The sequence below is a fragment of the Abramis brama genome, assembly GCF_963993115.1.
Source record: "Abramis brama genome assembly, chromosome: 25".
Taxonomy (NCBI): domain Eukaryota; kingdom Metazoa; phylum Chordata; class Actinopteri; order Cypriniformes; family Leuciscidae; genus Abramis; species Abramis brama.
This window is the reverse complement of record NC_139987.1, coordinates 4,754,002-4,898,180: the sequence shown is the minus strand read 5'-3', so window position 1 is coordinate 4,898,180 and position 144,179 is coordinate 4,754,002. Positions and strand designations below refer to the sequence as shown.

Sequence of the window (144,179 nt, the reverse complement as noted above, 5' to 3'; positions counted from 1 at the left end):
ATGTTGTTACTGTAGAGGTTTGATCTTTCTATCTGTCCGTCCATCTATTTAACCATCCATCTATATCCATCTGTATCCATCCATCTACACTGAACAAAATTATAAACGCAACACTTTTGTTTTTGCCCCCATTTTTCATGAGCTGAACTCAAAGATCTAAGACTTTTTCTATGTACACAAAATGCCTATTTCTCTCAAATATTGTTCACAAATTCTGTCTAAATCTGTGTTAGTGAGCACTTCTCCTTTGCCGAGATAATCCATCCACCTCACAGGTGTGGCATATCAAGATGCTGATTAGACAGCATAATTATTGCACAGGTGTGCCTTAGGCTGGCCACAATAAAAGGCCACTCTAAAATGTGCAGTTTTACTGCATCCTATATCCATCCATCCATCCATCCATCTATATCCATCTATCTATCCATCTATATCCATCTATCCATCTATATCCATCTATCTATCCATCTATATCCATCTATCCATCTATATCCATCCATCTATCTATCCATCTATATCCATCCATCTATATTCATCCATCCATCTATATCCATCCATCCATCTATATCCATCCATCCATCCATCCTCTATATCCATTATCCATCCATATCCATCTGTCCATCATCTATCCATCTATAATATCATCTATCCATCGTCCATCCATGTCCATTATCCATCTATCCGCCCATCCATCTATCCATCCATACATACATGTATATCAATTCATCTATCTATCTATCTATCTATCTATCTATCTATCTATCTATCTATCTATCTATCTATCTATCTATCTATCTATCTATCCATCCATCTATCCATCCATACATCCATCCATACATGCATACATACATTGATCTATCCAGCCATCCATCCGCTCTACCTTTTGAAACAACTTTCCATTTTGGCTAATGCCTGGTTTCTCATGTTACTGCTTAGTAATAACCAATAGCCAAAAAGCTATTCAGGCCTTCTTTAGGCTACTGCTGTAGGTAACGTAGCCTTTCTAAAATCTTGCCAACAGATAATACAGTAACTTAGTGTCATTTAACACAAATTAAATAAAGGTTTTGGCAAAAAAGTATGAGTTACAAAAAAAATTTTTACTAATAGCACAGGTCTGGATTTCTCAACACAATCTCGTATTTTCCATCTCAGTACTGTCCTGTTATCTGAATATCAAAATACTTTTCATATGTTTTCCCCTTGCTTGTTTCAGAGGCTCAGAAGAAGAAAAGAAACATGTTATGCTGAAAAAAAAGTTGCAATGAGAAAGAAAAACAATTACCACGGAACTGAGGTCACTCTAATGGAGGAATAAAACACAAAAATAAACATTAGAGAAGTGAAGGTTACATGCACCAGAAAATGACAATGTCAGTTTTCTTCTTGAGGCAGCATAAATGTGAACAAAACAGTGAATTATGAATGAAACACACACACACTACTTACAAAAGGGATATCAAATGAAACAAATGAAAATGTATAAAATGGGATCTTAAAAAGCATAGCCTCACTATAAATCATTTCAAAAGCTGCGAGGCAGTGCAGAGAGGAAGATAAACAGTATGACCATGGAAAATACTAGAGACTATAAGTGAGTCATTTGCTTTTGTATTTATTCTCTAAATATTAGGGGGGAAAAACACATAGGAACTCAAACTGGTAAATGTAAACTTACCTCAGCATTGTAGAATTTGGTTTTTACATCTAGAGGCTTGAGAACCTGGTTCAAAATAGAGTTAAAACTGAAGTTTGAGCTGCAGTTTGATTCTACTTCAACAGAATCCATATCAAATTGAATTTATCACACAACTCAAGACTGCTTTCAATGACCTAGCTTCAGTTCTTCAACTCTGCAGACTATTTTCAGGATGTGTAAAGCAGCATGAGATCTCATGCTCCAGTTCAAATGTCAAGCTTTAGTGTAAATTAAAAGTCTCGGCTCTGTGCAAAATGGTTTGCGTAGAGCTGGCGTCCAATCACAGAGCAGGAGGAAATGAGCTCACCTGAAATTTGAAGAACTTTCTAAAGTACAGCTTCTCTCCAGTCTGAGTGGTGTAACTGACAGCACAGACCAAGCTGGAATCAGAAGATCAGACACAAATATGGTGAGGACAACAGCGTACTGTATACATCTCTTATTCTTGATGGATTTGATCTATTTATGGTAGAAACGTGAACATGCAACAGCATTTGCAACCAATTTTACTCCAGTAATTTGAGTAATTTAGAGGATATTAAACCCAAAAATGTTGGGGCGGGACTTGAATTTACCCATGTTGGGGTTCCGGTACACCAGCCATGTCAACGAAACGAATAAATGAAAATTGCTGCAGCCAATGAGCAGCCGGCGGGGGCTGCTAGACCACTCGACCTCCACGGACAGTTTTTAATGTTTTATCAGACAATAACTACTCAAGATTTTGCTTTAGTATAATTTTCGGGACAATTAGGGCCGGATTCGGGACAACAGCTTTTGTCGAATTTTTCGGGACGCCTGGTCACCCTAATATACACACACACTTATACATAATATACACTATATATACACTGTATATATATATATATATGAAGAGTTCAGATGCAAAAGCCTCTAAGTGCCATCAGAAATTTTCTTCTAGAATGATAATTTTTATCAAGCTTGTATATTTAAGTTCAATAATTTCACTTAAATGGCAATGCAAATTACCTATTAATTGTCATTTAAGTGAAATTGCTTAACTTAAATATACAAGCTTTATAAAAATGATCATTCTAGAAGAAAATTTCTGATGGCACTTAGAGGCTTTTGCATCTGAACTCTTCATATAATAAATGTAACATAAATACACGCATATATTATATAAAAAAATATTTTGTTAGATGCGATTAATCGTTTTTGAAAACACAATTTTTTAGATATTGTAGTATTTATTACAATTTTGAAATATCTTTATTTTTTTATTTTACGTTTTTATTTCTATTTTCGTTTAAGTTATAGTAATTTTGTTATGAGTATTTGTAATTTGTATATTTCCATTTAGATCATTTTTATTTCAGTTTTAATTTTAGTGATTTTAGCACTTCAACTTCAATTTATTTACTTATTTACAAAAAAATGTATCTAGTTTTTAGTTTTTCAAATAATATTTATATTTGATTTCATTTCAGCTTTATTTAAATTCCCGAAAACTACTTTTAATCTTTTACATTTTTTTGTTAACAACATAAGATTGTGGAGGACTACTCCATTCGATTCATTATATTAACGCTACCCAGCATTAAAAGACTAGGAATGTTTGGAGTGTGTCAGAAGTTACGCACATGTGTGTCCCGATCTCCTTGACTTCATGATGGATGACATCATCAATGCAGGACTCTGGCTTGAGCTCTGAAACGGCCGAGTTTGAAGCGGACAGATTTAACCTCTGGGAGCTGGTCTGCAGGTCTGCCTGCGAACAGAGACAATCGTGGGATAGTAGCGAGACACCAAAACCAACACAACTACATTAGGCTTTTACTACTTCACCTGAGCCGTTACCTTTACGAGAATGTCTTTGACCACTTGGCTGCTGTCGTTGTGCACGCTGATGTAACTGGAGAAGGTCTCGCCAAGGAAAATATTTCTGTACGGGGAATGGTGAGAATGCATTTTTCGCATCACTGGAACGTTTTGGGATTCGAATGGGCATGTGGCACTTTCCACTAATAGGACACAGAAAAGGACCTGAGGTGCTTGATCTTCACCTGTTTTTTTTTTTTTTTTACAGTTTGGTTTGTGTGAGCATTTTCCTAACAAAAATAAATAAAATTATGTTTTTTTTCCTCAGAAATTTCAAAATTACCTGTGATTTAGGATGGGATTATAGATATTTGATGAGTTTAAAACTAGCTTATGAGAAGGGTTATTAGGTGAACCTAATAAAGTGGCTGGTGAGATAGATAGATAGATAGATAGATAGATAGATAGATAGATAGATAGATAGATAGATAGATAGATAGATAGATAGATAGATAGATAGATAGATAGATAGATAGATAGATAGATAGATATCAATAATGATAGATAGATAGATAGATAGATAGATAGAGAGATATCAATAATGATAGATAGATAGATAGATAGATAGATAGATAGATAGATAGATAGATAGATAGATAGATAGATAGATAGATAGATATCAATAATGATATATAGATAGATATCAATAATGATAGATAGATAGATAGATAGAGAGAGAGATATCAATAATGATAGATAGATAGATAGATAGATAGATAGATAGACATATCAATAATGATAGATAGATATAGATAGAGAGAGAGATATCAATAATGATAGATAGAGAGATATCAATAATGATAGATAGATAGATAGATAGATAGATAGAGAGATATAAATAATGATAGATAGATAGAGAGATATCAATAATGATAGATAGATAGATAGATAGATAGATAGATAGATAGAGAGATATCAATAATGATAGATAGATAGATAGATAGATAGATAGATAGATAGATAGATATATAGATAGATAGATAGATAGATAGATAGATAGATAGATAGATAGATAGATAGATATCACTAATGGTAGATAGATAGATAGATAGATAGAGAGATATAAATAATGATAGATAGATATAGATATCAATAATGATAGATAGATAGATAGATAGATAGATAGATAGATAGATAGATAGATAGATAGATAGATAGATATCAATAATGATAGATAGATAGAGAGATATCAATAAATGATAGATAGATAGATAGATAGAGAGATATCAATAATGATAGATAGATAGATAGATAGATAGAGAGATATCAATAATGATAGATAGATAGATAGATAGATAGATAGATAGATAGATAGATAGATAGATAGATAGATATCAATAATGATATAGATATAAACATAGATGAAAAACTCATGCGATACCAAAGTGTACCGTGTTTGTGGAAAGTGCCATGAACTCATTAATAAATCCAAAAATAAATCATAAAATTTTAGGTCATTAAATCTATACATTACCCAAAATTCTGAGGCAGCGTGAGCATTTCCCCAAGGATTAGTGTTTCTGCCCCCTTTACAGTAGACGGATCGTCTTTCATGAGTCGTATAAACAAATCACCTGCAGACATGTGATATGCAGAGCTGTAAAACCTCTTGACTGACAGTCTAGACCCCCACAGACATCTAAATCAACACAGACTTTTATTTGTGCCTTAGTTTATGTATAGTCAAGACTTTCAAGAAGGCCACACATGTTGGTCACAGGCCATGATTTGCCAACATGCATGTATGGCAAAATATAACAATGATTTACGAGTCATCAAATTATGAATAATAATAACCAAACTAAACTATCTGCAAGCCATGCTGACTATTCATACAAATTAGAAGCATAACAACACGAGGTGGCGTCTGATGAACTCCGTTCACTTCATGTTTTCAACATTACAATCTCATTCATGCAGATTAACGGGGGAACATATTTCAGCCGCTTTTATATATAGAAGTGCTACTCAGAACTGCCACTCAGAAGAGTCGTCATGACACGCGGTCCTGGAGCGCGGCCGCTGGCGATCGCGTTTCAGAGCATTGGGTAATGCAAAAGCGCAGAGACTGAGCGGCTGATAATAGCTTTCAGAGAAACTCAACACTGGACTCAGCAGGGGGTTCATGTGTTGCATTATAACAACAAATGTTTCAGTGCATTTACAGTGTTTTCCACTGGATTTAGTGAGACTGTGGCGGGTGGACCCCGGTCCCTCTAGGTGTAACATTTTAAAGTTCAATTCATCAATCTGGTGCACTTTAAGAGCTCAAACGAAGAGCTCCAACCAGTGTCCAAATTGAACAAAGAAATAAGTTGATGAATGGATGTGCACCTGAACTTTAAAGGGACTCAAACCTCTTTTTAGTTGTGATATAGTGTATATATAGCTATATACTAATATATATATATATATATATATATATATATATATATATATATATATATATATATATAGCATTCACGCTGGTAGAATTAGAATATAATAATAATAATTATATTTTTATATTATTATTATTTCTATGGCTAGTTATAGCCATATATTTTAAAATTACAATACTTTTGTCCTAATTTCTACAATTGCAAGAGATTAACCCTTGAGCTTTTATTTTGAAGGAAACTTCAGACAATTGCTTTAGACAATTAATAATAATTAATTTATGAATTATGAAATTAATTTCTTTCCCAAAGAATCAGTATCTGATTTCACAAAATGTGTGTATTCTTCAAATGTTTCCTGATTCGTGTGATTGGACTGTACCTGGAAGATCTCGGTCCTCACACGTCACCGGCATGTTTGTGAAAAGCGTAGGTTTGGTCAGCCGCATCACTGGAGGGACAAACATAACATGAAATCTTTACAATACTTCATTATCAAACACACATGATGTACTGTTAACTCTTGGAGGGTCTAATTGCTTTTGTTTAGATTTATTTAAGGTTGATCAGTGTAACAGACAGTAACAGCTCTTGTGTAGACACGAATGCACCATTAGTTCACCGTCTTAGTTTCTTGTGTAACTTTAAATGCTCAGTTGATGCAGTTGATCCAAAGACAAACATAGTGATATTTACAATATAAGGTTAATAATAATATATATATATAGTTAGATGTCTTATTCCATGTATGCCCTGAATTCCTGAATTCACATCCCTGTCATACAGCACCAAATGATGATCTGATAATATTTCACTTGATTAGCATTGTGAAATTATTTCATGATCACAACATGCAATTTATATCATGCAATTTTGAGGAAAAAAAGTATAAATTGCGAGATGTAAACTTGCAAATGCAAGAAAAAAATAAGAATTGTTTTTAAGAATGAATAAGTTTTACATTTTTATTCCATGGTGGAACAAGCTTCAATATTGGTAAATTAGACCAAAACATTTTTTACTTCATCAGAATGGTATGAAACTCTGCCTTCGATGCATTGGATATTAAATAATTTAAACACTGTATTAACTGAAAATAATATTTTATATGTTATTATTAGGGGCCAAGCACCGAAGGTGCGGAGGCACCTATTGTATCTGTTCCCGTTCTTATTATTATAGAGGACAGTCTGAACTGTCACCATAGCAAATTTGGTGTCCTAAAACCAATCCCTCTAGCGCCACCACCTGTCCAAAAATTCACTTTTATTTTGCTAATAACTTTTGAACCGTAAGGCCAATCAACAAAATTTTTTCCGTTATTTAGAATTTTCCGAAAAACCTACTTTTTCAAACTCCTCCTAGGCCGTTACTCCAATTTTCACAAAAATTGAACCAAATCATCTCGAGACCATGCCGACAAAAAGTTATGGAATTCAAGTTGATTCGCTTAACCGTTTTCGCTAAACGCTCGAACAAATTTTACGTAGCGCTTGCAAAAACAGATGTAAGGCTGTATCTCCGCAACGCTTTATCGGATTTAGACCAAACTTGGTACATATCATCATATGCATGACCTGAGGCTACATGCTGCGTTTCGGCGCAGCGCCACCTACTGGTCCGGAGATATGAAAAATAGCTATTTTTGCTTATAACTTCTGAACAGTTTGTCCAAAAATCATAAAATTGGTCTTGTTAGATTCAGGGCGACATGCCGAGTCGACTGATATCCAATTTTACCATATCGGCCATTTTGAATTTTGTGCTAAAATGCTGTATTTTAAAATCGCATGAACGGATTGTTACGAAACTTGGTATGGGTCAAGAGCACGATGTCCTGAAGGAGCCTGAGAAGTTTCGAAACAGCGCCACCTAGTGGTGAATCTTTTTTTTCAAATGCTTATAACTTTGGGTGTGGTCAACTTATTTTCATGAAACTCATCTCTTTAGACTCCTGAATCCTTGCCGAGTCCAACGATACCAAACATGTTAGGTTTTGCCTTACGGTTTGTGTAGCGTTGTGATTTAGCGCTTAAAAAACATTAGGCGATATCTTCGAAACCGTTTGTCCGATCGAGACGAAACCACCGTCAGAAGTTTGGAATCATAGCTTGTTAACTACACACACATGCCCAAATGCGAAAATATTGATAGTAAGGGGTAGTAAAATCCAATCAAAGTCATGTGTCAGTAATTTTTTACGTGTTTTTTCATATAAATGTCTATAACTCCAAAGCAAATTGAGATATTTGCACCAAAATTGGCACACATATGTATGGGCTCACTCTGAGGACACAAAAAAAAATGGTGGGACTGAGCCTCTTGGTGGCGCTATAATAGAACAAAACATGAAATTCCCATTGACTTCAATGCAGTTTTGTGAAATAAAATGCTATACTAAACAAATGCATTGGTGTAATATTACGAAACTCAGAATGTGCCATCAGCACCATCCCCTGAAGGTACCCAAAATATTTCGAGACAGCGCCACCTAGTGGTCAAAAGTATAACAAAATTTCCAAAAAGGCTATTAACTTTTGAATAAATCTGGCTATTGAAATGCCACTGGTCTTAATAGATTCTTTGGGTCAAGCCGAGAACATAGATACCAAGTTTTCCTTATTTGGCCAAACTTCCTGTCCGCCATCTTGATTTTCATTCAAAACCTACTTTTTCGAACTTCTCCTAGACCGTTTATCCGATTTTCACCAAAATCGGATCGTATCATCTCCCGACCGTGCCGACTAAAAGTTATGGATTTCGTGTCGATACACGAAACCGTTTTCGTATAGCGCAGCAGCAAAGTTGAGGCATGATGCTAAAAGCACTATTCAGGCTTTATCTCTGCAATGACTTGACATATTGACACCAAACTTTGTATGTGTCATTGTCACTTCACTCTGACCACATCACATCAGTTTTGTAACTGCGCCACCTATTGGTCAAAAGTGATAATCAATTAAATCATATTTTTAATTACAGTTTCTATGATTTTTCAGCCATTTCGCCTATAATCCTCTTTAAATGTCTTTAATTGCTCATTGTTGCAGTTGGTCTGACACTTTCAGTAATGTTAGCATGTCTTGTCGTCATATTCTGCTTGGCCCCGGTAATGGCTGCTTGCAGCTATATTTATTATTATTATTATATGGTGTATAATTTAGAAGTAAATATGGTCTTGTGACATGAAATCCCCTCAAAATACAAAAAATTAAAGAATAAATATTATTGAAACAAAATTCATCAATTTTGTTAATTTTTTTGCTATATACTTAGTCTGTTTTGATCGCCAAGTGTGACCTCTGATAAAATAAAAAATGCAAAGATTCTTAATGATTCCAAAAGAAAGGCTTCATTTTCTTTATGCAAAATATAAAGTCTTGTTGTCCTGAAGCGCAATATTACACTGCACTGAGTCACTCTAATCAGTTCAGTCTGACTACTGAGCATGAGCTAGATTTAATCCATTTAATGCGCTCTCTGTTTTAAAACACATGTTATACCAGTTTCAGTAACCTACCAAACATACCAAAAGAACAAAATTGAAAATTACTGTGGGGAATTAATTCATTTATTGTTTTGTCAGTCTGAAAATTATGCCAAGACAAGAATAGTAATTATATGATAAATTTAGGGTTATTTGACATTAAACCCTGCAGAGATTATGTAGAAGACTAATAAAGCATCACTTCAGAGAGCTTTTCTGACACTAGACTCAATGTCAACACTAGAATCAATGAACGACAGAACTCTGTGTATCTGATGGTGCCACAAAACAGCAGCTGTCATTTGTTTCCTACAGCAGCAGAAAACTGCTAGACACAGACACATACTCTTACAGTGTGTGACTCTTACACATGTACACATGTAGCAGGGCCAGTGAGCAGCAGTAACGTTAGATCTGAGACTCAGCAGAAGTGATTAGCATGCAGCTAGCAGGGCGATCGCTTGGGCTACAGCGGGGTTTATGAATGAATATAAGTAAGCACGCAACATTGTTCAGGCATTCAGCTGCTCTTTCGCTACTAGAGTAAGAAAAGGTTGAACCCCGCAATACCTTTTAATGCGAGCAGATGCTCTTGTTTTGCCTGGTTGACATCCATCCTGTCTGCTGCACTGGACTGACCTTTCACCTGCATATCAGCTGCTGACGGAGACTGCAGAGGGACAAACCGCGTTTCAGCGACACCAGAGCGCGACCGCAGGCGTCTGTAAATACAGCACATCCACACAGACACAGTGTGTGATAAATGCACATCATGTAATACTGCAGTTCAACACCTCTTTACTGTTACCACGTTACTATACACTTCAAATAGGACGTAAAGTGCTGTATCATCAACTAACTGGCTAATAAGGAATTCATGGTCCGCAAGTGAAACCCCTTTCAGATTACTCGTTTTATTATACACAGATATTACCTTTTGTTTTGTTGGTTGTGTATCGTCACTCTCACTCACCCACCCCATATTTTAGACTTCAGAGATGCATTGACTGGCATTTAAATGGATATGTTCATAATAATAATAAAGCTTCAGAGATGCACAACTCTACCAGCAGAGGGCTCTCGTGCTCCAGAGAGCGATTGTGTTTTTGCTGCAGCATCTTTTTTTCTCCATAATTATGATTTTATAAATGCACGTACATTATTTATATATGATTCTTTACACTTCATTATTTATATATGATTCTTAACACAACCACCAGTGAGAGCCGATTATAAATATTATAATATTTTGAAATGATTATGTCATGTGATGTCATGTTGGCATGTTGATTATTATTAATTTTTTTTTAAATTAATCTTACATTAAATTTTAATGTTTACAGTTGATTTTTTTAAGAAACAAAATTGCATTCATGTTTTACATAGCAATTTTAATACCAAATTAATTCAATGTGTTTACGGCATTTTTTATTTATTTATTATTATTATTGGACAGGTGCAGGCTGTTAGTGGTTAAAGGTCATCATTTACTCACCCGCATGTTGTTCGAAACCTGCATGTTTTTATTTCTTCTATTGAACACAAAAGAAGATATTGTAGGAGAATCAGACATCCTTTTGCTATTTTACAATTTTACCTTATCGCAAAAACCTTAAACTATTTTATAACAACTAAAATATCAAAATATTCTAAACGGTATTTTGGAATAAATTATTAAACGATCTTTTAAACAAATATGCCAGTGACTTTTAAGTTGTCCTGTTACGCTGCGACAGACTGTCGCAAACGGGCTTCCAGTTCCTTACGACGCTGGAAATCAGATGCCGTAAAGTGATTTGTCTGTACACATGGGTGAGTAGGAAAACGTGTCTTGTCGTTTTATTAAAGAACAACGAAATTGCCTCTCAATTAGGACGAGAACTGGTCCAGTATGTAAATATATATGTAACATTTATTAGACTACTTGCCTGTCATTATTTTTAGGTTATTGTATAAGCCACTACAGAAACTTAAATTACCACTGTTTGATTCTTTACAGGGTGTCGTTCAGACACAGGGGATTCTCTATTGTATCGTGATTAAAATTCATGCATTCCAGCTTCCAGAATAAAACACAATTGTAAAACCAGTAACTTAATCAGACAATTTAATCAACCGTTTCCAGTCCAGAATGGAGGCTAAACCGAGAAAGAAGTCATTCACGCCCAGAGACGGCAAGAAAACATCATTCAAGCCGAAAGGTAACCTTTTTTACATTCTTATTTTTTATATTATGCTGTAAGATCTCCACATATTCTTAATTATCAGTTTTGCAGTGTTGTTGTAAAGAATCCAGAACACAGCTTATGCTCAGGCAAATGCTTACAATGCATTAATATCAGTGTTTTACTTCATTAGGTAAAACTGGAGGAAAACCACAAGGCAAACGGCCATTCAAACCTTACAACACAGACAAAGCAAAGAGCTTTAAAAAAACAGGGGCAGATGGAGGACCAAAGACATTCAAAGGAAAACCAGCAGGTGGAAAGTTCGCAAAGAAGAGGAAATACCCTGGAGATGGAAGCAAACCGGAGGAAGGTACAAATGTCAAAATATGTCCTGGAGTGTCTTACCTGGGAGCCGCTGTAATGGTGTGTTGTGAATTGATGTGATTTTTGGTGTAAATTAATCAGTAGAACGTTTTCTTTCCAAGGCTCTGAAGGGAAGAAACCTAAATGGGATGAATTCAAACAGAAAAAGAAAGATTTGAAACAGAATCGTCAACAGAACGAGAGAAAGGACAGTTACCAGATTGTAAACCGAGCCAAACAAGTGTGGGAAATTGTAAGACGGTAAGTGCTTATGGTTATTACATGCAAGAATTTTGTTTATGGGTTTTTCTTCAGTCATGGGCGTTTAATAAAAAATATAAAAAAACAAGCTGTCATAAAACACTTTTCAGTTGTCTCACTCAGTTTAATTGTCTACTAGAAATGTCAAACAATAGATATACATGCATCACAGTAGAATTGTCTTTTTCAACAGTCATTTCCATCTCATCTCAAGTCAGTTCATTCTGTGGTGAACCAATTGTGTTTATCCTTATACATGCAATTAATGCAGGATAAAAATATTGTTCGCAAATAATATTTATCATCTCAAGCATGCTTTGTTTGCACTGGGTAATCTCCTTGGTAACCAAGCACACTAACTTTTTAAAATGTATGGACAAAATTGATATAAATTGGACACAAATAGTTTTGACCGTAAATATTGAAATGGCCTGTGTATGGTTCTCTTTGTATAGGTTGTCTTTAGTAGTAAAGTATTATAATATGCATATTATTCCAATAAACTTTTAATTTCAAGAATGGGTAACACTTTATTTTGATGATCCCATTTGAACATCCTGTTGACTATTAGTAGTGATGCATCTATGTGTCAACTAACTCTCATTAAAGTATTAGTAGACTGTCTGCTTAATATCTGCCAACACGTTATTGTGATGATCCTCCAACAGACACTCTACTGACTATAAGTAACTTTGCAACTACATGTCAAACTTATTATTATTATTCTAACCCTAACCCTACCAGTCTACTAATACCCGACTAACACTAATGAGAGTTAGTAGACATGCAGGTGCAACATTACTGTCAAGTCAGTCAACAGAATGTGTTAAAGGGACCATCAAAATAAAATGAAACCCAAGAATGTGACCTTCATAAAACCAAAAGCATCTAATTTTAATAAATCTCAGAAACCTGGGAGATAAGTGCAAAAGCTGAAGAAACGCTCATATGTGTGTGTTTTGTGGAAGTACAGGAAAGACTGTGACAAGCAAAAGAGGGAAAAACTGATGAAAGAACTACAGGATCTTGTGAAGGGAAAAATTAAAACCGTAAGTAAAGACTCTGCACTGAATTACTGTATTTCTTAAAGGGGCATTCCACCCATTTGAACATTGTTTTTTATTTAAAGTGGGTCATATATGTAGTCGAAATGTAAAATAAATTTTGAATTTGGTGCCTTCGTGACCGAGGAAAGACAAAAAATAACTTCAGGACGCATTTGTATGAAAGACAACAACTCCCACAATGCACCACATTGCACAGCTCCACAAGCCACTCCCACTAATCCAGAAAGCGCATATCTGCCTATAAGAGAAATCACTCTTCCGTCTACAAGGCTAGCTACCACCAGAGCTTGAAATTCATTTCACACAAAATGTCTAGTTAGTTGGCGAACTCATTAGTGCATTACTCCTCGTTTGTATTTCTTTCGAAAAGGTGAATTATTGCATGGTACCTGGATGTTCAGTCAGAACATATGCAGTGCGAAACTAGGATAGTTCACAACACAAGTGTCCGTGTCCTCGTCTGATTCAGAGATTTCGTCCAGGAGAAATTGTCATCGTTGAAATTCTTTGCCGCAGACGGACTCTATCTCTGTGTTCGTAGCGGTTCGTAGTTGCATAGTGAGATCACCGGCGCCACCAGTCCGCCCTAACTCGAGCCAGTCCGGGCTCCTCGTCCGCGGCAGGCAGGTCTTCTGCCTCGGCTGCTCTTCGCTATAATGCGGCTTGTAAAGGTAGCCACAAACACCTGATTCAAGCATCAGACTTCCGAAATCCTCTTATTCTATATCATATTGAGCACTCTCCTCCGCTATTGTCATAACTTTACATCTGTCTCCACAGCGCCTGTTAGCTTAGCTTCAAACAAGATGGAGGATATTGCTTTCAGTTTCAGAGAGTAAAGTCCCACCCACTGATCTGTAATAGGTCTGTAGCGTGAGCGGGTCCCGCCCCCTGGGAAAGATGAGGAACGAGTGTCTGTAGTCTCAACAGAAATCCCCCCCTCTTACACTTCCTCCGACAATGACGCAAAATGACGATTTTTGCGTCATTGTAGGAGGAAGTGTAAGAGGTAAATAACTGATTTCTCCCGTCTCAGGGGAAAATGAGAGAGTGTTGCACGACCATTCAATAGTATGACTGGGTTTCTAACAATACAAAGCTTAATGCAAATGGGTGGAGTGTCCCTTTAAACTGTGAAACAACATTCTTTTTGTGGTTGTCTTTTTGCTAGATTGCGTTTGCTCATGATTCCACACGAGTGCTTCAGTGCTTTATCCAGTTTGGCAGTGAGAGCCAGAGGCAAGAGGTCTTTGAGGAACTCAAAGGTCGGTCTTATCGCCAGTGTAATGAACTGCGTGTGTTTATGTGAAGTTATCGTCTCTCATCGCCCTTCTCTACCCTGATATTTCACTTTCTAGAGCATATTGTGGAGTTGAGTAAATCGAAATACGCCAGAAACATTGTGAAGAAGTTTCTAATGTATGGGTAAGTCACATCCATTTCTCATGAATCTCTTTAACGGTTGGGTTCAGAGTAAGTCCATTATAATGCAGTAACTTGAAAAACAACATTGTATGAATTGCATTCTTTAAAGAGGTGGTTCAGGATTTTCGACATCGGACCTCGTTTTCAAGTGAGCCTGGTTGTTATTCATCAGTGGAGACAGTTTTTAAAAAAAAATCCAGTCCTTACTTTTGGATAGTTCGCCTATGCTAGGCTAGCGCGAGTCAACGGTGCACGTTAGCCTGCCATTAAAAACAGTTTTACCCTCTCCACAGTACACCAAAAGCAAATAAATTATAACGCCAGACTATCGATGTAAATGTCTATTGAGAGAATAATGTTAGAAATCAAACTACCCTTTCATCACATTGCATTAGTTATAATTTGTTCCCTGTATTTATAAGCAGTCTACAGCAGCGGCGGAGTTATATTTGGTTACCTAGGAAACCGAGAGAGCCGGTCCACATAACAATCACGCAAGTGTATTTACCTGCCGCTGACAAGAGTACTTTGATTTCTAACATTATTCTCTCAATAGACATTTACATCGATAGTCTGGCGTTATAATTTATTTGCTTTTGGTGTACTGTGGAGTGGGTAAAACTGTTTTTAATGGCAGGCTAACGTGCACCGTTGACTCGCGCTAGCCTAGCATAGGCGAACTATCCAAAAGTAAGGACTGGATGAATTTTTTTGAAAACAGTCTCCACTGATGAATAACAACCAGGCTCACTTGAAAATGAGGTCCGATGTCGAAAATCCTGAACCACCTCTTTAAATGTTTGCTATGTTTGACTTTAGGCTCGGTTCAGAATGACGTTTTAATGATGCATTCAACCAAGAATGGTTTGGTAATGAACTCTTTTGTGGTGCAGGAGTAAGCAGCAGGTCGGGGAAGTGATGCTGGCCTTTAAGGGGAAGGTCAGACAGATGCTCAGGCACTCCGAGGCGTCTTCAGTAGTCGAGTACGCTTACAACGATAAGGCCATCCTCTCCCAGAGACTCATGCTCACTGAGGAACTCTATGGAAACGTATTCCAAGTCTGCAAGGTTTGTGTGCTCTCAGCTGCCAGATAAGAGACCTAGAAGATTCATGTAAACCGAAAGACAAGTGTGTTTGTTGTCCATAAAAATGGTGATCACTTTTGCTTTTCTTTTTTTTTGCCAGTCCCCAATTTGTCCTACATTAGAGAAGGTTTTGGAAGCAAATCCAGAGAAAATGGAGAGCATCATGGATGAAATGAAGCAGATCCTCACACCAATGGCACAGAAGTGAGTTACTCTTAAAGCTGACATGTAGGGATGGGAATCTCTAGGCACCTCACGATTCAGATTACGATGCTAAAACGATTATCGATGCATCTTTTTTTATTGTGTGTTTGTGACTACATGGTACTTTTAAAGCAAAGTATTTATAATGACCTATAAAGAATTTACTTCCAATATCTTTTATTAATAAAACAAATGGAAGTGATTTGGCAAGTCAACTGTAAGGTTACATTTGCCAGCATGTGTCACATTGCAAAGAACCAACAGGAAAATAAATGTGTGCCTGTACGAGCAGCAAACTTGTAGTAAATGAATACAAACGTCAGCATATTCTGAATCTCTAACATTTAATAATAGACTTATAACCAACATCCTCCTGTTATGTGCAATGAGCAATATAATCCTTCAGACAAAAAAATAAACATTTTGCTGTAGCAAAATCACAAACAGCTTTCGTACAAAAATATAGAATTATGCACCAGCAGTTCTCATACAAAAATAATGCTTGCAGTCTTATTCTGAATAATTAGTAACATACAAAGCTGCTCTTATACACAACTAGATAATAAAGAGTCTAAGACTTGTGACTTGAAATTGTTGCTGTATACCACAATCAAAAACAGATTATACAAAAAAAGTAAATGAACATCTGCAGAGAGCACTGTCAAAATGTAACTTTTTGTGACTGGCGTTGCACTGATACACACTGTGACTGTGGAGGATCCTACATATAACGGATCTGTTTACAGCATATTGATGTGAAAACTAAACAATACAGAAAGCAGCTCTCATACAAAAATACAAAATAGTCCACAATGAAATTATGCCTATTTTCCATCAGCTTTTAACGAAGAGGGTGCCGTTCGGATTTCGCGCTCAGCCATCATGCGTCTGTTATGCGCACGCCACAGACTGTCCGAGCGCTGCGCGTCCGCGCTTCAGGGTTCCCGCCTTTTGCGTTCAGTCAATATTACGTTATTAGAAAATAAATAAATAATTATAAAAAATCGATTTTTGACATTTGTAAATCGATTCCGAATCGTCCATGTCCGCATCGCGATGCATCTAAGAATCAAAATCCCCCCCCCCACCCCACCCCTAATGCGCAGTATGACCAAAATAAATTTCAGTTTAAAAAAAAAAAATTATTGTCCACAGTTTATTTTTAATTTTGTTTTAATTGTCCGTCTATCTCTGTACACATGGTGGAATTTAAACAAATGAATGATAACTTTTACATTGCTTTTTTGCAATGTGAGGCTGCTCAAAGCAGCCTCACATTATGTAACACCTGAATTAAAAACAATTTAATCATAATATTGTTTATTACAGATATGTATCATCATACTGCCCATTCCTACTGGCATGTGATGATAGAGTCTTGGCACTTTATTTCTGAGTGAATTAATGCATTACGTTCCCTCTACAGGGAGGCCGTCATTAAACATTCATTGGTCCACAAAGTTTTTCTGGACTTCTTTGAGCACGCTCCCGCCAAACAGAGAACGGTGAGTGTTGTGCCCAGTTTGACTGCTGATGTTACCGTCTGCTGTCTGTACTGATGTCTGTTGTGGGCTGTCCTTCAGGAGATGATCGAGGCCATCAGAGAAGCGGTCGTGTACATGGCACACACTCATGATGGAGCCAGAGTGACCATGCACTGTTTATGGCACGGCACACCTAAGGTTAGCACTCCTTTACACTCTCCAAATTACACTCTTCATGATTGCTGGCGTTTGCTTTTAGCCTGACATGGTTTTGTCTCTGCTCTTTCTTTCAGGACCGCAAAGTTATAGTAAAAACAATGAAATCATACATTACAAAGTTTGCAATGGTAAGCTGCCTTTCTAATCTGTGCAATCTATGAATGTGTGAATCTCACAGAAAACATTATATTTCACCCTAAAATCCATATATATACAGTCCTGGTCAAAATTATTGGGATCCTTGGTAAATATGACCAAAGAAGCCTGGGAAAACACATCTGCATGGTGAATCCTTTTGACCTTTCATTCAAAAAATACACAATCTAATTTTTCATGGAAGTAAAACCAGTAAAAATGGGGGGGAAATCTAATTATGAAATTTCTTTTCTCCAATACACGTTGGCTACAATTAAAGACACCCTTTTATTCAATACCTCTTGCAACCCCCTTTCCCCAAGATAACCGCTCTGAGTTTTCTCCTATAATGCCTGATGAGTTTGGAGAACACCTGATGAGATCAGAGATCATTCCTCCATACAGAATCTCTCCAGATCCTTCAGATTCCCAGATCCATGTTGGTGCTTCTCCTCTTCAGTTCAGCCCATTCACTTCCCATAGGGCTCAGGTCAGGGACTGGGATAGTCATGGCAGAAGCTTCATTTTGTGTTCAGTGACATATTTTTGTGTTGATTTTGATGTTTGTTTTGGATCGTTGTCCTGATGGAAGATCCAACCACGGCCCATTATAAGATTTCTAGCAGAGGCCGTCAGGTTTTAATTTTTTATCTGTTGGTATTTGCTAGAATCCATGATAGCATGCATCTGAACAAGAAGTCCAGGACCTCCAGCAAAAAACAGGCTCACAACATTAAAGATCCAGCAGTGTATTTAACCGTGGGCATGTTCACACATCAGAACTATATTCTTTGGTTTTACTCATTGTGATGGATAATTAAGGGAATTTGGCCTTCGTGTTTCCTCTCATTTATACTCCTGTTAAAGAAGTCATGGCTGAATTGGATAATGTCATGTTCCCAGTCACTCTGGTGTGCTAAAAAATTTAAGTATGTATCTTATATATATTAATTTCTGGGTTGCCAAATTAGGTGTGGCCAATGTGTATTAGAGAAAAAAAATCATAATGTGATTTCCCCCACTTTCATTTGTTTTACTTTGGCCTGGATCTACCATACTGGCAATCTGGGCACGTGCCCAGGCCCTCTGTGATGGGAGTTTTTTTTTATATAAAAATATAAAGGTGAATGAAAATACCTTATATTTATAAAGGTATATCTCGAGAATATAGGTCCAACTCGCCCGGGTCCCCGAGTTATAGCCATTTAAAGTCGGGGGTCCCAGCGAAAAGCGATCCAGTAGGGGGCGTCCCCGTGGGACCTCCTCACCCGAATTTGAGCTCTCTGGGTCTTCGCGTTGCCGAGATACGAGCGATTTTCTTCTGAGATCGTGACGTCGCTGGCGGCCGCCATTTTGAAGTGCGCCCGGTGGTTTTTGGGCTAATATCTCAGAGAAAACACCATCAAAAATTCTGAAATTCTAGTGCCTCCTTTGGAGAGGGTGTGGTTGTCAGGTAGGGGAGGGGGGCCCATAAGCTTCAGTACCCAGAGGTCCCTGGGGGTACTAATCCAGCCTTGGTTTTACTTCAATGAAAGGTTCGATTTTTGTGATTTGTTTTAAATTAAATATTAAAAGGATTAACCATGCAGATTTATTTTCACACACATTTATATAATAGTGAAGAGTGTGTGTGTTTGTGTATTTTTAAATTTGTGGAATTTATTTCAACTACAAAAAATGAGGGAAATAGTTTACCCAAAATAGTGTTTTCTTTAAGAAAATTATCATTTCTGTTTTCATTTGATTTTCGAGGGGGAAAATTGACCTAGACACATTAATAACAAACCTCAAATAATTTGTTATTTTAATAATTTTAATTTGTTATATTCCATTAAATGTTTCACGGAAGTAAACATAAGTTTTATTTATTTTCAGGGTGAATATGCTCATCTTGTCTTATTGGCTGCATTCGATTGCATTGACGACACCAAGTTGGTTAAACAAATTATCATCTCAGTAAGTCCTCTTTAGTTAGATATTTCTTTATTGGCAGTTTTTCTGTTGTTGTTTTTTCTCCAGTATTTGGATGATTTAATATTTCTTATAACATGTCTTATTTTGCTCTCAGGAAATGCTTAGTTCCTTATCTGACATAATCAGCAATAAACATGGTAAAAAAGTGCTGCTTTACCTCCTGAGCCCAAGAGACCCCGCACACCTCTTACCCGAGATCATTCAGGTGCTTGAGAAAGGTGACGGCAATGCACACAGGTATGGCGTATGAGAAAATGTCCACTTTTCTATGAATGTGCATGCCATTTGGATCAACCGTGTCAGATGGACAATAAAGATGGATGAAGAAATGCTCCACTCAAACGCTGAAGCATTTTGTGTTTGGTGTTCCAGTAAGAAGGATGTAGCGATCAGGAGGAAGGAGCTGCTGGAAGCCGTGTCCCCTCCTCTGCTGGAGCACCTGTGTGAGAACGCCCAGGCTATGGTGATGGATAAAGCCAGCTGTGTGGCTGTGAGTGACATCCTGGGGGCCGCCATCGGAGATCTCAGGCCTGCCATGGAGGCGGTGGCGGCTCTGGCGGCCGGGCCCCTCGTACCAGGTGGAGAAGACGGCCAGGTAACGCATCTACAGGTTTCAGCCTCAGATATTTGCAGTGCTGTCAGTAATACCAGTATTAGTATGTGATGTTGTTTTCACTGCAGAGGCAAATGCTCTATTATTGGCATTGAAGTTTATTGAGATTTCTTCGCAAAAGGTTTTTTTAATAATAACTGATTCAAAGTCATGTTGGAATCTTTAAAAACTGATCACCCATCTTCACAACTGTGAAGATTTTAATCAAATTGTCATCTCTCGAATTAAAGAATTGTAATAATATTTTCTGCTGGGTACCTGGCCATTCGGGAATCTCTGGTAATGAGCAAGCAGACAGTGCTGTGAAAGAAGCTTTATCTACAGAACCAGTTAAATGCTCTATACCTTTCACAGATCTGAGAACGATCAGTGCTTAAAGGGAGACTTCACCGATTAGCATTAAAGTCCCTGTGAAGTCAAAATTAAGTATGTGTTCTGAGTTTGTCACACCACAGAAAAATGTGTTATTAGCCACCCAGCCAAATTTGAATGATAAAAAAAGCCGGCAAGTACATAAAATAAGCTATCAAAATCTTGAAAAAATGAGCAGTAGTCTCTGCTCTCAAACGCTGGGGGCGTGTCCGCTGGCTGCGCTGAAACCACGATCCTCAGCTCTCCATCAAGGTGGGTCTTCACAAAATTAATCCACCTCTTGTTGATATGATAGTTTTTCGGAAATTTAAATAAGGACACCGATCTGTTTTGTACGTGATCGCATCCAGGTAATACGCATTTCCGTGACGAAGGCATAGCTAGCTAGCAAACTGTAGGATGTAGTAACTAATAGTACTGACAGTAACTCACGATTGAGTTGCAAACTGATGTGAATGGGCTCCAGTGCGTCATCAAGTAGGGGCGTGTCCAGGAACTCAGGGGCTCCAGTGTGTCATCGAGCCCCCGTTTTAGCCCCGCCCAAAAAATCCGGAACACAGCAATGATGAAAAACTGTTTAACGGTCTAACTCCACAATTCAGTACTTCACAGTTCACAGTCTTTGTAATATGTTTTAGCAATACATTTCTAATATTTATAATGTGTTTAGAATTTTTTTTTAGAATTGCCTTTACAGGGACTTTAAGCTTTGTATCAGTAGAAACCCGGTAGTATTTTCGTGCTTCCCTCCCTCATGTGCCCCTGAGACAAGAGATTTCTGTATTGTGTGTCTGGGAAAATACCTCAGATGACGAAAAATCGTAATTTTGCATCATCGGAGGCTTTTTTGGCCAGAGGCGAGAGACGACAGCCAGTGGGAGGAGCTCGTTCCGCATGTGTTCAGCCCGCCCATAGGGGGATCTCACGATAAAACGGCGTCTTTTCAGTTTCGAGTCGACTAGTAGCCTAGTTGTATCATTTCTTCCGATACTGCCCTCTGTAACGATAGGTGTGGCTTGGGAGTGGCCTCATAGGGCAGCGAAGCAAGTGCATTCTGGGAGTTGTTGTCTTTCATCCACATGAGCCAAAAAAACATTTTCTGCCTTTTCTCAGTCTATAAGGCTCCAACTTCTAAAATAATTTCACATTTCTACTGCATAAATGACCCAATTTAAATACACATTCATCTTTAAAGCAGTGAAATATCCCTTTAAACAACAATACTACATGAAATAAATCTTGATGTTGGGAAAAAAAAAATTCCATATAAATAATCGCTGGGATCAAATCATTTACACACGATGCCGGATAGGACACTCAAGACTCGCATATCATTTTTTTTAATTCACCAAAGTGTTCATCTTGTTAGAATCCACTGTCCATTAAACATATTTTGCTGTAATACTTCTACCCCTTTGAGAAAATTGTTTTATTCTGTTGATACTTTTGAAAAGGTTTGTAACCAAGTAAATCCAGACTTAGTCTTAAGGTAAAAAAAAAAAAAAATAATTAATCTCAAATAAACATCTTTAGTTTAATTTTTTTAATAACTATACTTGGCTCTCGCCATGAACACATGGAGTGCACTGCAGTTTTAAGGAGAAAATACTAAGCAATGGTGTTGACTTGTGCATTTGTACATTGTTTGTCTTAAAGCATATTAAAAACCTCACATAGACATAAACAACATTAAAAGCTGTAATGTAATGGTTTGATGTTTGTGTTTCCTGTAGCTGCATATGGCAGAACACCCCGCTGGTCACCTGGTGTTGAAATGGTTGATCGAGCAGGACGCTAAGATGAAGGAGGCAGAGAGAGAGGGCAAGTACAAAATATTAAACTCTGACACTTTCATTTTCATGATACTTTAGGGTTTCCTTTTCTATTTTAAAAGGTCACTTTGCTCTGTGTAAGCCTGCTAATAAAAACAAAGTGAGCAGTTTTACATGAAAACACAAGTTTTACTGTCCTCTCCTGCCTTATTTTTGTCCACAGAGCGTTTTTCCAGGATTCTTCTGGAGAAGGTGGAGTTGGAGGACCTCAAGACGTGGGCTTCAGTCAACCGTGGTGCCATTGTTCTTTGTTGGTAAGTTTATGGCTGCCACAAATGAACAGATCTAGAAATAACAAAATGCTTTCCTTTTTGTGTACTCTAGTAAATTGCTTTCGGATTGGTGGGCGTAAAGAATAGCACAGCAGCCTTTGTTGTTTGAGCGTTAAATACGCTGAATATACTCCCAGAAGAACATGCCTGTACATTCATTCATGTTTCAAGCCTCTGCTTCACAAAGCCTCAAAGTGCTTATCCTATGACATCACAAGCTCACTATCGCAGCAGATTTGCTGCTTTTCCATCATACTGTCGATTATTAGCTGGAGGAATTGCCCACAGTTCGCTTTGGGTTAAGCACATCTTCCACAGTGCTGCTTCATTATGCCATGCTGTTGTCTGTATGCTAATAAAGGGCTAAACTGTGGCTCGCAGCTGCAAACCCTTGAGTTACACACCGCAAAGGATTATGGGTTTTTTCCACTCCCCGTCTCAGCCTCAGTCTTTGTGCATGACCTCTTATAATCTCCCTAAGACTTTAAGCAGCGAGAGATTTGTTTCTTTATATTCTCAGCCTAGACTCTTTGTTTATTCTGATGTCACTTCTTTTTTCCACCAATCAAATTTCTCAAATTTGAAGCCCATGCTGCATACAGAGAAGCACTTAATCTATGAATGGATCTTTGCATTGGTTGGTTGCATTTGATTCCAGTTTCAGCTGCTTTATTTGGGTTTTGTTTGTGTTTCCACAGCCTTCTTCACAGTGCAGATGAAAGTGTTGCTGAAGAAGTGAGAGTTATGCTGAAATCCATCCTTCCTAAACTACAGAAGATCCAGAACTGTAAAGGAGTTGAGGTTCTGCTGGAAAAACTGGCCTAAAAGAGGTTGATGTCCCAAATCAATGTTATTTTGTTTTTTCTTTCTTCTGGATTTTTAATTGTGAATTTATATGCTGATGTATGTAAATACAAAATACACAAGAATACCCGGACCTGTTTTTGAGTTATTTATTTATTCTTTTTAATGTCTAATCTTGTAAAACAAATCAAGGTCATATCCCCCCCCATATATATATATATATATATATATATATATATATATATATATATATATATATATATAGAAAAATATATTTATACATCATAATTATATTTATTGTAGTAAATTGAATATATGCTGTTAAAAAAAAAAAAACGATTCTGTCAAGACGAGGGGATTATTTCACTTTCCAATTTCAGGAGGAAATGTTTAATTGGCATGAAAATCACAATGGTCATATAAATGTGCTTTTGTTTTGTGCCAAGTAAAATTCTTTTTGTTTTTTTGGGGTGAAATGTGACTCAGAGATTTCTATGAGAGATTAATTTGTTATATATAAAAACATCTGAAGTCTTCATACATATATATGGTAGCTATGAGGATGGAGACATGCAGGCTTGAAAATTAATTTTGTTTCCCTTCTCTACTTCCATCTGTCCTTGGGACTTCAATGATCCCTAAGGATTAATCTTTCAAGGATTATCAATGCTTGCATGAGCATGCTTTTCAGATTTAATTACATTCTAGTTGTCTGCATTCTTATAGACGTCACAATGGCCACCCTTTATTAAGTCAACAAGTTTTTGTAATTGTAAGTCACATACAATGCCAAGCTGTTGTAATGAGGATGTCAGCTCTGAATTCATTTTAACAGGTTAACCTCTGTAAATTGGCTTTAAGTCATGAAATAGCCCTGCCAATACGGCAGTTAACCTCATAGGAGATCTTTTTCCAATCTGCCCAGCTCTGAGTGCTTCCAGAGGAAACCAGTTGATATAAATCGGCTTTTCTTGACTGACACTAAATGCCTATACAAGATTGTAAAAAGTACTGATGATGAGCTTGTGCTTGGCCAGATGTTAAAACCTTCAACTGATTATTTGAAGCAGTGTTTGTCTACACTGGATTATTTGTCTTAACATTGCCTTTAGCCCATATAAAAATATATTGACTTTTTTTTCTTACTATTACTTATGGCACAGTAAAAATGTTTTTAACAGTTGATATCTGACAAATAAATTGGTGTTCCCAGAAGAGTTTTTATTAAACTCCATTATAACCAGTGAGAGCTGTCTAAATGCAGTGATTCAGCATTAAAAAAGTGCTGCTTATGTGAAGTACAAAAGATGTTCAATATAAATGTATCCCAGCAGCACAGTTTGTTTGAAGACAGTTACTTGGGTGTTCTGGTTGTTTTGAATTTTTTGTTGTCCATGAGTTAAAAATCAGTCCATGAAAAAAAAAAAAGTAGGTCAGCGCATCGCACCCTAAAAACAATCTGTGAATGTCTTTGCAGCCCTTTTCACAAACCTCACTTTCCCGCGATTCTTTATAGTGGAGGTGTATTCATAGGCTTTCAGCTTTGCATAGTAGTCAGAGAATTTATTAAACAGGATGGAGATTGGCATGCCGTTGAGAATTATTCCAAACGAGATGCACGCAAATGCAAAAATCCTGCCCAGAGCGGTCTCTGGAAACATGTCGCCATAGCCCACAGTGGAGATGCTCACCTGTGGAATAAATAGACGAGGAATACTTCAGTGTGCAGTAAAATGACAAATGATCTTTTTAGATTTAAAAAAAATCAGTCACAAATTCTCAAAACGCCAGAAATGTCATTAGAATTAAATAAAACTAGAGTTAAGAAGAGCAGTTGTAAATTATGCAGAGTGAGGAAGCAACACAGCATTTAATAGCGTTATAGCTGAAAGACACCAGTAAGTCTTGCTCTGTCAGGTCTCTACACAAAAAAGTACTATGACATTACCATGTTTTTTGGACGTGTACCATGGATATACCATCATAATGTATTTTGGTGGACTATGTACATCCCATTGTATATGGATAATGTCAGGACCACGATATATTAAAGTATCTTTGCATTATCACCTAATCCCATCCCTTTACCATGGTACAACCACAGTACTTTTTATACCAGGCATAAACCTGAAAAACATGTACTTACAGCTGCCCACCACCATGCATGTGGAATGCTGGTGAAGTTTGTGTGATGCACATCATGCTCTACGGTATAAACCATGGCAGAGAAGGTGAAAATTCCCATCGCAATGAAGAGGAAAAGACAGCCCACTTGTTGGTAACATTGCCGGAGCGTGAAGCCGAAGGCTCGAAGTCCAGTAGAGTGACGCGCCAGTTTTAGGATACGAAATATTCTCATGAGTCGCATGATGCGGAGAACTTGCCCCACTTTACCAACCCGTCCTACAGTCTCAATATCGCTACCATGTCTCCCATAGTCGTCACTCTCGAAACTCTCTAAGATCATCTGAAGATATAATGGAAGGATTGCAATCAGGTCCACAGCATTCAGCACGCTCTTTGTAAAGTGTGTGAGGTCAGGTGTGGACACAAGCCGGAGAATATATTCCATGGTAAAAAATGCAATGCAGAGCATCTCCACATACTCACAGTAGGTCTTCCCACTCACGTGGCTGGTGGTCATCTTCTGCATTTCCTCTACCGTATTGAGAGTCATAGCCACAAGTGATACCAGCACGAAGAAACTGGATGCTACTGCCATGAGCTTGGCTGTGACCGATGAGAAGGGCTTCTCCATCAAGTTCCAAATGAGGAAACGTGTATGACCAAAAGCCATATCCTGAAACAGGTCCTCGTGTTCCTCAGTTTCCACCTCTGCCTCAAGTTCTCTTTGCACCTTCAGCTGTTCGTTGAGTTCATCTTGCCGTTCCTCGAATGAAATGCGGCAGCAGCGATGGGTGTTCTTGATACGAACGCCCCAGTAGTTGATCTCCTCCAAGAAGTTGCGTGGGCACAATTCATCTTTAATCCAGAGAACTCCAGTCCTATAGAAGTTGAATATGCTGTGGAAGATGTCTGGATCCCTGTCAAAGAAAAACTCATTGTTCTGTACAATGTAATCATCACAGAGGTCAAGTTTCCTGTTGTGGTCCGTATACGTTGCAAGACGGCCGATTCTTGTTTTGGGATATTTTGCTGCTACCCTGTAAGAGATCTGGTAGACCTTCCCTCCTACGTTGATGTTGAGCATGTAGTTCTTAGTCGGAGAGGACAGTTTACTAGGGGTGGACTGCAGTCTCTCCTCTTCATCGTCTTCATACTCTGCGTAGATGTCATAAATATCCTTACTTAATTCCTGCATCGAATTCCATGGTTTCACCCAGTTTTGCTGGCCGAAAGGAAGCTCAGAGTCCTCTGGATCCTTGGGAGCAGGGGCTGTGACCCCAAGTTTATAGTTGGGGAAAAGGCTTTGCCTCCTGCCTTTAAGCTTGATCATGGTGCCAGCGTCCTCTCAGCTTGGCAGATGCACAGGTTACTGGAGGTGTAGAGGAATTAGATGGCTCTAATACCTCTGTGCTGCATCCCGCAGTTGCTCAGGGGTCTGACTCAGACTAATGTTGCTGACAGAGAGGATATGAGTGCTTAAAGGTTTAAATACTATGATCCTCTTCCAGACTTTCTCTACCAACCATGATGTCTTTCGTTTGCCGTACATTCACCAATCTCCAACCGAATATGAGGATATTGTAGCTTATAACAATACAGCAATATAGGTTATCTTTTGACATACCCTGCACCAGGCAGAGCTCTGGAATATGGATGAGAATCATTTTGCAAGGGATGGATATCAGACCACATTCTAACCATCTCCTTCTCTGACTGAACATCTGACTGAACATCCCGAAAACTTAAAGTAATCACAAAATCAAAATGCCAATATTTCATTAAAACAATAAGAATAGTCAGTGTTTATTATAAATGATTTATCTGTGCACATCATTTTTTTTAAATTCCTGAAATAACTTTTTAATAACTTCCCCTCCCTCTAGCAGAGACTTCTCTTCTCTTCTCTTCTCTTCTCTTCTCTTCTCTTCTCTTCTCTTCTCTTCTCTTCTCTGATGACATGTTTCTCTTCTCTTCTATTCTCTGATGACATGTTTTGTTTCTCTTCTCTTCTCTTCTCTTCTCTTCTCTTCTCTGACAACATGTCAGTCACATGAGATCGCAGCAATAGCAAACAACAATCCAATGATCCAATCAATTCCAGATGATCAAAATCCAACAGCTTTCTTGTTCGAGAAGCTGTTTCACCAAGTACAACATGTTCCTGGATCAACATCTTTGTTGATCCTGGAAGAACGTTCCAATCAACCAATCAGATTTCAGGGACAAGTTTACAATTTGTGTCAAGTTTAGGCTTACAACCAGGGTTTGGTGCTTCTGCATCAGTGTTATTCACCTATCATTTCCCTCTGATTTTTATGGATAACTTATGGGTAAGGTTAGGTTTAGGGGTAGGGATAGGGTGCAAAATCATGGTGACCCAGAACTACTATGAACCTGATTTCACCAAGTGCATCATGTTCCTGGCTCAACATCTTTGTTCATCCCGGAACAACATTCCAATCAACCAATCAGATTTGTGGGATAAGGTTTGAGTTTGTCAAGTTTAGGCTGACAGACAGAATTAGGTACTTCTTCATCAGTGTTGTTCCCCCATCATTTCTCTCTAATTTTAGGGATGATATATGGGTCGGGTTAGAACTATGTGTTCGGACAGGAATGTTCCAGGATCACAGGCAAAATCAGTGACCCAGAAATATGACACAATAGGAGAAAGACTATCGCAACTTCCCTTTCATACAGTCTTTAACGTCATCAAGCCTTCCCAAGAACATGACATGATTTAACAATTTATCTTCTCTCTCACTTCACACCAAAAGACAGGAAGCTAATTTTAGTGCTGGTATGACAAAATAAAAAACAAATATACACATTATGTCAAGCACACACTGTATTATTTTTTACAATTATTGTTTGTCACTGTATAAAATGATCCCAGTGAGATCTTGGGTAAAGCCCAAGTGCGACATCAACTTATTTTGTGTCAGACTCCACAATACACATCACAGCCAACACTTTGGTCCCAACAACCGGACACTTCTTTGGAGCTTAATGTTTATCACAAAGGCAGTTAATTACTGTAGTGAAAATAACATTAAGCATTTAAATACTACAGAGTGCCTTAGATGAGAAATCTTTTACAAACGTGAAATGGCTCTCAGACAGCAAAATTGTAATGTGAACCCAGCTGTAATTGAGGTTATATCTACACATTTCATTATGCTTGTGCTGCCACTGCAAATATAAAGTTATAAATATCGGTTTGCATCATCATCTTTAATTAACACTACCTCAAAAAAGTAAGGACTTAAAAAAAAAAAAAATCTGGAGTTCACCAGTAATTATCACACTGATGGTAATTATGTGATGAGTGCATATAAATGCTATCATTCTGCATTATTATATAACATTATGTGCAGCGACCAGAATTTGAGTCTGGATCAGATCCTGGCCTGTCTAACCTAATCTAGTCTCAAAGGAGCCTATAAAACTATTACAATTTTTTTATATAATTCTATGCAATTAAACATTCAATCACAAGGTTAATTTTCATTCTGACCAATAAAGAAACTTACTTTAAACTTTCATTTTATTTTACGTTTGCAAATGTTTCCTTTTCACAATACAGAGCATTTTGTTCCCCTGTACACTGCTATATAAAAGGTCACAGGAACAGCACACAAACATACAAAATAGTTTAACAAACTTCTTTTTTTTTTTTTAAATACATTTTCCTCTACCCCAGTACAGTGCCCAACCATAGCAAAATTGTCTCAGTCAAATGTATACAATCTTATTTACAGAGGAACATTTGATCAAAGTGCTTGAAGAATCCTGATGATGTTTTCCAGAGAGGGATATATACAATGTTTTACAAATGTTGTAACAGCACTTTTCCCTATAAGCTTTTTTAACCCAGAAAGACACAAGAAGCTTCATAATAATGTGTTTCTGGGAAATAATGTTCATTTGGAAAACAGAAAGAAAGAAACTTACATCTTAAAGACATGGCCATCTAAAATATGCATTTTCATTTAAATATTTCAGGCATCCACACACACTACTGGCCATCTATTCTTGATTCTGGTTCTCCAGCTATGCCGTCATCCTTGGAAGTGGGAAAGTAAGGCTGTTGAATCATTTTGGGACCGTTATGGTGTGAGTGAAGGTAAAAACCCAAACCCTCGGAATTCCTTGATGCTTTGAACACACAAGCGTGAGCAGGATGCAAATACTTTCTGGTAATGACATCCTCTTATTGGGTGGGAAAAAAAACTTGGAAATGCACTTCAGAAGGCAGGTGGTTGTGAAACCGTTGAAACGGCAGCAGTTGCCATTGGTGCCAAGTGGCTAGTAAATAAACTGGAGCATTGTAGGGGTTTCGGGTTATGACAAGTCATCTTCTGTGTTTACCACTGAAATCTGCAGGAAAAGGACAAAAAAATTAGGGGGCTGAAGTTCTAGATGCATTATAGCTTGTTAGGAAAACATGAAGCTTTTAGAAAAATGAAACTGACTTTGGGCATAAAATGTAAAAGGAGACATATTCCACAAACACAACCACAGGCCCCGTTTACACCTGGTATTAAGATGTGTTTTGGTCGATCGGATCACAAGTGGACGACGCTAAATACAGGTGTAAACGGGGTCTAAATGCTTTGAGCCTGTCCACTTTTGACCACTTCCAGAGGTAGTCGTAAACGCATCAGACCGGATTGCTTTCAAAGTGTAAACGCTCATGCCTACTCTCCGCCTACTGACCTAATGAGTAAACATTATGGGAAGCGGCTAGCAAGAAGAGATTTAAACTTTGTCGGCTGAAGACTCAAGTTTGGTTTGAAGATGAAAAAACATACCAAGCACAATGTTCTCTCACCATTCCTGATTTCTAACACACACTCACAGTGTTCGGCTGGTCTTGAGCTGTCAGAGCAAAAATTAAATCTGATGCTCTCCATATGTTTTTCCATCGTCTCCGGCTGTGTTCATATGTAAATTGTGCAAGCTTTTTTCGTCCATTAGATCGAAAGATCTGAAAAGGCCCATACATTTACCCCATAGACCCTGCCCTCAAAGAAATCAGGACAGAAGTGGTTGAAAGTGGACAAGAGAGACAGATTAAAACACCAGGTGTAAAAGAATTTGCGTCTCCTTGTGATCAACCAAAGCGTATCTTAATACCAGGGGTAAAAAGGGCCACAGAACTAATTGCCACTGTTTCCATTTTTGGCATTATGGCATAGCAGAGAAACATGTGCTTTTAACAATGAGGTAGATGACAAATCTATAGTTTCATTAATTTCAAACCGCAGATAATGATTATGCATTACTCACAGCAGGATATGTGTGGCCTACAGAAGCACTGTGTCTCGTGATATCGATATTGAGGTCTTCCTCTGTGGTCTTGAGATATACTGGATTATCGAAGTTCATGCTCTTCTTATTTTTGATCTGCCAGTTGCGCCACATTAAGTAACCACCCGCAGCAGCCATGGCCAATAACACTGCAGGCAAAGAACAATGAATTTAATAACTAACAATTCATCTGTAAGAACAGTGAAAATGTGCTAGCCAATTTGTAATATTAAGAGAAAAAACGTGTTAAAACTCCAAAACTATCCTGACAAAATGTAGTTTTCTTTCTTGTGTGACATATGCCCAAACTTTGTTTCAATATTAAACAGCTCATAGACTTTATTACAAGCTAAATGGCTGTAGTTACGTCATAGCCATGAAACATGATTTGCTACTTGCTAGTTGGTTGAAGGTGGTATTATCAGGAATGACACGTTCATTCTACAGAGCATTTGATTGGTCAATAACCAGCATAGTGCAAAACTTTTGGTCCAGTTTCCCTGGAAGAGGAAGTATGGATTTCAAAAGAATTCATCTGGTAAAGATTAGTCAACTTTTAGGAATACATTAACACATACAGTAGAGGACTTCAAAGCTAACATACATGGAATAAAAGCCTCAATTTGAATTCACCAACAAACACAGATGTATAAAATCATAAATATTACAACTGCATACAGCATATCATTACAGGAGCAGAAACAATGTACTTACACACAGGTAGAATAGCCCAGGCAGCAGCGGATCCTTTGGCCGATGAATTTACTTCATGTATGGAGGTGCTTATGTTTCCTTCTAAAAATAATTTTTAAAAAAGTAGTAGAAAAGGTCAAATCTAATGACTATGAAAAACTATATCAAGAGTCCGCAAAGCAACATAATAATGGAAATGGCATAAATGAAGTTTTGATTTGAGGGCAAATAAACAAGCTGCAACAAAAATGATGAATGGGAGGTGTGTGTGGGGGGGGGAGAGTCTATTCTAAATGCAGTGTTAAAGACTATGGCTACAGTTTTATTTTCAGATTAAGATTCAAGAAGATGGGAGGCAACTAGCCTTACCAGTATGAACTGGTTCAGAGGCAACCTTTGATATTGCAGATGCTGTAAAAAAAATTATAAGTATAATAACTGGAGGCTCCTTTTCCATATAACATTTTTCACAAGTATGTTCTTAAAGTGCATGCTTCAAATAATCCAACCACAGTCAATGTTATCCACCTTATTTTTAACATAGCGCAGCCATTTGTAAATATCTGGCTCTGGTGTCACCCACTTCCTTGTTATGCTGCTTGACATTGCAAACTGGTATTTCTTATCATATTATTGTAATGTTTTGTCATAATTGTAAACACTTTTGTAGTGCAAATAGTTTTACCATTTACTGTACTTTGTTATTCTTCTAGTTCTTTAATTATAGCGGCTAATGAATCGAAAGTCTTGCACATTCACAGAAAAAAAAAGGAAGTTTCACATAGCAAAATAAGGTAGATAGGCTAAATGTAAAACAATCTGTAAACTTTCAGTCTGGCATTTGTTAATCTAGAGATTAAAGGGACACTTCACCCATTTGCATTAAGCCTTGTATTGTTAGAAACCCAGTCATATTTTTGAATGATCGTGCATTATTCCCTCATTTTCCCCTGAGACGGGAGAAACACAGATTTCAGTGTTGCGGTTCCTGCTTATGATGTAAAAACGTCATTTTGCGTCATTCTAAGCAGGAAGTCCCATATCTTTGTAGAGGGGTTGAGACTACCTCATTTTTCCAGGGGGTGGGACCCACTCACGCTACAGACCTATTACAGATCAGCGGGTGGGACTTCACGTGCAGAAACTAAAAGCAATATCCACCATCTTGTTTGGAAGCTAAGCTAACAGGCGCTGTGGAGCCAGGTGTGAAGTTACAACAATGGCGGAAGGTACTCAATATGATATGGAAGAAGAGGATTTCGAAAGTCTGAAATCAGATGTTCGTGGCTCCCTTTACGAGCCGCAATATAGCGAAGAGCAGCTGAGGCTGATGGAGGAACAGGAGGCAGCTGCTGCGACCGAGGCAGAAGACCAGCCTGTCGCGGATGCGGACTGAACATCCCAGCACCATGCAATAATTCACCATTTTGAAAGAAATACAAACGAGGAGTAATTCACTATTGAGTTCGCCAACTAATTAGAAATTTTGTGTGAAATGAATTTCAAGCTCTGGTGGTAGCTAGCCTTGTAGACGGAAGAGTGATTTCTCTGATAGGCAGATACCTCATAGGTGGTGTTCTGGATTAGTGGGAGTGGCTTGCGGAGCTGTGCAATGTGGTGCATTGTGGGAGTTGTTGTCTTCCATACAAATGCGCCCTAAAGTTACTTTCTGTCTTTCCTCGGTCAAGAAGGCACCAAATTCGAAATTTATGTTACATTCATATATGACCCACTTTCAATAAAGATTAATGTTCCCACGGGTGAAGGGGAACAAAATCAGCAGATCTTAGTTGCGACCAGTAGAAATTCAAGAAAATGTATGAATATTTGAATATCCCACATCAATCTGTGCTTATGTTAGGAGGGACTAGCATTAGATAAAGTTCCCAAAATCACAAAGCAGAGCTTTTATTAACAGGTCAGTCATCACACCAATCAGTCCACCTCAATGCAAGCTTGAAGGAAATGTTAACGTGCCACTTCTACTGACTTCAATTGTGAAGCCAACTATCATTATTGCAGGAAGCAAAGCAAAGCAAATCAGTTTTTAGCACTGCAGTCAGAACGGGCCAAAGATGACCACCAAAGAAGGATCATGAATGACAAAAATATGGATGGTACACATTCAAAAATGTAACCGAATGCAAATGCTTGATCAGCAATACACTGACTAATGTTACGAAATGAAAGTTACGTGCCTGGTCTGCAGCGCAGGCCATCCGAGGAGAGTGTTTGGCTTTGCGGACACACACAGGTATATTTAGGGGAATGTTTGTTAATTTGTGGAGCTGGCAGGCACATGAAGGAACAGCCTCCATTCTCCATCTTCTCGTTACACCAGTTGGTCCCTGTTTTGAGAAGACAACAAAACCTGGTTACTACCAACATCTCCCCAGACTCTTCAAGATCAAATCAGAACTCAAAGTCTTCAAGGCTTCTGTTCTTTCCAAACAATTGAGACGTTTGTGAGTCACAGAATCAGCAAAACATTAAAGAAAACTCTAGATAAATTCCAGACACACCAGACAGCTGAATTAGCTCATGGTACACAATGATGTCCTGTGGTTCATTGAGGTTGCTGGCCAGCACAGTTACATCAGATCCTGTGAACTTGTTTGCGCCATAGATGGCCTCATTCTCACCGTCTGTCCAGAAAACTCGATCCTGCGATGGGAAAAACAGTGAGGATAAGAGAAAACAAACTTGGTTTGTTAAATCAAATAAAAACAAATGCTCACGCACTGCTATAGCACAATTTGATACTTCTATTGATCCATTTTATGCCGGGTTCAGACTACACGATATAAGGCAAATTTTGGCATGATCCGTTTGACGTAGGGTGTCATGGTGATTCATAAAAGACAATGGGTATCGGGACTCAAGAATTGATCGTTTTTATCTCATATAGTGTGTCATAGTGAATGACAACTCTGCTGCATCTGCGGCGCTTCATGACGTCACAAGACTAACGTTTCTTTTTTTCCGGTCGTCCACAACAGGTTCCGTCACATCTGTGACTTTACGGAAGATCTTTTGTGCTCTTATTGGTCAGATAGCTTTCAAACATGGCAAAACAAAGGAGAGACAATGGTATTGGTGCTGCTAGGTAGAATTATGCAATGGAAGAAAGGTTCATAGAGCTACAGTAATGGCAACAATACTCCTGCCTTTATGATGTTTCCTCGAGGGACGAACATGACAGAGTTAAAAAAGATAAATTCTGGTGAACGTTAGTGAAGGCTCTTCAGCAACCCGGTGAGTACTGGAATCAGTATTAGGCTAGTCCAACCTTTGTTTACACTCTTGTGAAGTCAGTCACTAGTTCGGTCTTCTCGATGACATCACGCACGTTGTTAAAGACGGCAAGTGATGATTGGTTGGGAAGCAATGTGTAGTCTGACATATTTCTTGTCTATGACACAATAATTCAGGATGAACCCAGCATTAGTTGTCAGGTGTAATTGATCTAGTTGGTGTACCTCAAAAACAGTAAGGGCAAAAGGGTGGGCCAGGTATTCTGACGACTGCAGAACCTTCCGACGGTTGTCTCCATTCAAGTCTACACTACAGAGCATGTGCAGCTTAGAATCCACCCAGTAGAGTCTTCCCTTGATCAAATCTACAAGAAAAGAGGCATGATCAGGGGATAATTCTGTCTGGTTGATAGTTGGTCAAACAATAATCAAGTCAAAAGAGCCTAACTCCCGTTCAACTGAAGCCCTTCAGAGTTTTGCTCCAACCCTAATTAAACAGACCTGAACCAGCTAGGCAAGGCCTTCAGAATTACTTAATCTAATTCTGGCATGTGAAAGGCAGGTATGTTGGAGCAGGGTCACATCTAAAGTCTGCAGGACTGTGGCCCAACACTGAGATTTACCAGAGGTGCCAAACTCTGCTCCTGGAGGGCCACCGTCCTGCAGTGTTTAGTTCCAATCTTCCTCCATCAAAAACCTGTAGTTTTCAAGTAATCCTGAAGCACGTTATTAGCTGGATCAGTTGTGTTTGATTAAAGTTGAAGCTAAACTCTGCAGGACTGTGGTCCTCTAGTTTGGTGGAAATTGTCCAAATGTCCAAACTGAAGTCCAAATGCTTCTACAAACCCCTAACCCATAGATGTCTTACTTCATTCCTGGTGGGCCACAGTCCTGCAGAGTTTAGTTTCAACTCTGAAATTTGCTAGAGAACTACAGGCTGGTGTGTTGGAGCAAACTAAACTCTGTAGGACTCTGGCCCTTTCAAAAGCCAAGTTTGACACCCCTGCCCTAAACTGGCAATTACCACTAGTTTCTGGGAAAGCAGAATACCCTAGAAGCCAACCTTGCTCTTCGAGAGCTAGAATCCTGCAGAGTTTAGCTCCAGCCCTAATCAAACACACATGAACCAGCTAAAGCAGGGTTGGAGCTGAAGTCTTCAGGTAGCCTTCTGGTTCAACTATTGAAGTTGGTTCAAAAATAAAGTAGGTGAAACATCACAAAACTTCACACACCAAGAGTGATTCCATTGGGCCACTGAATGTCTGTATCAACTAGGACCTGTCTGTCAACGCCGTTCATACCAGACTTCTCAATCTTAGCTGGCTCGCCCCAGTCTGACCAATACAGGAATCTGTAATTGAAGGACACATATGCAATTATTTGAAATTTATACTAGCTCAAAACAGATGATCACCTTTAAAAGGTTTTAAATGAGCAAATTTGAAAACTTTGGAAACTTTTAGAGAGCAGTGGAAATGTTTTGATAATACCCATTCCAATCAATTTACCCTGAAAGAGGATCCACAGCAATAGAGGCTGGTTCTTTTAGGCCACTGTTAAAGAGCACCTTCCTCTTGGTCCCATTGAAGTTGGCAACAGCAATACTCTTACTGCCCAGGTCTGACCAGTAGATGTTTTTGTAAATCCAATCCACTGCAATCCCAACAGGAATCTGAACATTGTCAATCACCTTCGTATGGCTTGATTCCTGCTTATCCAATACTGTGCTGTGAAAAAATAAAATAAATAAATAAATAAATAAAATAAAATCACCAAATCATCAGGCAAATATGGGTTTGTAAGCCATCTAAGTATCTAAGTAGTAAGAGAAACACATTTCTAACATTTATGCATGAATACCTATTCATATAGTAGTTACTATATGACTTTAAAGTGAGGAAGAGGCAACAGAGAGCCAGCGGTTACCTAAAAATTGCCTTCTGCCCCAGGTCAGCCCAGAATATCGTCTGCTGAACGAAGTCAGCATCAAGGGCAACTGTGTTCCGCAGCTGCTCCACAATCTGAGTATATTCACGGCGCTCCAGGCCTAGTTTGCGGATGTCTCTTCGATTGGTGAAAATCAGACAGGGCTCTTTACCTGAAAATGCAAAAAGATGAGTACCATAAATGCAGGAGTTCAAAGTTATCAGGGTGTCTGCAGTTCAGTAGAAAGTATTAAAATATCTTAAATGTACCTTTCTCAAATTTAAGGTCATTAAAAGACTTAAAAGCCACATCTTTTATCTGCAGGTCTTAAATTAGGTCTTTAGAAAGACGGAGAAATCCTGTTAAAACAGTTCCACGTTGCTGTGCTCAAGTGCCATTTGAGCCACCTTAAAATGTCATCCATCTGCACTCTTCAGTCTGTTGTGCTTCCATCCATCCATCCATCCATCCATCCATCGATTATATAACCTTTGTTTTGTAATTAAATTCTATAAAATTTGTATTATCTTAAACCAAGCAGATACCTCAGTTTGACACTTTCAAACTATTAGTGGTGCATTTACCCTGGATAAGAGTGGGTGTTTTTTTATTATTATTAATTCCAATGGGAACCAAGCAATGTGGCTTGTGGGATTGACAGTGGATCTATTGAGAGCATTGACAAGTTCAGAAATGCACACCTTTATGCAAATGTCAAATACCAGACAATATTTGTGAGAAGTAGTGACGCAGTTGTGAGCAGGAGTTTCTTTTAAACTTTGTGTATATCATGTTTACATATTGGATGCTTAACAGTTGTTATACATGTGAATATTCATTGTGACTAGGCTGGCTGGATTTTAAAGTTTAAAAAGTTATTAAATTGACACCTTATCTTTACTTTGGGAATTCAGAAACAAAGCTTGCATCTTGTTATTGTGTGTATATAAATGATGATTATATAGGCTGGGTAATTTTTTACGGTGTCATACACACATACACACTCTACAGACATAACCCAAAGCAGAGGAATTCTAGCATTGAGCGGAGTTCTGCTGCTGCAGTATAAACACACCATAACTCTGGCTTGGGCTGTTTCAAAGCAATCCATTTAATTTTTATACTTTAAAAAACTGAAAAAATGTCTTGAGAAAGACATGTACCACTGTTACAGTACCTGATGAATACACTATATGTTCTACTTCCATATATATATATATATATATATATATATATATATATATATATATATATATATATATATATATATATATATATATATATACATATACACACACATCTATATGTTCGCATTCCACTGCCACCACAATTTTCAATAACTCAAGTCTGTCATCAATTATTCCTTACTTGTTTGAATGCGAAACCCAATGTTTAAAACAAATCAGCATTTGTTTAATTCAGCCAAGCTACAAAACCGAGGGTGGAACCTCAAATGAAGCACAGAACTTGACAAGCGCTTACCTACAGCCTTGCACACTCCAGTGGTGGGGTCCATCTGATAGCCATTGTGACACTCACATTTGTAGCCTCCCTTAAGATTTATACAAATTTGACTACATATACCAGGGTTGAGGCACTCATTGACATCTGTGGAGAAACAATCATAGTCTCAGTTCCTATTGAGGAGCACAGTCACAAAGATCCATTTTTTAGGAACCATAATAATCAATACTAAATTCATTTTTGGACAACATTTGAACAGTACGTGTGGCTATTCATACCACCGCAGGTCTTGCGATCGATGAGCTGGAGTCCTGGCGTGCAGTCGCACTCGTAGCCAATCGTCAGGTCGCGGCAGATGTGCGAGCAGCCTCCGTTATTGAGCAAGCATTCGTTCATATCTGAAACAAAATGTGGATTGCTGCGGTACACACTTGGAATATCAATGCGGCACATTCACAGGAGACGCATGGATGCAACATGCTGACATTTGCAAGGATCAATAATCCAGAGGGATTCCACATGATGAATGTCCTCAAGGTGGAACCATGTCCTTGAATCAGGTTTGAAAACATGGAGCGTGCTACTCTATATTGACTCCATGCTGGACAAATGTGCCATAACACTGTTTTATAGCTTTAATGAATGATGTTTTGAGCCCATGTCAACTAGTCGTGGATTACAACATAAGCTGTGCTTGTTCTATATGGAAAAAAAACCTGTAAAAATTCCTGTCCTCTGTCCACAAACTGTGTATTTGTGCATGGTATCCTATAACAGCCAAAAAAGAGAAGCTAAAATAGTTTCTGTTCTCTATTTTTTCAAGCATTGTGATGAATGGTGTGAAAAAATAAGATAAAAAAATGTTTTGGACCAACAAATGCAATCAACTCTGACGTAGAAAGTGATATACAACAAGACAATATCAGGTCTTAAGGTCTTGTATATTAAGATACAATAGCTGAAGTTCTGCTCACTTCCTCTGTAAAGGCCTTTTTCCAACTTGATTCACACAGAAAGTCAAAAATGGATCAAAATAAATTGGATTTCACTTTTAAAGGTTCACCCAAAAAGATATTTTGAAGAATGTTGGTAACCAAACAATTCTGATGACCACTGACTTGTATGATTAAATTACACCAAATCTAATTTTTTGGTGTTTTAAGCACTGAGATCTGGATTATTTTGACTAGATTCACATTGTGATCCATTTCAAGGTCTTTTAGCAATGACTGTTTAGTTTTTCAGAACTAAACTGATCCTGCAACAGACACATCAAGAGTGGGACAGAATTCCTGTTTGGCATCCCTTTTATCCGTCCCCACGGTCCATTCACACCCCAAACATCTGGAACAGTTTAAGCATTTAGGTCAAAATGTACAGCTTGAAACAATTTTCCCATGCTAACTTTTAGACTCAACAATGCTGTCTAACAGACTACTGTTGCTGTGTGAACTAATTATACAGCAGGTTCTCCCTCCTGATGCACCCATGATGCTTCAGTCTGTATTTAACCAAGTCAGCACACTACACACAACAGAAACATTTGAGTAAACTGTTCTAAGATCAAAGTTCGAAAAATCTCCCATTGACACATATTACAAGAATGTTTGCTGAGGTCACTTTAATAGTCACAAACTGAATAATGATTGGTGTTCTTAAAGGGTTAGTTCACACACAAATGAAAATTCAGTCAAATTCTGAATTTCTCAGACCCATAAGTTTTCATTCATCTTCAAAACACAAATGAAGATCTTTTTGATGAAATCCGAGAGCTTTTTGTCGCTCCACTGACAGTTTACACAACTACCACTTTGACGCTTCAAAAAGTTCATATGAATTGAGCAGTTTAATAGGACGTTTGAGCTTCAGTAAGAACCAATGAGGTTCATTCTCGTGTTACGCAGCACGTTTGAGCTTCCTCAAGAACCAATGAGGTTCATTCTCGTGTTACACAGCACGTTTGAGCTTCAGCAAGAACCAATGAGGTTTGTTCTCATGCGTCAAGCAGATTCAGTTGCGCTTCTGTTTATGTTCGCTGATCAATGTTTATATGTGACTAAAAGCCTAAATTAAGTCTGTTCATCATATAAAGCGATCAAGTCTCATCAGAAAATGTGGACAATACCGCTCAATTCATATGGATTAGTTTTACGACCTCTTTATGAGCTTTTTGAAGCATCAAAGTGTCAGTTGCGTAGCTGTCAGTGGAGGGACCGAAATCTCTCAGATTTCATCAACAAGATCTTCGTTTGTGTTCTGGAGATGAATGAAAGTCTTATGGGTCTGGAACGACATTAGGGTGAGTAATTTATCATTTCTGGGTGAGCTAACCCTTTAATTGTGTTTATTTGCATAGTGAATTGTGATTGTTGTTTGTTTCTTTTTTTGTACCCATTTAAGTATTTATAGAGAACTCTACACTGCAAAGACAGTGTAACTTTACAGAACTGATGATGCAATTCAGTTAATAACTAACTAATTTATTGTTAATTCTAATGTTGGGGAAGTTGGAAATAATACATCAAAAAACAAACTTTAAAAACTAATATGTAATTACGTAATACACTTAGGTGCCAAATTGCACACTTCTAAGAATAAACCACATTTAATCTGACACACCCACAAGATATTTAATTCAAAGCTTTGTGTGCACTAGTGATAGACCTTCTCTGACATTTTTAGATGTCTATAGAAAAAAGTGACTTGGTCAGAAAGCCAAGTGGTCTTTTGTAAGGAGAAGAACAGCAAAACACTTGTACGTACTGCACTCTTTGATGGGTTCATCACTCCAGTCAGGACAGTCACGGACCTTATTACACACTTTACTCATCTCAATGCACTCTCCACTCCGACACTTGAACTGGTCAGGACCGCTACACTGAGTTACTGAGCAAACAGACAACGAGAACATCAGTTTCAGTCCTTGAAATAAATCAAACACAAAAATATAGGATTTTAACCAATCAAAACATGTAAAATGAGAGCAGCAGTTGTAAATTGGTGGGTTGTGACCCAATATAGGATAGCAATTCTGTTAAAAAATGCAAATGCAAATGATAATAATAATAATAATAATAATATTCATGCATAGATAAGATAGCAAAATAGGCTTAATTAAAATAAATGGATTACTAAGTCAATTGGCAAAATGGCCAATATTGATTCAATATTTGGTCCAGTGTTTGTTACATGTTTTATGCTGGTGGATAAATTCTAAAACACTGCCATTATATAAAACTGTCTACTTTCATATTCAGCCAATGTCGAAATCTTTCATATTACTGGGCTGTTAATGGTAATATTAAAAACTTTCTTGGGTTTTTAAGGATATTTGTTACTTTTCCAGGTGTAGCATTCTGAGGAAATATTTTTCAGCTCAACGGACTCACAGTTTTTGCAGTTGACTTCATCTGTGCCGTCTGCACAATCTCTGAGCCCGTTACACTGTCGGCTGCCATGGATGCAGGTGCCGTCATCGCACTTAAACTGGTCGGGCCTGCAGGTACGGGCCGCTGCAAATGACACGGACAAACACAGACCTGTTAGTTAACCAGAAGCTGGAACATGCAGAAAACAAAAGGTCATGTTTCCATGACAAGAACAGGAACGCGCAATAAACTCCAGCCATACACTCCAAAACAAAACAACCCCAACAAAGAACTTACAGCAGTTTTTCTCGTCGCTGCCATCCTTGCAGTCTGGGTCCCCGTCGCAGCGCCACTTTCTGTGAATGCATTCCCCCGAGCCGCACTGCATCTCACTGGGCGAACACTTCGCTGGCGGCGTTGGGTGTCGACCGCAGCGCTCCGGCGACTCGTCCGATTGGTCCTGGCAGTCCACGTCGTCGTCGCACAGCCAGCTTCGGGGAATGCAGGTGTTGTTCCCACAGGGGACTTCACTGGGGCCGCAGGAGGCAGGAGCGCAGTCCTGCTCGTCGCTGCCATCCCCGCAGTCATCCTCACCGTTACAGACGAAATTACGAGACACGCAGCGGCCACTGGCACAGGTGAACTCCAGAGGGGCGCAAGTAATGTTGCCTAATAACACCACACAGGAGAATGTGTGTGATGCAGATGTCAAAAGGGCTCGACAAATGCTTCAGGGTTTCAGAAAAGTCTTGTGGACACTAATAATGGCAAATCATTTCATAGAGATCTGAAATTTTCTAGAAAATATAGCTTTAATGGTGCTAAATTTCCCTCAACAACCGTCAGCTTGTCTTACTGTCTGCATCAGTGTTGTAATTGGTAACTAAAACTATTACTTCTCTGGTTCATTTCTTTCATTCAGTTCCTAGAGGTCAGACGTCCGCAAGTAAAATCATGAACACACTGGAGAGCTGCTTTATAGTAGAAAATGAGGTTGTAATTCTATTTGAAATACACTGACATGGTTTTTTCATGTTTAATACTTTAAAGCTGCTTGATTTATTGCGATCTATTGTATAAAGTGCTATATAAATAAACGTGACGTGACTTATATTTTTGTTATTGAAATGAAAGCGTGCAGCACATATTTACACATTCATTTAAACCTTGCTCTCATCAGTGTGTGTTCGGCTTCAGGATGTTTGCAAACAGTGTATCATTGCTCATGTATCCCAAACTTTTTTATCCCAAAGCGAAGAATGAAAAAGAACTTCACCGCGAGAAAATCTGGGACTTGTATATAAAAAATAAATTACTAAAATGTCAACCAAAATTAAAACTAAAAAATATAAAAGCTTATTCAAAAAAAAAAAAAATTACTATAATAGATAAAAAACTGGTCTGCTTTTATTCAGTCAAAGAGCACTTACCAAAAGTAGTATTATAGGAATTAAATTAATGAATAAACAAACAAACAAATAAATAATACAAAAATATATAAATAATAATACAAATTAAATGCAAAATAAATCATACAAAATAAATAAACAAATATATTAATTGTTAATATATATTTGACATACTTGGTCTTGACATAAAAATTATGAGAAATGTTAGCAACTATAGTAAAATCCCTGACTTCCAGATGTTTGTCTCACTGCAAATCTGATCAGTTTAAAGTCCCCCTGTGGTGAAAATCAAGGTTTTAAATTTGTTTATATGGTGTTTTTATTCTGCTTTAAGACAAACCATGTGCTAATTCATAAGTCAGCACCATTGCTGAGTATTTTCTCCTTAAAACTGCAGTGAACCAAAGACAGTCTCAAAAACACAGTTTGAAATCGCTGGTGTTTCTGACGACACAAACTACATTAGTCAACATTTGAAGTGGATCAAAACCTTTCATCAAAGTTATACATTCATTTTGAACAATACTCGTTTTAGGACAGCTTTGATTAACTTTTTTTGATCCACTTCAAATGTTGACTACTGCACCTTGTAACCAATCAGGTCAACGTGTGATCATCAACAAGTGGATCTCTGAGCTGGTGTGAGTGAGTGGAGGCGGGGCTCATTTGCATATTCATAGAACCGGCTACACTAAACGAGGCAAGGGTGTAGGAGTTACATTCAAGCTATTTTAAGGCATGAAGAATTTTTTCTTCAAGGAAAAAACATTTAAATATGCAATTTTGGTGATCAAAGATGAGTTTTAAGGGATAAAACTGTCAACAGGGGGACCTTAAAGAAACTTTAAGAAGACTCTATTACTCTTTTATTCAGGACAAAAGCAAAGATGTATTTGATTGGGACAGCATTACAAATCAGTTTGTAAAACACAAATGTACCTATCCAAGCATAATTCAAACAGGGCTTAAAAGAAAAAACTGAGATAATTCCTTAATTCCTAAGAGTTTACTTTGGCTCTTGATGACTCGTTTCCAATTATTGGCTTTATATGCAAAGCAGGAGATGAGGAAACCGGGAACTGAAACTGATTGTAAGAGGCGTCGTTGTGTCTAGTGACTCACCACAATTAATCTCGTCCTCTCCGTTGTCGCAGTCTTTCTCACCGTCACACTTCCAGAAGACGGGAATGCACTGCGTGGAGCCGACGCCACAACTGAACTCGTTCACTCGACAGGTTCTCGTGTCTGGGAGGAAAAGCCAGGCAGGACCATAAGACAATTCACCTTAAACATCCGATTTTACAACTCTACAGACAATTTGGTGACCCATACTTAGGCCAGTAACGCCTTCTGAACGGTAACCTGTATTAGCTGCTTCCCACAGAAGACACTTTCACATAATTGGTGAAACTGTGTAAAATAATCTATTCTAAGTGCTTGCCAGGCTTAGCATAAACGAACATTGTTGTACAACACGTAACATGGGTGTAAACCTTCACAAAGAAACAACCTTTAGACTGATGTGAACAATTAGGTTGAAACATTTATCCCTTTGGCAACCCTCCAATGGTTAAGAGAGGTTGGCGGCTCAAACATGACAGGAAACTTAATATCAAAAGGAAGGAGGGTGCTGTTGCGTAATCCATGAAACCTTTGATATTTTACACCATAAGGGTGAACTGTACAAACGTAACATATCCTTCATATAAACGACCTGCTGCATGAGAAAGCAAAAACCAAACGGAAATATTGAACATGAGATGTAGTATCTTTAAAACATCACATGTGAGTTTATAGCCACCCATGTGCAAAAGTTCACACACACACACACACACACACACACACACACACACACACACACACACACACACACACACACACACACACACACACACACACACACACACACACACACACACACACACACACACACACACACACACACACACACACACACACACACACACACACACACACACACACACACACACACACACATGGTCCCTTTCCATTTTCTGCTGACTAACTTTCCAACAGCTGGTCAAACAAGACTTGATATAGAGCAGCCACGCATAACTGCACGTACTTCTGCTCTCGACTGTATAGCTACAGCAGGTTATTAAAGCAATAGATCATTTTTTAAGCCCCTGTCGTAATAAGTGCTTGAACTTCAAACTAATCTCATCATTCTATGCATCAGAACAAAGACATGCTGAGAAGATATCCATGTGCTTTTGTAATGGATGTCATGTAAAATCTTAAACTAACACACAGGGGTGTATCTAAAACATATACTTCACAGTTGAGATAAGACTCTCACACTCAGGTTAAAAATAAACAGGTAACTGTATGGTCTAGCTTTCAAGGTTACCCACTCAGACAGTGAACACAAAGTCACAGCGAAGAATGTGAATCAATATGTGTTAACGGTGGAATCTGACTTTAGACTTACGGCACATTTCGATGCTCTCGTCCGAGCCGTCCTCACAGTCCGGTTCACCATCGCACTGCCATCTCTTGGGAACGCACTGTCCACTGCGACAGACGAAGTCCACCTCGGCACAGGTCTTCCTCACTGAAACGGTCAAGAAAACACAACCGTTACAAAACCTACTTTTTAGTAGAATCAGCTTCAAAGGGAGGGAAAAACAAGCCATGCACAAACATGTCAATTCAAGAGTGCTTGAAATACTTGCTAATGACACCTAGGTATCCAATAAAAGATTTAGAAATGCTGTATATGAGTTGCAAATTTTACACTTTTGGCACAGTTTGATCACAATAATACCCTGGTAATCCAGAGTTCTCGCGAGAGCACAAGTTTAATTTGCTCAGCGAGTTACTCTGGTGTCGAGTAATGATGCTCATTAAATATGCCCTTGTATCCGAGCTGCACCAATCACATCGGGTTATCTGATATAGGCGGGCCAGAGGCGAGCTGAACAGATGACGACAGCGCTGTGACGTCGAAGTCATTAGTAAACATTGCAAGATGGCTATGGATGAACACCAGTTGTTTGAAACGGCTTTGGCCGCTACAATGAACGAGTTAGACTTGGCTTTTTATCTAAAAGAGGAACAGAAGACGGCGCTCGAATCGTTCCTTTGCAAGAAGGGCGTTTTTGCTGTTTTGCCGACCGGATACAGTAAGAGTCTAATCTACCAGTTAGCTCTGCTGGTAGCTAAGCGTATGGGGTTTATTGTTGTGATTGGTCGTAGTGTTATCCAACTGCGTGCAGTGAGATTTTCAAATGTCACCCCTCGAGCTGGGCGATTTTCATTGGTCGATGCCAGACTATTAATCTTTTAGATTTAGGTCTGGATTTCCAGGCTATCACAATAATGCAATGTGGAACCATTTCAGGAATAATTTAGTTTCATTTCCACATTTAGTTTCATTTCCACATTTTCATTGATTTGTTAACCATTTGAAGTTGAACACCACTTTGTCTAGCCAAATTACAATTTTTTTTGTCTAGAGGCCAGGTTTGGCTCCAGATATAAAATGAAAGGTGGGCCAAGGTGATAATCCTAGTGGGACGCAGGGGATACTAAAGTGTGTAGTAGTAATAGCCTACACTTCACTAATAGTTGCTTTGTATATCGCTACGCAATTCAGAACATCCGTTAACCTCAAAGGTAGCGAATGAGGCTAAGGTTATTATCATGACAGCCAAAAAAACAAAAGGGAGAAGAAAAATATCTGGAGCTGAACTGAATATCGCAGCAACTGCTGTGATTGGTTATGTGGTGTGGGGCCAGGGTGGGCCAAGCTCCTGATTGGATCCCACCATAAATGAATTTATGCTTTTAAAAAAGACGCCAGAGTGACATCATAACACGACCGTTGCAGAAACTTCGCCTGCTCAACGTCTAGTGTGACCACGGCATAATTCTGCTCACATCTATTATAATGAAAAGCAATAACCTCTGCTGAGCTCTCATAGCCTGCACATTTTTGCTTAATTCAGCACTGGATATTGATTGAAAAGAAAGCCCTTCAACCCTAGAGTGCCACTTTAAGATGGGGGCTCTTCGAATCCGCCGACATGAAGTAAAGAGCAGCTCTCTCTCCGTCTCAGACACATTCACAGTCTCTTCATGTCTCCTCTCAGCACAAGTGCTCCTCCGAGCAGGAGGCCTCCTGCCCACAGAATGGCAATAGGAGACGGAGCTGAGCAAACTGACAGGACACACATTCTCAACACAGGGCCGAGTGTTTGCTGCCACTGCTGGGATACAGTCAACCATGCGGCGTGTGCTGATTTATGAGATGGAGGCGAAGACCCCGCTCTTTGCTTTTAGCTTTATTTTTTTACTCCAGTTGGTGTAAAATCATGTTACATTAGATGTTCACATAAGGCCAAGTAAAGCTTGTGGTGCAACCTTTACCCACACAGTATCAACAAGAAACCACCTAATATTTACCTAAAAGAATCTGTCATGTACTTACACATATTATATATACACACAACTGGTTTGGAATAAAACGTTTTGAATTAAGATTTCTTAAATGCTTTTGAAAGCATTTTGCATTTTTTTTGGATCCGATTAAAACCGTAATTTTTTTAAAATATTACCATGATTTAAAATAACTGCCGTTTATTTTAAAATAAAATATTTCCTGAGTCTTCAGTGTCACATAATCCTTCAGAAACCATTACAATATGCTGGTTTGATGCTCAAAAAACATTTATTATTATTATCAATGTTGAAAACAAGCGCTGCTTCATGTTTTTGTGCAAAACATGATGGATTACCATTCAAACAATTTAAAAAAAGAAAGAAATTAATACTTTTATTCAGTAACAATGCATTCAATTGACCAAAAATAACAGTAAAGTAATTTTACTCATACAAAATATTCGATTTGAGATAAATGCTGTTATTTTTAACTTTGTTAATCAAAGAATCCTGAATATATATATTTCCACAAAAACATTAAGCAAAACAATTTTAACCCTGATTAGCACCATTATTATTAATTTAGCACCCATAAGAATTCACAATAATTGATCATCAAATCATCATATTAGAATGATTTCTGAAGGATCATGTGACACTGAAGACTGGAGTAATGATGCTGAAAATTCAGCTTTGATCACAAGAATAAAGTAAAGTTTAAAATAGTTATTTTAATTTAAATAAAAAATCATCATATTATAGTTTTTACTGTATTTCAGATTAAATGAGCATAAGTGACAAAAACAAATAAAAAAACCTATTCCAAACTTTATCAGTAGTGCATATAATATTGATATGGTGCATGATCAAATATCTAAAATATTGTACATATTATATGATTAAATTCAGTTATAAAGTATATTTACGCTACAATAGTGATCATAAGCATCTATTGATATATAATTTTTACTGTATGTTTGCAATTCCCATTTACTTTTGTAATGTGAAACAGGATATTCAATGGGGGGGGGGGGGGGGGGGGTCTCTGCAAAAGCAAAAGTGGTGCTTCCGCCCTCTGACACTTTATCAGATTGTGTCAATGTTTTAAAATACCATTTCATTTCATATTTCAAAACATGTTTCATTCTGTGGATTATTCCATTCTCCCGAGTAAAAGGTGAAGAGGCCTAAATGAGAACACTTGGATCCAAAAAAAGCTCATCATATCTGTGCCGGCCCTCATCTGCAATTTCTCTCGCATCAATGACCCAGTTATCAGATGAGCGTTAGATCACCCAGTGGGAACAATCTTTACACACACAAAAAAAACACTTAGTATGCAGACATAGGGATGAGAGTCAAACAAGCAACTGTAGCTCATCAATATTTTAATTCTGCTGTGCGTTGTCCAACTGCATGCCAATCGCTTTATGCAGACATTATGACAGATTACCCAAGAGTTACATCAGCTCTCAAGATCAAGACTAGTTTAACTGTGGATCAGGGGAATCACATGCTGGCATTACACTAGCTCGTAGGTGTGGTTATTCTGGCTCGCATCAAGACAAACACGTGTCAGAAAACAATGACGGATGTTGTGCATGGAGCGGGTGTCATTCTCAGATGACTCGAGACTCACCGCAGGACGTCTCGTCGCTCCCGTCGGAGCAGTCCATGTCTCCGTCGCACTGCCACACAGAGGGAATACACCGGCCGTTCCCACACTGGAACTGAGACTGCTCACATTCTGTCTGGGAACCTGTGAGGAAGGAGGAGGCAGAGTCAATGGTGACGACTCGATGTACAGAATTTGATTAAAAAAAAAAAAATCCTGCATAGAGGTGTGTGATATTAATAAAAAAATATTTTCTGTGATTTTTGTCAATTTTCTCCCATCCCAGATTTGTACGCGGAGAAATCTGCAATCTTTGCTCAAGGGCGCTCAGTTCCGCAGCCAAATTGTTTTGAGGCAATGACCTGAGCTGTAAACACCATGTGACTAACTGGGTCTGGAGCCACAGGAAAACAAATGTTGAAATGAAACAATGTGATAGTCTTTTTTTCCCCTATTGTGGCGTATATCCGAGTGAAACGGCTTCTGGATCAAGAACAAATGTAGGGCGGGACTTGATTTTGTCAAGTGGAATTGATTGGATGGTTGTGGTTTGCTATTGGTGGATCTCATGTGAGTGACAGGTTGCTCCGCCCTCACGCCAGTGAACACGTCATCAGAGAAGAGAAGTCACTGCAAGAGGGAGGGGAAGTTATTTTAATTAAAGATTAATGATTTCTCGGTTAGATTTCTCGGATAGTCTCGGCACATGAATTTAAATATAGTGCACCAAATTATTTTTTTAATAAATACTGCAATATTGCAGATTTCCATTGGCCTATTACCCATAAAATGTGAGTAATGATGTCATCGTTAAAACAAAACTCAGAACTGTCATGTAAATTTTGGTGTATCAAGATATCTGCCTTTCAACCATTTCCAAACATTGTATATATGGGCCCAAGATGCCATTAGTGTCGTGCAAGAGCCGATACCCTTTCTCATGGCCTGATCAAAAATATAAAGCGTTATTTTGTGCTGGCTTTAAACTCAAATTACATTTTCATGATTGCAAATACATACGCCATAAAGCATTTCTATAATTGCCAATCTGGCACTGACTACCCATAAGAAGTTTCGATGGAATTGCTTTGTTGGAAAACCTACCGACATCTACCAACAGGGCCATGTTAACTAGCTAGACAGTGAATCAACTACTACTAGTTTATCTGGCCAAATGCTAACTCTGACAGGGCCATCAGCCTTATTACAATTCTGTTTGATGCCGCTTAGTGCTGTGAAAGTCCTCAGTAATGAATCTGTGAACAGACCAACATAACCATTGACAACCAAAACATTTTGAAAGGTCTCTGCTAACCTGACCCGTTTATAAAAAATTCTGACCGAGTACATGATTTGATCAGAGTTGCAAGCACCTAAAGCAGAGTTATAATGCTCTCTGCGGAAGATCGGACTAAACGTGATCAAAAGTGTGCGGTGTAAAACTTACAGTTCAGTATTGAATTAATCAATACAGTTCAGTAATAACGCAATGGTGCATTAACTGCAAACCGGATGGAAATAGCTTTTGGCAAGACTAATGGTCTTCAATTACAGTGTGGATTAAATCTGGAATGAGAATTTAGTCAAAACCACCCGTAAAATAGCAGTAATCTCTTAATAAAATGACCTGCATGTCTTCTGAATGAGGGACAGCGCAGCCAGTCCTTCAAAACAATGCGGTCACTTCATGGGCACCAACTTATGACACATGACATAACCCAAAGTCAGCCGCTCATGTGACCTGCCTGCCATTCAGTCCAGGATCAGTCAGGAACACTGTCAAAGCTGGTTAAATCTGTACCACTCCATCAACCCACTCAAAATGAAAAGAAAATGGTATGGTAGAGGTCTCTAAACTAGCTATAGGGTTTAATATGCGTTTTACAGTTTCAGATTACCGTTATCAGGCTGTGTAAATGCAGGAAAGCTGTTCTTGACCATGACCGCATTTGAGAATCTTCTCACAGCTGCATGTGTGCTTCGAGACAACATTTTTTTTTCTTTTTACAGTGGAATAGCATTTATACCAAATACCAAAGCTTCTACCAAATAAGAAAAACAAATCCTAATTCACTAGAGTGCATTATGCAAACCATTTGGCATTTCAAAATAATTTTGATGTTTCCAAAATGCAGCACTGACACTCTGCAAACATTCCTTGAAGAAAACGTCAGCTCCGACATTCACTTTTAAGCTGTGAAGACGACTTGCAGAGACTGAGCTTGCCAAAGGCCCAGAAGCTTTATTCTTTCATATCTGTGCAAAACATTTACCACATGACTCCCAAAGCTCTGATTCATCAGAATATCTTTGCTCCATCGCTGACAGATGCTGAGAATGCCTTAATCTAAAGTACTCCTTGGATCCCATTTGGATCAGCTGGACCTTAAATCTCAAAACCAAACCTCATATCAGCATTACATATTCCCTTTTGAGGCAAATATCAAGTAGTATTTCCTTGATTTGAAACCCATTTATCTTTCCTCATCAGCAGAATGACACCAATTACTTCGAAACTGTCATTTAGCAAATGCTTTCATGCAAAATTATCTTCAGTAACTCTCATTGCAAGGTTAGGCCCTAATGGAGTAACGTGAGGCTATAAGGACGTTTCTCAAGGGCACAATGGAGACATGGAGATCATGGATAAACTGCTGAAACAACCTTTCAGTTCCCAGCCCACTAGGCCACAGCCTCCCCAACCTAGTTGTGCTTGCGGTTCAAGCTGAGATGTTGAAATTTACAAAAACGTCACCAAAATGAGTCACCCATTTAGACATGTAACATGCATAATTTGAGATGCACAAAGAGATAAATCATAAGACGATTTGTTTTAGTGAATAAAAAAAAATACAGTGTTGTAAGTTTAGGCCAATTACCGAAACAAATTAATTATATGAGATGGTTCTTTTTAGTCAATCTTTTTTAGTCAATTTGTAAAGTGGCGATTTCACATTAATTTGAACGATCTGATTTGTATGAAAACAGAGGGGTTTGGGGTTTTTTTTGGGGGGGGGGGGGTCATGCTTCAAGCAAGCATGAAGCTTTACCCATGAACTAACCCGACCCATAAACCTAACCATCTGTGCGAGTAAGCAGAATCTACAAAATCGTACAAATGATACTGTACAAGTTCATTCAAATTACCCACTAATCCCCCAAAATTTAAAACCATAATGAATTTCCATGAGAGTGTCGGTGTGGTCTGACTCCTGAATGAATAAATCTCAGGAGTCAGTTCTTTTTAGTCAATTACAAACACTTATGAATCAAAGTGGTTGCTTATTTAAAGTCCCACTGAAGTGCCTTGAAATGTGTAGCATTATTCAATCTGTTGAAGCGTTTTCCACTACAACAGGAAGACAGGGCGAGACATATTGAACAGCGTTTAGCCGCAGTTTCCTCCTAATCTCGATCCGTTTCTCCTCCTGATCTCCTTCACATCGCCTTAAAATACAGTATTCTGTGCAGAATTCAAATGGGTCTGATACGTTTTCTGGTCTTCGCCAACTAGATCATATGATCCACTCTGTTTATCGAGTCTCTGGACCGGAGCTGTGGCGGTTTGCGTGACACTAACGTGAAACCAGACTTCATTCGCCCCAATGGAAAGCATATTACACTGTCTGAATCGTTCCCTATCCCCTATATAGTGAGCTATGTGCCATTCACCATGTAGAAAATAGTAATTGTGTGAACAAGTGATCAATTTTAGCTGCAGCTTCAGTGTCTATTTATAGTGTAGGGGGCGGGGCTTCAGATTAGAGAGAATTTGATTGGACAGAAAATCTGATGAGAAGCTGGAGTGCAGAGTGATGTCATCAAAATCACTGATGGATGAAGTGAGAGACTGGAAGTTTTGAATGCTTATATCTTCTGTGACATTGTTTTGGAGCACACTAGCTTATTGATAACAGTAAGACGAACATATTCATACTAAAAGCAAAAAATATTTCATGGGGACTTTAACTAGCCTAGAACAGTAGCTCAAGTTACTTGACTGAAAATTAACTCAAAAGTACGGCTGCTTTAATACGAGAAATCAATGTAGCTTAATTACTGAATAGTCCTTAATATGACAATATTAAGCACAATACGAGTTATGTTGTAGTCTAATCAGAAATGATCTAGCCTAAAAGAATCGTTAAACCATTAAAAAACGGAATCGTTTAAGAGGAAACAGAATCGTTCGGTTCTTTAGGTTCGCAAGCCTAAAGTTTACATAGGGTATTAATTTCAGAAAACGCGTCGCATGTACACGCCCCCATATTGCCCTCAGTCATTGCGCAAGAACGCGTCCAACCCATTGCTTGGATTGTGTAGATCGCGCATATATATCATAAGCAATTAAGTATATCATAACTCTTAAAAGTTTAATTCACCCCGAAGCTAATAAACGGGCCACGGAAACCGTGCCGGAATACAGGCTGGCGAACGCGTTTCACACGCGCTGCAACCGGAGTCACCTGTTTAATTACCGCAACCAAACACGCCTCGCGACGCGTCTTTACTGAGCGTGCGGACTGAGATATTAAACAAGCATTCTGAACGAATAGTGGAAAGCCTATACATGTATGTTATAACACAACAGGCCTATACTATGCATAAATAAACGCTCAAACCTTAGAAGGCGTTGGCGCAGATATATTCAGCTACGCGTTCAAAACGCACATGATTATGTTTAAAAAGGGGACATCATATCAATTAAAAAAATAACACCATCAATAATGTGAAATGTATGGTGGATTGCTATACAGCTATCATTTGCAAGGGCCTTACATTTAGACGCATTTTAAATAAGCGATCAATGGCCATCCAATCAAACACATTTTACACTCAAATACCACACACGAACACATTTTTCCCATGAGATAAAGCACGAATGATACCAAGAAAGCCCAGTTTAATACAAGGCATTTAAATCCCCTCTGAGAATTAGATTGGAAACACTGTAACCACTGACGTTGTGAGAACGCGGTATTGTTCTGTATGATCTTCCCATGGCAACCATTGTTACATCAGCGTTCTAAACACTCACCGCGCGCAAATCCACACAGCTGAAGACATACTGGCAGGACGAGAAGCCCCAGGATAGACGTGACCATTTCGCGCTAGAGAACCTGAACCCCGTGCTGTCTGTCTGTCTGTGGCCTCGTCCCTGATATTGTAGCGCAGCCGATATGTCTTCGTGTGGAACAAACAGAAAGCAGTGTGAACCGAGGGCTTTTATCTCATTTAGGCAGTTCCCCGGTCAGTCTCCCCACACGAGCGAAGCGGTCAAGGAACCGCAATCCATGTCCTAATTTAATGATAGCGTGAACCTGCAGCGAATAACCGCTCCACTGCCGAACACTGGCGTGTTTTTTCCCCCTCCAACATGTCATTTACACATTGTTAACCCTTTCTTTACCATATCTTCCACTGAAACTGCCTTATACGCGTCTGGTGCAGTCTCTCTTTGCCTTTATAAGACATGTGAGGAATAAATAAATCAATAAACCATATTCTTTATCCTGTGTAAGTTTCAGTCAGTTTAAATAGAAGGATAGACCAATGTTTTTGGTACAATACAAAGCTGTTTAGGAACTTTTTAACGTCACTAATTATGGAGAATTAAAGTTTTCAATCTGATGAAGAGGAACTAAGTCCAGTGGGCCTTTAAATAACTTTTTTTTCATTGTGTGTAGAACTTTTTTATTAACCTAAAAAAACAAAATTTCACTGTTAAAAACCCTTTGTGGAATGAAAAGAATCCATGGCTGTTTATAAATGCCTATAAATAAAGAGGCAGATTGGTCTCATCCATCGTCATCCATGTGTGAATTGACTTGGATTTGTGTGTGACAATGATGTAGGCTATTAAAATCAATTAAGTGAACAGTATATTACTGGAGTAATGTAGGGAATGGTGAATGAGGGTATAGGGGCGATTTCAAAACACAGCCGCTGTATTATTCATGCCAGGCCAGTAGATGGCGATGTCACTTTGTAAAGAAGAACTACACGCCTATAAACTGAACATGTAATATGCATGCTCATGACATCAAAGTTTTCACTAATTCGCATTTCTGTAGTTTACACAGAGATGACAACGGTATCGTTTTCAAAAACTTGCTTTGACTTTGAAACCCATTTTCAAAAGGCTACGTTTTTACAGAAAACAGTGACGTCATGCGCAGGCTCAAGTGAGGGCGTACATACCTGGATTTTACGTCATGAGCTATATATATTTATATAAGAATGTAAGAAAATAATATAGAATAAACTGTGTTGACTGGAAATCTAATAAAATATTTATTTAAAGGGGTGGTATAATGCCCTTTTCACAAGATGTAAAATAAGTCTTTGATGTCCCCAGAGTGTGTATGTGAAGTTTTAGCTCAAAATTCCCCACAGATATTTTTATATAACATGTTAAAGTTGTAACTTTTTGAGGGTGAGCAAAAACGCACCGTTTAGTGTCTGTTCCTTTAAATGCAAAAACGCACAGAGGGCGGAGCTTCAACAGCTTGTGTCATTTTACCTCACACAGACACAGACATGCACTGAAAATTTCAAAAACTTTTAGCCTTTAATGTTCAAACCAGAGTCAGACAATGATGGAGAGACTCAAGAAGAAGTGACAACATATAGAATAATCTATAAATCATGTTCTGGGGGCGGGGTTTATGTAAATTTTAGGGTTCATGATGTCACTAAGCCGGGAGGAAGCTCGTGTAGTCCCTACCAGCCTTTGTTGTAGTCAACATTACACACTAACTAAAGTTAGAAAAGTGAAATCATAATCAACCACCCCTTTAATGCAGTCTTTTTGACAATTATCTTTTGCATAATCCTTTTTTCCTTTGACAAATTTTGACAGATCAGTTGGAATTTTGGATCATTCCACCCAAATCGTTATGAATTCTTCAAAAGTACTTATGCAATATAAAATATCCTGCTAGCCTACATTTGATTCTACTGGATATGGTCACTTTGAAAAGACATCAGGGACAGTGTATCAAACATCTGAGGAGAAGAGTAGTGATCAAAGATCCCTTTCTAAAAACAGGATTACATGAACAGGAGCAGATCAGAACATACGCTGGAACCTTTCATGCATATTGATCCTTTATTCAGAGGAGATCAATGTTGTCAGCAGAATCCAGACAGATCAGTGAGCAAGCACTATATTTACTCTGTTCATTAATCACCAGTCCTGACAGCTCAAGTCTTCTCTTCTCATTTGCTCTCGATACATCTTCGCCTCCTCACATCTGATTAAAGCTTTGAAGAATATTCCAACAATATCCTGTTTATCTTATGAGGTGATAACTTGATAAGTTGTGCATGCTAGGGGATGCAGGGAAGCTGTGGTAAAATTAACAGTAAAAATACATGAAACTGTAATATTGTGAAATATTATTACATTTTAAAATAACTGGTTTCGATATGGATATATGTTAAAATGTAGTTTATTCCTGTGATCAAAGCTGAATTTTCAGCATCATTACTGCAGTCTTCAGTGTCACATGATCCTTCAGAAATCATTCTGATATGATGATTTGATGCTCAAGAAATGTCGTGGCATCACATTAAGGCTCTTTGCAGGTCGTCCTGCTATTACAGCTCAGTTTTTCTTTGCTTAAGAAAAAAAATCATGCTAAATTTTAATCATCATCCATTATAATAATTTATTTAGCAGCCTCTCTTTAATTTAGTCACTCTGTTGCATATTAAATCTCTGCCTTAATCATGTTTGAATCCAACATGGCTTTCTGAATGTAAATCTAAGACTAGAATGAATAAAAATTGAAAGTAGTTTTTTACAGATTTAAACTTTTTAACTATTATTTTAACTATTTAAAATAGTACGGGAAACATATTAGCTTGGGACACTGAAATACTCATGTAATTTGTAAAATAAGCTTTTATGAAGCCTTTAATGCATTGCTCAGTTAGGTTTCACATAAATGATGTAACAGATTAGCATATATGGGGCCATTTTGAATTCTGACGTCATTTTCGAGCGGTAGATCTGCCACAGGTCCAGTTTTGTCATTTCTGAAATCATGCAACTTAACAAATGTAAAATGATTTTATTATGTGAGAAAAAAAATATTGTGTCATTCCTATTCTTATGATTTCATTTAGGCCTACATTTGTAAATAAAACAGGCCTTTTCCAGTGCTAAACTACTTTATTTTCAATAATCCACTTTACAGCTGTGTACAGTGTTATAGTATAAACATAACAATAACATCCAGTTATTAAATGACTTATATAATGTACAATATAATACAACATTTATACAATAAAGTAACAGATGAAATATTGCAAGAACATTCAGGCTTTTTTCATGTTGGAATTAAAAACAACCATGTGAATCTATCTATCTATCTATCTATCTATCTATCTATCTATCTATCTATCTATCTATCTATCTATCTATCTATCTATCTATCTATCTATCTATCTATCTATCTATCTATCTATCTATCCATCCATCCATCCATCCATCCATCCATCCATCCATCCATCCATCCATCCATCCATCCATCCATCCATCCATCCATGAATGATCTGGGCATGTTCTTGACAAGTTTGCTCGGTTACTGGCTTCAAATCTTTGAAAGATATTTTACTGTATCTCAGAAAACTCCTCCCCCAAATGCCACATATAACCAATGCAATCTGTGATTAATCACATCACATGTCAGTCAGGTGACTCTTGCTTTCTAATTGAGCGACTCTTAGCCAGAATAAGCTGCATTATACTAGCATTTGTGCACTAACGTACACATTTGCTATTCAATACTGTTTAATTCACTGGAACTCAAACTAAAACTGGAGGTTCCCTGAAAATCCATATTAGACTTACTAACAATGTGTCCATGTGGACTCACTGGACTTAAATTAACAGTTCATTAGCACTCATTTATAATCCGTATGATATTCAGAGTAAGACTGGCCACACATCCTCATGAGAGTGTGATGGTGACTCCAGCCAGTAGAGGGAGCTGTCTGCCGTGGGCCGGTCCAGGGCACATGTTCACACACAGAGCGGGCACATGTAGGTGTTTCAGCACAGGAGAGGAGGCCGAGGTCACCTGGGTGGGATGTAGCCGTATGGTATATGTAAGCACAGGGAGTAGTTGGGCAGAGAGTTGTTGCTGCTGGGCAGTGGGTGATTGTGGTAATGTTCAACCAGGGCAGATAAAGTGGGGAATGTCAGATCTGTCTCCAGGTAAACCCTGTGCTCCTGTAAATATAAAAGGGACATTTTTTGGTGAATTACCCAGAAATATGGTGCGACAGTGGCATTTCCTTAACATTCAGTAGCATTGGCATCCCATGATAGGACAGCATAGAACAGTTCTATTACTATTATTATTTTAGAAGTTCCTAATTTTGTTTTGGATTGCAGATTGCAGCATAATTTCTCTTCTCACAGTGTCTGAAATGGTCTACTCTGCTCTGATTGGTCAGATCGCTCAGTCTGTTGTGATTGGTCTTCTCTGCTCTGATTGGTCAGATGGCCCAGTCTGTTGTGATTGGTTTTCTCTGCTCTGATTGGTCAGATGGCCCAGTCTGTTGTGATTGGTCTTCTCTGCTCTGATTGGTCAGATCGTTCAGTCTGTTGTGATTGGTTGTGATTGGTCCTGAGTGGTTGCTAGATGTTAAATTACTGATCTCTATTATATGGTCTCTATGGTCTTTACCATTTTATGGGCAAAAACCTGATGCCAAATAGTGTGGGTCAAGTTATGTGCCAAATTTAAAATACTCCCTTGGTAATAGCAAATCTTGTCTTGGTAAACAACTTTCAGCATGATAATATTATAAGAGCATACAGTACATGTATTGTAGATTTAGAGTTCTTGAACAAATACTAACCTCTTCAAAGAGCCTGTAATTTCTGGCTTTGTTGATACCGCTGTCCCAAACAACCAGCACCTGTGTCAAATAGGAAAAAAGTGCAAGCACCGATAACTTAGATTTAAAAAAAATTTTTTTTTAGGAAAATATACTTTATTATTTTTAATAATTTTAAAAACAGACACTGTATATATATATATATATATATATATATATATATATATATATATATATATATTTGCCAGTCTATGTGTATTATGCATATTATGTTGACAGTACCTGTGATGTTTTCCCTGTTCCTGATTTTCGGATGCAGTACAGACCGTTCTGTGGGAGGTTGTACGTCTCCTTAAATATTCTGTAATCAGTAAGTAAAGACACAATTAAGAATGTAGTCAAACAAAGTGATGCATGGACTAGATCAGTGGTTCTCAACTGGTGGGTCACCACATGTAAGGTCTGGGTCCTCGAGTAAAAGCAGGCGAGAACAGTCTAAACTCTAAAGAGAGAGTACTGATACTGGTTCAGTTTACAGTACAATTACAATTCATTTCCACTAGAGGGCAGCAAGACAGAAAACTAACTATACACACAAATATTTCATTTACCTTTCAACATTACAGGTTTCCAACGTGTCCACGAAGACAGAGGGAGGCAGCTGCACCTGATGAGAAAAACATGTGAATAAATTATTATTATTGTTACGAGAAAAGGAGGTCAAAGGTAAGATACCCTTCCAATTTTAAAAAATAACTTATCTTGGTAAATGTTGCAACAGCAAAACAGAACAGAGAGTTTGAGAAATTAAGTCAAATCCCACACAATCTATTTTGGTTCAGCGTGTCATTGAGGAAGTGACTCACAGACTCTATAGATAGATAGATAGATAGATAGATAGATATAGACAGACAGACAGACAGACATATAGACAGACAGACAGACAGACAGACAGATAGATAGATAGATAAATTAATTTAATTTAATTTAATTTAATTTAATAATTTGATTTTGATTTTGAAAGCAATTTTGAATTGAATTAAAATTAATACTTAGATATACAGACAGACAGACGGACAGACAGACATATAGATATATATACAGACAGACAGACAGACATATAGATATATATACAGACAGACAGATATACAGACAGACAGACAGACATATAGACAGAGGAATGCTTTAGAGATTCTGAACACCACTCCTAAAAATGATGAAACTCTGAAGCAGAAACCGCATATTTACAAGAATTAGCTCATGCTGAGACTTCCAGACCTCAGATGCACCATCAACACATTTTGCTTCACATTGTCTTTTATTAAAAATGCACTTTATCAAAAACAGAATGGATAATGTGTCCACATTATCAGTTGAGGTAAACTTACATTTTCATAGTCATCATCGTCCGAGTCTTCGTTAATTCTGCTCGGCACTCGTTTTTTTAAAGGATTCTCTTCAATAGAAGAACGAAAACTTTGTCCATCCGGCGATTCTCTTCTAAGGAGAAAGGCACAGACAATATGTATAAATAACCTCCCTAAGTCTAAATATTACCAGACATACGTGAAAGTTCTTAGGTTATACACAGGTTATATGTGTGTGTGTGTGTGTATATATAGTATATGTATGTGTGTATGTGTGTGTGTGTGTGCAAGAGAGTGTATATGTGTGTGTGTATATATATATATATATATATGTGTGTGTGTGTGTGTATGTGTATAATTTAAAACAAGCTAAAAGCCATAATGAACAGATATTGCATGTCATAATCTTGGAGAAACACAATGGGCATTTAGGTGGTGTTCACAGATATTCAGTGTGTGGGAAGGAAAGCTTTAAGGTGTGACAGAAATCATGCTCTCTATCTCACAAGTAACGCCTGTAATCATAGTGACAGAAAATATACTAAGGTCAGTGGCATAACGCTTTTTTTGGTATTTTATTTTGTTAATTTTCTTACATTTTTTCTTAATTTTGTTAAAATTCTGAAAAACTAAAAATGCTATTCAGACATACAGTCACTTGAATACACCTCTTCAGTAATGAGCATGTCTTTCATTTAAAAATGAACATTATTTTAAGTAGTTGATCTATTATTATTATTTCTTAGAAAAAATACATTTAATATTCAATAAATAAATGACATTTTATAAACAAACAAACAAACAAACAATGCTTCACATCAAAAACTTTTGTTCACCAAATCAGAGTCATGTGGTACGACCAAAACGCAGAGATATGGAAGAAAAAAATGAGAGATCGTATCACATAAATGAGAAGGAAATGTTAGTTCTGGTTTCAAAATATCATGTGCTGTGAATTTCCAAAAACGTATTGTTTATGAATTTTTCTTTGCAAAAAGTTTGCAACAGATAAAATATTTCTTCAATATTCAGCTTATTAAAAATATTTATAATAATGATTAAGGTGTGTAAACTCACATGTATTCAAGGTGTAAAGAAAATATATGATTCATTTTTATTTTTTGACGCTTAAACCGTATGACATATTTAGATTCATTACATTTCTTGACAATTCTAAAAAAGTTTTTTAAAACCATTTGAAAACCAACATGAATATAATAATACAAAGAGTAAAAGTGTTGTTTTTTAAAATGTTTTTTTTTTTTCTAGCATGGACCCTTGATAACACTTTACAATAAGGTTTCATTTGTAAACATTAGTAAACTACATTAGTTAACATCAAAAGACAACAATGAATAACATTTATTAATATTAACATTTAAGACCAAATCAAATGTTGAATCTGTTAACATGTACTGTGAACTAACATAAACATTCAAGTTTAATTAATGCTGTAAAAATATTTAGCTCATTGTTTCATGTTAGTAAATGCATTATTTAATCTTAACAAATGAGACCTAATTGTAAAGTGTTGCTGATTTTTATTCTAAATGTTGAGGTATTTTGCGCCACTCCTGCTGCTTTCGTGCTCTCACATGTTATGTGGTCTAAACTCTCACACATGTGGTTAAATAAACTAAGTTACAGAATGCGGTTGTCGTTCTTGTTTTATAACTGGACTGTGCATGAACACAAATGTATTTAGACACGTGAGAGTGTGTGCGCTTCATCTCAACAAAACACAGAGTGTGCGTGTGAGCGTAAGACACTTACTGGAAGGAGGGTCTGCTGGGCTTGGGTTTGGTTGGTAAGGGAGGTTTGGGGATCTGTCCCATGCTCCTGTTATGAGCAGCGGAGGACAGGTGAGGCGAGACGGGACGGTGAGGTGTGGGCTTCACTGTCAGGTGCTGGTTTCCACTGTTCAGAATCACCTTCTGCAAGTTCTCAATGATGGGTAAAGTAGCTGGCGTATTCCCAATGAGAAATGCGTTCGGCTTCTTCTCGCAAGCGGGCATTGTGGAGAACGGGCCTGATATGGTCTTCATGCTGTTTGGTGGGGGTAAAGGAGGCATGGGACCAACGGGGCTTCTGGCGGACTGGTGCGAGTCTGGTTTCTCTAGATGTGGGGCGTACGGGAGGGGTGGAGGAGGACCTTTGGATGAACACAAAGGCTTTTTGAATGGAGGGGGGAGTGGAGGTGGAGGTCCTTTCGTGTGATGGATTTCTCTAGACGGCTGAAAGGGAACAGGGGGTGGTGGGTACGGTGGGGGTGGGACCGTGGGTCGACCTGGAAAAGAAAACATCAAACAGTTATTCCACTCAGTGGGTTTTGTCTAAGGTAGATCTTCTCAGACAATCTGAATGCAACCACAGTGGAATCGCTAAATATGCCGAGAAATGAGAAAGAATCAAGCATCTGTACCTGCTGATGTTGGAGACCCGTCCTCTCCATCGCTGTCTTCATCTTGTGTCATGTAATCTAAAATGAAATGAAATTAAATTGAATTGAATTTGAATATACCTCTTCTGTAATGAGCATGTTTTTTTATTTCAAAATTAAAATTATTTTAAGTTGTTGAACCTAAACTTTTATTATTATTTCTTAGAATTTGCTTTTAATATGTAATAAAAAAAAAGTTTAAAAATGCTTCAATTCAAAAACATTTGTTCGCCAAATCAGTCACGTGGTATGACAAACACATGAAAAATTATATGAGAAATGAGAAAAAATTAGAGACCATGTCATAAATAGATGAGAATGCAATGCTAGTTTTAAATGAAATGAAATTTCTCATGCATGATTTTTAAATTTGTATTTATTTTTATGCAATTTTATTTACAGACTACAAATATTTGTGTAAAAAGATTATTTGTTAATACATTGTTAAATGAAATAAAATATTTTTAAATTGAATGTGTATCATATACAATTTTATATAATTTAAAAAATTACATTTATACAGATTTAAAGTAAAAATACTTTTTACAGCATTTGTTAATCTTTGTTAATGTAAGTTAATAGAAATATAGGTCTTCATTGTTTGTTCATGCACGGTTACTTCACAGTGCATTAACTAATGGTAACAGATATACTTTTCTTTGTAAAAATTTCTAATGATATAAATATTGAAAAAAGGTTCTATATAGAACTCTAGGGTTCTTGACTCAATTTTATGCCAAACAGCTTCTATATAAGGATACATTTTTTTCTAGAGAAGTTTGTTACGCGCTGCTTAATTCATAAAATTTCCTTAAAAAAATGAATGAATTAAATCCGTTTGAAGTGCCTGACAGAACCCTTTGAGGTAAAGAGTATTAAGTGCTGTGAAAATATTGTTCATTGTACATTTATGTTAATTTAGTTCATTCACATGAACCTTATTGTAAAGTGCATGTTACCAAATTTTTATATTTCTAAATAAACAAATTTTTGTAGACCTATAATTTGCTATATGATTAAGTGAAATGAAACTATGAAATACTACTATTCAATATTTTTAAAATTAAGAGAAAAAAAGTGTTAATTAATTATTTTATTTAAACATTGCGCTTCAATTTAAGGTGTCTGTGTTACTGTGTAATTATACATTTAAGTACTGAGTAATAATAATTAACTACATGTATTTACTATAGGGTAAGGGTAGGATTAGGGTAATTGTAATTAATGAATTAATCACAATTAACACTAATTACTATAGTAACTACATGTAAAGTTTAACAACTGTAACTGTAATATAAAGTGTTACCACACGATAAATACAACCATGTAGGAAGACGCATCATGGTCATATTCCAGGATGACAATGTCAAGATTCATCAGGCTCAAGTTGTGAAAGAATGGCTGGGAGGAAGCATGAAGAATCATTAATGTTGTGAAATTAATGTTGTGATGTTGTTTCCATCAAGAGGTGCATCAATGTTTGGTCGAGATCTTGTATTGACAATGCAAGAGTCCAGCACTCTGTAAAGTCTCCTCCAGCACATCCCAAAGACTTTCACTGAGTTTAAAGTGTGAATGAATTCACGTGTGAAAATGATTCTTCATGCTTCCTCCCAGCCATTCTTTCACTGTTTGATCCCGATAAATCTTGACATTGTCATCCTGGAATATAGCCATGATGAACATGGTGAAAAGCTACACACTCCATCTATTAGGGTTAGAAGAACTGTTGCCAAACATATGTTAGAAACATAATAATCACTGCAATAATAATCCAATCATAGACTCTTAAGCATTTGCCAATTTAAATCCAAACTTTTGGACTATTTTCTTTTTTGGCTGGGCAGTGTATAATAGGTCCGTATAAAAGCGTAGTGATTTTGAAGCCCTGCGTGTCTCTCATACCTGCTTCAAAGTCCTCTTCAACAGGACTGATCTCCAGCGGTTCCTCTAAATGCCCATATATGCTCTCAGAATCCAAGTCATCACTATCAAAACACACAAGAAATTCATGAGAAAAGTGACACAGACGTATTACACAGACGTGCTGTGATTGAAAGAAAGAGGAAGAGGTGACGGCTGACATGTGACGAAAAAACTCTAAGAAAACGAAGGTACAAACGAGGGGGTGAAAAATGTTGTGTAAGCGTCATGCGTGAAATGTGACTGAGCTTTTCAATGGTGTTCGTTTAATGTGAGCAGAGTTTTACCTTGGAAGCGGCACGTCTCTTTTATCATTATAATGGTTGATTTCTTTTCTTAAGTTCCTCATCCATTTCTGTCAGAAGTGAAAAATACACATTTAAGTTTCATTGGAACTGATCAAAGAAACAAACACATGTTCAAGGTTGCGCAGTGCTGTCTGATGTGATCTCACCCTTCTCTCATCCTCACTCGCTGCTGAGAAATACCATGTCCGGTGTCTCTTACTGAAGTGGACGATCTTGAAGGGGAACACGTTGCTGGATGTCGTCTCCTCTGCTGCCCGCAGAACTCTGACGAGCACAGAAAGCAGTGTTGGGAAGATAAACTCATGGTGATGGATAAGAATAAATCAATTTTGTTTTTAATTTAAATGTACACTACTGTTAAAAAGTGGTCTGTAAGATTTTTTTTTTTTATCATAACACTTTTAAATTGATCAGTAAAGACATTTATAATGTTGCAAAAGATTTCAAGATTTAATAATTCAATTGTTTTTTGACTTTCTGTCTATCAAAGAATCACAGTTTCCACAGACACATTAAGCAGCAGCACAATTGATTTAAACATTGATAATAACAAATGTTTCTTGAGCATCAAATCCTCATATTAGAATGATTTTTGAAGGATCATGTGACACTGAAGACTGGAGTAATGATGCTGAATATTCAGCTCTGATCACAGGATTAAATTACATTTTAACATATATTCACATAGAAAACAGTTATTTTAAATTGTAACAATATTTCACAATATTACAGTTTCACTGTATTTTTGATCAAATGAGTGATGCAGTCTTGATGAGCAGAAGAGACTTCTTTCAAAAACAACAACAACAAAAAAAACTTTAAACTTTTGAACTCAAGTGTTTCCGTGTATGCAAAGTGTCATAAAAAACTAAAACAACACACAACACGTTTTAACCTTTTGATTGCTGATTATTAGTGGTGCTTTCAATCAGGATTATATGGTTTTACTGTATCCTCAGTGTCAGATACATGGCTAAAGGGTCCAGAATTGCAATGAACATGCAGTTAAGTGTCCGAAAACATCACATTCAGTTCACAATTAAGAATATTCTTTTAAAGCATATTCCATAATAAATATAATGTTATTATTATGGTAGCACTTTATTTTACAGTCAATGTACATATTCAATGTAGCATGTACATACTACGTACTTATTGTAGTAATGACACAAACTGGGTAATAACTAATGACCCTGAAGCTAACCTTAACTCATTAAATTACTCAGTATTTAAGTACACTGTAAATGTACTGTAAAATAAAGTGTTCTTCTAGGTCTTGCTCATCCGCGAACACTCCCTGTGCTCTGCTGTATTAATTCAGAGGGCTATTTTTACCCAAGCTCAGCCACACAATAATTACATGTTCACCATATGGCACAGTCAACCTGCTTAAGAGGAACTACTGCAGAATTCAACGCCCTTTCCATCACATTAACATCACGGAACAAATGGTATTAAACAGAACATACAACACACACGTGAACGCTGCATTCACATGCACAGGAAACACATATGAAGGCCAATCCGGTGCAGAATCGAAACTCTTGCACCTAAAAAAGTCTGCGTGAGGAGCGCACAGCTGTGGACAGGATGTGGCCTGCGATCTTGTCGAGATGGCCACCGGTTAACTTAACTCACAGACTGCGAAACTTAGCACAGAGGTGGGCTTCTGAAACTTTCTCTGGCTGAATGACCACAGATGCAGCGGAGCTTCACGTGAGCAAATGCAGGGTTGTAAGGGAAATACGATGCGAGCTGGTGGAAATAACCAATGGAAAATTAGCAGAATAACCAACCTGTTGTAGCCATTGAGGGAGAAAGCTCCTTGCGGTGAGGGAGAAGTACTGCTCTTGAAATAGTAGAGGCAGCCTTTGTGGATTATAATGAAGCGAAGCGGCCCTGTGGAATTGGCAGACAATCAATATGTTTCTCTTCAGCACATAAATGAAAAGCAAAAAAGTGTTTTTACACTGCCCGGACGAAAAAAGAAAAGAAAAAAGGCTCTGTTTGGATTTGAATTGGCAAATGCTTAAGAGTCTATGACTGGATCATTACTGCTGTGATTATTATGTTTCTGGCATTTTATATATTTGGCAACAGTTCTTCTAACCCAAAATGATGGCGTGTGTAGCTTTTCATTTCTTAAACAACCATGTAAGACGCATCATGGTCATATTCCAGGATGACAATGTCAAGATTCATCAGGCTCAAGTTGTGAAAGAATGGCTGGGAGGAAGCATGAAGAATCATTAATGTTGTGATGTTGTTTCCATCAAGAGGTGCATCAATGTTTGGTCGAGATCTTTTATTGACCAGACCTTTTAAGAGTCCAGCACTCTGTAAAGTCTCCTCCAGCACATCCCAAAGACTTTCACTGAGTTTAAAGTGTGAATGAATTCATGTGTGAAAATGATTCTTCATGCTTCCTCCCAACCATTCTTTCACTGTTTGATCCCGATGAATCTTGACATTGTCATCCTGAAATATGGCCATGATGTGTCTTCCTACATGGTTGTTTAAGAAAAGAAAAGCTACACTCCATCTATTAGGGTTAAAAGAACTGTTGCCAAACATATAACATGCTAGAAACATAATCATCACTGCAAAAATGATCCAGACATAGACTCTTAAGCATTTGCTATTTAAATCCATACAGTGACTTTGTTTGCAACATCTGTTTTCACCCTCTTTCTTACATTTCCGACACACGCTCTAAAGCGGTTGACCAATCACAACAGACTGGGGCCGAGTGACTAATCAGAGCAGAATACGCTTTTCGGAAAGCGTGTTTTAAAAGAAACCACATCTAAAACAGAACCTTCAGACAGAGTGAAAACGGGTGCTGCAACAATGTAAATTATGAGAAACATAAAGCGTTCTTTGAAAATTAAATCATGTAAACCCTCTAAACCCTCAAGTAGGCCCTCTAAAAAGTATAATAGGGACCCTTTAACAAACTGAGCCTTATTGTAAGGTTTTACAGAATATTCCAGGTTAGTCAACATGAAAAAGCATTTGGCAGCCTATTTAACTCCTGCATGGTTTAAACCTAACCACTATTAAATTACTAGGTTAAAACATTGTATTACCTACAACATTAGCCTAAACATTGATCTATAAAGCTGTGTAAAACAGTATGAGTAGGTCCTACTTTTCTGCATGGATGAACTTCTGGACATAATTCCTGAGGGTATTTCCTAAAACTTTACATTCCAAACCTGCATGAATTTATTTCTTCAGAAATAAAGAACAGGAAAGAAGATATTCTCCAAACAAACATTTACTTTCATTGGGAATATATATATTCTTTCCAAATATATATATTCTTTTCTTTTGGGTTTCACAGACGAAAGAGCGTCATACAGGTTTGGAACAACATGAGGGCGAGTTTCCTTTTCTCTAACAGATGTTAATGTATGTTCGATGTTTAGTCTATTGGCTGATGGATTCCAGCGAGCTGCAAAACTCACATTTCATCAGGCTGAACTGGCTGCCTCCTTTCTTGTGCAGATACCCAGACGAGGTGACTCCTCCCGGCATGGTGAGCAGATTCTGAGCTCCGATAGCCCTCATGGGAACGGGCCAGGAGACTGCTGGAGCAGCCATGTTTCTGTAAGTAAGGAAAGGCCATGTTGGTTAGCTATGGGGAAGGCAATTACCTTGCTATGACAATTACCTTGCTATATGGGGAAGGGCTGGGGTGTCTTATTTCATGATCACCTACTGCAGGGGGTGAAAACATCTGCACAACCACCACCTAACAACATCCCATCAGCCAGCCAAACACCTGCGGCCCCAGGCCTAGGGCCAAATCACAACTGTGCTGAAATTCAACACAATATTATCTGTATAAAACACTATTCAGGGCAAAAATAACTATCAAAATCAAATCTCTCTTCACGCTGCACAAATATTAAAACCTTTAAATTTGAAGGTTTATAACCTACATTAATGAACTCTACTTTTCAAGTTAGTGGGCCTATTCTGAAGATCTCTCTGCACTGCTGGTTATCTCGACATAAAGGTAAGCCTACAAGCCTTTCATTTTTCATTCGAAAGAATTGTTGAGCCAAATAATCTGTGTTCTTTCCCTACTCCAACTCACTATGGTAAACCTACAAATAACTAAAGAAAAGAAGGCCTGACTACAATGGAAGAAGATATGCTTACTCTCTCAGACGACATATTTCCAGATAAACATCTGGTGGAACTTATTATCAGCGATCTTGCTGTAGTTAATCGGAGTCATTCTGACATGGTGTTGACGGGCAGCCATGGTTAAACCTCAAACCCTCACTTTCACCAGTGCACTTCTGAAACCCAGCTGATGTAATAAACCCAAACAATGTTCCTCCGCAAGTAATGTTATATTTCTAACACAGAAATGGGTGATTTGAATGGGTTTTTGGTTAAATGCCTGAAATGAGGTCTGGGGTGAACACAGATATATTTTCACGTTTTTTTCTACAAAATGTGGTTGAAAATTGAAAAATGTGGTTGCTAACAACTCATTACTCAGTAGTCATGTCATTGTGTTTATAACTGTGCTCTTGCAAACTCTTTTAACTCAAACCTTGAGGAAAAATGTTTGGTTACACTTTATTTTAAGGTGACGTAGTTACATTGTACTTACTCAAGCACTGAGTAATATAAATGAATTACATGTACTTACTATATAGTTACGGTTAGGGTTAGGAAAAGGGTTTGGTTTACGGTTAGTTAGTTGTAATTGTGGATAATTTACTGTTATTACTATGGTAAGAACATGTAGTAACATGTATCTACATCACCTTAAAATAAAGTGTTATCAAATGTTTTTAAGGAAAGACTGAAAGAGCTGTCTGAAGCTTAATGATGGCGAACTTGAAGTCTAGCAAAGGTGGTGTAGTTTGTTTATTTACACTTCAAAATTCATGAAAGTTGTGTTCATTTGTGAAGACTATCACGATGAACAAAATATGTCCGAATTATAAACTTTTGTTGGTCATAGAGCTTATTTTCTGCAATAAAACAAAAGCTAATGGAATTATTATTATTTATTTTTTTTGTCGAGTGATCCAGGGTGATGCGACCTTACGGGTTTGGCCTACAAAAATACATCACTGTACACTTAAGTACTAATTTTGAAAATACTGGACCAGATGTTTTTCGTATGTCTGTATATATTGATGGAACTAGATAATGTTCCTTGAAACAAAGTGCTAAACCTGAATATATAAGGTATGAATTGTGAGTGAAAGCATTTTTAAAAACCCTTATCCTTACATAATACATATCTAGAAAATCATGAACAACTGGAAAAGTCAAGCCTTTGAATATTGTGGGGGGCCTTGGAGGAAAAAAGGTTGAGAATAGGTCAGCGATAAACAAAAACCTTCGGCATCTAAACTGATAATACTGAAACCAGACATAACAAATTACAGACATAACAAATTACAGACATAACAAATTAAAAGGACATGCTTATAAACACATTGAGCAAACCCAGTCAAAACATGAAGATGAGACAGTCGTTAATAATAAACAATGAAAAAACACAACAGCCGTCCAAAGAGACCTATCACAGAAACCCTAACAAAGTTCCAGCTATAGATCCACAATTTCCAAATAACATTAGTGATATCAAGAGAATTCTTAGGAATATGACTACATAATCATAAACTCCACATAATTGTACTTCAATTAAGAACCGAACTCCAAACAAACTTCTCCAAACACCCACCCACACTGTCCCATGATCCTCAATCTGCTCCCTGACTCCACAATCGACGCTTACCTTCTGCTGACGCATCTTCTGATGCTCTGCACCGCTGGATTCTCGCTGAACATATCGCCAGAGGAGACTAGAGATCACAGAGAGCTTGAGGACGTACTCGTCTCCACCACAAAACTTCCAAACCTCCAGCAAAAACCTTGAATCTGGCCGGGACACTGAAAGGACAGGAAACTCTACATTTCCTTTGGAAAATTCAAGCCCTTCTGGGCTGTCGAGCGCACAGAGGAATTTGCTTATCCGGCGCGGGACGTCTGAGCGCCAGTCAGCAGATATAGATGGGAACGGAGGAAAGTCCATCTAACACTGGGTGGAGTGGCGAGATTAGAATCCCATGGGACAATTTTGCCCTAAATGAGAAGTCTAATGGTAGCGTAGTGGAATCTCATCATGACATTATAATATCCAACCAAAGAATTATGGTTCAGGAGCGAGCTTGTGGCAAGAGGATCCTATTTTTAGGAGTTAAGTAGAAGTTTAGTGTGGCACTGTCAGCAAAGTTCTCTTGACCTTCTTGCATACTTCACTTCAAGGAAATTAAAATAACTAAATGTCACTGTGTTTAAGAAGGTTGTGCAAGAACATACAAATTATCCACCAAATCAGCGAAACGTAAAATTGTTAGGCCTACAAATTGCAATGAGTGTGTAGTTTTTTAGTGGTGTTTCATAAGCCAGCCTCACTATTACTATTTTAACATCCTCTTGAGCCAATGTATTAAAAAAGGCTGCATTACTGATCCTGCAGTGTTTGTGCTACGCCAAAACAGAAATATATATTTTGAATCTAAAAAATCTAAAATTCTTGTACACTTTATGGCAATCTTTGTATTTATGTTCATATGGTTTCGAAAAATTATTTATTATCATTTTCAACAAAACTTTAAATATCATATATTTTCCCTACACTTCCTTTGTTACACTAAAACATATATTTAAAAAAAGTTTTTTAGACTGATTAAATATAAGTAGGACGTTTTCATGTCATGAATTATTAATTACAAAATTATCATTTTTGGCATGCTCCAAAAAATATCAAAATTAATTAAAATGATAAATTAAAACATGTTCAAGTCTTTGTTTGCAAACATTAATAGGGACAAAAATGTCAAACCTCTTCTCATCAACAACCTTCAACCCTGACAACCTTCAAAAGACAGCTGAAAACCCATCTATTCCGTGAGCACTTAACCTCATAAAAAAAAAAAAAAAAAAAAAAAAAAAACACCTTTCCCTCTAAAACCTCACTTATCGGGCTAATGTGACTCCGAATAATGCCTGAACTTCGTATCTTGAGCACTTCTTGCGTTGTTTTTGTTTTTGCCCCTTCATGATGACTCGCTTAATCTAGTCCTAACTTGTAAGTCGCTTTGGATAAAAGCGTCTGCTAAATGACTAAATGTAAATGTAAATGTAAATGTAAATCAACATATTTGGCTATTTTCCCCACCCACATTATTATGATAATGTCAGCGGAAAAGTACAGTTTTTTCAGAGGCAGAGCAAGTTATTTTGATATGTAATTTGAAAAGTTATTTTTTTCTTTGGAATATAATGGAAACAAAATAGTAAATATCAAGCAATGGGCAATGGGTTGTTTACATTATGCATGCCCATGTGATAAATTCCTTCTCCAAAAAAAATAAAAAATTTTTTTTAAGTAGCCTATTACTCAGAATGACCCAGCAATGCCCTGCTACTGCAAACAAACACATGGGTTGCTCTAAGCTATGAAGTATTAATCTTAAATCTCCAAAAAACCACAGTGATAATGTCATGCTCTTGGAACTGCAACAAAATAGCAGGGTGGAGAAGATTTCAGCCTTATTCAAACAACTTTCCGATCCTGCGGATGTGTCCTCATGTGCTCAGCATGAAGTGATAGGAGGTCAAACACAGTTTACAAGTGCATTTATTTTTTAAATGTGATGTGAATTTCAGAGGGTAAGAATGTAGCACAGATCTTGATTATCCATCGGGAATTGATTGGATCATGAAAAGCAAGCATTTCATGCCAGAATGAAGCCACATGATTGGAGAAGAGGCCGCAATGATTTGAATGAGGATAAAATTATTACATTTAGATAAAAAAAAGAAAAAAACTCTGTATAATAACTTGAATCATTCAGAAAAAGACTACAAATGTGGGAACTGAAGAAGTAAAAATGGGATGAAAGGAATGAAAACTGTGTCCTTCTCTAATGATCTTGAAAGAAGATTCAAGCCAACCAGTCCGCAAGAACAAGAAAACGGGCACTGAAACACATTTGTCTATTTTCCCCTCCCACGTTGTTACGATGATGTCAGAGGAAAAGTTAAGCTGTTTCAGAGGAAGAGCAAGATATTACATTTTGATTAAAGATTATCAATAAAGTGTTTTTTTTCCGCTTTAGGATAACATTATTTACAGTAAGACCAGGTGTGTGTATATGTAAAATGAGTAGTATCAATTTCCTCTGAAAGCAATATAATATATCATACCTCAGTGGCGTGTCAGACTTTCCACACAAGATTGTTTTCAGCTTGTGACATTTTAACAATGTTTCCATTCACGAGTCAGTGACCAGAACTTAACCTGCTCTTAAAGTGTGGGTGAATATGTAAGAAATAACCAACGACTAAGCCATTTTAATGCACCACAATGGGGCAAAAAAAAAAAAAAAACACCCGACGCAACCAAAACAAGCCAGACTGACTGCTGAAAACCCCTTTAAACTGACTGGATAACATACCTTATCTAGCAACCATACAATTTTGAGTAATAGAAGTGACAAATGAAAGTCAATTTGATTTCATACTAAATCTAAGATGTCACCCATCCAGTTAGTGACGCCAACAACTAGCAAACATGCTCAGATATCTTCACTTATGACTCTAAGTGATGAAAGTGTGTCACTCAAGCAAAGTTGTGATAGATAGTTAACAGTGTCAGGTTGTCTAATCTGGAAAGCCCTGTAAAAACTAGAACAAGGGTTTAAATGTTAATAGCACAGCTAAAAGCTCATTAAAACACCTGTTAAAACTGGACTGCATATTGTATGGTTAACCATTTGTAGGCAAAGTCAGATTTATTGGGTACAACGATCCAATGAGCGCTTCTGAGAATGAGCTAATCAGGATTTTCCAGGTTAGTGGTGTGAAATGTCAGCAGTACAGTAAGTACACCAGATGTCTGGTTGATGTTGCACCTAAACCGGCGTTTCTTGGCCAAAATGGACTTTCTGCTGCTACAGTCTGATTATACATGAATAATACACTTACACTCGCTTTAAGTAAAAACTAACATTAAAGCATACATTGTGAATTGATTTATCACAAGCTTTCTCACTGAGAGGATCATTTCCTTATTATGTTAATATTACAAACCAAAGATAAGAAAATAATCTGTGGGCAACAGTTTCAGTTATTATTTTTGCTCTGCACGTACGTCCTTCCTTCATTTCCTGCATTTCACCTAAAATACAGCTTGAGCCCTGCTTTCAATAAAGCAGAACATGATGCACAGCCTCCATCAACAGCACATGAAGTTTTGGTAATGCTTTAGAATAATGATCCGTCATTAATAAGTAACTATGCAGTACTACATTAACACTTCAGCTTCTACTATTAACTATTATGGAAACAAGCTTAACTAATGAGTAAGTACTGTAATATCGAATTTAGGACTAAGATAGTTCCATCTACTTCCAAAAACATCATTTTCACTTTAAAATAGTGGTCCAGATCACTAGTAGTTCCTGGTAACACTTGAGTAATTAGTGATGCATTTTATGACTATATTCAGAGTAAAAATTATGACTCAGACACACATAATGTTCTTTATAATTTGTCAGTTAGTTAATATCTATTAATGATGCCAATCTCATTCAGTAATTATTGCTAAGGAACTATCTCCTAAATTTCATATTACCTACTGATTAGTCAAGCTTGTTTCTATATTAGTTAATAGTAGTAGGTGAAGTGTTAATGTAGTACTGCATAGTTACTGATTAATGAAGGACCATTATTCCAAAGTGTTACTGAAGTTTTTTTCAAACATCTGCCCACAGATGTTAGTCAGAACATAATTTCATAGTCTGCTGGATGTGCCCCCACATTATAACGTGTAGAATGCAAAGTGTATCCTGTCTGAAAAGGTCATGTGAACACCTTGAACACGGGGTAGGAGTTTAGTGGTAAAGGTGTAGTGTAACATCCATATTGTGGCCTTGAGTACAGCAGGGGTTTTCCCTGCAATCATTATGAATGAAAAACACGTACATTTGAAACACATTTAACATTTAACACTTTACATTAAATCTGCTACCTAAATTTGACCAGATCCACATGACTGGAGATAAACTACAGATTATGTGCGAACAACACTCATAGGTAGAACTGTACTCTGATTCACTTCAGTCGAGCACCACAAACCACCCACCTTCTCAATTGTCTTAAAAACGAAAATAAACCAATGGTTCCCATTTACTTTCTTAATACACATGGTCTACCACAGCACTAGCTCACAATACTGTAGTAACCCTCAAACTTGTGCGAATTACTTTCACTTTTCAAACAAATTGATAACAAAATACTCTTTCGTACATCAGTGTTGTTGCAGACATTCAAATGGACAAAGACACAGAAGTGAAGAGACCCGCAGACTTACTTGTTACAGAAATCCTGGATGCACATCTTCGCATGCGACTGTTGTAAATGACTGAAGGAACGATTTTTTTTCATCGAAAGAGCCATTCGTACTGGCTGGTTTTTGTCACCATGTTTTACTGGTTGATGTTTAGCGTACGGTCGGAAGTTGAATGAGTTAGTTGAGGGTTCAGGCAGGACCAATAGAGCGAAGACGGCCTGTGATCTCAGGCTCACGCACAGTGCAAGTCATTTCCTCTCAGGGCCCACACTGGCGTGCGCTTTTTCTGTGTCACAAAGTCACTTCCTTCTGGTTGCTGTATGGACAAACTGATTGGCCAAAGTTCTCAGGACTTGAATTCACTGGTAGGGACTTTCCACCTCTTTTAACATGAAATTACGTCGTCGAGACAGCTACTCTGACAAACTTGCAACAGCGTTTGTTGATTTCTAGAAATGTCTCAAAGCTCAATTCTAGGACACTGTGTTGATTTATGTATCTAAATGACCTATACAACTACCAAAGCCTGAAAACAGATCATTTTGTGTGAAACTTAATAGTTTCATCATGGTTGAGTGTAGGCTAGTGTCAATATTAGTATGAACCATTGAACCATTCCTTAATCCTACACTGTAAAAAGTGAATAGTTGGATCAACTTAAAAAAATTACTTCAATTGGTAACACCTAAAGAAATTAAGTTTTCTCAACTTAAATGATCACGTTTTATCATGAAAAACGTGATAATTTAAGTTGAGTAAACTTAATTTCTTTAGGTGTTACCAATTGAAGTAATTTTTTTTTAAGTTGATCCAACTATTCACTTTTTACAGTGTAATTACAAAATTTTGGGTAACACTTTATTTTGATGGTCCCTTTTGAACATTCTGTTGACTATAAGTAACTTTGCAACTACATGTCAACTAACTCTCATTAGAGTATTAGTAGACTGTCTGCTTAATATCTGCTAACTCTTTATTGTGACGATCCTCAACAGACATTATACTGACTATAAGTAACTTGGAAACTACGTCAACTTATTCTACTAACCTGAACCCTACCAGCCTAATACTCTACTAATACTCTACTAATACTCTAATGAGAGTTAGTCGACATGTTGGTGCAATGTTACTTATAGTCAACAGAATGTGTGAAAGGGGTCATCAAAATAAAGTGAAACCAAACTTTGATGTGTAACCTTTGAGGTTTCTGCTACATGAATGATACCTCATATGTGTGCTTTTACTTTTCTAAATAATCATACATACAATTGTCATGAAAATGGGCAATACAATCCTTTGGTCTTACACTGATTTAAGGCCCAAATCAAATCTTGGGTCAGAAACTCTTTGACCCATTAGTAGCCCTGGAAATTATCCAGAACAGACGGCCAATGCCCAAGCAACCTCTTACATCGCGGCGGCAACTTTTTCCACAGGCATGAGCAACTCATTGTAAAAGAAAAAAGTTTACATTTACATTTTGAACACCAGCATTTAGTCAAATATGGTCAGCTTCCTGAAGAAATACAGGTATTTGCAAAAAGTGTTTTCTTACTTCCCTATTACATGAACACAGTTGCCTATATAATACACACCAAACTACATAAACTCTGTGATCAAGACAGATCAGAATGTGTAACACAAACTGTTTTTTTTTTTTTTTGCATCAGACTTTACAGAGAATTAAAACTCAGGTACTTCAGTTATTTTGAAAAGTGTAACCATAGAGTTACTAAAATACTAAATTTAATCTTTCACATAGAAACATAACATTTAAAATGACCCATCAGTGTCAAAAAGCAAAACAAATTTCAAACTCTAGTTAATATATATCTGCATAAAGTATATGACGCCCAACATAATCTAACTGATCTTCAAACCAATGTACATACAGTGGTGGACAGAATTAATGGCACCCCTGGTAAATATGATAAAAAATGGCTGTAAAAAAATAAATCTGCATTGTTTATCCTTTTGATCTTTCATTCGCAAAATTCTAACCTTTCATTGAAGTAAAAGAATTGAAATTGGGGGGTAAATCACATTATGAAATAAATGTTTTTCTCCAAAACACGTCGGCCACAATTATTCATACCCCTAGATTTTTTTACGAGTAAAATATCTCTGAAGTATATTCCCATTAATATTTACCTTTATTTAGCACACCAGGGTGACTAGGAACATGAAATTGTCTAGCCATGACTTCTTGTTTCACAGGAGTATAAATATGAGGAAACACAAAGGCCAAATTTCTTTAATCATCCATCACAATGAGTAAAACCAAAGAATATAGTTCTGATGTGCAGCAAAAGATTGTTGAGCTTCACAAAATAGAGAGTGGCTGTAAGAAAATAGCTAAATAATTGAAAATCCCCATTTCCATCATCAGGGCAATAATTAAGAAGTTCCAATAAACTAAAGATGTTACGAATCTGCCAGGAAGAGGACGTGTGTCTATATTGTCTTAATGTACGGTGAGGAGGAACGTTTGACTGGCCAAAGACTCTCCAAAGATCACAGTCAGACACGACTGGAACTTCAAAAGGGACCAGATTCTGTGGTCAGATGAAAAAAAAAGGGGCTTTTTGGCAGCAAACCCAGCAGATGGTTTTGGTGCAAACAGGGATAAAAAGTCCCCCATGCCCACGGTTAAATTTACTGCTGGATCTTTAATGTTGTGGGCCTGTTTTTTTTGCTGGAGGTCCTGGACTTCTTGTTCAGATACATGGTATTATGGATTCTAGCAAATACCAACAGATAAAAAAATGAAAACCTGACAGCCTCTGCTAGAAATCTTATAATGGGCCGTGGTTGGATCTTCCATCAGGACAACGGTCCAAAACAAACATCAAAATCAACACAAAAATGGGTAACTGAGCAAAAAATGAAGCTTCTGCCATGACCGTCCCAGTCCCCTAAACTGAACCCTATAGAAAATGAGTGGGCTGAACTGAAGAGAAGAAGCACCAACATGAACTTGTGAATCTGAAGGATCTGGAGAGATTCTGTATGGAGGAATGGTCTCTGATCTCTTGTCAGTTATTCTCCAAACTCATCAGCCATTATAGAAGAAGACTCAGATCTGTTATCTTGGCAAAAGGAGGTTGCAAAAAGTATTTAATAACAGGGAGCCAATAATTATGGCCAGTGTGTTTTGGAGAAAAGCTTTTATTTCATAATGTGATTTACCCCCCACTTTCAATTCTTTTACTTCAATGAAAGGTTAGATTTTTGCCAATTTTTTGAATGAAAGATCAAAAGGATAAACAATGCAGATTTATTTTTTACAGCCATTTTTTATCTTATTTACCAGGGGTGCCATCAATTCTGACCACCACTGTATTTCAAAACCACTAAATGATCACATAATTATTTTTGAAATATTTGATTATATAAGTAACGTTGCACCTACATGTCAACTAACTCTCATTAGAGTATTAGTAGAGTATTAGTAGAGTATTAGTAGACTGGTAGGGTTAATAGAATTAGTTGACATGTAGTTGCAAAGTTACTTAAAGTCAATATAATGTCTGCTGAGGATCATCACAATAAAGAGTTAGCAGATTTTAAGCAGACAGTCTACTTGTACTCTAATAGTTGTAGTTAGATAATATATATATAAATAATAGAAATAGATAGTTGACATGCAGTTGCAAAGTTAGTCAATATAATGTTCAAAAGGGACCATTAAAATAAAGTGTTACCAAAGACTCAACTAAAGTAGGCTGTCATTACAACACCGGCACTGCACTTACTACGATGATATACCTAATTTTTGGTTTCATTTAGGAAAGGAAAGTATTCCTTCTACAACATCCTCTAAATATAAAATTGAGCAGAAATCCCCTGCTAGAGGATATGAATTCAAACGATTTCCTTCTCCTTTTCATCTGTCCGGTGGTAAGTACACAAGTTACGTTGCCTCTCCAGATTCCCATGATCAACCACAATATTTTAAAGCAAAATCAAAATCTATAAAGCCTCAATTAACAGAGTGCCTTGCATGCACCATGACAATGAATTTCTTTTAAAATAACAAAAGGACTTACCCATTGAGATGATCTAATGGAGGCTTGGCTTGCACGCTTAAAGTGAGTGGTTACTAGTGAGCACAAGTCCACTTCCTCTCTTCTGCACTTAAAAATGTTATGATCCTCCCATTTACAACTCTGCCTTTGTTCTGTTGCTCATCAAGAGCTGGTTCCTATCAGCCGCTCTGCCCTGAATATCTTAACACTATTCTTTGCACTGCATAATTATCACAGTTTCTGAGATATTCACTTCTAATTCTAATAATTTAGTTTGATTATCCACTTTAGACATTTTAACTATATGTACTGTACCTTTGCAAGTTCATGTAAATTAACTCTCATTAGAGTATTAGTAGACTGTCTGCTTAAAATCTGCTAACTCTTTATTTTGATGCTCTTCAACAGACATTATACTGACTATTAGAAACTTTGCAAGTACATGTCAACTTTATTCTACTAACCCGAACCCTACCAGTCTGCTGATACTCTAATGAGAGTTAGTAGACGTGTAGGTGCAACGTTACTTATAATCAACAGAATGTGTTAAAAGGACCATCAAAATAATGTGAAACCACATTAAGTGCCTAATGGGTTTTTAATATACTTATAACTGAAACTGGATTTAGAGGTGGACTATAGGGACAACTAATGTCCCAGTTAGGCAGCATTCATGACATTAATAAATAAATATGTTGCTATTATTGTATTCTGTTTCATTATGTACTGCAATACACTGGGGTGCAAATAGTATCTGCCACTTTTTTCACTAACAATAAATAACTATTGGGATCTTACTGTAACTTACATGTAGAGAAAATAGACTCTGCATTAAAATAAAGCCAGTAATATCTGATTAAAAGCAACGGTTGACTGAAAAAACGACACAAGCCCACAAAGAGAGGAAGTACTATAGAGGCTGTGTGGTTGTAGGCTTCCAGAAAGTGGCATGTAAATGAGCACAGTGAAGTGAGAACTGACTGCGAGCGTTGTAATGTCTTATTGTTTGTTTTCCATGTAACTTACCACTGTCGTGCACCCACACGGGGCTATTCGAGAACATTTCCATAAAGAACAGACATGAAAAACACCAACAGAAAGAGAAATGTAAGAACATTTGTAAGAAGATTTGTATGTAAACTTTACCACAAATTGTTTTATATAAATAGTTCTGTCCATTTTCGGGTCTGTATGTTTTCCTAAACAAATCTTATAGCAATAGTGAGTGAAAAACGGTGAGCGAACGGTGAGACAAATTTTCCACTTGAAAGATGTTTACGATTTTCAAGCCGCATTCACGTTAACCGTATGGAAATGCTGCAGAATGCAGAATCAGCAATGCATCTTTTGTTGCTAACCTCTGACTATCACTATTTTGAAAAGTGATCTTTGCACATGAAGAACCGGTTTCATTTGTAGACGACGGAACCAAAGACTTTAGATATACGAAGACAGTACACTCACATGGGAGAAAGTGCAACGCAAATATGGCGGAATAAGTCCCGCCTTTTAAATAAAAGAGCCAATCACCAGTTGCTATAAAAACAGTCAGGGTTCTGAGACACACACTGCGCATCTCGCCTGAAAAACACAGTTTTTTTTGGACATGATTTGAGTGTTTAGAAACTAAATTTATGAGACAGTTTCTGTCAGATTTCATTGGTGATTTCAAATATGAAATTTAATCATAAGCTTGGTGAACAGCTTTGGAGAATTTGATGTTTCCCCTCAGAGATTCAAGAGCTGTGCTTGCTGAGGGGCGTTTCAAAGATGGCCGCCGAGTGACTTGCCTTTGTTGGAACCAACCAGATCACAAGTAAGACGCATATTAGCGCTTTTCCTAACATCAAAGGTAAAATATATATGCCTATTGATAAGTATGTTGCTGAAGCCCCAACTTCATTAAATATCCAGGACCAACAAGCATGATGCCACGGGCTCAGGGTTTGGTTGACTAGCATCAGCACTGGTAGAAGAGGAATCTAGTATCAAAAAGTATGATTATTGCATCATTCGCTATATGCCAAATGCCTTTAATTTGTTTGTCTTTCACCTGTAACCAGATAAGATCTAGACAAAGACCTTCATTCAACTTACTGTGTGAGATGCGATTTTTAAAATAGTCAAAAATATTTTATATAAACGTTTGGGGTCAGTAAGATTATGTCTCTTATGCTCATCAAGGCTGCATTTATGTGATAAAAAAAATACAGTAAAACAGTAATAATGTGAAATATTAAATAATATATAAATAATAAATAATATAAGATTATATTATTACAATAAAAAAAATCATTACTCCAGTCTTCAGTGTCACATGATCCTTCAGAAATCATTCTAATATGAGGATTTGATGCTCAAGAAACATTTCTTATTATTATTATCAGTGCTGAAAACATAGTTGTGCCGCGCAATATATTTGTGGAAACTGATACATTTTTAAAGGATTCTTTGATGAATAGAAAGTTCAAAAGAACCGCATTTATTTGAAATTAAAATCTTTTGTAATAGCATTTACCATTTACTTGGTCACTAACCAAATTTTTCAACGGTAGTGTATGTCTGGTCAAAAATTAGATTACTTTATGAAACTTCCATGAAGTTAATGCTGAATTTGCAAATCTATGAATCTCTTTTCATAGATTTCTTGGTGCTCTCATTATTGTAGCCGTTTTTAACATAATATTTAGGGTTAAATACCAGTCTGATAGCAGTTAAATATCAAAGTGTTTTTTTTGTGTGGCCTACCAAACAAAGCCACATCACAGGAGCCCTTGACTTCTGCAGATTAATGAACACCAGACGGTGTATTGAAGTAGGTCATGTAAGCAGAACCACTAATTACTCTCCATTAAAAGTAGTTAAGTCACAGCAAAGGCACTTTGAGGTAGGAAGATACAAACAAATCTGACAAAATGCATCTTCTTTGATAGAGCTTATTCTAGATGATTCTTCAGTGTTTCTTCTTGTTTTGATCTGTTTGCTTCGTACTGAATAACTGTGTATGATTATATTGTTTTGAAAGAGATTCAATAACACCTGAACTGATGCAGAGAGGAAGTGAAAGCTGGTCCGATGCATTGTCTACCACATCTCAGTGTGCGACTGACGCAAGTCTTTAGCCCACGCATCTGGGACCAGTTTCTATTATTACCTCCCATTCAGCGGAAATATTTACAATGACTCAAAAGTTCAATGACTCTTTTTTGTCAGAAAAAAACATGGTGTGTCAATGAAAATCAAGTAATTCAGTTTAAAGTCCATTTTCTATTTTACCTATTGAATTTAAAAAAGACAAAGCTTGGGATTTATTCTGGATTTATGTTAAAACATAATGCAAACATAAAAAAACCCTTTTTATTTAGATCATCTGTACCCATACATCTGTATTTGTGTAGAGTATTATTGCTATTATAAACTAAATACTTCTAGCTATCCCCCTCTCGTATATATATATATATATATATATATATATATATATATATATATACATTCTATAGTTTTTCTCTGTCAAAACAAAGTGCCGTAATACATGACAAGCAATCACACTTCACAGCACTGAGAACAGGAGTCCCCTACACAGGAGACTTGGGTTGGTTTGGTTGATTACACACCTTCTTCTAGTCAATGCCGCCACCTGCTGTTGGAGACACATACTGCAAAAAAAAAAAAAAAAAAAAAGAGAGAGAGAAAAAAAGTGAACCTTCCAAACACAAAACAGAGAAACTTGTTTTGGCAAATTTAGTAAGGGGTGTTTATAGATGAAGTTTGAAACTTGATTTTTTTTCTTTTGTTTAACTGTTTTAGTGGTATTCAAACAACATTGGACCCCATTGACTTTGTATGGAAAGAAAGAAAAAAACATCTCCAATTTTTTTTTTTTTTTTTGTAATCCACAGCAGAAATTTTTAATATTTACGCTTAACTAAAAAAGAGAAATGCCTCTAAACAAAATAATGCAGAGCAGATAAAATACTTAAAATTATTTTATTTGTAATAATTATGTTTTGATTATTGCAATGTAACTGTTTTAAAGTCCCCCTGTAGTCAATCATTTTATCCCTCAAAACTCATCTTTGATCACCAAAATTAGATATTTAAACGTTTTTTCCTGTGAAAAAAATAAATAAAAATCTTCATGCCTTAAAATATCTTGAATGTAGTATTAATATAAGCGGAGTATGAATATGCAAATTAGTCACACCTCCACTCAGCCAACTCTAAACGCTGCACAATGGTATCGGTCTTCGGTAACGTCGCGGGACACATAACGGTAATTAATATGATTAGCCTTTTGCTTGACTATGTTATCAAATAGATTTTTTTTTATTGATTATGTATCAAACAATAAGCAGACATAAAGGACAGAACAGATAAAACTTCTACAGGAATGGAATTATATCAAATATATGTAAAGTTTCACACACACACACATACACACACAAATATATATATAGCCTACACAGAGGAAACATTATGCATCAGTGGTATTACCCAAAAAAATCTGCTCAATTACATTTATAGCCTTGGTTAATTGACACTTATCTTATAAAAAGAGAGTCGTGCCATCAGCCAACTGGGAGATTTTAATTTCTCTATCAAAGATGGATATACCTTCCAAGCTTTGTTCATGGATAATACAAAAATAAATAAAGAGGGGGAAATTGGACAACCCTGTCTGACACGCGGGTAATGAAAAATCTCTTAGAACTATTGAAGCTAATTAAGACAGAGCTGCTAATATCTCTATTAAACATTTCAATAACATTACCAAAAAAGTCACCAAAACCAAATAACTTGTGAGTCTGCAAAAGAAATCCATGCTCAAGGGTGTCAAAAGCTTTATAAAAGTATAGGAAAAGAATCATGGCTTTGAATGTATAAAATCTGGATAGTCCAAAAGATCTAAAATAAATCTTATATTGTTACTGATGTGCCAATCTTTTATAAAACCTGATAGCGTCTCTGCAACCAACTGATTAAGTTTGACATTTAATCTATTAGCAAAAACCAAGGCTAACATTTTATAATCGATAGACAGGAGCGTAACTGGATGCCAATTATCTATTAAAAGAGTGTCCTTGTCCGGTTTGGGAACAAGGGAGATTACGCCTTGTTTCATTGATTTTGTCATTTCCTTTGAATCAATACATACATACAAAGCAATGGAGATTTGATTATAGTTCCCAATAATGAATATAAAACTCAACAGTTAATCCATCACTGCCTGGAGATTTTCCTTTCTTCATTGAGTGAAGCGCTATTCGAACTTCCTCAATAATCAAACCAGAATCACAGAAGGCTTTGAAGTCAGTATCAATAACTGGAACATGAGCTTGAACCTTCTTTATAAAATTGTCACAATTGTGTTTATCAAACAGGATGTGTAAATGTTTTTGTAGAAGGCTGTGACAAAATTAGATATCAAAATAGGATCTGTGCAGTTGACACTATTAATATTAAGAACAGTCAGAGAATTTCACTTGCAGTTCCTTTTCTCTAATGCAAAAAAATTACTAGAATTCACCTCTCCTTCTTCCAGCCCATTAGCCCTGGACCGGACAAAGACACCTTTGGCAATATCTAGTAACTCGCTTAATTCTAACTCCTCTTCCTGAGACAGATTACCTATCAATAAAGAATTATTTTTTTCCATTTGTTCAGTTATTTTTTTATTTTTGGATGTTTTTAAATCTTTACTTCTTTTTACAGCTATTTGTCTAGCTCTGTATTAAAAAAATTCCCAATTGGCTCTATACTCGTTATGAATTCGATCAGAAAACATATAATTATTATTATTTTTTTTATATTGTCATTGAAGATGTTATCATTTAAAAGAAATGTATTACATTTCTAATAACCACGTAACTCCGGACTCATATCATTACATCCTAATTTTAACAAATTGCAGGGCTGATGATGAAACTAAACAGAAATCAAATCTAGATTTCAAAGACATTTTACCATTTGACCAAGTAAAGTCTTGTGTGTCAGGATGAAAAAAACGCCAAGGATCTGTGAGGGAGAGAGAAGAACATATTGATAAAATATTATTAGAATTATGATTAATACTGAGACCTTCATTGCTTCTAGGAGGAAATCGGCCCAGTGTGTTATGTAAACATTCATTAAAATCACCGCCTAAAATTAGAAAGGAGCCTGGGTATTTATTATGCAATTCTGTTAATTTACAAGTAATTTGAGAAAATAATATTTTGTTAGCAGAGAGGGAATTACAGCCATATAAATTGCAAATAATAAAAGTTGAGTTATCTTGCTTAAGCGACATAATAATCCATCTGCCTTCACTTGAAGTTACCTCCAGAATTTTCCCCTTAAATTTATGCAAAAGAACTGAAACCCCACCAGAGATTAGAACCATGACTACAAAAAAATTAATTTCCCCATTGATCTTCCAGAATTTAACATCCAACTCACAAGAGTGTGCTTCCTGAAGAAAACTTAAATCAGTTTCACAGCTTTTACAAAATAGCTTTCCTCTTTACCACATCACGCATACCTCTTACATTTATGGACATAACAGAGAATGAACTAAACTTGAAATACATAACGAAAATCAAAACATATCAGACTAAACAAGAGTCAAGTCTAGAAATTAGCATTGAAGACTGGAACATAGATAAATCAGTCTCTGGCCAAATATGAGGCACTAATTTACCAGGGTAATCAGCTAAAACAAAATAGCTGAATACCACCTCAACCCGGAGAGAACAGAAGAATGCATATATACTACTTCACATTGGCGAAATCAAATCGCTTCCCGTCAATCAGAGCAAACGATCCACGGAAAGAAGCCTTTTTCCCTTTATCTCGGGCCTTCTTGACCAAGGGCCAAAGTTTTTCTCTTGCCACCCTGTCCTCTGGGGATAAGGCCTCAGTGAGTCGCAGCTTGTTGTCGCGGAGGAACTTTCAACCTCTGGCAGCTTGCCAGACAGCATCTCGGTATCTGTATGTATCTGTATTGAGCTATGTTGGTTGTAATATCATCCAGCCTAAAACATTCCCGACGACACTTAAGAAACACCTCCTATCTCGCCGCCATCTTGGCCGAACCCCCTTCTAACAATCATCAGAAACGCTTTGAAAAACTCAGAACATCAATGGAGAAAGGCATACAGTTCATCATAACATCATAATATACGCCGTACCCGTTATATTGCTAAATCCACACGATTTTTCATGTCAACAGAAAAATATATTGGGATAACCTGGTATCTCTCGAGACCTGCTTGTTCGCTGTTGATGATATGCTAAAGCCCGTAGACATGTTGACCTGATTGGTTACAAGGTAATTTGTGACGTCAGAAACACCAGCAATTTCAAACGATGTCTTTGGTTCACTGCAGTTTTAAGGAGAAAATACTCAGCAATGGTGTTGACTTATGAATTTGCACTTAAAGCACATTAAAAACACCACAAAAAAAAAGCGAGCTGGTATCGCCGGCGATACCGCCGACCTCAGGGGGTTAAGTGCAAATTCATAAGTCAACACCATTGCTGAGTATTTTCTCCTTAAAACTGCAGTGAACCAAAGACATCGTTTGAAATTGCTGGTGTTTCTGACGTCACAAATTACCTTGTAACCAATCAGGTCAACATGTCTACGGGCTTTAGCATATCATCAACAGTGAACAAGCAGGTCTCGAGAGATACCAGGTTATCCCAATATATTTTTCTGTTGACATGAATTGTGGATTTAGCAATATAACGGGTACGGCGTATATTATGATGTTATGATGAACTGTATGCCTTTCTCCATTGATGTTCTGAGTTTTTCAAAGCGTTTCTGATGATTGTTAGAAGGGGGTTCGGCCAAGATGGCGGCGAGATAGGAGGTGTTTCTTAAAGCACATTAAAAACACCACATAGACATATAAACAGCATTACAAACTTGATTTTCACCACAGGGTGACTTTAAATAAATATAAACAAATACATAGAAATTAATCAAATTTGTGATAGGTCTACGATTACTTTTGAATAATGAATGATTATTTTATCAGCAATCACTTTGCCATAATTTTTCATTTACACTTTTTTATGATATAGGCCTATTGTTATCAATCAAAATGAAACCCCACACATAGACAACACAGAAAACACAGTCATACTATTATAGGCATGTTACTCATTCTAAAAAAATGCTTCAGATTTCTGTTTAAAATTGTGGGTGTAGTGGCCCACTACAGAACTATCTAACTGCACCAGTACTGGGAAAACGTGTGTATTGCAGCTAAGGCGGTCACTTAAACTCACAGGGCCTGAGACGGCCCTAATTACAGCAATTTGCAATTTGCTGAGACATCAACACCTTTTATTTCTTTGACGTCAACTGATGCAGGTCACTGTGTTTCCTCAGTACTCTCTCAAACAGAGATATGTATGTAGTTTATGAATAAACATTAAAAACAAGCAGAAGACCACTGATAATTTCTTTGGCACAAGGATATGGATAATATTGTTACACCAGAAGGCAATATTAAAAAAGAAACAAAGTATTTTTGCACTGTGTGAGAAACCGACAGCACTGCTCCATTGCTCCCTCCTCAGCCCTTGTAAAGTCCCTCAAAACAGACATTTTACAGGATTCACATCTCTGACAGGAAATGGAAAAAAAGCATGTCAGAAACCCCTGCCACGGTCGCCACTTAAAATAGCCGCTTCTCAAGACAAGTATAGCATCAAATAAAAGATACAATCCTATTAAAAGAACCAAGAAGGGCTAGAAATTCCTATACTTAAAACTCTTGTGAACTACTTAAGAGCACACCAGAACATCTGTTGATTTAACAAAATATGACTTTTTTTTAACCAAATGTTTTTAAAGTAAGGTTAAACATGTACAATAAGTCAGCATGAAATTAAATCTGACCCTATTTACTTCCTTGCACTACAGAACTTTGCACAATAAAATTATGTTACTTGCGGAGTATCTCGTTTACATTAATTGTGCTGCTGATCTGCTGATGGATCAGATGGTTTGAGGAATCGCTATGCTTACCTGTGAAGCAGATCTGTGACGCTCGCTCTCGCTCCACTGATAGTAAGCATTTCAACAAAGCTTGAAAATATGTCACTTAAGCAAGTAGGCCTATCACATCTGCCACTGTGGTTCGAATTTTGTTCTCCCATACACAAAAGAAATATATTTGAAATATATTTTCAAAATATATTTTTGGAATATATGCAAATATTCGAAATTGGCCCAATAAATATATTTTAGTTAAATATATGTAAATATATTTTCATATATGTTTACATATATGTTCATATATGTTTTAACTTTTGCAAATTGTTTCATTTGAAATATATTTAGAAATGTAAAAAGTTAACATTTTCACAAACAAACAACACATTTTCAATTTATTTTTTAGATAGACCACTTCAGCTGTGGATGTGGGAATGGGAGAGCAGTGCTCTACCACTTCCCCCACCCACATTTTTCCTACTGGTCAGGGATTAAACCGGCAACCCTTCGGTTACAAGCCCGAAGCCCGAAGCCCTAACCAGCAGGCCACGGCTGCCCCTTTACTGACTTTATTGGCCTAAAATGACAATTTTATGTAGGAAATAACACACAGAATGCAGAGTTTTTTTCCCTATTTTTACAGAATTGAATACAGTTATTTAATAGTGTGTGTATGCAGTGTTAGACACTAGACAATAGTTCTATCTATTGTTTAAGTGCACTTCACTGTTGGAGTGTCACTGTTATACTTGCATCATAAATATTGTGCATATTTTCAATATTTAAATGACTTCAAGAAAGATGTCAATAAAACAACAATAAATCTAATAATTGCACTTAGTGTTAGGAACGTGCCACCTAATATGGCCTAATAGTCCTAGGAAAGCAACTATCTGTCATTTTACATTGCAGTCATTTAAATGTAAGTACAGTATTTATTATAGTTGTGTGTCATAATACAGTAGTGAAATATGGTAGCCTACTGTTGTGTATAGGGGAAAAGGTAGAGGAATTACTATGATCAAAATACATTTTCGACCCTTCTTTAGCAAGCTAAACATTTTATGACCATATATTTTGTCATATATTTTACATTACATGTTATAAATGTAAATATATTTCACACTTAACATCATATACTTTTGTTATATTTCAGAATATATTTCAAAATGATAAATATAAGTGAACAACAATGCAAATATATTTCAATGTATTTGGAATATATGCCACATATATTTTTGACACTTTAAAATATATTTCAATATTTTTTTTTTCTGTATGGGCTGCCACAGGCTCTATCACTTTCTCTCCACAGATCGAAGTTTCTATGTTTTTACAATAGGTGTAGGTGGTTCCCCTTAAGTTAACGAGGGTTGACGTTTACATTTGTCCATGTTAAATGCTAGTTAGCTTACTATTCCTAATTCTTAACAACAACAATTTATTGTTGCTACAAGCCTCACGCCATATCAGACCTTATTCCGTTTCAAAGTGGAAACGTTATAGGTAACGCCATCAGTGTGACCAGTGTCTGAAGTATGTGTAAACACACAACAATTTCATTGGCCGACGACAGTCCATGATGTCACTACCAGAGCACCTGTGAGTACAAGAGAGCGCCTGCAATGGACATCATCAGCTGTTTGGTCTTCAGGATCCGTTTGTTTGTGTTAGCGCATGTGAAGGCATTTATAATGGATATAATGGAAGCTCCATTCGCGCTTGGCCCAATTCTCAAGGAATGTGGGACAAACGTCTCTGGCACGGGCCCTGTGGTTGCTGAAGCAAAGCGGAGACTTGCGTTGTTGGGTTCACAGGTCGAGCTGGCTGAGGAGTTCGAGGAAGGTATGTCTCTTGCATTCCTCAGTCACTAGTCAGGCCAGTGGTGCCTTGCACACAAAGGCAGAGTGCGGCCACTCGTGCTCCTTCTCCTTCGAGGAGTAGAGCACAGAGGAGGCGGGACGCTACGAGGAAGAGATCTTAGGGAAGTGATCGAAAGAAAGCAATTTGGTAAACAGGACCGAATCGCTGACCGAATCCCTCCTTGTTCTTGTCATTGGCCAGTGCTGATTGAATCAAGTATGGTTATAGCAGGTCCTAGATGAGTGTGATAGAAGGGCTGCCTCCCCCAGGATTCTGGGGTCTTTAAGTAGGATAGACCCCCCGGTGGCTCCCTTCTAGAAGGGCAGCGGTATCGAGGGTTGTAGCTAGTGCTCCCTTTGGTAGGTCGCTCTTCAAGGTTGAGCCTCAACTGGACCCTGTAGAACTGTAGGTTAAATTGCCTTTTTAGCAGCTCTTCTTGTTATCAGACACCTTTTTTAGGTGCTGGGAGTCTTGGGACCCTGGACAATTTCGGGCAGTCCTTCTGGGTTAAGTGTATAGTATAACCCTCCCCTACTATCAGAGTTTTAAAGTCCTCTACTCCATGTTGGAGCCTAAACCGATCCCTTAAACCTAGCAAGTAGAGGTTAATTTGCCTTTTTAACAGCTCTTCTTGTTATCAGGCACCTTTGTAGGGTGCTGGGAGTCTTGGGGTCCTGGACTAGTCCAGGCAGGGTGTAAGCGCTTTCCCCTGATCGTTTTGGGGTATAGAGCTGAAGCTCCCCTGCAGCTTCCTAGAGGTTAGAGTTATTTGTAGCGAGGAGGGTGAATAGTTATTCTAAATGGAAACCCCCATGTTTGCTCCCTCTAGTGGTAGTGGTAGGTCAGGGTAGCATATTGAAATCTGTCTCCCTGGGCCAGTATTCCCAAATAGCTGTGTTAAGCTAAAGAAGCTTAGAGCTCTGCTCCTGGGCTGTAGGTGGTTGAGGCTGGGCCTACAAGGAAGGGCATATGAGCTTGGGTAATGGTCAAGGGAGTATTATCACTAGATGGAGTCTGTGCCCTGTATGATTGATGCTTTGTATGATGTGTACGCATGTTTTAGACACTGGTCCCACTGACGATAGCATTCCCCAAAGCATCGATCCAGACGCAGTGCCTCGTTCCCCTTCTCAGGGAACCATGGTTACAGCCGTAATCTCAGACGTTTTCTGTATACAGACTAGAGGTCTGCTACCCGACCCGAGCCCGACGGGTCCCGAAAAATGTGCGGGTTTCGGGTCAGGTTCGGGTTTGTAACTAAGAAAAACTATATAGGCTATATATAGTTTGCGTGCCGTGTGCTTTGCCTGCTTGCTGTGTTGTGGTGACCGGCACGCGAGAGAGAGAAAGTTGCGTGTACATGATGTGCAATGTGTGCATAGCGGTTTCTTCTCGCTAATATTTTAAAATAATATTTTAAATAAAAGTGCTTAAAAAAAACATTTCGTTTGTATATATATATATATATATATATAGCACATATATATAGCACTTTTATTTAAGTTATTGCTGTTGTTCATTTAATTTGTTTTAAAATTCACATTTCATCCAGAGTGGTTTCTGCAATTTTTTCGCTTTCTTCTCGATGTGCAATGTGCAATGTGTGCATAGGCTACACAGACCACAGACACACAGGCTCTCTCTCTCAAAAATGGTATTTATTTGCTGTGAGAAATAGAGTGGACCTCGGGTTCGGGTCGGGTTCGGGCTTAACATGTAAATGTATTTGTCGGGTCGGGTCGGGTCGGGTTAAATGATCGCGGGTACGGGCCGGGTTCGGGCTTCAGTTTAAAGCCCGTGCAGACCTCTAATACAGACATGCAAGAGCGAACAACGTAAGCCTGGTATTCCCCACGAAATCTGACCAGACAACTCAAAATATAGCAGGCCATTTGAGATGCCAAACACCTTGCCTTGAAAGTAGATGAGAAATGAAAATTTTCTGGTGGAAATTTTAATTTTAATTTATACATTTTTTAAATATTATTTTATTTTTATTATCCCAGCAACACGTTTTACATTGATATTACATATTTACTTCAGTAAGTGACAACAAATAAGCTTGTTCTATGTGTTATGAGTGTCAGGATTCCATCACCATCTCCTTCCACTCATTCCCTCACTCCGCCCACTCAGTCATTCACACGCTCATTGTCACCTGATTACTAATCACCGTCACCTGGACCTCATCATCAGTTCACCCATATATACCTGCTACAAACATTCAGTCATTGTCTGTTCTCAGTCAGTCACCATTCCGTCTTCTAAGGAACTCCTTCATTATCATCAGAGAGAGAGAGAGAGAGAGAGAGAGAGAGAGAGAGAGAGAGAGAGAGAGAGAGAGAGAGAGAGAGAGAGAGAGAGAGAGAGAGAGAGAGAGAGAGAGAGAGAGAGAGAGAGAGAGAGAGAGAGAGAGAGAGAGAGAGAGAGAGAGAGAGAGAGAGAGAGAGAGAGAGAGAGAGAGAGAGAGATACACTTCAGTTAAGCTATCATCTGAAATTCAACTTACTGTTTACTCACCTGTTTCGCTGTACCGATCCATTCTGCAAATTAAAGCATTTAACTTACCATTCTGTCTGCTTCGTCTATGCCAAACCTGACAATGTGTGAGTCATTGCATCGATTTGTACCAAAATGCAACAAGCCATATTATACTTTATTAAAACGTGTGTCAACAAAATCTATACTAAGCGGTTTCCTCACAAATAACAACAAAATATATATATATATATATTTCTATTTTTCCTCATTCACTTAAGCAATGAACCAAACATGAAGATATGTTCAGTTTTGTTTTGATACTCTATTATACTCAAGTATCCTTATTAAAATGAAATACAGGCCCATGAAAAACATGTTACATCTGTGTTTTAGTAAAAAAGAGTGCAGAGGAGGTCTTGCTACCAAAAATAGACAAACACATAGACAGACCACACTCCTTGAAAACACCACACTTTCCTGACCTTTCTTAAAACATCAACAGCATATGGCTGTGATGTTTGGCACAGTGGCCCGTGTCTGAACAGGTCAACGCAATAGGCATCGCCCAATTGTGACCATCTAAGTCTACTTCCTCCTCAGAGAAGGCTGAACTTATGCCGATCTCGCAGCCTCCGTGTGACTCTGTAATTACCTTTGAAGAGGCCCAGTAATGGGTGAGCGTTGGCGGCGACAAACCAACACCACATGCAACTTCCAGGAAGCTTATGCTACAGCTTTACCCACTTTCAGTGTTTAGAGAAATTCATCATATTGGTTTGCCAGTGACAGGTTTGACTATTCAAGCTCTTTGGGCTACGTGTGACATAAATGTTTTGACTGGACATATAATTGAGAATTTGTTAAAAATCTTATATTAGATGACCAACTGGACTTAAAACAAACTTTTGCCCACTATTATTGACATTTCTGTGGTCTGCTATTGTTTGTTCGTTTCTTTTTTAGAGATGTTTGTCCCACAGAGGACATATTTTTCATGGCAAGTTTAACAGTAGCCAGGAATTTTTCATGTACTGTATATATGGAATACATTTCCGGGTGTACGCCTACATGCATGATCTGACTTTTAAACATGAATATAAAAACAGCTAGCAAAAATAACAGTTTTAAGCCCATCCTTTATGATTTTTAAATAATATGTTTTATTCTCTTCAGTTATGTGACATCTATTAACTGTTGTCATTAAAGCTAAATGGCGAACCAAATACTTCTTTGCAGTGTATGCATATTTCATTAAAACTATTATTTCATTTTATTAATTTTATGTCCTGGGGATGATTTTCTTTTTAACCAACCTTTTTCTTTTTCTTTATCCTTTATTTTACCAGGATAGTCCCAATGAGATATAAAATCTTTTTCTCCAGGGAGTCCTGGCCAAAATGGCAGCACAAACAGTTTCACATAAACAACATACAAACATAAAACTCAGAATTAATAAAACCTTTATTATCTGAAGGTTCAAATTCCTTTTACAGATTTTATTGTTATACCCAGACATCCCATTTTAAACTATAAACATTCATCATAAAAAAAGAATGAGTGTGTATAGATCATATTTCTTTAAATTATTATTATGTGGAAATTATTTATATACATTTTTCCAAAAACTTTAGTTGTCCCACTGCCATCATTTTCACCACAACAAACATATTTACTTGTGTAAGCTTGTAATAAAGCTTGTGTAAATTAGAAATGGAAAAAAAAATCTACCTATAACTTTATAAAATTTTGCAAATGAAAATGTCACTTAATTGTATTTAGTACGCTAACTGAACGCAAGTCTGAGAAATTGGCCATTTATCTAAATGTTTTAAATGTAATTTCCATCATTAGTCAGAATTCTACTGATATGTGTAAAGTAACAGACATTTTTAATAAACAAATTACATAAACTGGTGAAAATGGATACATTTTATATACAGTAGTGGCCAAAAGTGATGTCCGGAGAAGATTTTTTTTTCAATATTTTAAATACGAGGAAAGAATAAAACACTAAACTTTGTGAAAGTATTTATCTGACAAAATGATTTGGCAAAACTACAGCTACAGGTTTTATTTTGCTATTCACACTGCAACAGTATAATCAGTTATTAATATTGTGTTGGTTCTCTCTTGTTTCTGCATGTGTTCATAATTTCTTTGACAGCCTGGACAAAAATGATGTGCATGTTTCATTGCGTTAACAAAACAAAGACTCCGAGCACAATGTGTTTACAAAATCTTTACAATTTCTTTAAATGATATTCAAATAAAGGGTGAAGAAGTCAATTTTCGTAGGTCAGACATCACTTTTGGCAACTACTGTATATAGATATAAAATAGATATAGATAGATATGTGTTTCTCTATGACATCTTCTCTTGCCATAGGCAACACATTTTAAGCTGCACAAATCAACTAAACATTCACAGTTACGTAACAAGTGTGCCAAGTGTCTTTAAAGTTTCAGCATTGTGAAACAAGTATTCTCTCAGACAGAAAACTGCTCCCAAAGTAAACAGACTGCTGTGCCAGAGGTTTAGAGAGCCCGTGGAGCTGATTTGTGTGGTGTGGGGCTCCAGCTAGTTGTGGAGGATTTACTGTCGACCGCAACAGACTTCTCTCGATGAACACCCTTCTCCCACACACTGCCCCGGCAAATAGGCTTTTTGCTGGCCTTTTTCCCAGGTTATTACTGAATACAGACTACCTTATAACACACTCATACACAAAGTGGTCTCTAATGTATGTCTGTGGGATTTTTATTTATTTATGTTTGTTTTATCATACTGCAGGATCGTAAAGAAATAGCACACCTTTTCCTCAATAAGCTGTCACTCTTCAATGACGCCTGACTTAGTAAACATTACAAATAAACGGCCACAGTTACTTTCTGCACGCCTGAGCTCTCCTGTTAGTCACTGTAAAACAAGATTTGTGTGGGAGGAATTTAAGTTTGTTCACATCTTTTTCTAAATTCCTAGAAATTCTGGGAAGATATTTCCACATAATGGTCATGCACACATTTTTATATATTTGCTCATTTGTTTGGTCAAGTCTTTGAGGCTCTTTAGGTGACAAACATGGTTCAAAAACATATTTTATAAGGGCAGAACTTTTTTGTATGTTCCCTTCACTGGTGTTTACGTGTTTGAAGATTTCCCTGCACATCTTGGATACAGAAATGCTATTTGAATCCTATTCCTTGGACATTGTGTACAGAGTTTGGTTTTAATTTACTTAAAATATGTAGAAGCTGTGCAAATTATAATTACAAAAAATTATAAACATTATAAATATAATTTTTGAACTCATAAATCATAAACATAACAGTGGTTGACAAATGTGTAAATATGCGTTACATCTTTTGCATACATAATTAACAAATAACAATATAAAATGAATTGTCTAAAAGCATGATTTATTCACTTATTACAAAATTATAAGGAACAATATGAATATTTTTCCTTCAATAAAATAGCCCCTCTGCACAATATTTTCTTGTTCAAAACAAGCATGCAGTTTTGCAAGTGCTGTTTGAGCTTTTATACATAATCATATAAACCATCTGAATTGGAGGTTAGCATACTTTATAATAAGTCATAAAATTATGAAGCTATGAAGTAATAGTGCACATTTGTGTATGTGTTAAACAAGAGATCATAACTTTTTAAAGCTCTTTGAGGTCTCATTCTCTTGGGAATTTCCATTTTTCTCAGTTGTTCCATTGGCATTCTGATATGAAATTTATGACTTCTATTCTCAATACGTTGTCTATCTGGTGGTAAATTCATTAACTAGGACTTTTACTGATAATCATTTTCCTCTTATGAAAAACGAACATTTACAGTTTTGTTTAATTGGACTTTTATTGCATGTACTGGTATGACCACATCTATTAAAACATTTTGTTCATTCTGCTATAGAAGAATAGCCTTCTACATACAAAAATAGGCCAGTGGAGAACTTGACATGTTTAAAACAGCAACATTTTTCAAAAACAAGCATCTTATGACGTTGCTATACATTTCCTTACCTGGAAAAGTACATATACTTTCTGAATGGATTTTTCCTGTTACTACTAGTCACTCACATTCATTCCATGCATCTTAGAGACATTTGTTGAAATTCCTCATTTGGTAAGAGAACTCATAGATTTAAATATATGAATGTATTTCTCAATTTGTAACTAAAATGCTAGTTTGTGGGTAAAATGTTGGCTGTACATTTTGTACACCTTGTTATAGCACAATTAAATATTGAGACTTCTTGTGCCTGAAGAAAACCCACACTAAAAACCGAGCCCCAGACAGTTCCACATTTAGCGTATGGGACATCTGATTCTATTGGAAAAAAGAATGACTCACCCTACCATAATTATGATGAACATAATGTATGTATTTTTTTTTTAACATGAAAAACATGATATAACATTTTACTTTTGTGCAAACTAAGTAAATACTTAGTGGAGATGTGGAGATATTCATTCTTTATGCATGTCCAACTTAAGCAGGTTCGATATTCCTGTCATTGATTTATTGTGTGAGTGAGATATTTTCTTAGATTATCTATTGAAGAATGGATTTTCTCTTTTTTTATCTGATGCCAAAGTGTCCTGATAACCCAAACAGCATTCAGTTTATGTAAATCTTACATATTTATCACTAAGGTCATAAACAAAAAAGTAATGACAGGTTCATGTCCCACCTTCTGAACAAAATTTACTATAAATGGAAAGAATAGAAATGGAAAGAATTCATTTTCAAGACACAACACCAACTGGCCACTGGTGTTCCACAGGGCTCAGTACTCTGACCTCTTTTGTTCTTCATTTAAAATCAAAGTAAAATTACCACCTGTAAATTTATCATTTTTAGATGATAAATAAGTCAGTAAAACATCATCCTATGTCTGCCAGACATTTCAGCCAGCCAGCTGAACAAGTAGAAAACAGATGTATGGATGCTTGCCATATGTTGACTACAAGAGGTTGATCAGTTTTGTACTCTGGATAAGAACGAACCAGGTGCCTGAAATGTAAATAATAAAGTAAATGCTTTTTAAAGATAAAAATGAATAGAATTCAATGATGGAGGAACTTTTCTGGTTATAAAAATGTTTATAGCAAGAGTAAGACTTCATCACATCCCTTCTTATAATCCATTTAAAGTGTGTAAATGTGTGTCCTTGGTAGAAAATGTTACACACTGAAACACATTGAAAATGTACTTCCTTAGCTAAATCTTTCTCTAAAGTCTGAAATCAGGGGTGACCAGACAAAAATAAATAAAGAAATAAAACACCTAAGACTGGGTGTCTACATTTACTACATACACCATTATGTCACATGGTGTGTTGCCTTTGGCAGAGTTTTAATGGTGTATGCGTGTTTGATGTATATGTGTTGACATGTTTAAGATCAAATTGCGTACATACTGAGCCTGACAAGCTGGATCCTGATTCTGGTTCTACATATGTGGTCTTAATGACCTTAAGGGAACTGAGCAGCAATACAACAGTAAAGTTTTCTTAGAATGATTGACATTTTGTGGAGCTGAGAGACATGGACAGACAGTATTACATAATAGGCAAAGATGTTTTTGTCCATGAGTCAGGCAAAAATGGTTTTAATACTATCCATAAACTCTGTTTTTACCCAAGTAAAAAATTATCGGTGAAACCTTAAGAGACTTTTAACAGGATATTTTAGTGTACATTTAAATGTTTTGAAGGATCCCTCCATATCCCACCCATTTACCCCATTCCCTATGAAGTGTTTTTCCTCTTCAGCAAGTTCTTCAGATGTTTGTTTCCATATTTTATATTGTTTTATACTGGGAAACTACATACCATACCAATAAAGTGTCTCATAAAACTGGCAGCAAGCCATAACATGTCATATATTTTAATTGTTGACCAAACTCAACCAACATTGTGAAAAGAAAAGTATTTTAACAATAATTTCTTACAATAAAATTCTATATTCAGATTTTTTTAAATTTTACTGTCAAATAAATTAAACTTAGTTCAAATAGATATGAGATAAATATTATATACAATAGATTATGCTAAGAAGATAATGTCATGCTGCATGTATTATGGGGTAATTGTGTGTTTTGTGTGAATTTACCATTATGGTGATAAGTGTTTCCTTCAACTGAGAACATAAAACATTTTTTATTTTCAATTAATTTTCTTTGAACCAGTGCAATGGCGATACAGAGCACATTTAGTTGCATTGTCAGATGAAAAAAAAGGCTGTTTGTGTAAAAGTTAATTGCAATTTAGAGCAACAGCAAAATAAACCAGCAAATAATAAAGAAAAGTGCTTAAAATATTTATGCCACAGTGCATGGCTGGGAAAAGTGGACATAGTAATAATTATGATTCTACAGTACAATGCTGTACAATGGCCTGGCCCTATACAGTGTATGTCAAATAAATAATGCAACTACTACAGTAAATACATTTTTACAATACGACTTTACTACCCAATTATCTTTTGTGACCTCTGTTGTAAGCTCATGAATGCCATACTTTAATAAATTACAGCTATAATGCTATTATGGAAGTCATCATGTGCTAATTACCATGTTCTCCAGTATTTTCTGTTTGAAAAGAATTCTTTTGACATTTGAAAAATCTTCACATTGCACATATACATCAATGCAACATTCAATTGCTTTTTTTAACAAGTACGTTTAATGTAGTTTTGCGGTGAAATTAATGAGCTTGTTTTTTAATGATAGTGTTGACTTAATGTTGGCATGAATGAGATTAAATGTTGGCCTGGATGGACAAACTCACATTTCACAAGTCATTAAACTGAACAGTTACTTTTAGATGACCACAGCAGTGGCACCTACAATAGTCCAGCACTTAAATCACTGAAATTGGAAGTTAGAAAGTACTATAAGCATACTAGATGCACTCAGATTAGTGGTTAAATGCCTTCATTGATGCTTTTATCTTCAACTGTAAAGGAAACATGTCTAACACCTAATCTCTCCGAGAGGTACTTGGTACAGTTATCCAAGGTCTTAAAAAATTAATCATAAGCATTTTGGGTTCACCAAACAACCTTTCAGTGAACAGTTCTTAAAAGAACCCTAGTGTTACGAACATTTAATAAAAAAAAAAAAAAAAAAAAAAAAAAAAAAATATATATATATAGATAAAAAAATATATCTATTATATACATGTAAATATATATTTTTATACAGATATACATTTTTTTTTTTTTCACCATAAATAACCTTTTGTGCAATGGAAATGTTCTATGAATGTTAAACTTTCTTCATGGAACCATCTATGCCAATAAAGAACCATTATTTTTAAGAGTGTTACGTTATTCCATAATTAATAACAATAGCTGTTTTGTCAAATAAAAGAGTCAAAAGTCTTTATGAGTCAAGTAAAATATGAACGAATAATGGGATTGACTGTATAGCAGAGTATATACAAAATATCCCACATTAGGTAATTATTGATCTTCTGATAGCACATTGTACAGTGTAGAGATATACTTAATTTTTGATGTGCCTGAGGCAAATAACTTCTTGTATGGTTTGTGAGACAGTAAAGAACAGCATCTTCTTCAATGGTTTTAACACACATTCTTCTCAACTGAGAGGATGTGTAAATTGTTCAAACATGTCTGGCCCATACAGATGCTTAGCCATGTGTGGAGGCGCCTCAAATCTGGACTAGTCACATGAGCGGAGGGGGATTGTTTAGTTTAGTTTTTATTCGCTTTGTCTTTTTCATTTATTTAGTTTCCTTCAATTAAATTGCTGCAGTGTTCATATAAACATAATAAAGTATTTTTTTCTGGAGCTTTAAAAGAAAGCAGAAAATATGATCTGGGGCTGTAGAAGAAACATTTGGAGCTGTAGCCTTAAATCCAGGGCACATTCACACCCCTGTTCGCCCGATTGCAAAAAACACAAACTAATAATAACAATAGAGACAAGTCTACAGGAAATGTTTTATGCATTTTGAGCTGTAACGTTAAACACAACTCAATCCAATTATGTTTGTAGAACATAGCTTTTTTTTAGCTAATCATAACAAAATTAATTTTGACATTGCTATACTAGTTTGAACAAAAATCTGCAAAGCCTGTTGTGTCAATGACCGTATGATAACCATTAAACAGTTGACCACATGATTGATTTTTTTTTTCAGTATTTAGAACATGTGCTTCTTATTGCACATCCATTACATAATATTAAGTTTTTCCATTACACCAGAAGACAATTGGACAATTTAGGTACTTTTTAAGAATGATGCATGAATTGCCTTTACAAAAGAGGTGTTTTGGGCTGCCAAAAATGCCTCTCTTACAACATAGTTCATGGTTACTCATGGAGTCTAATTATGAACTAAGCACTTGAGCTTTTTGAGACACCATTGAAAACCATCATGCCAGACAGGAAATGTACCTTCAATTATAGACTATTTCCATCCTGGGTATGAAACACTACAGACTGCGTAGGCGATACACTATTACTAACTGCCAGAAACTTAATAAGTTCAACGGTGCTCTGCATTCTCGCAGTTTCTAAATGTGAATAAATTGTCTACATGTATTATTGCTAAAATTCCCGTGTTCTGTCTCTGCACTTGTGATTGTTTAGATTTGTTGCAGTCAAACAAAGCAGTGACATGTGGATCCTCAGTCGCTTTTGAAGAAGTCAGCACAGTTCATTGAAACAGGAAGTATGGTTCTGTAGTCATGGTGGAAAATGGGGGTGGAAATCAAAATACATGTAGACTGTATAACATCTGAGCACACACAATCTGGGTAGAGACGTGTGGGATGAGAAAAAACAAAGACTTCATGAAAGACATGTGCCATGTCACGTCTTTCTGACCAAAACACAACGATTTACTGTAAAAGATTAGGTTTTGAAGAGTTGTGGCTCTTAAATTACAGTAGTATTACAGAAACAACTGACTTAGCAATGATAGTGTAAAATGCAGTACTTTTGCATGTTGTTTACAGAATGGATCATACTGAACATTTCCATATTTAATATTGCATATTCAAAATAAATACTGAAAAATATAAGTTCAGACATTAGTAAAAAAATATTCTGAGGTTGTTTGCATTTAATTAATAGAAATAAATATAGTGTTATTTCTGTTGAATTCATCTACTTAAAGCTGCATTATGGAACTTTGGCCAATCAATTGGCATGTTACTTGCAAAGTGGCTCATTTTGGCAGTTCTTGTTTTTCGTGGATGAATTACATGGTTTGAGGATTCACTATGCTTACCTGTAATTGCTATAGAGTGCAACAGTGCAATATTTTCACCTTTCATTTTTCCCAGAGGGATTTTTAAAAGTCATTGGTAAAGAGTTATAAGCCATGGACCAAACCAATTAGGTAGGAAGTGAATCACCACATTACAAACTTTGATTTGAAGCCAAAAAGTATTTGAAAATCGCACAAGACTGTGTACTAAGCTCAAAGTATACTTCGGTTTTTATGTGTACATACCCTAATGATTTTTTCAAATACTTTTTGGCTTAAAATCAAAGTTTGTAATGTGGTGATTCACTTCCTTTTAAAAATTCCTCTGGGAAAAATGAAAGGTGAAAATATTGCACTGTTGCACTCTGTGTGTGTGTACAGTGTTGGGGTAAGTTTCTTTAAAAGTAATGCTTTACAATATAGCCTTAATCTCTAAAAAAAGTAACTAATTTTGTAAAGTATAAAATATAAAGTAATGTGTTACGTTACTTTTTCTAATCTGGGCTGGGCTTGCTTGTTTGTTTTTTAATTTAAAAAAAAGTTTTTTTTTTTTGTGGCAAATGTTAAGGTCCAAACATGTCTGGCCCATACAGATGCTTAGCCATGTGTGGAGGCGCCTCAAATCTGGACTAGTCACATAAGCGGATGGGAATTGTTTAGTTTAGTTTTTATTCGCTTTGTCTTTTTCATTTATTTAGTTTCCTTCAATTAAATTGCTGCAGTGTTCATATAAACATAATAAAGTATTTTTTTCTGGAGCTTTAAAAGAAAGCAGAAAATAAGATCTGGGGCTGTAGAAGAAACATTTGGAGCTGTAGCCTTAAATCCAGGGCCCATTCACACCCCTGTTCGCCCGATTGCAAAAAACACAAACTAATAACAATAGAGACAAGTCTACAGGTGTCACGTTTTCATGGACTTTCTGTTTGTTTTCTTTGTCATTAGTTTCATCATCATCATTAGTTCAGTTCTGTCACCTGTGTTTAGTTAATTAGTCAATCTTCATCATCACCGTCACCTGTCGTTACCCATTATCATCTGTGTATTTAAGTTCTCCCTTTTCACTCTTCAGTTGTCGGTCAATGTTTGTGTTGTTAGCACTCTGTCTGTGCACGCACACTGTTTTGAGTATTCGTCAGTTTAAATAAATATTGAGTATTTTGGATCTTTGCCTGGAACTTCATCTTCTTCTACCTTGAAACGTTACAACAGGAAATGTTTTATGCATTTTGAGCTGTAACGTTAAACACAACTCAATCCAATTAACACATTCCGTTGACTCTCATTAGAGTGTTAGTAGAGTATTAGTAGATTATTAGTAGCCTGGTAAGGTTAGGTGTTAGTAGAATTGACATGCAGTTGCAAAGTTACTTATACTCAGAAGAATGTCTGTTGAGGAGCATCATAATAAATAGTTATCAGATATTAAGCAGACAGTCTACTTATACTTTGATGAGAGTTAGTTAACATGTAGTTGCAAAGTTACTTAGAGGTCAACAGAATGTTCAAAAGGGACCATCAAAATAAATTGATACCTTTTTTTTTATTGCTGAAGAGTACAAATGCTCCAAAGTGAGGCAGGAAGTGACACTGATGGAATCCCGTGATCCATGCATTGCCCAAATATTTCCTGGCCTCAACGCTGGAAGGAAGTGGATTCCATCCACTGTTACAACAGGCTAAGCCAGCCCTTAATCACTGAGACATCATTGGCCATGTGCAGCAAGGGAGAGGAGGTCTTAGCCTTTGAGATAGTAACAACTCAATCTCAGTGTCGAAAACTTTTGGTTGAGGAGGTGCGCCGGCAAGAGCAAGCAACAAGATGCGTGCAAAGGCTATTTCCCAAGCAAAGCAAGGGCAGTGGATGAGATGGGAGGGAGTTGAGAGGCGAAAGTTCTTTTGGAAGGAGCTGTGAGGCATGGAAGCATCTCAAATTGTCCTGCCATCTCCAGTGAACCTCAGCCAATGGTACGGAGAGGATCCTATGTGCCCCCTCTGCTTATCTCAAGCGAACCTGAAGTAAGCTTGACACATGGCCACTATATGTGGAGGCACAACCAGGTGTCTTGCAGCGTCATTGGACTCCAGACGGACCTCCATCAACACCTTAACTCTTCTGTTATGTCTTTGTGCTCCAGTAAAGGAGTTTGTGGGGGAAGGGGCAAGGGAGGTCAAAGTGAAGACCCCAGATACTGGACAGTTGGGTGAAGCTTGCGACTGGAAGTTTTTAGCCGACCTGAATCAGAGGCTTTGCTTCCCATCCGAAATTGCAGCTACCAATCTCAGACCAGACCTTGAGCTTTGGTCCTGCTCACTTCGTACTGTGTACATCACGGATCTTACTGTGCCCTGGGAGGATTCTGTAGAGGAGGCCTACAAATGTAAGAGCCTTAAGTATGCTGAGTTAGCAGCTGATGTGGAACAATGTGGCTGGAAAGCAAAGGTTTGCCTGGTCGAAGTTGGCTGTTGAGGCTTTGGATAACAGTACATCTGTTATCAAAATTCTTAAGGATTTAGAAATTCGAGACCAGGCCCATCAGCTAGCTGTTAAGGCCAACAACCAGTGCCGCTGAATAAGCGAGTCGATGGCTCTGGATTTAGAGGAGGAACTTTGGTTGGGCCCAGCAACAAGAGTGCAACAAGCAACAAGAGAGGCACAGAGTGGTGGACCCCAGATGTCGCCAATGAGCCATCTGGGCATACAGTGCATCCGGAAAGTATTCACAGCTATTTACTTTTTCCACATTTTATGTTACAGCCTTATTCCAAAATGGATTAAATTAATTATTTTCCTCAAAATTCTACAAACAATACCCCATAATGACAACGTAAAAGAAGTTTGTTTGAAATCTTTGCAAATGTATTAAACATAAAAAACGGAAAAAAATCACATGTACATAATTATTCACAGCCTTTGCTCAATACTTTGTTGATCACCTTTGGCACCAATAACAGCCTTTTTGAGTATGATGCTACAAGCTTGGCACACCTATTTTTGGGCACTTTCTCACATTCTTCTTCGCAGAACTTCTCAAGCTCCATCAGGTTGAATGGGGAGCATCGGTTCACAGTCATTTTCAGATCTCTCAAGAGATGTTCAATCGGGTTCAAGTCTGGGCTCTGGCTGGGCCACTCAAGGACATTCACAGAGATGTCCCGTAGCCACTCCTTTGTTATCTTGGCTGTGTGCATAGGGTCGTTGTCCTGTTGGAAGATAAACCTTCGCCCCAGTCTGAGGCTCAGAGCACTCATGAGCAGATTTTCATCAAGGATGTCTCCGTACATTGCTGCATTCATCTTTCCCTCAATCCTGACTAGTCTCCCAGTTCCTGCCGCTTAAAAAACACCCCCACAGCATGATGCTGCCCCTACCATGCTTCAATGTAGGGGTGGTATTGGCCAGGTGATGAGCAGTGCGTGGTTTCCTTCAGACATGCCGCTTGCCAGTAAGGCCAAAGAGTTCAATCCAGTTTTGTTTCAAATGGTCTGAGAGTTCTCAGGTGCCTTTTGGCAAACTCCAGGTGGGTTGTTATGTACCTTTTACTGAGGATTGGCTTCCGACTGGCCACTCGACCATCTAGGCCTGATTGGTGGAGTGCTGCAGAGATGGTTGTTCTTCTGGAAGGTTCTTCTCTCTCCACAGAGAAACGCTGGAGCTCTGTCAGAGAGTGACCATCGGGTTCTTGGTCACCTCCCTGACTAAGGCCCTTCTCCCCCGATCGCTCAGTTTGGCCGGGCAGCCAGCTCTAGGAACAGTCCTAGTGGTTCCAAACTTCTTCCATTTACAGATGATGGAGGCCACTGTGCTCATTGGGACCTTCAATGCTGCAGAATTTTTTTCTGTACCCTTCCCCAGATCTGTGCCTTGATACAATCCTGTCTAGGAGGTCTACAGTATGCTAGTATACTAGGACTAGATGTTAGAATCCCTTGATATTCAGCAAGCGCTGTTGTTGGAGATGTCCTCTTTGGTGGGGTTGGATTGGGGAATGACTGCCTGGTGCCTTCAATACCCCAGCCTCATTGGGTGTTCCACCACAGGCTGATCAGACCTGGGTGTGTGTTGCACTGGAGGCTCCATGAGGTCACTTTGGAGCCCATACAGTCTCCTTCCGCTTCAGCCACAGCCAGTGACTGCTTCTTTCGGCAGCAGTAGCAAGGTCTTTGATGGTCTTCCGCTGAGCCTGTCCTCTGATTCCAACCTCCTTTAGTAGCCTTGTGGTGGAACTAGCTACAAAGCCTCTGCAGCCCACTTCCACTGGACGCACATTTATCTTCCAGCACCGATCCTTTGCTTCGGCAGCCAAAACTGCATATTGCAACCTTTTCCTTTCAATTGCCTCATCGATGGCTTCATCCCACGGGACTGTCAGTTCTACTATAAAGACACGTCAACAGGATTTGGACCAAAATACCAGGTCTGGGCGGAGATTGGTCTCTGCAATTTTGGGTGGGAAGGTGAGCCTCTGACTTAAGTCTACCTGCATTTCCCAGTCCCAGGCTGCATTCAGTGGACATGAGTTTGGAGGCGATCGATTGGTCGACCATTTCTCCCCTTACCGGATGAAGGATGTTGGTTGGTGGAAGGTAGTCTAGGCTTCCAGGGGCATGGCATTGATGGTTACCCTCTTACTCTCCAGGGTAACAGCAAGGCACTTCAGCACTTGGTTGTGGCGCCAGGTGTATCTTGCGTAAGGCTGGTCTTGCAGCCCACCAGGATGTGTTTCAGGGTTGGTGGTGCAAGACACTGGAGGCAGGCTGGATCCTCTCCAAACCAGAGATGTAGGTTGGTTGGAGAGGGCAGGACATCATATGTGGCTCTGACTGTAAAGCTCAGCATATTGGACTCCGTGTTCCACAGCTCACTCCAAGTGATCTTCCTCCTCTCCACACCTTCCCACCTCATCCAGCAGCCTTGCTTGGCTTGGGACACCGCTCTGGCACACCTGTCCACTTCCTCCTGGTGGCGCACCTCCTCAACCACCAGGCGCCAGCGTTCAGCTGGAGTAGCCTTCTACCATGTGGGTGTTGTTGCTCCCAGCCCTAGGCCCCCTCTGCCTTGTTGGACTTGGCCCACTATGTCCCAGTGTCTCAGAGCGGACTTTGCCTGTGCCACTGCTACACCTGACCTCCATCTCCTCCCTGTGGCTAGGGCGGGAGCAGCCCCTCTGACGAAGGGATCCCAAGATTCTGTGAGGGTCATTTCGAGCCTTGCTTTAGAGCATTTGTACTCCTCCACCAGGCTTGAGTTTGGCAGAGAGGGGGCTCCATTGCCGTACAGTCCTATGCTGCTGAGGCATCTGGGTAGTCCAAGCCACTTTCTCACCTGCACATTCACCAATCGCTCCAACCGATTGGCATGGGATAGGGTGACCTCATAGATGGAAATTGGCCACATGAGGCAGGCCTACCACCGACCAAGGCTTTTGATGGGCTTCTCCAGGATAGTTGGTATCGGCTTGTCATTGATGTGGAACATCTCATTCACGATCTGGCCCTTGACAATGGAGATACTGGGGATTTGCAGACCGCTCTTCAGACGTTCCCCTCCAACCACCCATCGAGATGCCCGAATTGTTAACTCCACTGTCATGGTGAAGGCCAGTGGTGAGATGGTGCAGACGATTCCTTGGACTTCATGGCTTGGTTTGTGCTCTGACATGCAATGTTATTAAAATGTTTATTAAAAAAATAAGTTGAAATAATGCACACTTCAACAAAACCATCAATTAAAAACCTTGTAGCTCACAGTAGGTTTGTCTTAGAGTTATTGTTAAAAATCAATTGTCCTACACTCTTAAAAATAAAGGTTCCAAAAGGGGGTTTTCACAGCGATGCCATAGAAGAACCATTTTGGTTTCCAAAAGAACCTTTCAGTGAACTGTTCTTAAAAGAAGAGTGTGAAGAACACACAATTTTCTTAGTGTGAAGAACATTTCAGTAATCTAAAGAACTATTAAGAACCTTTTGTAGAATGTAAAGGTTCCTTTTTTTTTAAAGGTTCTTGATGGAGCCATCGATGCCAAATAAAGAACCTTTATTTTTAAGAGTGTATGTAGAAAATGGATGCCATTTTTACTTCTGGGATTTAACTGTTGCATACTATTTCTGTCAGGATTCCATCACCATCTCCTTCCACTCATTCCCTCACTCCGCCCACTCAGTCATTCACACGCTCATTGTCACCTGATTACTAATCACTGTCACCTGGACCTCATCATCAGTTCACCCATATATACCTGCTACAAACATTCAGTCATTGTCTGATCTCGTCTACACATGACACAGAATCTCTGCCATACTTACCTGTATACCGACCTTCGATCCCGATCTTCTCAGCCAGTCACCATTCTGTCTTCTAAGGAACTCCTTCATCATCATCTGCAAGAGAAAGAGAGACTTGGTTACACTTCAGTTAAGCTATCATATGAAATTCAACTTACTGTTTACTCACCTGTTTCGCTGTACCGATCCATTCTGCAAATTAAAGCATTTAACTTACCATTCTGTCTGCTTCGTCTATGCCAAACCTGACAGAAGATCAGACCACCATGCAGAATCCTTCAGAATCCACAGCGAATTCACCTGTCAATCCGATCGCCATTCATCAACACACCTCTTCAGCTTCACTTCCTCAAGCGCCCGCTGCTTCGTTCACTGCCTCAGCGTGTCCCATGGCCCGACCAGTGACATTCTCCGGTGAGGCGGAGGACTGCAGTGGGTTTCTGCTTCAGGTATCTTTGTATTTCTCCATGCAAGAACATCATTTCATCAACGATTCAGCTCGTGTTGCTTTCATCATTTCACTTCTGTCTGGGCAAGCACTTCAGTGGGCACAGTCTCTGTGGAATTCGGATTCGGAAGTCGTCAAATCCCTCTCCGGTTTCATACAACGCTTCAAAGAAGTTTTCGGTCAAACAGCTGCCGATCTATCAGTACATGATCAACTCTACAATCTTTGTCAAGGCCAATCTTCTGTGAGTACTTTCTCTTTACGATTCCGCACTTTAGCGGCATCCAGTGGTTGGAATGAGGCAGCATTGATCACAGCTTTTCATCATGGTTTGAACCCTAACATTCGTCAGTTGATGGTGGTTTACGACGACAGTCTGGGAATTGTGAAATTAATTCAAAAATCCATTCGAGTTTCGCAAAGACTATCAGCCTGTGATTCTCCGACTCCCACTGTATGTCCTCCGCCCACGGTTCCATCAGTCACTCCTCCAGCACCAGAGCCTATGGATCTCGGCTCCGCCCATCTTCCAGCTTCAGAGCGTCAACGACGAATTCTTCATAAACTCTGTCTCTATTGTGCATCTGATAATCATCTTCTCAGCTCTTGCCCTGTTCGACCTCCATGCCCAGCGGTAAGCACAATTCAAGTCTCACCTAAAATTGAAGCTTTAAATCGCACCACTGTGCATGTATTAACTTCTCGTATTTGTGTCTCTGCGCAAGGCCTTATTGACTCTGGTTCGGCGGGGAATTTCATCTCCACACAGCTTCTCCAAAAATTGAACATCCGCAAACATCGCAATTCTCAAGACCTCCATGTACAAACCATCCAGGGAAAACCGCTGGGTCGAGGTCGAATTCGTCACTATTCACCTACTCTGACGCTGCGTGTTGGTTGTCTTCATTCAGAGGAGATTTCTTTTATGGTGCTGGAGGAGTCCACCGCTGAGCTCATCCTGGGACGCCCCTGGTTAGTTCAACATCAGCCGACGCTCCACTGGAAATCTGGTGAAGTATTACGTTGGGGTGAGTCCTGCCATTTGTCCTGTCTATCATCCATCAAGAAAATCCCTTCATCATCGACACCTCAGAAGAGGTCCAAAGTTCCTGTTTGTTCCACCTCGGTTGAGAGCCCTGAAGTAGAGCATCAAGTAGAGATTCCAGTGGAGTACCAGGCGTACCAGGATGTGTTCAGCAAGAAACTGGCTACTAAACTACCACCTCATCGGCCATGGGACTGCGCAATCGACTTGCTACCTGGAGCCACTCTACCTAAAGGTTGTATCTATCCACTGTCCATCCCGGAGCAGAAGGCCATGGAGGAGTATGTGGAGGAAGCTTTACAACAACAGTTCATCCGCACATCGACCTCCCCTGCCGCTTCAAGTTTCTTCTTTGTGGGTAAGAAGGACGGAGGCTTGAGGCCCTGTATCGATTATCGTCATCTCAACTCTCAAACCGTCAAATACAGTTATCCCCTTCCTCTGGTCCCAGCTGCCTTGGAGCAGGTGCGTGGGGCTCACATATTTTCGAAACTGGACCTTCGGAGTGCATACAACTTGATCCGTATACGGCATGGAGATGAGTGGAAGACAGCGTTCGTCACCCCATCTGGCCATTATGAATATCAGGTTATGCCCTTCGGACTGTCCATCACCAACACTCCCAGGAAACTACCTGAGGGTAAACTTGTGCCACTACCTATACCCAGACGCCCTTGGTCACACATCGGAGTGGACTTCATGACTGACCTTCCTAGATCCGGTGGATTTACCTGTGTGCTCGTCGTTGTGGATAGATTTTCCAAAGGCTGCAAGCTGATACCTTTACCTGGTTTACCCACGGCTTTAGAAACAGCTGAAGCATTGTTTCATCATGTATTCAGAAATTTCGGCATTCCAGAAGCCATTGTTTCGGACAGGGGACCCCAATTCATCTCCCGGGTGTGGCACGCCTTCAAGCTCCTCGGGGTCACTGTCAGCCTCTCTTCAGGATATCATCCGCAGACCAACGACCAGATTAAGCGGAAGATTCAGGAGATAGGACGTTATCTGCGAACTTATTGTCACCAGTACCAAGACAGCTGGAACCGATACCTCCCCTGGGCGGAATACGCTCAGAATTCCCTCACTCAGCGTACCACCGGGCTCACCCCCTTTCATTGCTTCCTCGGATATCAGCCACCTCTCTTCCCTTGGTCGGGTGAGCCCTCGGAGGTTCCAGCTGTCGACTTTTGATTCCATCAGAGCGAGGGGGTATGGGACTCAGCTCATGTGCATCTACAACAGGCAGTGCGGAGGCACAAGGATCAAGCGGATCGTCTACGAGCCGATACACCCCAATATCAACCTGGTCAGAAGGTGTGGTTATCGACGAGGGACATTCGCCTCCGCCTGCCTTGCCGTAAGCTGAGTCCTCGATTCATTGGACCTTTCACCATCCAGAGGCAGTTGAATGAAGTAACCTACAGACTCAACCTTCCACCTCAGTACAAGATCTCCCCTTCCTTCCATGTCTCTCTCCTCAAACCCTTCACTGACCCAGTCTCTTCTGTTCCCTCAGATTCCACCTCGGATGACGTGCCTCCTCCTCCCGTTCCTGTGGAAGAAGAGGCCATCTACAGAGTTCGATCCATCATGGACTCCCGGCGGCGAGGTCCCCGTCTGGAGTATCTGGTGGACTGGGAGGACTACGGTCCAGAGGAGCGTTCCTGGGTGCTCCGTGATGATATCCTAGATCCAGCCTTACTCTCCCAGTTCCATTCTGACCATCCTGACCGCCCAGCTCCCAGGGGTCGTGGTCGACCTCGCTGCCGGCAACATCTCTCTTCTTCCCAGCCGTCAAGAGCCGCCTTGGGAAGGGGGGGGTACTGTCAGGATTCCATCACCATCTCCTTCCACTCATTCCCTCACTCCGCCCACTCAGTCATTCACACGCTCATTGTCACCTGATTACTAATCACCGTCACCTGGACCTCATCATCAGTTCACCCATATATACCTGCTACAAACATTCAGTCATTGTCTGATCTCGTCTACACATGACACAGACTCTCTGCCATACTTGCCTGTATACCTACCTTCGATCCCGATCTTCTCAGCCAGTCACCATTCCGTCTTCTAAGGAACTCCATCATCTGCAAGAGAAAGAGAGAGAGAGACTTGGTTACACTTCAGTTAAGCTATCATCTGAAATTCAACTTACTGTTTACTCACCTGTTTCGCTGTACCGATCCATTCTGCAAATTAAAGCATTTAACTTACCATTCTGTCTGCTTCGTCTATGCCAAACCTGACAATTTCAGAGCTTACATTTATTTATTGTTACACTATTTATTGTAGCTACAAGCCACACATGAGCCAGACTTTGTTTTCATTATTTCTGGACATGATGTAATCACTCAAGAACAAATGCAGTAACAAATCTTCTCAAAGTAAACAACTAAAAATATGAACTGAACCTAAAATATTAAGATGCCATGACTCGAACTCCAAACTATATTTGTATCAATTTCCAATGTAAATTAAGAGATGTCTTTAATTGAGATGTCAACAACTTACATATTAATGAAAACATCACATTATTTGTGGCAAATTTTGTTCCTGAAAGTTCAAAGTAGTTACAATAAGTAAACCCAAAAAACCTACAATAATCATATCTAAGAATATTATTTTTACAATGTACTGCAGAGTCTCTTAAATGTACAATCCAAAGTCAATAAAAAAAAAAAAAAAAAAAAAAACAGAATATAATGCATCGTTGTTGTTCTGCCTGCCCCAGTTTTTGTCGTCAAACGTTGTTTTGTTGATGGAATAAGTTCCTTGTTTTAAGAGGTTTCCACAAGATTAATTTTATTATTTTTATTGTGTTACTGTTGGATCTAGACAGTAAAAACTTTTGAGGTTTTTATGTTCAAACTTCATCTAAAGTGGGAAAGGCAAGTATATAAAGTATTTTTCCCTTTCCATGCCCCATATAACATTATATAACATACAAAACAAACAGAAAGGTTCTTTCAAAGCTTTGTATGTGTTTACACACATTAGGTTATTCTGTTTCCAGACTATGGATGACAACGCTATTGTTTTTGACCAAGTATACAGTATGTGGTTCAGTTTCAGACAACTTTTGAGTCAGTAGGCTCCTCCACAGTATGCTATCCTCCAGTTTCAGAAAGTTCCAGTTCCAGTTCCAGTTTCCTGTTTGTGTTTTCACATCACTTTCTTCCAATCTTCCCAAGAATTCCCAAAATATTTCATGCCTAAATTGATCCAGACTGAATTTTACATCTGAAGTTCCCTGACAGGAAGCCAAGCATGCATTTGACATGTCTGCTGAACCTTTGGGGTTAAGAACCTACTACTTAAACCTACACGCTTACTGGTTAACACGCGCTGACATTTTTTTTTAACTTTCACATATGGATATACTGTACATTTTCTGACACTGTATAGCTGATGACTATATCAGGTTACATACATAGTGCATGACAGATTTCCCCACATTGACTGGCTTATGCGGATTTTCCATTGCCATAGCCATAAAAGAGTCTCAATGGTTTGTAGGTCTTGATCATGTTATTCCCCAGTTATAAAACAGTGTAATCTAGACCACATCTGATATTAATGGCCTAATATAGTTTTAACAGTTCAGAAGCTGATAATTTAATTCAATGGTCCTTTAAAAGCATGTTTGGGAATGTATAATCTGTATAGGTAATGTGTTCCTACAGAATGTTTCCAAACAAATTGACCTCAAAGATTAATGGTTTGGGGCCTATTTAATGGCACATGACTTGGAACTTCATTTGTTTAAGTCTTGTAAAGGGTGACATCAACTTCATAAACTAATGTTTTGGATCAGGGCTGAATTGAAGCCATGTGGTCTTTTTAAAAATATATTTTTTTACTTAATTTCCAAAGCCACCAAACCGCAGTACAGAAGCAAAGACTAGGCTGATTAGAATGCAGTCCTGGTGCATGCTTCACTGAGTTCATAAAGTCCATCCCTGCATGAAACACAGACATTGTGGAGAAAAGATCACCACACACAGACTTAACATTGATTGAAATGTCATTGGACAGTCACAATTCTGTCTTGTGTCTGTGATGGCTTCATCCGTTAAAGCGGGGATAAGTTTAATACTTAAACATATTTTCTATTGTTAGCCTTGATCCTGTTAGTGAACATTCATTCACACTTATACCAACATGCCAGTGACCATTTGGGATTCAACAAAGTTTAAGTGAGTTTAACTTAAATTAAGAGTCAAACATGCAAATTCAAAACGGTTTAAGAAAACATACACAAAACTACATCGTTAAAAATAAAAATAAAAATGACAGTCTCACTCATGGTTCAGTGAAAACACTTAAATAACTTGTTTTCTATTAAGCTAGCAATCACTGTTCAGCTTCAAAAAGAAAAATTCAGTTGAGACTACTTTGTGTTTGGCGAGAGCTCCTTGCAGTTCACAAGATCTCATTCTGCTGGACTTGTTTGAAATTTTCAACACTTTAATCATCAGATCCTCTTGTCTGCCATCTCTACAATTGTTATCACAGCACTCGGCTGGGCTGAGTCTCACCTCACAGGTAGATCTTTCAAGGTTTTGTGGAGGGAAGAGGTGTCTAAGTCACTTCAGTCAATGGGGTACCTCTGGGATCTATACTTGGCCCCCTCCTTTTCTCAATGTACACAACGTGACTAGGTCCTTTTATCCAGCACTTGAATTTTCCTACCTCTGCTACACAGACTATAAGCAGCTCAACATCTTATCCCAGCCAGAGGATTGCAATAGTGGATCGCCAGAACGCCACCTCTAACCGAGTGAAGACAGACCTCTTTGCCTTCCCACCCAGCTCAGCTATTCATCATAACATCGATAATGGCATTCAGGTAAGGCCTTAACTTGAAAGAAGTGTTTTACGAAAATATAAACTTCAAAACTAGACTACTGTCATTTCTTGATAGAAAACACTGCAATGCTCTTTTACTGACCTTTCTGAAAGCAAAATTTGGTGGCACGTTTTGTCTTAAATGAATCCAAGAGAGCTCAAATTACACCTGTTTTCGTTTTACTTCACTGGCCGCCGGTCACCGCCCGCATCAAGTTTAATGTCTGCTACAGACTGTGCGATTTCGGCAATACTATAATATCATTACAAATCACACTGTACGACACTGATCTAATAAACTTGAGTATGACATGTATGTATACTGTACGAAGATGACATCTATTGAATCGTAGGCTATGATACAAATTAGTATAGAAGAATAAAATGTCATCAGCATGCGCTAGTGCTAAACAAATAGAGCAAGATGAATCGCACTTTGGCAATTGTGTTTTTTATATGCGCTGAAAAAAGAGGAGGAAGCGAAAGAGGAGAATATGGAGGTGGTCATGGCTAGGTAAAGAGGCATGCCAATTTTGCAAATGGTGCTTGAGGTAAGCAGTTTTAAGTTTTAGCCCCATTTCAGGTTGCATTTTTATTGGCTAGTCAGTAGACGTAGGTTGTAGCAGCAAACAGCTATCTTGGCTATCTTTGGTCGCCGTCTTTGAACCTCTCTCATTGTACGACGTAGGACCACCGTTTTAGGAGCTACGACCACAGAAATCACCATGATTGGTCATCTTTCATCTGGGACAGCCTAAAATCGTACATTGTGTACCGGGCATAAGATGCTGACATTCAGAACAGTCACTGGATCTGCACCTGGATCTGCATCAAATCAAATATGCTCTGATTGGCGTTGATTTTGTTGTGTCATGTAGTATTTTTCTTTTCAGTGTGGACTGACATCAACTTAATTAACCTAAGATATTTTGTTAGTAAATGACTCATTGATGAAAAAAAACATTTTTTTTCCTTCTCAGTCATTAATTTGACTGATATTTACATTTGGAAATATGTAAGCTATATGGTGTGAAATCGCACATCAGTCCGTGTGATTATTTAACAGAATAACAGAATTGGGAAAGTTTCGGTAATTCTGTGGTGTTGTGGTGGTGTCTCTGAGTTTTTTTGTTAATCCATCCGTGAGCCACAGGTGGTTCGGCCGCCATGCACGACAGCAAGACACTTATTTTAACATAAAAAAAAAAAAATCCAGACGCCAACTGTAGACTTCTTACAACATTTGCCTGAGTGAAGAAATGAAAAACATTTCACTTCTTACATGAATGGTGGTTCAATGCTGCATGTCTTAACACATGTGTTCTCAAGATGATGTTTCTAGATGACAACCTACGATTAGTATGTCTGATGCACTTTATTTCCCCATTTACTTGCACTTTAAAGTCCCTTTGACTTTTTTTGTCTTCACTTACATAAGTTGGTAGAATGATTCTTATATAGAGTGATGTATGATGTTTCAAGTCTATAAGCTGCCTGTCAATCATAAGCACTGATATTCAGTCTCTTTAATTGCTGCCCTGAGGTACACCTCACAATATCTTAGCAAATCATGAATCATGAACACTAACTATCACTTTCAGTAGCTTATTTATGTTCATGTGCTGCACGTTAATGGTGAATAATTCTATAGTAGAAGTAAGGGAATGCAAAATCGTCTCATCTCCTTAACATACAACAGTCAAAGACTACATATTCTGCAAATGAACAGAATAACACAGAAGGAGGCACAATTTTGAGCATCTGACTTTATTTCTCTAAACAGACTGTGAATCATAGGAATGATACAGACTGATGGGAAATTCATGTGATTTTGGTATGACACACCATCACCCTACTCAAAATAAACTGTAAAATGTTTTTCTTCCTTTTTAAGTGAAAAACATGGGTGCGGTGTACATAAATCTCACCTAAATAACGATATGATGAACTATTATGTTAAACCGTGAACCTATTTTATCATATATTAGTTACTACTGAAATTTGTAACATAAGAAGAAGAACATGAACATCTAATGATACTTGCACAGTGGTTTAGGTATTTGTACACGTGCACATCAACCACCATCCCCCAAAACACTCTCTCTCTCACACACACACACACACACACACACACACACACACACACACACACACACACACACACACACAGAGGCTTATAACATGATATTAATATATACAGTGAATGGCTTTTCGGTATTCATTCCAATGTTTATTTGCATGCTGTCATTCATTGCAGATGTATGAGTAATTCAGTTATTCGTTTAATTTCTAATCTGTTTATTGATTTAAAAAATCCACACAAGGCTCAAAATTTGAGGTATCATTCATGTTCATAGCAAAAAGGTACGTGTGGGGAACTTGAATCCCAAAACAACAGTAATAGTGCCTAGCAAACACTACCAAATATAAACTTCTAATATATTACAATAAACTGCTCCTTTTGTTATTTGTGACACACTGTTCCCCACCAAAGTTTGAACTGATTACACACTTAACACTTCATTCTGCTTTACAGCTAGAGGCCTTAAACCCCCTTAATTGAAGCTATTAAATATTTATTTGCCCTGTTTTATTATACAATAACAATTATAGTGGACATTGAGTCTTTCCATGGTATATGCATAATATGTTAGTAATAATAATAAGCATGACAACATTATATCAAGGATCCTAAGAGCAATACAGGATATTGGTTTTATTTTTTTGTGCTTGTCATGCCTGGCTGTGAATGTTTGCATTGCCTGGCCATATAAACCACAGGAAGAGTGGGAGCAAAAAGGTGGGACAGCAGCGGTAAACCTCATGACATCACAAGCTTCACAGCCATTGGCTGTTTCCTGAGGGAACATGGTTTAAAAGCCAAACCAGCAGCCATCTCTCACTAGCATCAAAACATTGCAAGATCTCATCTGATAAACAGGACCTCAGTCTATCCTCTGACAGTCAAAGGACTTCAAATTTCTCAAAGAGAAAGAGGTAAGTCACAATTAAACAATTCATTTGTTTTTATTCTTTAGGATGTTGAGGTTAAAAACCAATTGTCGTCCAAGGATTCAGTATGCAGATGTTGGAAGAAGTATTATGTGCAATGTATTTACTTGCTTGTAGTCTGCAATTGATCAGGTTCGTCAGGCATTTATCTGTATTTATAGCACGTTAAGGACTTAGTTTGGGATCATGTAGTTACAGCCTATTTTAACCTTAAATCATGAATAAATTCATTTTATGCATTGATGCTGCTCTAAGTTAAAAAAATGCAGTTCTTTTTCAGCCTCAATGTAAGTACAAGACTGAAGTTATGAAGACTTTTAATGATTCCAACCACAGTTTATTATAGGCAGAGATGATTAACATGAACTTGTCAGACGAAAGAGGAAGTTGCGGCTATGGCACATAAAGGCCTTACTAATTTGTCAACTGAGTCATTTATTCCAGCGACACAACCACTAAATTAAAGTTCCATACAAAAGAATAATAATACTGGCTGACTGACAGTTGCCACCATTACTTCTGCCGACAGCCTCAACAAAACGCTTCCACGCTTAGTGTTCTGTGCTGCACTTCACATTTCCTTTGACGCCACAAATTTTAGTCCTTGGCTCACAGCAACAAAGATTCAAATGAGAAACTAAGTCTGGAGCCATAGGCGTGCTATTTCTTGGGATTGCGGCTGCTACATAGTCTACATATAACTTCTGGAATTATACACCAGAGGGAGATCATTATAGGTATCGCCAAGCACACGCTGCCTCAACTTATACTTTATGCACTGCAGTTGTTGCTGAAAATAAATGAGATGTTTCATGGTGAGGAAGTTATTTAGCATTTGCCAACGTGATTCTGAGTGCCCTTAAAAGGCATGCTTCCTTCCGATTCGGTTTGCCTTGCAGCAAATACCAAAAACACACATTCTTGAGGCAGTTTATAGTTAGAACATTAAAGTAAAACAGAACAGGCGATCCTCTTTGTAATACATGTCTTAGTTACATGGCTTGTCTTGGCGTAACTTTTTAATGGCCTTTCTAACATACTTACATTTAGAAGTTCAAAATTGATGTTCATTGCAACTGTGCATCTCTTTGTTTTTCTCCCTTTTTTTAGAGTATTTTGCAAAAAAATGAAGACCGTTATCGTTTTAACCCTCCTCATCGCCACAGTCTTCTGCCTGCCTGTAAGTTCATTTTAATTGTGAAATCTGGGCTTTAAAGTTTTACACTATGATTTTTTTCTTCAAATGTGTAAATGCACTTTTTTTTTTCTCAGGTCAAGCGCTCAGCCAGCAGTTCAGAGAGCTCAGAAGAAATGATTGCTGTTCAGCGGGCAAGTATCTTATTTGATATAGGCAAAATTAACACTGTTGAAATGAATAATTTGTATATAAACTATACTGCTATTTTAACAAAACATCTGTCCTATACAGCCACTTCCTATTCTACAAAAAGCTGATGCTAATATGTTCCAGGCAGAACCTACACAGGTAAAACCCATCCTCCATAGCCTCTAAAATGTCTATAAGAGAAAAGTTAACCCCTAAAATTCTGTTGTTTATTCAACCTTGTGCCATTTCTTTCTTTTGTGGAGCACAAAATGTGAAATGGAGTAATATTTTGACCACGTCTTTTCAATAAAATGAGGACTAGGGCTGTCAAGCTGAGAAATTACAAAAAACCTACAAAAAACAACCAATTAGTTCTTTTGAGTCAGATCTTTTCAAAGAGTTGGTTGATTCAATTCATTATTTTAAAAAAATGGTCTGAATGACTCGTTGACTCACTGATTCGGTTGCAGTGGTTAACAGCTCACTGTTCCTCACAAAATCAATAATGTACAATACTTTTATGGTGATATTGCATTGTCAGTGCATGGACTAATACATAAAAATAATCCACTGAAGAAAGTAAGTCACAGGTGACAAATGATGGGTGAACTACAGGAAAATTAGTGAACTATTACTAAATGTCAAAGTACTGATATAAACTAGCCCATTTGAGCTATTTAAATTCAAGGATGTGGTAATTAGCACATACATGAGCAATACAGTATTGTTTTATTAATGGCAAGGCGTTTGGTTGTGTTTCAGACCACACCAGCAGATTCCAATGAAAGCACAAACAGTGAAGATGACACTGAGGTAAAAGAAGACTCATCCTCTGACCACATCACACGTCACTGCACTCCCACAATAGCCAATAAAAGGCAACAGGCACTAAAAATACCATTCTGCTGGTCTAGACGCACTGTAAGTGACCCTGCTGCAAGTCTCAATATTGTTTTTTGTATTTGCAGGAGGCAGATGAGAAATCTGAAACAGATGAGGATGAGGAGAACGTGAGTCACTCTGATTATGCTAAAATACTTATGTTTTCTGTCATGTAGAACCATTGTGCCCAGTTGCTAAATAGTGGACTAGGCTAACTGGTTTTGGTTCAAAACCTAGAATTTAGGGCATCAAGTGGCGACCTTTCTGTAGCTCAAACAGCTACTAGCAATGCCAAGGTCATAGGTTAAATTCCCAGAAAAAGAAACAACCGATAAAATGTAAAGCAATGTGAGTTGCTTTGGATAAAAGTGTTTGTTAAATGCATAGTTGTCAAGGCAAACACAGTATCAACATTTTTAATCATAGAAAAGTAAACAAAAACATGATTAAATCCAAAATAATACTGTCTATGGTACTATGGTTGATGCACAGACGTTAATGTCAGCAATAAAATATACATGAAGTTTCTACTCCCTTATTTATTTTAATATCGTGATTACGCACGGTTATTTGGCTATTTGCATTTTATTATGTGCATTTAGTATTTCCATGCTGTCCATAGACCTATCAGACCAGACCTGTGACCCATTTTTGGGTCTCAACTCACACTTTGAGAGCAACTGGACTAAACAATAGGCAGGAAAGGTTTTTTATCATTATTAAGCAATTGGCCTGTTCACAGAGAATGCAAAACTGCTGTGGGACGTGACAGTCACAGTGAATGAGAACGTATTTGATGTTTAACACACAATTATGAGAAGCAGGATTTTGGAACAATGAGATTTCACAATGTGCCACCCAGCATGACGCCACAAAAAATATAATCCACCATGATAGCAAGAAAACCAAAAAAAATTTGTATTGTCAGTTATATTGTGCATTAACATATATTGTCCATTTAGGAGACTGACTCCAGTGAGAGTAATTCTGGAGAAACTCAGAGCACCGTAGTCCCAACCACAGTCGAGCCCTCGCTGGACCCCATCATCAACACAGGCCGGGGAGACAGCATGGGCTACCCAAGCGACTACAAAAAAGCCATAGTCTATGTGGACGCAAACAACATTGAAAAACTACCTTCACCATACAAGTCCTACAGCAGTGACAAGTTAGGCGGTTTGACATTTGTGAGCAAGAAGATGTCTGCTTACGACGATCAGAGCTTCAATGATGTGGAGAAAGAGATTCAACTGCACAAGGTAAATAGAAAGGTTACTTTTTGTTTGGAAAATGCGCCCATATGCAGGGTGGACAAGTAATAGAAAAGGGAAAAAAAAGATGTATTTACAGCAGAACAAATGTTGTTCTGAAAGAAAGTACTGTGGCAGAAAGTACTAAAAGAAAGTACTGTGGCAGAACCATGCTATCAGATGGTACCTATTTGGTAATTAGGGGCAGTGTTCCGGGTGACTGACTAAGTAGCTATGCTACTAACTTTACTACATGTTTCACTACCATGCCAGTAAATCAGATATTTTCATAATAGTGTTGCTTTTCCAGTAACAACCTTTATTTTGCTAGTAGCCTAGCAGTATAGTGCTGTGCTGTTTTTTTGTCCTTACTTCGCTGAGTGAATAGTCAAACGCACTCACCTCAACGGTCCTCTCGCTTCCCTTCTCTCGTAGCAATGTGCGAATCATTTCAGTGAATCGATTCATCCTGAACGGGTCTCTCTCGTAGCATGTAGCGTTGGAAAGTTGGAAAGTCTGATTTGTTCTAGGGAGTCGGTTCATCCTAAAACGATCTCTCTCAGTTTATAGTGATGGAAAGCCCAATTCATTCGATTGAATCAGTTCATTAGGACGATTCATTTAAATGAACAAGCTAACAAAAATGATTCACCAGTTCGCCTCCCTGTTTTATGTACTATTTTTTATTTTTTACTCAGTTATGCAAATTAGAGTTTTGTTGTTGTTGTATAAGTTTGATACTTCGCCACCCTAATTGAGATTGCTTATTCTTTTAAAACCTGTCACTGTTTTTGAATGAGCTAAATACGGCTCTAATTAAATGATAAATTATATCATTGAATAGTCAGCTATTTTTTTTTAACATATTACCCTCCTAAATACCTTTAATGTAGTTAGCTATGCTATAAGTTAAAACAACAAAAAGCTACTTTTTCAAAGCTTTAGCTTGACTGTAGTTTATCTTCTTTAAATTTTGACTAGCTTGTTACACTTTTAAAGTAGCCTATAGCTTTCCCGACACTAATTAAAGTCGACATGAAACTGTGAAAGTTGTGATAGTCTTTTCTTCCCTATTGTGACATATCCGAGTGAAACAACTTCTCGAACAAGACAAAATGTAGGGCGGGACTTGATGTTGTCCGTGGGGAATTGATTGGATGGTTGTGGTTTGCTATTGGTGGATCTCATGTGAGTGACAGGTTGCTCCGCCCTCTAGACAGTAAACACATCATCAGAGAAGAGAAAATGTTGCTGCAAGAGGGAGGGGAAGTTATTTTGATTAAATATTATGAGGGCATATACATTTAAAATCATGTTGTGCATGGATAAATCATTTATAATAAATAGCCTACTGCAATATTCCATATAAAAACAAGAATTGTCCATTTTAAACCATTTTCCCAGTGACTTCAAGGGTTTTTGCTTTGACAAGTAATGTTAAAAACAGTTAAAGACAGTATTAGTCTTTGTGTAACTCTCCTGTACCATTAATGCAACAGACAATGAATGATTCCTCAAGTTAACAACTGAATGATATAACAAAACGGGAATGACTTTTGTTTCTCAGGCTCTACAGGTGCATGATCTTCTGGAGGAGGAGGGCACCAGCACCCCCGAAATGGAGAACATGGAGCCAGGAGACCGCCAGGCGGCTCTGGGAGACCAAGAGATCGTTCCCGCCGGGAACCAAGAGTCAGACGGCGAGGGAGCAAGTGCTGGAGACACTGCCACCGACAGCGCCAGCGCCAGCGCCAGCCAGGAGGAGAATGAAGAGCAGTCAGATAGCAGCGAGGAGACCACAGCCACCCCTGGAGCTGCAGACAGCGAGAGCGACTCCTCACAGAGCACAGAAAGCGAGGAGAGCGATTCGGTTGAGGAGAACACACAGACCACCGAGGCTCCCATCATAAACGCAAAGTAATCACAATCAAGCACAGTCGACACAAACGAATGCAAATGTATTAATTGTATGGTGCTTGGTGACTCACGCCACGTGGTGTTAGTGTGAGTTCGACGACAAACGCAGAGCACAAAGACACGGTTCATACGAGTTCTTGAGCTGCTGCTATGCAGTTTCATCTCAACAATGTCTTCCTGTTCATTGCACAATTATTTACAAACCTAATGTAAATGTAATTTTATACTGCTCAATGTAATGAATGATCATTTATGAATAAATTTTGTCCTATATCAGTTATGCAGTGTTTCTTAGCGCACCAAAAATACACAAGATAAAGCAGTGTCTAAATAATACCAAAGCTACCTTAAAAAATAATTACAGATACAAATCTAGTAAACCATTTAACATGGACAGAGTTTGCCTTTGGAAGAGTACAACACAATTTTTGGTGGTGTAGATTTAACACTTGGTGAATAAAAATAAAAAATAAAAAAATAAAAATATATATATATATACAGTGCAATGCATAAGTGAATACACCCATGCTAAAGTTGACTAAAAAGAGGAATAAAAAATCATATTTTGGAAATTGAACTTAATGCCTTAATTTAAAAAATTAGGAAAAATCCAACCTTTAAGGACACCAATTTTCTTTGTGAATGAATAATGTATCGTAAATAAATAAATGTTCTTCCTTAAAATACATGGTGCATAAGTGAGTACACCCCTATGTTAAATTCCCATAGAGGCAGGCAGATTTTTATTTTTAAGTATTTTCTTTTATTTTTTTTTAGGATACTATGCATCCTGATAAAGTTCCCTTGGCCTTTGGAATTAAAATAGCCCCACATCATCACATAGCCTTCACCATACCTAGAGATTGTCATGGGGTACTTTCCATAAGATCATCTCTCAATGCAAATCAAACTAGCTTTTAGGCTAACTGAAATAAAATCATGCTAATCTCTAGGTATGGTGAAGGCTATGTGATGATGTGGGGCTATTTTAATTCCAAAGGCCAAGGGAACTTTATCAGGATGCATAGTATCCTAAAAAAAAATAAAAAAAAATACTTAAAAATAAAAATCTGCCTGCCTCTATGGGAATTTAACATAGGGGTGTACTCACTTATGCACCATGTATTTTAAGGAAGAACATTTATTTATTTACGATACATTATTCATTCACAAAGAAAATTGGTGTCCTTAAAGGTTGGATTTTTCCTAATTTTTTAAATTAAGGCATTAAGTTCAATTTCCAAAATATGATTTTTTATTCCTCTTTTTAGTCAACTTTAGCATGGGTGTATTCACTTATGCATTGCACTGTATATATATATATATATATATATATATATATATATCTCTAAACCAGCCTAAACTGGTTTGCTGCTTAGTCTCCCTGGTCTGTTCATTGGTTTTGGGTACATTTTAGGCTGGTTTAAGCAGTTTTTTCAGCAGCCCAGCCATATGATATAGAACAGTGTTTTTTTTAAGTCAGCATGAAACGGAAGTTTTGATGGTCTTTTCTTCCCTGTTGTGACACATATCAGTGTGAAACAGCTTCTCAAACAAGAACAAATGTAGGGCGGGGCCTGATTTTGTACATGTGGAATTGATTGGATGGTTGTGGTTTGCTATTGGTGGATCTCATGTAAGTGACAAGGTTGCTCCGCCCTCATGCCAGTAAACACATCATCAGAGAAGAGAAGAGATGCTGCCAGAGGGAGGGGAAGTTATTTTAATTAAAGATTACGAGGCACATGAAATGAACACGGATAAATAATTTATAATTAATGCTGCATTATTCCATTAAAAAAATAAGAATTGTCCATTTAGATTTTGGGTGACTTTAAGCTTTTTGACTTGAAGGCCCCTTATATTGGCTCAGATATACTGGCTGAGATATTTCCTCTGCCATTTCTGCAGGATTTTCTACATAATTTTGTTTATTAGAAACTTATGACTTGGTCCAGTAACACCCAGGCAATAACCAAGCATCTTGGCCTGACTTTCCAGCAACCACCCTGAACACTTTATAAACCACATATAAACTGTATCCACTTTTGAAACATTTCCTTTGATAAATAACAGAAGGGGAAAAAAAGAAATACCTCTCTACTACAGTCACATCAATGCAATGCCTGGTTTGAACGCTATGATGTAGGGTCTAAATTACAAGACTTGCCTGGAGAGATGTCAAACCCTCTCTTGATTTCTAAAAACGTATCACACAGCTCTGTCTTTCTTGTGCCAATGTCTTGATGCGTAGGCTTCAGACAAATATTTGTCAAACTTTGAAGTTTGAGTGAGTCTCTAGTGCTCTGTAATTATCCCGCTCTGAGATCGCAGATAGTCTGGGCCATTTCAAATACTATACTAAATTAAATAATTTAGTTTAATTCTTTACAATTGACATAGGTGTTGAAAAAGTAACAGCATGGTGCACATAACTTCTACTCCACTAATGTGACTTTCTTCTCAACGTATAGTAAGTTTAATTACATCTCTAATCACAGAGCTATCAAATCAAATCCCTCAACGTCTGGTAATGTTTGCAGACGCTTTATATATAATTAACCTAACAACAAAAACACACATTTTGATTTAGGTATGAGGCTTAGATATAAAATAAAGCACTGTATAAACTGTTTAATGCTGGAAAATCTGTTTAAACCTTTATAAATAAAAACTAAAGTAGAGTTAATTATTATATACATTTATTATTTATTATTATTTATACAATCACTGGCTGACCTTACGCAATTTGAGATGTGCGAATAAATGCTGTGTCCAAAAATGCAATGTGCTAAACTTGACTTTCAATTTCCATGTGTAACAATGATAAATGGATGTCATTATGATTACTGGTCATGTCATAGACCATTAGGGGAGAGTGGGGTGATTTGTGCCAGGGGGGGAAGTAGTTCCACCCTTGTTTCTGGAAAACCATAGAAGAAATTGGTCATGTGACCACATAATTTTGAAAAGCAATCACTTTTACTCGTCCTCCAAAGAAGAGAGACACATGGCATGAGAGTTAAGCATATTTTAGTGCAAAAAACTGTTTTTTCCCTTTCAAAGTAAAATTTCTATGATTAAGGTTATTTGATTGTAGTGTCTGAACAATTGTAGACAAGTTTGAAAACATTTCACACATGTTTTAGTGCTTTAGTAGTCTACACAATGAGTCTATACAGTTAGCATGATGTTAGCTCTTAACTGCTGGATCATGCTAGTTTTTCAAACTTGTGGGTCTGGGGTGATTTGTGCCAAAGGGCCTGGGTTAAGTTGTGCCAGATCCAGACCACCTAGACCTACATACTCACAGGGGATAATCTTGAGAAGTGAGGAGATGGGCATGCCTCATCATTGTTTTACTTGGGCCTGCCTGTTATTTGTTTAATTTAGCTAACACTGATTTCAGTTTTGAGTTTGCTCTATGTTATTAAAGAGAAGTTTTATTCCGTTTTTAAGTGGCCTATGTCACAATAGGATGTTTAGAAATTAGCCTAGTCACTTTATTCTTATATGTTACATAATTGACAGACAGTGCTATGTCAACAGGCATCTATTGCCAAAGCCTCTTTGCCTGAAATGATTCACAAATATCATATATTGTGTTGCTATGGTGCTCTAAATGGTTGCTAGGGTGTAGCTTGATAGCTTCACAATGATCCTGAGAGACTTATTGGTCGTCTGAGTAAAATGAGCCCGCCCCCTTGTCTCTATGACACTGTGATCCAGAGTTATGTTCAATACAAAATCCCTATGCAATTTACCATAGTAGGAGAAACGCATGCTATGGTATTCCAGGGTGACAATATCTAAATAAACCTTAAATTAGTAATTTTGTATTGAATTTATCTTGCTTTCATATAGCAGTATGGTTCATAACATTAAAATGTTCTGTTTTACTTCAGAAATCACTGGCACAATTTACCCCCAATGTATTCCCCCAAAGGCACAACTTCCCCCGCACCAGGGGCAAGTTGTGCCATGAGACCACTTTTTTTCCAAGAGCTATATTTCTGAAACAATTTATTTCAGATCCAAAGTTATTGTTCTCAGGGATGCACCACATCCTGAAATATATGTAGATCCTTAAGTTGAAGGCATTACTGCCATGGCCTCACTTTAAAGTTACTTTGAGTAAAAACTGGCACAACTCACCCCACTCTCCCCTAAAGGTAGGGTAGGTAGGAATTTTATAAAAAACTTTTTTCAAAATTTGTTTAAACTTTCTATATATATCAATACATAATTAAAATGTAAGTACTCTGAAAAAAAAGAGTATAAAAATCGAGTGACTCTAGACCGTTTAATCTGCATTAAACACAGCTCATTATTTCCATTCGGGGACGAAACAAAGGATTGGCTTAGGCGACTGTCACTCTCTCGCAACCATGGCAACCACCCTTTTGCCACACAGGATCTGCCCATATGCGCGCGCACCCGTTTGATTTGAGGAATTCAAGAGGCACGGAACCTAGGAATAGCAAAACAATGGCAGAGAAAGAGCAATCAAAAATTCACAAATCCCGCATATGCAGTTAGCGAAGGCAAACAAGGCAAAAAAGGAAGACGGTACTAGAAAAGGTAATGAACAAAAAGTCTTTGAATAAAACGCGTGTCAATATCCTCGGACCCTAGTTGCACGGCCTCTTGCACAACCTCCTCTGCTTCGCCCTCGACCCCGGACCTGTCCTCGAGCTGACGATGCGGTACTTGTCTCTGGAGTGTAACGTTAGTCCTCATCAGAGTCAACAATGCTTTCATCATGGAAACTCTTACATGCAGAACACCATATATGTTATGAATCTTACACGAAATTCATCTTCATCACAGTGTAAATGATGGTAATGGAAAAACGTGTATGCAATGCAACCTGTTTTTAGCTTTGCCTTATAGATATAACTAGCTCGTTAGAGAATCAAAAAATATATATTTTAAACTTTACCAATATCAATATGCTAGCTTGATAGTGAGTACTAAAATACATCTTATTTGTTTATATTCATAATGATAAAGTTAGATTTTTTTATTACATGTGATTCTTACATGATGTCACTACATGCACTGTGCTCCTTCCTCTCCGCTGGTCTCAGGTAAATAATCAAGCGGGAAGGAAGTCGACCGGAAGTTGAAGTCGGCCGGGTGCCGCCATCTTGAGCGGAACTTCACTTGCGTTAGCAATCCCATTGACTTCCATTCATTTTGGCGTCACTTTGACAGCGAATAACTTTACATCTGAGGCGTTTGAAGACTCCATTTGTCCATTTTTTATTTCTAAAGAAACACGACAATGTATAAAATGCTCCATTACCTTGTAGCTTATGTTATGGCCCCGTAGAAGCAGTTTTTGTAAAAGTAGGCTAACGATTGCGTCATAACCATGCGACTCTCTGTCGCACACTAGAGAGATTACCGTATGGACGGGAGGAGAAGCTCGCGGGCAATCGGGGAGACGTGGAGGCAAAATGACAATATAATTAATCAGAATACCTAGCAAAAGTTTCTCCTGCTCCAAGCTCATGGACAGCTCCAACTCACACTCTCCGTCTCTGCAAGATTCGGAAGGGAATGATTCATTTCTCTTGGCACAGCTACTAGAAGACAGACGGGTTGCTCACGTGGTCCGTGTAACGCTTTGCTCTGTTTGAGTCTGCGCGTCAGGAAAGGAAGTGCTAAGAAATCGCTGAAAACGGGCTTCACTTGTCTCAACTGAGTTCCAATGGGGTCGCTGTGTCCATTTCTTTTACTGTCTATGTAAATAATGCGTCTTCCAGTTCAGTGGTCGGAGTCGCGCGTTCATGTGTTTTGGGGGCGTGGCTTTGGAAGGAGCCCAGAAGGGAGGGGGTGGAGTGAATGGAAATAATGAGCTGTCTTTAAAACAGTCGTGAGAGGTCTACAGACACTCGATTTTTATACTTTCTTTTTCAGAGTACTTACATTTTAATTATGTATTGATATATAAATAAAGTTTAAACAAATTTGGAAAATAAGTGTTTTAGACAATTCCTACCTACCCTACCTTTAAGTTACGTTGTAACAAGCAATGTGCTTCCAATCCCAAATTGCCTTTTCGTTATCACTCAGCAGATGCACCTTTTGACTTTCAGTATAATATGTAACCATGCTAAACGAATGCATTGTGGCATGATGTAAATTGTTTAGATCAATTGAAGTACTTTAATAGGAGGCAGTGTTGGTGTTACGTCAGAAACGAGGACACAATATGCAAGTAAAAAACTCTTTATTAATAATCAGTGATGATGATGAATAATCCGGGTGATACAGGCGGTGGCGCAGGGACTTCGATGGTCAGACACGGAGAGATGGATGAAGTGCAGCGTGCTCTGATGAGTGATGACGGGATCCAGACATGAAACGTAAACCAACAAGATGCGAAACCGGAACACAGGAACTCAAGACGGGACACGGGACACGGGATCAGACAACACAGAGACTTCATGCAACGATCTGACAAAGGAGATGAGAAAGTGGTGAGCATTTATAGGAGATGAGATGAGTGGCAGCTGGTGATGATGAGTGATTGCAGCTGGATACTGATCAACAGTAACGATCCGGACACACCCACTCACACACATGTAAACAACAAAGCACGAGACTAGAGAGAGACATTGGATCTATGAACCGTGACAGTTGGGGTAATGCATTACAAGTAACTTGAGTTATGTAATCAGATTACTTTTTTTCATGTAACTAGTAAAGTAACACATAACTTTTAAATTTACAACAAAATATCTGAGTTACTTTATAAAATAAGTTACTCAAGTTACATTGTTTCTCAGCTCTCCTGTCCCCATGTTGAGAGAAATCTTGAGTAAGTGCAGAGGCGTTGTGTGTGAACATGACGGTTATTGTAGTTCTAGACTAAATGTGAGCATTTACTCATCTCACTTGCACAAATAAACACAATATTGTAACCCATTACTTTTAAAAGCAACTTTCCCCAACCATGCTATGATGCTGTCAATCTTACTTATTTTGACCTCATTGTGAATGAATGAATGAAATGAATGAATGAATGAATGAAATCTTTATTTCGAACAATTAAAAAAATTAATTAAACAAAAGACAGCAACACATAAAATATCCATCAATAAAATAAAATAATTTTCATAATAATCAAACTGTTAGAAAAGGGATAGGTAGAAGCCCTAGGCTTATCAGGACCTACCCCCAGTAACTACCCAAACCAAATCACAAACGAACAAGATAATCCAACATAACGTTTAAGATAATACAGAAAAAAATACTAAATTAAATAATGCTTTTTCTTAATATTAAGATAAAAATAAAGAAGCATAAACAAAAAACATTATCAAGCAAGCTTTGCAAGTTAAGAGTTATCATTCACCCTCACCACTTCTGTACTTATCAAAAATAAAACTTTTGTACCTTTTTTTAAATTGCAACATGCTAACACTTTGTTTGATCAAATTGCTCAGACCATTCCACAAAAGCACCCCACAAATAGAAATATACACATACTTTTGAGCTTTGTCCGAGTCCTATGTTGTCTCATAAATCCCCCCCTCAAGTTATAACCCCCAACCCTATCTGTGAATAATTGTTGTATGTTTCCAGGCAACTGTTTATTTATTGCTTTATAGATTAATTGTGCAGTCTTAAATTTAACCAGATCATTAAACTTTAGAGTGTGCAATTTTAAATAAAGTAAATTGGTATGCTCATGCTAATTGTGCATTATTGAATAAGAAAAAATTGTATCTACAGGGTATATGTCATTTATACAAATGCTATGGTTATACTACTACAGCTACTGATAATAATAATAATTTTATACTATTATTATTATTATTATTATTATTATTTCATTCGGTTACTGAAAAAGGTACAAGAAAAATGACTGAACTCACAATATTAATGCTGATATGAAATATATATATATATTTTTTACGTCAGACAAAGTACTACTAATAATAAACCCTATTTAAAATTATGTTTTTTCTTACATCATAAATGTTTTTTTTTTTTTTTAAATGAAAAAAAAAACATGACACCGTAATGTGGACATGCGATTTTAATCTTAATTATATTATTCATTAGTATCAAGACCTTCATTATCAACGCATAAGCATGTTACACTCTAGACTATAATCAGTTTTACACTGTTATTTGTACATTCGTTTTGCTTGAAAATACAGCAATATTGTAAGTTATTCGCAGATTTCATCAAGCCTTCCAGGTTTACATGTCGTGTTAGTAGTACTGGTCACATTCTGCGTAACCCAGGTTGTGGTGTCTTCTGTCGTGGGGATTGTGGGTTTTGTTGTCTTGACAGTGGTCGGCAGATTTGTTGTTCTTCTAGTTGCAGTGGGGATTGTGGGTTTTGTTGTCTTGACAGTGGTCGGCAGATTTGTTGTTCTCCTAGTTGCAGTGGGGATTGTGGGTTTTGTTGTCTTGACAGTGGTCGGCGGATTTGTTGTTCTTCTAGTTGGAGGGAATGTGCGTGGCACAATAACTTCCTCAGAAGATTCAGATTCACTTGATTTAGACTCACTTGATTTAGACTCACTTGATTTAGACTCATTTGATTCAGATTCGGAGTGTGAATCCTCTCTGGAACTGGATCTTGAGTCTGATGAATCAAATCTTCTGCGCAAAGGAAACTGAGGATTCAAACAGTTGAAAAAAATATTATTATTAATAGTGCTGTATGCTTTTGAAAGAAATTGAAGTAGCTATTAAAGGACAAATCCAGTGAAAAATGAACCTTTACAAACTAAAAATGAGTTTACAGACAGGCGTCATCTTGGAAAACAGTCTCGAATAGTCGAGTCACGAACGCCGTGCTACGTTAGATTTCACTATGCGTAATTCCTATCGACCAGCTCACTTAGCACGGCGTTCGTGACTCGATTAGTCGAGACTGTTTTCCAAGATGACGCCTGTCTGTAAACGCGTAATGTACTGTCTTTATAAAGTATCTTCTTATTAAACTGTCTGTACACTTACAAAGTTCTCAATGCTTCGGTTTGCATGTAGGGACCCTCATTATGCTACCGTGTTAGTGTGAGGCTATTTTGAGCCTTGTTAGTGGTATTAACTAGCGATTTACTTTTACTTACTCTGTGCCCCATATACTAGTGTTATGAGCTAATCTGTTTTTAAAGATAAAACTCTATACATTCGATTTTCATGAAAACGCATCGCAGGGAACGATCGACTCAGTAACCATGTGTTAATTACCCCTAGGTTCATTTTTCACTGGATTTGTCCTTTAAGTAACTTTCACATATATAAAAATAAACGGTAACACTTTATTTTGATGGACCCTTTTGAACATTCTGTTGACTATAAGTAACTTTGCAACTACATGTCAACTAACTCTCATTAGAGTATTAGTAGACTGTCTGCTTAATATCTGCTAACTCTTTATTGTGATGCTCCTCCAACAGACATTATACTGACTATAAGTAACTTTTCAACTACATGTCAACTTATTCTAACCCTACTAGTCTACTAATACTCTACTAATACTCTACAAAATTTTTAATGAGAGTTAGTAAACATGTAGGTGCAATGTTACTTATAGACAACTGAATGTGTTAAAGGGACCATCAAAATAAAGTGAACATTTAAAGGAAAACATATAACCTGATACTTACTCGTTTTGAAAAGACAGATGCAACAAAAAGCATCAGTAACATTGCCTGTATTGACTTCATCCTACTAAACAAAAGCATTTAAAGAGATTAATGTGAAACATTTATTCTCTAAATATTGTTGATCACAGAATATTTTTTTTTAAATATTTTTAACACACTTTGCTTGCTCGTATTCAGTGATTATTCAGTTACCAGAAATAAAAATGGATTCAAAAGCTATAAATGTAGCATAACTCTAAGAGATGAGTGAGTTACCTTGCACTGATGCTCTCGTCCAGTTACTGTAATGTCACAGTCTGTATTACTCTGGCATCTGTGATAATGTGGCTTAAATACTGGATGGATGTGAATAAACCAGGGCTTGGTCCAGTGAATTCCCATGAAGATGACGTGACAATAAGTCAACATTTGTGCAACTTCCGGGTCTACCAAAACTTTCAAAATGCCTTGCAAAATCCCTTCACAACTCATTGTGTAGTAATCCAAACAAGACGGTAAATCATGCAACGCCGCTGTCCCAATGCATTGTTCAGACAAATTGTCTGCTACGTGTTTAGCTTGTAAAAGGCTCAGAACTTAAGCGTACTCTATTTAACTTATCTGAGATGTAAATAAGCCTATAAATGGTTAAAGTGTTGATCTATGACACATAAGTGTGTCCCTGGGGAGTGTCTTGGAAATCTACTGTAGTTCAAAACATATGTGGCAAGTTCTTAGAAATATACAATTTGTATTTATGGTGGTTTCTTATTGTTTTAAAAAACATTTATACCATTTACTAGAAAAAATTCAAAGCCATGGCGGGGACCGATCCGGACCACCGACTCAACGGCGGTACCAAAGAGTCCAGAGGGTGAAACCGAGGCATCTAGGAGGAATGATTAGCTAGGCACAGGGTTGCCATCTCTCACGCATCTGGCGTGACATTCACGCTTTCAGCATCAATCTCACGCTCTCACGCACACGCAAGAAATGTCACGCCAAAATGCACATTTCTCTCCTCTCAATCCGTTCATTTTCTGTTGATGACTATACTAGACCACAGCGTATTAATGACAGGAGAGTTTAAGGCACACAGCTGTTACATCTGCCTACAACGTTCTCACTGCAGTATTCTCTGATCGTTGATTCGCTGAAACCTGATACGTCAGTTGCGTGTGAAAAGTTCAGAGAGAGTTCGGAACGGTTCGGAGTCGGAGCCACTGATGCGCGTTTGAAAGTTTGGATGACAATCAAGGTAAGTTAAGCAGATAATAAAATGGTGTGCCTTTCACTACAGACATAGCCTTGCCTAATCAGAGAGTACAGACTTCAACTATAGTTGTGAATGTTGTCTGTCGTGCGTTATGTGGGATAGCTATTTGCTCAATAAAAATAGGCTCATGGTACAAATTACGTTTTGGCAAATCGGGCAAGTGGCATTTTAAAATTACCCAAATGATCAAAGGTTGCCCAGATTGTGTTGAGCCTGCCACACTCAAATGCGGATGCTGAGCGAACCTTTTTAGTTATTGGCCTAAACAAGACTGACACCAGGAACAGACTGTCACTTGATGGCATCATGGCACCCTGTGAGTGATGGGAAGTTCGGATCATTTTACTGACTCGCTTGTTCTACCTCGTTCATTAAAATGAACGAATCTTTTTTCGAGTCATTTCGTTCATTTAAGGGGCTTTAAATGTTATACTTTTAACAGCCAAATTCCACGAACATTAATCATTGAAAAAAAAATCAATTTCAAAGTTCATCATCCTTAGGAAAAACTTTTTCAGTGGGTGGAAAAAACAGTGACAACACTCTTCATCTTCTCTAGCGCAGCTTGACCAGGCCTCACCAACTTTGTTTGCGTATTCTGTGGGCGGGGATTATTTAAATGAGGAGAATTATGACATCATAAGATCCAGAAAAAGTGTATTGTAGTCCAAACGAGCCATTCGTTGTAGTTCTTGAAAAGTGGATTCTGTTAAAGGTCCCGTATTATGCCCCTTTTCACAAGATGTAAAATAAGTCTCTGATGTCTCCAGAGTGTGTATGTGAAGTTTCAGCTCAAAATACCCAACAGATCATTTTTTTACAGCATGTTTAAATTGTCATTTTTTGGGGCTCAGAAAAACGCGCTGTTTTAGTGTGTGCCCTTTAAATGCAAATGAGCTGCTGCTGGACGACACAGGGGGCGGAGCTTCATGAGCTCGCGCTCAGTCTCTCAGGACAATTTCATCTCACGGAATGATGATAATATCAGAAACTCTCAGTAACGGTGTTCATTTCGAGTCGGACAATAATGCCTACAGAGCCAGAGTGCTGTATAGAGATGAAACAGGTATAGTTTAGTAGTTTAATTACGGTTATTATAACGTATTTGTCATCTGCTTGTATGTATCCATTATTTATTAATAGCCTACAAGTCTGCTGTCTGAATGATGATCAAACATGATCATGAATGATGAGTTTAATAAAGTTTATTGTACATCACACAAAAGATGAAGCGTCAGTTTCACTTCAGAAAATCACCGTAAGAGCTGAGTAAACACAGTAAGTTATAAGAAGTGCGCAAGTACATAAACGAATTTCGGTAGAGTTGAGGGAGCATTCCTGCGGCGGAGGTTAGTCAAAAAACGGTTTTAATGACGTAATTAAAGAAGGAAGTAGAGGGATGTAGTCCAAACGGGCCGTTCGCTGTAGTCAACTTCTGTTAAATAAAATATCTCGCTTGGCATTGAACTTTGAGCTTTATAATTTTACAGATATTATTTATACTCTAACAACAACATTACACACTAACTAAAGTTTGAAACATGGGATCACGAAGAACGGGACCTTTAAATAAAATATCTCCCTTTGGAGTGGACTTTGAGCTTTGTAACCTTGCAGATAATTTTTATGCTCAAACAGCAGCATTACAGAAAAACTAAAGTTGAAAAAGTGAAAAAGCATAATAGGACCCCTTTAAAGAACCCTCGCAAATATATATAACTTTAAAATAAACTTTTTAACTTTTGTCATTGGTTGTCATAAAATGTTTTGGAGGCTGCACCCCCATGGCCACCTGAACTGTCTGGTCCACCCTGGCCACCTGAACTGTCAGGTCCGCCCTGGCCTCCTGCACAGCCTGCTCCGCCCTGGCCGCCCTGCCACGGCCCAGGTCCGCCCACGCCCTCCCACTGCCCAGGTCCGCCCACGCCCTGCCACGGCCCAGGTCCGCCCACACCTTGCCACGGCCCAGGTCCGCCCACGCCCTCCCACGGCCCAGGTCCGCCCACACCTTGCCATGGCCCAGGCCCATCCACGCCCTGCCACGACCCAGGCCCGTCCACGCCCTGCCATGTCCCAGGTTCCGCCCACGCCATGCCACGACCCATGTCCTGTCCCCCTGCATGGGCCTGGCCCACCATCCCTCCCCCAAGACCTCCTCCACTCCACCACCCTCCTGGTATTATGTTGTGTTTTGGTTTTGTTGGGCGTCTGGAGACGCCCTTAGGGGTATTCTGTCACGACTTTGGGTTTGTTCTTGTCATGTTTCTGTGTCATGTTTCCTTGTCTGTCATGTGACCCTTGTAAGTCATGTGATCCTGCCATGTGTTCCCTTGTCTGATGTGTCATGTTGTCATTGGTTCTTTGTTTCATTGTTCACAGGTGTCCCTTGTCTAGTCATTAGTCTTGTGTGTATTTAAGCCCTCTTGTTTGCCATGTGTCTTTGTCAAGTATTGTTCCCTGTAATCTGCTGTTGTAAGTTCTAGATCATGCCACGGTTTTTGTTTTCATGCCACACCATGTTTGTTTCATGTTTTGTTTTATTTGAAATAAAGCTGCACTTGGGTTCTCTTTACAACTTGCCTCCAGTGGATCACTATTACACTTAAATGTGTGATAAAAAACATCAGCTGTGGTTCCCAGTACTCCACCATAAAAAATACAGTAGTAACCTTTTCGATTTCACAGGACAACCCTTATACTTCATTAACCAATCAATGTTTTCATTTATTTTCACTAAAGTATTAAAATCTGCTGTATATATTTGTAATATACCGATAACCACCATAATAACACAGATGGTAAAAAAGAAAACCACATGATGATTCAAAGTTCACCACTATTAGTTTTCCACAAGCTGAGGCACATATTAATATAATGAAGGAGCACAGAGTCCCAAGAGCCCAACTAAAGCAAACACTGATCTCCATAATGGTGACTTTATATCCATTATTCAAACTTTATTATTTTCAATAAAACATCAACGTCTGAACCTCTGGTAGTTCTCAGTAATAACTTTTATGACAAATTGGTTTGTAATACAATATTTTTAAATTACAGGCAACAACAGCTGGCATGTTTTTTTATACCATAAACTGAAGTTCATTGCCATAAAACCTAAAATATTACTTCTGTATTTTTTACGGTAAAGCACTTGCAACCAGCTGCCAGTTTTTTACAGTAAATTTTAGTTCAATGATGTAAAATCTAAAAATTGCTACAGTATTTTTTACGGTAAATGCAAAAATGCATTTTTTTTCACAGTGTACTTCCAAAATCTATACATTTAACAGTATTTTACTGTAAAATTACATGAAATGTCCCATGTCCCAGGACAGGCTGGCGCCCAGCAACCCAAATCTGGGCAAATTTCTTAGCCAATCAGAATCATTTAACCTGAAACAAGGACGTAGCTAATGTATCCAGCTAATTAATCTGGATACATTTGAAAACGGCATTTTCATTTGAAAACGGTCTCCATCCACACTAGCTTTTTCGGGCAGTTTACCGACGTTTCAGTGTGGTTGAGAAACTTGGAAAACGCTAAATTCACCTTACTGCGCATGCGTAAACCTCACAAAATCTCACTAAGATGATACAGACGGAAAAATAAAGTTATCGCGCAATTCTTTGACAGGATCATTTTATTTAGAAAAATATCTCACCATTCACTGATTCGTCCCGGTCACTCAGTTACCATATGTTTGGTCTAAAACACCACTGTTCTCATGTTTTGCTGCAGAACAGCAAATGTGAGTCAATTTTCTGTCATTTTTGCAGTACTTTAGTATGAACTTCAAATGTGTGCACCGACCACACACACCATATGGCTGTGGCCATAATGGTTAGTGTAGCAGTCACTGAGGGCTCAGGATTAGTGGCAGCCATCTCTGCTGAGGGCTCAGGTTCAGGCGTGGTGGCGGCCATCTCTGCTGAGGGCTCAGGTTCAGGCGTGGTGGCGGCCATCTCTGCTGAGGGCTCAGGCGACGTGGTGGCGGCCATCTTGTCAGGAGACACTGGCTCGGCGGCAGACGTGGCGTGAACAGACTCAGACATGGCAGGCATGACGTGAAGAGACTCAGACTTGGCAGGCATGATGTGAAGTGACTCAGACATGGCAGACATGACGTGAAGAGACTCGACTTGGCAGGCATGACATGAAGTGGCTCAGGCTCGGAAGGCATGACGTGAAGAGACTCAGACTTGGCAAGTACAGTAGGGTTGCGGGGCTCCTCGTCCACCAAACCCACAGTAAAAGTTGAGCCACTTAATAAAAGTGCATAGTCAATAAACCGGATTGTTCAGCCCAAAACGAAAAATGTCCTTGAGAGCCACATCATTAAATTTTACCTGGTAGCACAGTCCACAAAATTCCTCCACATACGTTTCCAGGGGACAATTCCCCTGGCATAAGTTTAGGAGGGCAACTGGGTTCATTGGTGGTCAAGTATTCTGTAATAGTGATCCAGTGGAGGCAAGTTGTAAAGAGAACCCAAGTGCAGCTTTATTTCGAATAAAACAAAACATGAAACATAAACATGGTGTGGCACGAAAACAAAAACCGTGGCATGAACTAGAAATTACACAACAGCAGATTACAGGGAACAATACTTGACAAAGACACATGGCAAACAAGAGGGCTTAAATACACACAAGACCAATGACTAGACAAGGGACACCTGTGAACAATGTAACAAAGAACCAATGACAACATGACACATCAGACAAGGGAACACATGGCAGGATCACATGACTTACAAGGGTCACATGACAGACAAGGAAACATGAAATGACACAGAAACATGACAAGAACAAACCCAAAATCATGACATTAAAGGGACAGTTCACCCAAAAATGAAAATTCTGTGATCATTTACTCTCCCTCAAGTTGTTCCAAACCTGTATGACTTTCTTTCTTCTGCTGAACACAAAAGAAGATATTTTGAAGAAAGTCGGTAACCAAATGTCTGATGGACCCCATTGACTTCCATAGTAGGAAAAAAAAATACTATGGAAGTCAATGGGGACCAGCAACTGTTTAATTACCAACCTTCTTTAAAATATCTTCTTTTGTGTATAGCAGAAGAAAGAAAGTCATACAGGTTTGGAACAACTTGAGGGAGAGTAAATGGTCACAGAGTTTTCATTTTTGGGTGAACTATCCCTTTAAGTCCTGCTGATGTTTTTTTGTTTGTTTGTTTTTGCCGTAAATTTAAGTCCAAAGTAAGGTTGCTACCATATATTTTTTATGGTAAAATACTGGCAACCAAGCTGACATTTTTTTTTACGTAAATATCAGGTTTTTTTACATTGTGTTTTTTTTTGCCCGTAAATTTAAGTCCTGTAAAACAAAAAAGGTTGCCACCATATTTTTTAAGGTAAAATACTGGCAACCACAGCTGCCGTTTTTTTTTTTACCATAAAAAAAAATAAATAAATTAACAGTGCTCTGGTTCCTTAACCTGTAACCAAAAAGACTAACACACACTGTAACAGTATTAGCATTTAAAGTCCCATTGAGCTGTGTCCAGGCGTGCTCTTTTGCGCCATCTACTGGTAGATTATAGCGGGTACAATTGTTTATGTTTGGGTTTCTGCCCAAACACCCATTTTGCTGAGACACATGCTATCTGCAGGCTGTAGCTGCCGGTTAGCTCCACTAAGAATGAAAGAAACGTGAAAATTGTATATAAAATTAAGAAATAAGAGAGAAAGAAGATAGAGAAGAAGATAAAGGATTATTTAGCCCCCTCCGGGATGTCAGCTCACGAGGTTCGTGTTCTTTAAATGTTTTTTCTGTGATTGTCATATCAACGAAGTTGTAACATTGGATAAGAACAAGCTCTGATATCTTGGTTTTTTTTATTTTTATGTTGTTTTCTTTTGTGAGCAGTTCTCACGGGTTGTCAAGACCAGAATAAACCCTGTTTTATGACTCTACATCGTGCGTTCGTTGATCCTTGAGGGTGCTACAGTGAGAACTCCCGTCTGCTGAGCGCGGGTAGATAATGGACGGTGCCGACAACGAGCAACAGGTGCCACCATCAGCCACGGCGATACACAGCAAGGAAGGAGCCACCGCTGGAAGGTCCAGGTGCCCCGAAAAATAAGTGTTGCCCCGGTTAAAGGACTAACTTGAATTCTTCTACAAGAGAGAGAGAGAAAATGGACTGTTAAAGGAATTAAGACTAATCTCTCTCTATTAATGAACAAAGCAAAAGACTGGAATATTTTCTATTGTTTAGATTTCTACTGCTTAAGTGACTGATATTCATACAGTGTTAAATTTGATGTTGTGATAAGTAACCTGCACATTCAGTGGATTTCAGTAAGTACCAGAAGATAAATATTCTGGCTTGGTAAAGATATTTAATAGTGTTTCGTAGTTACAGTTATTTAAATCTTGACTTTAAGTTATATCTAAAGAGTTATAACTGTGCTTCAAGGTTACAACAGTAAGCTAAAATAAGATCAACATTCATTCACTCATTACCAAATCGAATTTAAGCTGCTTCATTAAATTCTGCACTTAAGACTAAGTTACAAATAAAAATTAAATAGAATAAATAAAAACTCCAACAATGGCAGAGCATGAGGTTAATCCAGAAGTAAATGAAGATGTTGATGTGGAACAACCTCATACAGACAAGGAATTACAAGCAGCAGAAGGCACAGATGATGATGTCTCTACTACCTCACAAAGAGCACGGAGAAGCCAAAGAGTCCGTACACTGACGGAAAAGGGCCAAGAACTCCACAAGGAGCTCGTAGTGAAGGCTGCATGTCGTTTCAGAGGACACTATGAGAAGTGGAAAGCTGCTGTTAAGGACGCTAAAGGAGCCATAGATGATAAGTACTCAGAGGATCTGCTACAGGACCATGTCTCCAAGGTTTCAAATGCTTCTGAGGGTGTGAATGCTGCCTATGTTGAGTTGAGACACATTGAATCTCCAGATAATGAGACAAGACGGAGAATGGATACATGTGAAGCCATAACAAAGACAATTATCGGAGCAGTAGCAAAGTGCTCTAACCCAAGTAAATCTGAAGTTCAAGGAGATGAAAACTGGAAAGAGACTGAGCCTATATCTAAGTTAGTAGCCTCAGACAAGATGAGTGTAAAGTCACACCACACTAAGCTCTCTTCTCGCTCAAGGGTCTCCTCTAGAAACTCCAGCAGGCTTTCAGCCAAAAGACAAGATGCAGCTGCTGATGTTGCAGCAAATGAAGCTGCTCTGCAAGTTCTGCTTGAACAAGAAACTCATATGAAGGAAATCGAAAGACAAGAAGCGGAAATAGCACAAAGACAGAGAGCTCTAGAAGCTAAGCGCAGAGAAGTAGAGCGACTTGAGACAATAAAAAAGCTAAATGCAGCAAAGGCTCGACAGCAGGTGTATGAACAAAGTGAATGTTCAGATGAAGAGATATACAGCCTACTTCACCGCAGTCCTGCCAAAAACAATGAAGTCAAGTCTGAAAACAATGACTCACATTGCAAACAGTGTTCTTCACCGCAAATTATGACACCTCAACGAGAAGTGAACACGACAGATCTGGTCAAAGCATTTGCAGAGTCTCTTAGTGTAAGCCGTCTTCCAGTACCAGAGCCAACAATATTCAGTGGCGATCCTATTAGATATAATGATTGGAAGATTTCCTTTCAAACTCTGATCGACAGGAAAAATATACCAGTTGAAGAGAAGACTTATTACCTGAGAAAGTATGTAAGTGGGCCTGCAAAGAAGGCAATAGAAGGCTACTTTCCGCTTGGCACAGAATCAGCATACTATGCAGCATGGTCAGTTCTCGAAGAGAGGTATGGCAATCCCTTCCTCGTAGCCAAAGCCTATCGAGACAAACTCGATGCATGGCCAAAGATAAGCTCTAAAGACAGTATGGAACTTCAGGCATTTGCTGACTTCCTCTGCTGCTGCAAGACAGCCATGTTACAAATGAAGGGGCTTGAAGTGTTCAATGACTGCAATGAAAACCAAAAAATGCTTGCAAAACTCCCAGATTGGCTCACTTCAAGATGGAATAGAAAGGTTATGGAAGTGCAAGAGGAAAACCACACCTTCCCGAGCTTCAGCCAATTTGTGGACTTCATCTCACGGGAAGCCAAAATTGCCTGTAACCCCATAACATCTCTTTTCGCTCTGAAACCAATTGAAATTGAAAGTACAAAAACACCAAAGAACAAAGGCTATGGAGCAAAGGTACTGGCAACTAACTTAAATGAAAGATCTGTCAGTACTAGTTGTGCGTACTGTGAGAAGTTGGGTCACAGCCTACTTAATTGCTGGAAGTTTATGAGTGAGAGTATTCATGAGAGACTAAATTTTGTTCAAGACAAGAAGTTATGCTTTGGCTGTCTAAAGTCTGGTCACCACTCCAAGGATTGTGAAAGCAGAGCCACCTGTGATACATGTGATAAAAAACATCCAACATGTCTTCATGATAACCGTACCAGAGAAGAAAGAACAAGAAAAAATCAAACCAGCAGTGACAGGACAAGACAAAGAAACCCAGACACTTTACAAGACGATACCGTCACACCAACAACAAGCGAAGCAACATCTAACAGAGTCGCACAGAATGTTGATGACACTCACACATCCTCCATTGTTCCAGTATGGGTGTCAGCTGAAGGCAAGCCAGAGCATGAAGTTCTTGTGTACGCGCTCCTTGATACGCAGAGCGACACAACCTTTATTCTCGAAGAAACAGCACAAGCTCTGCATATTAAAGGTAAATCAGCTCAGCTAAGGCTTACCACCATGTCATCAAGAAACACAGTTGTGTCGTGTCGCAAGCTCTCAGGTCTACAAGTAAGAGGATTTTATTCAAATAAGACAATTTCCCTACCAGTAACATATGCAAGGGACTTCATACCTGCAAACCGAGATCACATTCCAACCCCTGGAACAGCCAAGGCATGGCCTCATCTTGAATGCATTGCGGAGGAGATCGCTCCACTACAAAGCTGTGATATTGGCCTACTGATTGGCTACAACTGCCCCCAAGCACTTGTTCCTCGGCAAGTTGTGTCAGGAAACGAAAATCAGCCGTTCGCACAAAGGACTGATCTGGGATGGAGTATTGTGGGTTATGGCAATCCATGTCTTGATTATGGAGATCATTTCGGAGTAAGTCATCGTGAAGGAAGTGGTGCCGGATATTCAAACCTCCTCAAACATCACCAACAAGGTTCACTATGTTTTCAGAACTCAAATAAAGGAAATGATCTCCCCTACAGAGGTCCTGAAAATGTTGGAATCTGACTTTGTTGAGAAGTTCCCAGAAGATGTAAACATCTCTCAAGAAGATCTCAGATTTCTAGCAAAGATAAGGAAAGGCATTAGACACAAGGAGGATGGCCATTTTGAGATGCCACTCCCATTCAAGAGTGAAAGGCCTAACCTGCCAGATAACAAGGCATGTGCTATTCATCGCCTCAAATGTTTAGGAAAAAAGCTCAAGAGGAACAAGCAGTACTACATGGACTACAAGAAGTTCATGGATGAGATAATAGCCCTTGGGGATGCTGAAAGAGTACCAGAGAAAGACATCGACAAGAGACCAGCTTGGTACATCCCACACCATGGGGTGTATCATCCCCAAAAACCCGGAAAGATTTGCGTTGTCTTTGACGCCTCCGCCAAGTTCAGAGGCACCTCACTAAATGACCATCTCCTGACTGGTCCAGAGCTAACAAACACCCTGCTTGGAGTCTTGTGTCGCTTCCGAAGAGGCCCAGTGGCTTTCATGTGTGATATTGAACGCATGTTCCACCAGTTTCATGTGAATGCTTGCGATCAAGATTACCTACGGTTCTTGTGGTGGGAGAACGGAGACCTCGAAACTCCATTCACTGTCTACCGAATGAAAGTACACTTATTCGGCGCAGCGTCCTCTCCAGGTTGCGCAAACTATGGCCTCAAACACCTCGCAGCTGAAGGAGAAGGAAGTTTTGACGAAGAAACCATCAAGTTCATCAAAACTAACTTCTATGTCGATGATGGACTAGGAAGTGTCGACACTGAAGATCAAGCAATACAGCTTGTCAATGAAGCACGCAAGCTCTGCAGGACGGGCAAC

At 38.1% G+C, this 144,179-nt stretch overlaps 6 protein-coding genes and 1 long non-coding RNA gene across 14 annotated transcripts in view; 2 read left to right on the top strand and 5 right to left on the bottom strand.

Moving 5' to 3' along the window:
- trappc13 (trafficking protein particle complex subunit 13) overlaps positions 1–10,128 on the bottom strand; it is a 14,627-nt gene extending 4,499 nt beyond the window's left edge. The window contains exons 1-8 of one of the 2 annotated variants that reach the window (XM_084104591.1): positions 9,977–10,128; positions 6,302–6,370; positions 5,016–5,115; positions 3,521–3,605; positions 3,304–3,431; positions 2,007–2,079; positions 1,679–1,723; positions 1,286–1,303 (exon numbers count right to left, since the gene is read on the bottom strand). In XM_084104591.1, the coding sequence (XP_083960717.1) occupies positions 1,286–1,303; positions 1,679–1,723; positions 2,007–2,079; positions 3,304–3,431; positions 3,521–3,605; positions 5,016–5,115; positions 6,302–6,370; positions 9,977–10,058 (600 nt within the window). In that variant the 5' untranslated portion in view covers positions 10,059–10,128. The remainder of the gene's footprint in view (positions 1–1,285; positions 1,304–1,678; positions 1,724–2,006; positions 2,080–3,303; positions 3,432–3,520; positions 3,606–5,015; positions 5,116–6,301; positions 6,371–9,976) is intronic. The other variant, XM_084104592.1, reaches the window with a different exon arrangement.
- A 1,007-nt stretch (positions 10,129–11,135) lies between these two features.
- Positions 11,136–23,818, top strand: pum3 (pumilio RNA-binding family member 3). 2 transcript variants are annotated; one of them, XM_084104588.1, is made up of 18 exons: positions 11,136–11,218; positions 11,406–11,607; positions 11,765–11,944; positions 12,060–12,198; positions 13,172–13,247; positions 14,437–14,530; positions 14,624–14,690; positions 15,584–15,758; positions 15,877–15,980; positions 17,407–17,485; positions 17,564–17,662; positions 17,758–17,811; positions 19,694–19,774; positions 19,887–20,029; positions 20,165–20,387; positions 22,511–22,598; positions 22,773–22,863; positions 23,580–23,818. In XM_084104588.1, the coding sequence occupies exons 2-18, from the start codon at positions 11,538–11,540 to the stop codon at positions 23,704–23,706; spliced, it is 1,890 nt and encodes a 629-aa protein (XP_083960714.1). In that variant the 5' UTR covers positions 11,136–11,218; positions 11,406–11,537; the 3' UTR covers positions 23,707–23,818. The 2 variants fall into 2 exon arrangements, with proteins under 2 accessions (XP_083960714.1, XP_083960715.1); XM_084104589.1 differs by having other exon boundaries at positions 11,190–11,295.
- Positions 23,819–24,885: 1,067 nt separating this feature from the next.
- Positions 24,886–27,236, bottom strand: kcnv2a (potassium channel, subfamily V, member 2a). Its single transcript, XM_084104590.1, has 2 exons — positions 25,832–27,236; positions 24,886–25,376 (listed from the first exon to the last, which is right to left on the bottom strand). Exons 1-2 carry the CDS (start codon positions 27,140–27,142, stop codon positions 25,134–25,136), a joined length of 1,554 nt encoding a protein of 517 aa, XP_083960716.1. The 5' UTR covers positions 27,143–27,236; the 3' UTR covers positions 24,886–25,133.
- A 2,105-nt stretch (positions 27,237–29,341) lies between these two features.
- Positions 29,342–54,640, bottom strand: vldlr (very low density lipoprotein receptor). 2 transcript variants are annotated; one of them, XM_084104580.1, is made up of 19 exons: positions 54,297–54,629; positions 49,283–49,402; positions 45,692–45,814; positions 44,362–44,484; positions 42,128–42,499; positions 41,852–41,974; positions 41,226–41,348; positions 38,741–38,860; positions 38,481–38,606; positions 36,999–37,170; positions 36,581–36,799; positions 36,305–36,423; positions 35,298–35,437; positions 34,341–34,482; positions 34,017–34,166; positions 32,188–32,229; positions 31,840–31,920; positions 31,105–31,274; positions 29,342–30,192 (listed from the first exon to the last, which is right to left on the bottom strand). In XM_084104580.1, exons 1-19 carry the CDS (start codon positions 54,361–54,363, stop codon positions 30,157–30,159), a joined length of 2,568 nt encoding a protein of 855 aa, XP_083960706.1. In that variant the 5' UTR covers positions 54,364–54,629; the 3' UTR covers positions 29,342–30,156. The 2 variants fall into 2 exon arrangements, with proteins under 2 accessions (XP_083960706.1, XP_083960707.1); XM_084104581.1 differs by lacking the exon at positions 32,188–32,229 and having other exon boundaries at positions 54,297–54,640.
- Positions 54,641–57,321: 2,681 nt separating this feature from the next.
- On the bottom strand, positions 57,322–79,758 carry sh3bp2 (SH3-domain binding protein 2). Of its 5 annotated transcripts, none has more exons than XM_084104819.1 (13): positions 79,600–79,758; positions 68,622–68,761; positions 66,948–67,050; positions 65,298–65,415; positions 65,131–65,198; positions 64,826–64,908; positions 62,903–62,959; positions 62,254–62,767; positions 60,502–60,613; positions 59,725–59,780; positions 59,396–59,474; positions 59,135–59,194; positions 57,322–58,499 (listed from the first exon to the last, which is right to left on the bottom strand). In XM_084104819.1, exons 2-13 carry the CDS (start codon positions 68,755–68,757, stop codon positions 58,344–58,346), a joined length of 1,542 nt encoding a protein of 513 aa, XP_083960945.1. In that variant the 5' UTR covers positions 68,758–68,761; positions 79,600–79,758; the 3' UTR covers positions 57,322–58,343. The 5 variants fall into 5 exon arrangements, with proteins under 5 accessions (XP_083960945.1, XP_083960946.1, XP_083960942.1 ...); XM_084104820.1 differs by having other exon boundaries at positions 60,502–60,610; XM_084104816.1 differs by lacking the exon at positions 79,600–79,758 and adding an exon at positions 75,572–75,928 and having other exon boundaries at positions 60,502–60,610.
- Positions 79,759–79,957: 199 nt separating this feature from the next.
- spp1 (secreted phosphoprotein 1) lies at positions 79,958–123,461 on the top strand. Its single transcript, XM_084104821.1, has 12 exons — positions 79,958–80,685; positions 81,311–81,394; positions 114,658–114,801; positions 115,272–115,351; positions 117,582–117,797; positions 118,923–118,992; positions 119,085–119,141; positions 119,242–119,298; positions 119,902–119,952; positions 120,108–120,149; positions 120,984–121,280; positions 122,839–123,461. Exons 6-12 carry the CDS (start codon positions 118,939–118,941, stop codon positions 123,190–123,192), a joined length of 912 nt encoding a protein of 303 aa, XP_083960947.1. The 5' UTR covers positions 79,958–80,685; positions 81,311–81,394; positions 114,658–114,801; positions 115,272–115,351; positions 117,582–117,797; positions 118,923–118,938; the 3' UTR covers positions 123,193–123,461.
- A 7,765-nt stretch (positions 123,462–131,226) lies between these two features.
- Positions 131,227–133,194, bottom strand: LOC311076990. Its single transcript, XR_014604724.1, has 3 exons — positions 133,085–133,194; positions 132,830–132,893; positions 131,227–131,830 (listed from the first exon to the last, which is right to left on the bottom strand). It is a non-coding gene; the product is annotated as an uncharacterized lncRNA (long non-coding RNA).
- Between the last annotated feature and the right edge of the window lie 10,985 nt (positions 133,195–144,179).

Coding starts and splice junctions, on each gene's coding strand:
- pum3 (XM_084104588.1), top strand. CDS start 11,538: ATGGAGGCTAAACCGAGAAAGAAGTCATTCACGCCCAGAGACGGCAAG. Junction 11,945..12,059: donor TGGAAGCAAACCGGAGGAAG/GTACAAATGTCA, acceptor TTTCTTTCCAAG/GCTCTGAAGGGAAGAAACCT. Junction 22,599..22,772: donor GAAGGAGGCAGAGAGAGAGG/GCAAGTACAAAA, acceptor TTTTGTCCACAG/AGCGTTTTTCCAGGATTCTT.
- kcnv2a (XM_084104590.1), bottom strand. CDS start 27,142: ATGATCAAGCTTAAAGGCAGGAGGCAAAGCCTTTTCCCCAACTATAAA. Junction 25,377..25,831: donor ATGCATGGTGGTGGGCAGCT/GTAAGTACATGT, acceptor TTTATTCCACAG/GTGAGCATCTCCACTGTGGG.
- vldlr (XM_084104580.1), bottom strand. CDS start 54,363: ATGGTCACGTCTATCCTGGGGCTTCTCGTCCTGCCAGTATGTCTTCAG. Junction 45,815..49,282: donor GAGCGACGAGACGTCCTGCG/GTGAGTCTCGAG, acceptor TGACCGTTTCAG/TGAGGAAGACCTGTGCCGAG. Junction 36,424..36,580: donor GCTGTGGATCCTCTTTCAGG/GTAAATTGATTG, acceptor CTTCAATTACAG/ATTCCTGTATTGGTCAGACT.
- sh3bp2 (XM_084104818.1), bottom strand. CDS start 75,657: ATGGCTCTTTCGATGAAAAAAAATCGTTCCTTCAGTCATTTACAACAG. Junction 62,768..62,902: donor CGGGTCTCCAACATCAGCAG/GTACAGATGCTT, acceptor TTTCTTTTCCAG/GTCGACCCACGGTCCCACCC. Junction 58,500..59,134: donor ATTACAGGCTCTTTGAAGAG/GTTAGTATTTGT, acceptor TTATATTTACAG/GAGCACAGGGTTTACCTGGA.
- spp1 (XM_084104821.1), top strand. CDS start 118,939: ATGAAGACCGTTATCGTTTTAACCCTCCTCATCGCCACAGTCTTCTGC. Junction 119,953..120,107: donor ACAGTGAAGATGACACTGAG/GTAAAAGAAGAC, acceptor TTGTATTTGCAG/GAGGCAGATGAGAAATCTGA. Junction 120,150..120,983: donor CAGATGAGGATGAGGAGAAC/GTGAGTCACTCT, acceptor TTGTCCATTTAG/GAGACTGACTCCAGTGAGAG.